The 144,179-nt window shown below is 41.6% G+C and overlaps 1 protein-coding gene across 1 annotated transcript; it reads right to left on the bottom strand.

The window, feature by feature from the left end:
• Nucleotides 1-15,088: 15,088 nt before the first annotated feature.
• On the bottom strand, nucleotides 15,089-78,627 carry LOC148481840 (uncharacterized). Its single transcript, XM_088452923.1, has 4 exons — nucleotides 78,312-78,627; nucleotides 46,835-46,958; nucleotides 42,064-42,137; nucleotides 15,089-15,639 (listed from the first exon to the last, which is right to left on the bottom strand). Exons 1-4 carry the CDS (start codon nucleotides 78,625-78,627, stop codon nucleotides 15,089-15,091), a joined length of 1,065 nt encoding a protein of 354 aa, XP_088309049.1.
• Nucleotides 78,628-144,179: the final 65,552 nt, after the last annotated feature.

The following is a 144,179-nucleotide window of genomic DNA, read 5'->3' on the forward strand; positions in this document are numbered from 1 at the left end:
TACCTCTCTGATCGATTCTTCTCTGTCTCCTCTCATGGCTTATCTTCCCTCCACATCCTCTCACAGTAGGTGTCCCCAAGGTTCTGTTCTTGGACCACTCCTTTTCTCCCTCTATACATCCTCTATAGGTGAACTCATCAGCTCATTTGACCTCCATTATCATCTCTATGATGATGACACTCAGATCTACCTTTCCTCCCCTGACATCTCTCCCTCTCTCCTCACTCGTATCTCCAACTGTATTTCTGCTGCCTCTTCCTGGATGTCCCAGCGATTTCTTAAACTTAAAATTTCTAAGACTGAGATGATCATCTTCCCACACTCCCACATAACCTCACCTCCCACTAGTTCTTTATCAATTTATGGCACAACTATCTCCTCTAGCCCCAAAGTGCGCTGTTTTGGAGTTATCCTGGACTCCTTCCTCTCCTTCAAACCACATATACAGAACCTCTCACAGTCCTGTCATTTCCATCTTAAAAATATTTCCAGGATCAGACCCTTTCTCACCCAGGATGCTACTAAGACCCTAATACACTCACTGGTCATCTCCATATTGGATCACTTTAACCTTCTCCTATCTTGCCTCCCCATCTCCCATCTTTCACCTCTCCAGTCTGTCCTCAATGCTGCAGCTCGACTCATCTTTCTCTCCAAACGCTCTTCATCTGCCTCCCCTCTCTTACAAGCCTCCACTGGTTCCCCTTCAGAACCCAATTCAAGGTTCTCACACTCACTTACAAATACCACTCCTCTCCCATTTACATCTCTGACCTCATCTCCCTTCACTCTCCTGTCCACCCTCTTCATTCACCAAATGCCACTCCTGCCTCCAAGACTTTGCCTGTGCTTCTCCCCACCTTTGGAACTCTCTCCCTCTTCCCATCAGACTCTCCACCTCTCTACAATCCTTCAAACAGGATCTCAAGACTCACTACTTCATCAATGCTTTCCAGCTCTCATCCTAACTTCCTGCTACATGCTCCCTCCTCCCTGTCTTCCCCATCTGTATCATGCCCGTCTGTCTGCCCCTCCCCTTGAGAAAGTAAGCTCTTGCGAGCAGGGCCCTCTACCCTCTTGTGCTTCTCCTTACTTTATGTTCATCTACTTCTTACACACCACTAGGACACCTAACACTTGGTGCCTATGCTTTGTTGCTTAATTGGGTTTTATGGCCACCTATGTATCAATGTATATTATCCATGTCTTTGTCCTTAATTGTATTGTATTTTACTGTAAGTCACTTTTTTGGTTATGTACATTGTAAGGCGTTGCAGAACACTTGTGGTGCCACATAAATAAATAATAATAATAATAATAATAATAATAATAATAATAATAATACTAATACTAATAATAATACTAATAATAATAATAATACTAATAATAATAATAATACTACTAATAATACTAATAATACTAATAATAATACTAATAATAATAATAATAATACTAATAATAATAATAATAATAATAATAATAATAATAATACTAATAATACTAATAATAATAATAATAATAATAATAATAATAATAATAATAATAATTCAGCTGCATCACGTAAATACAGCCATTTTGCATCCAGCTAAGAATCAGCCCCAAAGTGAGCACTACACTAGAAGGCGAGCTATATTATGCCCAGGAAGTAAATGCCCACAAATGCTAGATTACAGAGTGGGTGCATTATTCATGTATTGGGCCTTTCAGTCATTGGGAGGCAGAACAGGGGTGTGGAGGAAATTCTAATGAAGGCAAATCTCAGTATGGTCATGGTCACACAAATCCATCTTATTCAGACTGCCAATAATTCATGTAATTGCTGGTTAGGAGGCTGCTAACCATGTGCAAGCACATGCTAATTATGATGATTAACCACAACCAAAGTTCATATGAAGCCCCAATGCAGATCCTGGTGCATCCCAAGATAGGTACGGTCCTGCATATTGTGTTTATTCTTTCCATTAGTAACTTGTGCCCATTTTTCAATGTATGATCCATCACCCCCACGGTGTTTGCCTATCCGATAATTTAGTGCTAAACCATTGGTGGATTATACAGTAGTTCTTGTACCTATTATGAATTAATCAGCTAGAATGTGCAAAGATAACCATGGATTCATCTTATATTACCTAAAGACAAGCATATTGATAACATTAAGGCAATCAGGGATACATTCAGTCATGTTTCCTCTGTTTATTGCACAGGAATATGTTATGCTCCTGGCTGTATCTTACCAATGAATATGGTGACTATTGCTCCTTGGGAAGAGCCTCAAGTTTACATTAATAAAATGCAGCACTTCTACATTTATTATTTATTCAATAAAGCTTTATTTAATAATTCCAACAGTGTTGTGTTTCTTTTTAATGTTCCCCTTTTTTTCCTCTGTTCACACATATTGAGGCTCCAAGAACAAGTTACATAGTAAAATTATCAAAATGCAGTTTTGTACCCCAAGTACAGTTATTTATTTTAGCTGGATAAACCTTTCCAGACCCCTATAGTCAATGCAGGACCTAAGACCGCCATCCTTTTTTCCAACAAAGAAAAACTATGTACCCACCAAAGACTTGGAGAGTCAGATGAACCTCTTAATAAGGTTCTCCTGGATTTACTCATCCACAGCTTTAGTTCCTTGAATGGACAAAGCATACAGCCTACCTTTAGGTGGAATGGGATTGAAATGCTGGCAACTGTTTAGCCGCCGGTTCAAATCCCGACATCGTCTGGCCGAAGGGAGGAAATCCTGAAAGTGGCAGGTAAGTAATCTAAGCCTCCCTTAGTGGTGCCTAACCCTAACCTCCCCCCTAGTGCCTAAGCCTAACCTCCCCCCAGGGGTGCCTTAACCTAACCCCCCTCCCTGCTCTGGGGGGTGCCTAACCCTAACCCCACTTCCCCTAGCCTAACCCTCCCTGGGGGTGCCTAACCCTAAATCTCCCCGGGTTGCCCTAATCCTAACCCTCCCCCACCATGGCTAAGAGAACAGGTGCCCCGGATTTACCTTGTTTGTGCCAGTGTCATCCTGGATTCTGGCGTCAGGATTATGATAGGTGTCGGTATCTCGATGCCTATCATATATCCCTAGCCAGCGTTCTGCCATCGGGATTGTGACCTCACATAACTACATACCATTTAGGCAACTAAGTACCTGTCATCAACTCAATGGCACAGTCATAATCATGATGAGGGGCAAGGTATATGCCTTGTTTTTAGAGAAAACACTTAGGAATTTGTGATATTGGGGAGTTAGTCCTTTTGGAACTTGTTGTACACTGAGAGGTACTGTAGACACAAACGGAATCGGTATGATTTACCACCGGTCGCAACTAACCTAATCCCCCCCTAACCTTCCTTTAGGGGTGCCTAACCCTAACCTCCCCACCAGTGCCAAACCCTAATCCTCCCTCTAAGTGCCTTCCCTGCCGCCTAAACCTAAGTCCCCCAGGGGGGTACCTAACCTCCCACTGGAGGTGCCTAACCCCCTTTCCCTAGCCTGAATCTAACCTCCCAGGGGATGCCTAACCCTAAGTCCCCCCCCAGGAACCCTAAACCTAACCCCCCCCCCCCCAAGGCTGTCTGCACCTGGCTTACCTTCGATCGGGATGCCGGGCTCCCGGCATAGGTAAAATGACAGGCGTCGAGATCTCGATGCCTGTCATTTAACCCTTGCCACGATTAGATAGTCGGGCAAGGGTTTCCTTATGTCGGCTTCCCGACTGCTTCCCGACACCCATTAGCACAATCAGTACCCCAATGCATAATCTCTCCAGTCTTCCAATTGGTCACAGGGTTGTTCACTCTCAGCCAAGGATGGCCAAGAATAACAGGAACCATAGGACACAATACAAAATAGAAGCTCATAGTCTTAGGGGGAAATTTACTAAGATTCAAATTTGGTCAAAATTGCAATCTTGGGTGAGTTTATGCATTGTTTTCAACTCACAAATTTACTAAAGCCAAATTTCGGAGAGGTTTCTCATTTCTCACTGAAAAACTTGGGTGAGATTGCAAACTCTATTAAACTCACCATCAGCCAAACTCATAAGTACTTTTCATGAAAAAGATACAACACTCAAATTTACTAAGAATCGAGATGACAATCTTGGATGTAATTGTAGCAAACTTGCAGCTAAATAGAAGTTTCAAATAGACCACCTCCTGAGCTGCGAGTTTTGCAGGAACATACACAGATCAGTTTGATTTGTCTAGATAGCAAACAGGTGAATTAGTATACAGCAACAAATATCCACAACAGCAAGACTTGCAGGTGAAATAGCAACACAGAATCCAACACAGTATATAATTTGGATGGCAGAGGTACTATAGCTCAAAGGTGGGAATTAGCATAATAGCATTTACTGAGGCTTTGTACTTGTAGAGATAAACAGCATGTATGTATATATATATATATATATATATATATATATATAGGCAGATATTTGTATTTGCAGAAACACAACAGCAGAGATGATATTCACTGTGTAAGCATAGGTACTGTGATAAGGTTCGGGTAGCGGGTCCCTCTCCTGGGGTAGATGGACACCACCTTACACACAGCAGCCAGGAAACAGCACTCCAGTCGTGGATTTTCGTGCAAGCTGGACGGTGCCAGTTTTTATTGTGCAATTTCAACAATCAAATAAACAAAACATAAAATAAACCCTAGCCTGGCTGGGCACTAACTAGACAGTAAGTTCCCTATCTAACTGAACACTAAACAAAATCCCCATCCACAGTACCTTCTGGTTTACAGCCAACAGTGTCTCAGAGCAAACTAACCTGCGGCCTGCTCTCCCAGGTATAAGACACTCAGCCACAAACAAACCCAGATTATATTAGCCATTTCCAGGTGCAAGCCCTTCGGAGCCTGCTGTCAGGCTGAAAGACTCAACACCTGGAGTGGCCTGTGGATGGAGCCCTCCATCTCCTCACATCCACACCCCCAGTACCCATTCCGGCTTTTCTCTAAAGCTGACATGTCTAGTCTGTTTTTCCCACACAGACTTCTCCTGGGGGTTTCAGTACACTTATGACAGGAATCTGGGACATATATAGCAGCCATTCCACACTTCTCCAGTGCTTCTATCACACCTCTGATGAAACGGCCCTCCCTATTGGCCGAGAAACGCATCAGAGGTTTCCCTTGAATCTCAGACATCACCTGATTGGCTGCACGCTCCTTTCCAGCTGGTCCCACTTCCATCGCTCTGGTGAGCATACAGACGGACACACTGCCGCATCCAGCAGCCGGGAGACACACACACATGGAGTGGACATCTGCACCTCAGTCCTCCATCCTTGGTTCCCTTGTGCTGCTTGGTCTCACAGCGGGCAGCAGGCAGCACACATTTTATCAGCTGCCGCATCCAGTCGCCGGGACACACACACGTGGAGTGGACATCTGCACCTCAGTCCTCTGACCCTGGTCCCCTTGTGCCGGTTGGCATCACAGTGGGCAGCAGGCAGCAGGCAGCGCACCTTCCTCCTCCCCTGAACAGCAGACTGTCCATATCATTTACAACTTCCATAGGCAGGACGAACACCACTTGGACATTTGCCGGGACGCCGGCACACAGTTTGCATCTCAGGTGGTAAGATCCCACTGTTAATTGACATTTACATAGGTCTCCATTTCCTCATCACACTGAGCCATTACTTTCTATCAGCTGCCATGATATATTGCATGCAAGACCATGTCTACTAACCAGCTTGATCTACTAACGCTTTTTCAAGTTTATTGTGGAATGCATGCCATGCTCTGCCATTAACTATATGCTTACCACTGTTGATTGATGCATGCTTTGCTATATTATATGCTGATCCCTCATTGAGAGGTTTTTCAGGTGGTCTGTGTGATCTGGGACTCATGATTTTATTGCATTTATGACTATATTTATAGTTTTTTATTTTGTCATGTTCATTGTCAGTGACTATTAAAACATTTACCCCTGTCCAGCACTCTCCATTTTTTTCTCGAGTACATAAAACTTACAGTTGGAAAACAGCAGAGATTGCATTCACTGTGTAGATCAAGTAGATCATGTAGATTTGGTAGAACTTGCAGTTGGTAGAAACAATAATTATAGTTCCACAATAAAGTAGTAAACTGGAAACAGACACGGCTGGGCATATACAGAGCAGGAGACCAGAACAATGATCTACATGGAATGGACCAGGCAGCAGCACTGAGGTATAAGCTATCAATGCCGTGGAAGTGCAGCACTGCCTGGGTAATAACAAGAGTATGAACTAATCACTAGCTAAGGAGAGGACCAGCCCCTCTAATGATATATCAATAGCAGCTGCTTGAAGGCACATACAGCCAGGCCCTAGCTGTCCAGTTAATTCAGACCCAGAGTGCCCTGTGGCCACCCAGCATCTCAGTTGCCCAGCAACTAGTGGGACCAGCGACCCATTCAGCAGTGTGATGTGGCATCTTGTTCGCCCAGCAACATGCAAAACCTGGTGAAGTGATGAACCATGCTGGCGACTCATAACACATCATTCTCCTTCTCTCACATCATATCCACCATTTTCTTTCCTTCACATCCTGGCCCCATCCTCTTCTCCATCACCCTCCTTCCCTCATACCCCTGCCCCATTTTCTCCATCATCCTTTTTCCCTCACATCTCAGCCAACTCCTCTCCTCTCCTCCATCATGCTCCTTCTGTAACACCCCAGCTATAACCTCTCCTCCATTACCCTCCTCATTCCCACACATGCCAGCCACATCCTCTTCACTATTATTCTACTTCCCTCAAGATCCTGACCCCATCCTCTCCTCCATTACTTACACTACTGCCACATGCTCTCTTCCTTCACCCTCCTCCTTGCCACATACTTCAGCCACATCCTTTTTTCTATCATCCTCTTTTTCCCTCACACCCCAGCCACACCCTGTCCTCCATCATCCTCCTTTGCTCTCATCCTGGCCACATCCTCTGATGTGCTGCTCCAAATGGCTGGTAGCTGATACTGGACTGCTTGTTATTTATTAACAAATTATTATAATTTTGTTAAATTAATTTCAAATTACATAACAGGGAGGAGGTGCCTAGGTGGTTAACGACCCTTCCTCTACTAACTTTGGCTTCACAAATGGTACAGATGCCTTCACAACTGTTGTCAGGATTTGGGTTAAAATAAGCTCACACCTAAGATGTGGCTTTTCTGGTCTTATTCACAGGCATGAGAATGGCTTTTATTTTTATCATGAGCAAGAACATGCTGGCACTGGTGGCATATTTACACAAACAACATCCTCATCATCAACATCCTCATTAGTGTCAGATAAGACACAAATATCCCCCTCATCTTCCTTCTGCACTTCCTCCACACTATCATCCTCAATTTCTATTATTTCACCATCTAATACTAGCACAGCCGTCATGGCATCAGTGATCCGATGTGCAACTGGGTGACAGGCAGCTGTAATACTTGCTTCCACTATCAAAAGACTGTTTAACAGTCAATTGTTTTTTTAAACTAATACTAGTAGTCTTCTAATTCACTTTATGGGATGAAGATCCACCCCCAGCAGCAACAGCAGGCCTAACACTCAATGATTCTTCTAAGGAATCTAGGATAAGGGTGGGGTCACCTAGCCTTATCCTGGATGTAGATCTACCTCCGATCATTAGTTAGGATATAGATGAATGTGTTGGCATAGAGATTGCAGGAGCTGGGATTTAGCTGAAGGAAGGGAGCTAACTGATGCTTGACTGACTGATGTTATTTTTGTAGCAGCAGTTTCTGAATTTCCTAAAAATGTTCCATGAACTCGTTGCAAATGACATAACAGGGAGGAGGTTCCTAGATGTTTGAGTTCCCTAACTCTACTTACTGTGGCTTTACAAGTGCCACAGATGGCTTGACAGTTGTCCAGATTTGGGTAGAAATAATTCCACACATAAGATTTTCATTTTTTAATGTTATGCCCAGGCATGACAATGGGCAACAACTGCTTTCACTGGTGCCTGACTTACACAAACAACCTTATTAACAACATCCTCCTCAACATCCTTATTAGCACCAGAGTCAGCTACATAAATATCCCCCTCATTCTGGTTCACCTCCAGACTAGCATCCTCAATTTCTACGTCAGCATATTGACATATGCTGTTCATCAGCACCACATTTACAGAGGGTGCGCAAATGGTGAATGGAAGCTCCTATTTGAGTACAGTATTAAGAGGACCACTACAGGGGGCACTATATAGGGCACTGTTTAGGGGGATCACTACTGGGGGCCTGCAAAAAGGGGACTACTACTTGGGGCACTGTATAAGGGGTACTATTGGGGGCCTGCAAAAGGGGTACACTATTAGGGGCACAGTATAAGGGGAACTACTGGTAACCTGCATAAGGGGGACCACTACTGGGGGCATTGTATAAGGGACACTAATGGGGGCTTGCATAAGTAGGACCACTACTAGGGGCATGGTGTAAGGGGAACTACTGGGGGCAGGAATAAGTGGGACCATCACTGGGGGTACTGTATAAGAGGCACTACTGGGGGCCTGCATAAGAGAGACCACTACTGGGGGCATTACATACTGAGGGTACTGTATAAGGGACACTGCTAGGGACCTGCATAAGGGGGACCACTACTGGGGGCACTGCATAGGGGGGACTGTATAAGCGGCACTGCATTAAGGTGCATATGGAATGGAATGTTCCCAGAGTGATGAGAAATGGATGTGTGTCATGCTGACATGCCCCATTTTTCAGTGGCCATACCCCTTGTGGCATGTGACCAATTTTTCATTTTCTTGCCACTTCATCTGGTGAATGGCATATTGTCAATTAATTTTTTTTGCAATATACTTACCCTTTTTTAGAGGTGTTTTTTTCTTTACCACTGTAAATTATTGGTTCTTTAATGTAGGTGCCCTGACTTAAACCCTCTATGCTTTTTGGCATCGGCTTTAGTAGATGATGTTGAAGGACTAGTATCACCATGACTGGCGGAAGCAGCTGCAGCGAAAGTATTTGGTTGCTGCTCCTACTCTTCTCTTCAAAAGTGATCATTATCCATTTTTAAATTTGCAGTTCAGTTCACACTTGTGGGGGTTCAAAGAGCTTTGCACATTACCAAACTCACTGTGGTACAGCACACAGAACAGTAGAAGTAAAAATAGAATCAAATATTTAAAAAAAAACTTTTTTCTACTTTAGTTTTCAACTGACAGTGTTTATGTGAAGTTAGTGAATGCAGTGGGCTATGGATTCATTGCAGCACCAGTTTGTGACAGAACAGGGAGTGGATGGACACAGAGCCGTAACTAGACTTTTTGGTGCCCTGTGCCAGAGAATTCATTGGCGCCCCCCCTATTTTTTTAAATAGCGACTTAAGATAGGGCCATGGCCTCATGGGAAAGGGCCAGGGAAGAGATAGGAGAGGCCAGGAGAGGCTGGGGATAAAAGAAGAGGAAGCTACAAGTGAGTATGATAACAAACAGGAAAATTGACAGGCCCAAACAGCACCACTGCCCTGCTGTGCCCTGTGCCACTACCCTAGTTACGGCCCTGGATGGACAACACAGTACAGCCACTGGATGGAACAGTATAATAACAAATATATTTATTTTACTTTTTATTTTTTTTAAAACTTTTTTGCAAATGACACTGTGGAGTCACACACCTTTTGTGTATGCAGTGGGGTACAGCCTGCAGTGCCACAGTACTTATGGATACATTAGGATATGGCCTGCAGTATCAAGTACTTTTATGGATACACTGAGTTATGGCTTGTAGCATCACAGTACTTATATGGATACACTGGGGTATAGCCTGCTGCATCACAGTACCTACCGGTATATTGATACACTTGGGTACTGAAGTGGCATGCAGTACTTGAGTGTTAGGGATACACACTGGAGTACAGTCTGCATCTTCACAGTACTTATATGGATACACTGGAGTATGGCTTGTAGCATCACAGTCAGGCCCGCCAAGAGCCGCGGTGGGCCCAGGTAACAGGGGGCATGGCCTAATCGTGGGAGGCGTGGCCACACCCCCTTCCCGAGGAAAAAAAAGAACAAAAAATCTTTGCAGCGCTGCTGGGTAGGGGGGGCGCTCTGAGCCCCCTCAGCCCTGCTCAAAGCCAGTGGGGGCGTGATCATTGTGATCACTGTGTGCTGGGCTGCTGTGAGGGAGGGGGGGTTGGCACCATACCCGGGCCCCCACCGTGCCCCTCAGGAAGCCCCGGGCCCATGTAATCTGTACCCACTCCCCCCCCTCTCGGCGCCCTTGATCACAGCACTTGTGTGGATACAATGTGGCATAGCCTGCTGCATCACAGTGCCTATATGGATACACACTGGAGTACAGTCTGCATCTTCACAGTACCTATATGGATACACTGGAGTATGGTCTGAAGCATCCCAGTACTTATATGGATACACTGGGGTATGGCCTGCAGCGTCACAGTACTTATTTGGATATATTGGGGTTTAGCCTGCAGCGTCACAGTATTTGTGTGTTAGGGATACACACTGCGGTATGGTGTGCAGCATCACAGTACTTATATGGATACATTGTGGTATAGCCTGCAGCATCACAAGACTAACAGCTTATGGATACACTGGGGTCTGGCCTGCAACATCTCAGTACTTGTGTGTTAGGGATACATACTTGGGTATGGTCTTCAACATCACAGTACTTGTATGTGTACACTGGGGTATGGCCTGCAGTGTCACAGTACTTGTGTGTTAGGGATACACACGTGGGTATGGTCTGCAGCATCACGGTACTTATATGGATACACTGAGGTACAGCACAAAAAAACTACTACTTTTTAACTTCTTATTTCTTTATTTTATTTTTAACTTATTCTTGACATTTTTTTTACAGTCCCTGGATGGACAGCACATCCCCTGGATGGACTCAGTACACAGCCCATGGAAAGACAGCACAGCCCCTGGACAGATAGCACAGCCCCTGGATTGACAGCACATTTCTTGGATGGACTCAGCACACACAGCCCCTGGACAGACAGCAAAGCCCCTGGACAGACAGCACAGCCCCTGGACAGACAGCAAAGCCCCTGGACAGACAGCACAGCCCCTGGACAGACAGCACAGCCCCTGGACAGACAGCACAGCCCCTGGACAGATAGCACAGCCCCTGGATTGACAGCACATTTCTTGGATGGACTCAGCACACACAGCCCCTGGACAGACAGCAAAGCCCCTGGACAGACAGCACAGCCCCTGGACAGACAGCACAGCCCCTGGACAGACAGCACAGCACCAGGATAGCATCAGCACAGGCCACAACTCAGCACATCTGAAGTTAAACAAATGGTACTGATCACCACAGGGAGGGACTTATAAGCAATCGAAAAACCTGTGAGAATACAACATGGGATTAATTACGTTTTGCCTTGTTTTAGGATCCTAGTCAGATGGGAAGAGCCAAGGCTAATTTGGATCCAATTCAGAATCGCTATGTTCATGTGAGTCCAGTTCTCATAGAACCGAACCCACTCATCTCTGCTGAATATACAGCACTTGAAGCTGGGAGTGCAAACTGTTCTTGTCAGGGGCCAGATCTAGATTGCCTGCAGCCACATCAGTTTGAACCTGGCCTGCTAGAGGCACTATAAAAAAAACCTTGAAAATTTCTGTTTTTTGGATGAAATGCGTTGGGACATACCCCATACCTACTTGCATCATGGAAAATTTTTGTGCTGGACTTTATTAACAGTAAGATATAGCTCTGTATACTCTGAATAGAGACTTTTTATGAACCACTTTTTGAACCAGTATCTTGATACTCAGTGAGTTATTAGCTCATCCATTGTACCACTAAATGTGTTGTTCTAAACACTGGTGCACATTCGTTTTATATGGTAATACATCACTATATATTGTGGTATAGTGTTTAAACCCCATGCACCACCACCTAAAGCACCGGGACTGAGGAAACTAGCAGGAGGAATACCACACATACCTAAACTGAATCAGTAGTGTTCGTCTACTATAAGTTCCTAATACTATGCAAAATATTACATTTCAGGTGGAGAGGAAAGGTGAATAGGGCTGAGATTTAAAAAGAACACCCATCCAACGTGAACCAAAGACATTAGTTTGCTCTGGGATGTATATGAACACCTGACCTACAGATATTTGAGAACAGGAGGTGTGCCCTAATTACCATATGCCACACCCCCAAACTTGGCACTATTTGGTGGGTGTGTCCGTATGGCATGCCTCACATTTAACATGAGGCTGGGGGCTACATCAGTAGCTGGGCTGCCCCCAGCTCTCTCCCTGCACTGAATTCTTCTTCCCAGGGGCTGGCACTGCCGCAAGGCTTCAGCAGTAAAAGTGGCCAACATCCTGACTGCCCATGGGACACTTTGGTGGTGCAGCGGGACATTTCCTGGAAAAACGGGACTGCCCCGCTGAAATTGGGAATGGCTGGCAGGGGTGTGGCCTCTTTAGGGTGATGCCCCTGTTCGAACACACTGGTCAAACATGCCTCGAGCCAGCCCTGCTGCTAAGGACCCTGACAGATTAAGTTAGAGCACTGTACCCCCCCTTTTCTATAAGATTAGAAAAAAAATGCTCAAGCAGCTGCCAATAGCCGTATTACCCCATCAATGGCCATTCTGCCTTTGGTAGCCAGTATAGGTGAACTGATTTATAAACACTGTATAATATGTACAGGAAAAAAATTTCATTGCATCAATGTTCCTTATTTCTCTACATAATCAGTCCTGTTTTGTAATAAAATACATTTTTGAGACTTAAAAGAAAATGTGAAAACAATGATGTAGCATTATGTATTTTATTTGAACAATTAGTAATCAGGGTACATTGATTATTTAGGTTAATAACATATGACTTAAGCTGCATACACACACAACGATTTTTTGAACGATTATCGTTAAACGATATCATTTAACAATATTCGTTTGAAAAAATCGTTCACTTTCTGAGTCAAACGATGGACGATTATCGTTCATGCGCGTTCACGTTTGTAGTTTGTAGTTTGTAGTTCAGTCAGACTTGTCAACTCAATGATTTTCATTAAGGGAATATGAAAAATCATTTGTAGTTCAAAAAAATCGTTCATTACACTTTAAAAGATCTGACAGATAATCTGACAGAAAATCGTTCTTAAAATCGTTCATAAAATCGTTGGTAACAAAATTGTTGTGTGAGTATGCAGCTTAAGGTAGAGCTAAAACCAAACATGGTAGCTAGCTATTCTTACTCAGTACGCCGAGCTAATCCAAACCCCAGCACATCCAGCAGGATATAAAACAGCTTTAGGAAGTCGAATACAGACCCGCTCACGAGCGCTGAGCGCTAGCAAGTGGGTCGATGTTGCCCGAGTGCGCATGCACACGACGGAGGCTGTTCGTCGTGAGCATGCGCGAGACCCGGCTAGCGATGGGGAAGCCGTCGCTCCGGGTCTCGCACCAAAGGGGGCGTGCTGTCACTCACCATTGACAGCACGCGTGGGAGTGCTGGGGGCGTGGCTGCCCAGGCAGAGGCGTTCCCATGGGACGCCTACCGTCTGGGTCCGGCCCCCTAGTGATGTCAGTGGGAGTGTTTTTGGCTCTGATAGAGCCAAAAGCACTCCGGGCTTGCCGACAATGAGACCCTACCGCAAGACCATCTTTTTGGCCGCTCGCATAAGCTGTGGGTGGTCACCCACAGCTATGTGAGCGGCCAGGAGGCCGCTCCAATTTTTTCTAGGACGGCCCTGATTCAGCGCGAGCGCTCTTGTCAGAGCATCTGGCTCTGAATCAGGCCCACAGTACATATATAAAATGCAGTATTCATTTACATGTACAGTAGATATGATTATAGAAAAGACATCAGCAGATTATTTTTACTGAATGTAGACAACTTTGTCAGAAGTTTAATTATTCAAGATACTTCATAATCCCCAGAGATAAGAGATAAACTATCATTAACATGAAAGACTGTGAAGGAAAATACATTGCTGCTTTTAGATAATGTGAATAATTTCCATTGTCATCACTTTAGGGCAGATTTCAATAAGATTGGAAGCTGCCGGGACCTGTTCCAGTGGCTTCCGGGCATTAGCTGACAGATGCTGATTTGCCGCCTGTTCAGGTGGGAGCAGAATACGATTACCATAATAAGTGGTCAATGCTTTGGATAGAAGGAGTTTGATGCTGTCCATTGGGAGACTCTTACATACACTGGAGATAAAATGCTGACAGGAAAAGGGATTACACGATATATGTGGGACACTCGGTGGGGCAAATTCTGAGTTGGGAGTAAACCCTTAAAAGCAAGTTACTTTGCACCTAGAGAAACCATGCTGCATTACCAGGGGTGCACATAGATTTGTTATGTCTGCATGCAAGGTAAATACTGGTTGCTCCTGCATGTAACCCACAAATGCTGGCCAGCTTTATTCTTACACTGAAATTCAGACATATCCCTCCCAAATCTAAATTTCTAGGCATATATTATGTTTGCCCTCCTGCAGTGCTGCATGGATTTGCTGTGGTGCAAAGTTACTTGCACTTTTTTATTTGCTCCCAACTACCCAGTGGAGGGTAATGTTATTGCTCTGGTGCTTCTATAACATAAGGACACATTTCATGCGGTCAGTGAAGACGCTTTGTGAAAACTTTAATTAGAAACTTTCTTCCAGAAGTCCTAATGTGATAATATAATTACAGACTTTTTATCCCTAGGCCCATAATCAATTTGGAGCGAAAAGTCAGAGTCCAGACTTTTCAATGTCATCTGAGGTTTTGCCGGCGAAAAATTATATCGTGCACGACCCCGCGTATCCCCGTATTCAATTGCAAATGTGCGAAAACAAATTGGAAATTGGCGAAAAGTTCTGGCAGTTTTGGTGAAATCAGCCTGACACCCCCATAAAGATGCTCTGACATGGGGGTTCAATTTTGGTACCCCCAAATAGCCCTGCTAAAGGTATTTAGGGTTTTTAAATGGTCTCAATAGACGCTATTTTGTGTCATTGAGCAAGTGATGGAGAATAGATTTTAGCAACTTTTTTGGGGGAATATAAGTATTCACATCAAATTTAGGGTACATGAAAATCAAGTCTTAATGGTAATTATTTTCTCTAAAGTAGCACACAACATCCTCCACTTCCTTCCTTTGGTTCGCTATTATAATGTATTTCAGCACCAGCATCATTTTCTTCTTGATGAAATCTTGCTTGGTTAGTCTCTCTACTTCTATTAAATTCTTGCCTTTGCCTCTGTAACTCTGCTTCATGCAATTGTTGTTCCCTCTGTGCCTTCGCATCTAATGCCTGACGTTCTGCTATTAGTATCCTCTCCATCATAGCTTTCTCCATTGCGTTCTGCTTTTCTATATTTACTCTTTGGACATTTAATTCCCTTTCATGTACAAATTTCAGAACAAATTGTCTCCTGTCATTCATCTCCCTCACAGGATCCCGTGGTTGTCCAGCACGAAATTGAACATCTTTAATAACTTCACATAAGAACTTTAGGACCTCCTCGTGCCTTCCTCTCAATTTGTGAGTGTCGTTTTCAGTGTAATTTTCAAATGAAAAGATCCTTTCAACGCCCATGTTCCTGAATGTGTTTTCTGTATCAGTAAGGTTCCCGCTTGTCTTGTGGGTGAGAACAACAATAGGATATACACCTGAAATGACACATACATTGCTTTTATGGCCTTTATATATCATCATGAGACACATAACATATACAATATTTTACTATATAAGTACTGCATTGTGACATGATAGATAGTATTGCTGCCTCGCAGCAGTGGTAAGGGATGTGTTCAGCATCCAGGTGATCGGGATACCGACACTTACATTACCAGCGCCAGAATACCATCACCGGCCAGAATCCCTAAGCCAGCATCCCGACCGCCGGGATGCTGAAGGTAATTAACAGGGTTGGGTGGAGTGTTAGGTTTAGGTTTAGGGGTTAAGGTTAGGCACTATGGGGGGAGGGTTAGGTTTAGGGTGCGGGGAGGGGGAGGTTAGGTTCAGGCACTACAGTGGAGATTAGGGTTGGGAGAGGCGGAGGGTTAGCATACCAACCAACAAGTGTTGGTATGTTAACCCTGTCGGGATCCCGACTGTTGGTATTTCATACCGATTACCACTGGTACTATTAAATTCTAACTAGAGCCATATTGTATCTATGAGACTTCTGTAGGTTCCCCCAGTGTTGTCATGGGTTTCATCTGGGTGCTCTATATCCCTAAAACACAAGAAAGATTTTAATCTATTGGGCTCTATTTATTAACATGATTTTTACTAAAATAAAGTGAAAAAGGGTGTTTTGTGTTTTCATACCCTTTTCACATTATTTTAGTTTTACCTAAATCTACTAAAGGGCAATTGGGGTAGAATTTGTAAAATTATCACATATTTTTAGTAAACAGATGGGAAATGGCAGCACAGACGTTGTAATGGTTAGCATTACTGCCTCACAGCACTGAGGTCATGGGTTCGATTCCCACCACGGCCCTAACTGTGTGGAGTTTGTATATTCTCCCTGTGCTTGCGTGGGTTTCCTCCGGGTACTCCGGTTTCCTCCCACACTCCAAAAATATACTGGTAGGTTAATTGGCTCCCAAAACAAAATTAACCGTAGTGTGTATGTGTGTGAGCATGTGATAGGGAATATAGAGTGTAAGCTCCACTGGGGCAGAGACTGATGTGAATGGCCAAAAATATTCTCTGTAAAGCGCTGCGGAATATGTGTGCGCTATATAAATAACTGGTAATAAAAAAATGGGAAATGCGATCTGCCTGAAATTTACTAAAAATAAAATGTGCAAAAATACCGTGGGAAGCCCTCTGATAATAACGCCACCTGGAGATGGCGTTATCCAGGGTCTCCCCCATTTACTGGACTACTGCTCTGCTCTAACAGGCAGAGCAGAGCCTGTAGCCAGCCCCAGTGATCAGCTGTGTGGTTTAAACAGACCACATGCTGATCACTGCCAAAAAAAAAAAAAAACTTACCTGAGTCCAGCGCTGGTGATCGGGGCTCCGTTGATGTCCTCCCTCCGGTCAGTTGGTCTCCCATTCTGCACTGTGACCCGGTCAGCTGTTCTATGCAGCAACTGACCAGGTCACAGTGCAGGATGGGAGACCAGCTGACCGGAGCCATGGAGGACATCATTGAAGCACTGATCACCGTTGGATCATGTTTTTACATTTTTTTTATTGCCAAAACCCTGGATTGCCTACTTTGGAATGAAGAGGACAGATCCACGCATAGGAGGTGAGTATGGATTTTTTATTATAGGCACTCCATTGGATAATCTACTGGAGAAGAGGACAGATTGGCTTCAGGGATACTAGGTGAGTATATGAGATAGTGTGTATGCATGTGTGAGTACATGTGCGTGTGCATGTATGTATTAATAAAATTTTACTTTTTTGTGTGTTTTTTAATATTGCTTTTGCTGTGGAACTACAGGTACCAGCAGGCTTGTAATGCCATGCATGCTGATTCTTGTGACCAGCTCAGAGCCCAGTGCTGGTTGCACTGAATACGGGGGACCCCTACGTCATTTGCCCCCCATATTTTGGCAACCAGGACTGGTTCTGAAAAGCCTGGTGCTGGTTGTGCTTAATACAGGGCATACCTACATAGTTTGTCCCCTATATTTAGCACAACCAGTACTGGGTCTCCAAAGTCCGGTGCTGGTTGTTTATTGGGGGGCGGGGCCATGCCATTTTTTTAACAGTTTTTTTTTAAACACAGAAGCAGGTATCACGGATCTTCCAAATCTGAGCCTGCATCAGTGTGCTGCTACCTCCCCAAGTCCTAACACCTGCAGCACCACCACCCGCACAGCTGCCTGCACTGCCGACACTATGGCCCGCCACCATCCCCTTTCTCCCGGGTCCCGTTGCAGCTAATGGGTGCTTCTTTCCACGAGCCCACTGGCCGCTAAAGCCTGTAAACGACAGCCATCTTTGTGCACCCAAGTGAGTACACCTGCTGGAGGCTCCTACTGAGGCTGCGCAACAAGTTGAAATTTCCTATCTAGTCAATAGCGCATTCTTGAGGTAATAGTTTAAAAACTGTAACTTTCTAATTTACCTGAACCCCAAAAGCACCTACCCTGGCACAATAGCTACCTAATAAAACAAACTCCAAGTCTAAATTCGCCCCCTACCCTGAGTTATGTCTTCCCAAAAAAAAAACCCATAGAGAACAGCAGAAAAGTGGTCCTAATTGAGAATGTTAGTAATAACTGACAGTTGGAGCATTAGATTACTCCCAAATACTCATTTTGTTTATTTTGGCCTGAAATTTGGCATGAAGCACCAAGCGACAATTCTACCCATCCATCCCAAATTTCAGCTCGGTACCTCCAAATGCGTTTGAGGTATAGCCCCTTAAACACCATGCCCCCAAAACCCTGTATTTCTCTATGGAGATTTCCATTTTTTTTAGATGCAGCCTTAATATAAGGGCACAACTTTGCCCTTATTATATATATGACATGGCCTGTGTCGGTGTGCCATGTCAATGCCCACACTGGACTAGATGGTAAAGAAGTTGTGGATGCACTGGTTCAAGTTAGAACAGTGACACTTACCTCTGAAAAACAAACAGAACTGTACAATCTGGGAGAATGGGCTCACGTGTAGTGTGGCCGCAGAGGAGCAGAAGGCTGTATACCTGGGTCCAGAGAAAAGGAATTCCCATGACACATGATGGTAAGAGACATTGTGGAGAAATGTGAAACAGGTCAGCTGGTGAACTACAGGAAAAGATTAACCGAAGACATGGGTGCTGTACTAACAGCCCAATACTGAAACTATCTTGCAGTTTTGACAAAGATAAAGATGTTTGAGATTTGTAAGAAACGTGAAACAAAAACAGCACAGAGTACACTGGATGTTCATTTGTATTTTCTTACTATCCACAAAACTGCCAGTGTGAATGAGTGAATAAAAAAAGAAATACTCCCAGCGCTGCATGCACCCACAAAGGGGGCTAGATCAGTATGGTTGCAGCATAGACAAATTCTGTGTAAATTTGTGACAATCACAAATGTAAAAAAATAATTTACAGTCTGCGCATCCACTAATACTTAGCCCTCTCAAAGTGCCATGTTATATGTGGGAATCGATTGGCATAAAAAGTGTATCATGTACCGTCGTAACTGTCTAATGGTGTCACAGTATAAATCTATGAGATTACACATGGAGAATTATCTAGTGTATACACAACACAGACATAGGATTATCAAGGCATCAGAACATAAATGTAATATACCATAAAAACTAACATATGAATAAAAAACATGTAATGGTTAAAAATTGAAATGAGAAAAGACACATATATATCACATATTATAGAACATATGCCCATAAAGACCTCAAATGTCAATAGTGGAATTGTTCCAGACCTCACAAGTAACAAGCAATAAAGATCGCTCTCTGAATACAAAGTCATGTCATAGCGGATTCAGGGCCTGATTTAGACCCGCTCGCGAGCGCTGAGCGCTCGCAAGCGGGTCGACGGTGGCCCAGTGTGCATGCGTATGGAGCCGGCCACATCCTGCGCATGCGCGAGACCCGGATAGCGACAGCCAAGCCATCACTCCAGGTCTCATACCAAAGGGGGCGCATGCTGTCGATGTTGAGTGACAGCACGCCCCCTTTGGTGGGCAGGCCGAGGGCGTGGCTGCTCAGACAGAGGCGTTCCCATCTGGGGCCGGCCCCACTGACATCACAAGTGATGTCAGTGGGAGTGCTTTCGGCTCTGTTAGAGCCGAAAGCACTCTGGGGCTTGTGGTAACGACACCCTACCACAAGGGTCTCGTCGCAAGCCCGATGGTCACAATGGTATTGACCAAATATAGGATAGCACTCCACCATTACATCAAATTTAGTAATCACTAATATGTAAAGAATATTCTCATATAAATGGGGAGCCAAGTATATGCACATTAGTACTTTATTCGTTTATGGATAATGATGATAAAAATAATAAATAAATATAAATTAAATGCAAATACTATATCCTCTGAAAAAATTAAGCATCAAATCAAGATAAGTGTGTTCTATATAGATGTAAGACAAAGTAAGTAAGTAAATAATAATAAAAAGTAGATGAATAAATATAAAAATATATATGCATATTATTACTAGGGGTGTGCACCGGCCACTTTTCGTGTTTTGTGTTCTGGTTTTGGATCTGGATCTTTCTTCGTGTTTTGGGCCAAAACCACCCTTCCGTGTTTTGGGTTCTGGGTTTTGTGTTTTGGATCTGTATTTTTTTTTTAAAAAAGCATAAAAACAGCTAAAATCACAGAATTTGTAGGTTTTTCTGCTCCTATGCTATTATTAACCTCAATAACCTTAATTTCCACTCATTTCCAGTCTATTCTGAACACCTCACACCTCACAATAGTGTTTTTATGTCCAAAAGGTTGCACCGAGGTAGCTGGATGACTATGCTCAGCGACACAAGTGGGCGGCACAAACACGTGACCCATCTAGGCGTGATACTGCAGTGGCAGACAGGATGGCAGTTTGAAAAACTAGGCCCCAAACTGTACATAATTCAAAGAAAAAAAAGAGGTGCAAGATGGAATTGTCCTTGGGCCCTCCCACCCACCCTTATGTTGTATAAACACGACATGCACACTTTAACAAACCAATTATTTCAGCGCCAGGGTCTGCCACACAACTGTGGCTGAAATGATTGGTTCGTTTGGGCCCCCACAAAACAAGCTGGCAATTAATCTGTCCCTGCACAAACTGGCTCTACGGAGGCAAGATGTCATCCTCATCCTCCTCATCCACCGATTCCTCACCCTCTTCAGTGTTGTGTACATCCTCATACTCACAGAGTATTAACTCATCCCCACTGGAATCCACCACCACAGGTCCCTCTGTACGTTCTGGAGGCTGGTCTCCCTGGAAGAGCTGATAATTCATTTTGATGAACATCATCTTCTCCACATTCTGTGGAAGCAACCTCCTACGCCTTTCGCTGACAAGGTTCCCGGCTGTACTAAACACTCTTTCGGAGTACACACTGGAGGGGGGGCAACTCAGGTAAAATAGAGCCAGTTTGTAAAGGGGCCTCAAAATTGCCTCTTTTTCCTGCCGGTACAGGTACGGACTGTCTGACATGCCTACTTGGATGCTGTCACCGATGTAATCCTCCACCATTCTGTCAATGGTGACAGTATCATATGCAGTGACAGTAGACATGTCAGAAATTGTTGCCAGGTCCTTCAGTCCGGACCAGATGTCCAAACTTGGTCCTGCCTGCCCTGCATCACCGCCAGCGGGTTGCTTAGGATACCTAAGTTTTTTCCTGGCAGCCCCAGTTGCGGGAGAAAATGAAGAAGGAGCTGTTGAAGTGTCACGTTCTGCTTCAGCTGACAGTGTTTTCACCAGCAGGTCTTTGCACCTCTGCAGGCTTGTGTCGGCCGGAAAGAGAGACACCACATAGGCTTTAAACCTAGGATCGAGCACGGTGGCCAAAATGTAGTGGTCTGATTTCAACAGATTGACCACCCTGGAATCCTGGCAAAGTGAATGAAGGGCTTCATCCACAAGTCCCACATGCCGAGCGGAATCGCTCCGTCTTAGCTCCTCCTTCACTTTCTCCAGCTGCTTCTGCAAAAGCCTGATGAGGGGAATGACCTGACTCAAGCTGGCAGTGTCTGAACTGACTTCACGTGTGGCAAGTTCGAAGGGCTGGAGAACCTTGCACAACACGGAAATAATTCTCCACTGCGCTTGAGTCAGGTGCATACCCCCTCCTTTGCCTATGTCATAGGTGGATGTATAGGCTTGTATGGCCTTTTGCTGCTCCTCCATCCTCTGAAGCATATAGAGGGTTGAGTTCCACCGCGTCACAACCTCTTGCTTCAGGTGATGGCGGGGCAGGTTCAAGAGTGTTTGCTGGCGCTCCAGTCTTCGGCACGCAGTCGCTGAATGGCGAAAGTGGCCAGAAATTTTTCGGGCCACCCAAAGCGTCTCCTGCACGCCCCTGTCGCTTTTCAGAAAATTCTGCACCACCAAGTTTATTGTGTGAGCAAACCATGGGACATGCTGGAATTTGCCCAGATGTAATGCCCGCACAATATTGGTGGCGTTGTCAAATATCACAAATCCCCAGGAGAGTCTAAGTGGGGTAAGCCACTGGGCGATGATTTCCCTCAGTTTCTCTAAGAGGTTGTCGGCAGTGTGCCTCTTACTGAAACCGGTGATACACAGTGTAGCCTGCCTTGGAACGAGCTGGCGTGTCTGAGATGCTGCTACTGGTGACGCTGCTGCTGTTGCTGCGTTAGGTGATACATCTACCCAGTGGGCTGTCACAGTCATATAGTCCTTAGTCTGCCCTGTTCCACTTGTCCACATGTCCATGGTTAAGTGGACATTGGGTACAAAGGCATTTTTCAGGACACTGAGGACACTTTTTCTGACGTTTCTGTACAGTCTCGGTATCGCCTGCCTAGTGAAGTGGAATCTAGACGGGATTTGGAACCGGGGGCACACTACCTCCATCAATTGTCTAAATCCCACTGCACTAATGCAGGATACCGGACGCACGTCTAACACCAACATAGCAGTCAAGGCCTCAATTATACGTTTTGCTTCAGGATGACTGCTGTCGTACTTCATCCTCCTCGCTAAGGACTGTTGGAGGGTCAATTGTTTAGTAAAAGTAGTGGTGTTCCTACTTCCTCTCTGAGATGATGAACGACTCCCAGCAGCAGCAACAGCAGCAGCGGCATCAGGAGGCGTAGCAATGCAGGATCCTCCGGAGGAATCCCGGATAGGAGAGTCAGTCATGCCAGTGACATGGCCTGCAGGACTACTTCCGATTCTGACTAAGGAGGAAATTGACGAGGAGGGAGTTGACGGTGTGGTTTGCAGGCGCTTGGATACAACAGGACAACGGGATTTAGGTGTCCCTGGACTGCTTACGGTCTTAGCCAAAGTTTCTGAACTTGACAGTAACTTATTATGAACACGCTGCAGGTGCCGTATAAGGGAGGATGTTCCTAGGTGATTAATGTCCCTATCCCTACTTATTCCATCTTTACATATGGTACATATGGCAAGACAGTTGTTGTCTGGATTTGGATAGAAATATTGCCAGACCAAAGAGGTGGAATGTTTGGTCTTCTGCCCAGGCATGACCGTGATGGGCTTTTTCATCCCACGGACAACAACTGTCTCCCCCGGAGCCTGATTTAAACAAACCACATCCCCATCAGAATCCTCCTTGCCAACTTCCTCCTCAGCGCCAGCTACACCAGTATCCTCATCCTGTTGTACTTAAACAGTGACATCTTCAATTTGCATATCAGCAAGTGGACTGTGGGTGCTCCTTTCAGCACTTGCAGGGGGTGTGCAAATGGTGGAAAGAGCCACCTCTTCCCGTCCAGTGCTGGGAAGGTCAGGCATCGCAGCCACCACCACAATTGGACTCTACTTGGGGATTTGTGATTTCTTCTTAGAAAGCACAGTTCTTCGCTGTGCTTTTGCCAGCTTAACTCTTTTGATTTTTTTAGTGGGAGGAGGGCTTCCATCGTCATGTGAAGCTGAACCACTAGTCATGAACATACTAGGGATCGACCTTAGCCGTTCCTTGCCACTCCGTGTCATAAATGGCATATTGGCAAGTTTACGTTTCTCTTCAGATGATTTAAATGTTTTTTTCAAGGTCATTTTCCTGAACTTTGTCATTTGGGATTGTATGTGCCCTCTACTATAACTTTGGGCATCGGCCTTGGCAGACAACGTTGATGGCAAGTTATCATCTATGTCATGACTAGTGGCAGCAGCTTCAGCACTAGGAGGAAGTGGTTCTTGATCTTTCTCTATTTTATTTTTATCGGAGAAAGTTTGGTCCTCCATTTATGTTATATCGATTTGATATATACGTGCGGCTAAACACAGAAAATATTTTTTTTTTTTTTGCTGGAGAGTAGTGCACTTTGTGGGTTACACCACCCTTTAAGAAATGAGCCAGCCGGCTCTTTACTTATGGGACAGAGGCGCACGCTTCGCGCTGCTCCTTTGTTGATGCACGTGCGGCTACTGCGCACACAATTCACAAACACAGAAAAAATATTTTGTTATTTGGTTTGGAGTGTACTTTGGTGGTTACAGCACCCTTTAACGGTCAAGCCAGCCGGCCCTTTACTTATGACACAGGCGCACGCTTGGCACTACTTTGTTGATGCATGTGCGGCCACTGCGCACACAATTCACAAACACTGAAAAAATATTTTGTTATTTGGTTTGTAGTGTACTTTGGGGGTTACAGCACCCTTTAACGGTCAAGCCAGCCGGCACTTTACTTATGACACAGGCGCACTCTTGGCACTACTTTGTTGATGCACGTGCGGCTACTGCGCACACAATTCACAAACACAGAAAATATATATTTTTTTGGTTTGGACTGGAGTGTACTTTGGGGGTTACAGCACCCTTTAACGGTCAAGCCAGCCGGCCCTTTACTTATGACACAGGCGCACGCTTGGCACTACTTTGTTGATGCACGTGCGGCTACTGCGCACACAATTCACAAACACAGAAAATATATATTATTTGGTTTAGACTGGAGTGTACTTTGTGGGTTACAGCACCCTTTAACGGTCAAGCCAGCCGGCCCTTTACTTATGACACACTGCGCATGCTTGGCACTACTTTGTTGATGCACGTGCGGCTACTGCGCACACAATTCACAAACACAGAAATTTTTTTTTTTTTGGTTTGGACTGGAGTGTACTTTGGGGGTTACAGCACCCTTTAACGGTCAAGCCAGCCGGCCCTTTACTTATGACACAGGCGCACGCTTGGCACTACTTTGTTGATGCATGTGCGGCTACTGCGCACACAATTCACAAACACAGAAAAAATATTTTGTTATTTGGTTTGGAGTGTACTTTGGGGGTTACAGCACCCTTTAACGGTCAAGCCAGCCGGCCCTTTACTTATGACACAGGCGCACGCTTGGCACTACTTTGTTGATGCAAGTGCGGCTACTGCGCACACAATTCACAAACACAGAAAAAATATTTTGTTAATTGGTTTGAAGTGTACTTTGGGGGTTACAGCACCCTTTGACGGACAATCCAGCCGGCCCTTTACTTATGACACAGGCTCACGCTTGGCACTACTTTGTTGATGCACGTGCGGCTACTGCGCACACAATTCACAAACACAGAAAATATTTTTTTTTTTGGTTTGGCCTGGAGTGTACTTTGGGGTTTACAGCACCCTTTAACGGTCAAGCCAGCCGGCCTTTTACTTATGACACAGGCGCACGCTTGGCACTACTTTGTTGATGCACGTGCGGTTACTGCGCACACAATTCACAAACACAAAAAATATTATTTTTTAGCACTTGGGGGGAGCACCCCTGATGGACAGAGCTTTGAAGTAGTGGACACACCCCCTATTAACAACAGCAGCACAGCACAACACAGCCAGCCCCTATGGACTTTGAAGTAGTGGACAACAGCAGCACAGCGCAGCACAGCACAGCACAACACTACTCTGCACTACACTACACTACACAGCCCAGCCAGCCCTAACTCCCACCCTCCCTCTTCACTGTCCACAGCCGAGTGAGAAAATGGCGCCGACGCGGGTACCTTATATAGGATCCAAAACCCGCGAGACCCGGAAGGCGGGATGATGACGTTTTGCATCGATTTCAGATCCGTGTCAGGCGGGAAAAGTCGAGCCTGACTCGGATCTGACTCGGATCGGGGGGGCTCGGATTTCAGAAATCCGAACCCGCTCACCCCTAATTATTACATACACACATAATACAAGGAACCGTATTGGAGATATAACTACAAGTTCTCTAAGATATAAAGAGAGGTATCTATATTGAGGTTATTGTGTGAAATATTAACAGACACATAAAACTGCATCTGTCAGCTGACAGATGCAGTTTTACGTGTCTGTTAATATTTACATAATAACCTCAATAATTGCAATAATGAATATTTATATAAATGAAATGCCCATACTGAATCCAGTGATAAAATTAAACATCAAATAAAAAAATTAGATAAGTGTGTACAATATAGATAGATAGATAGATAGATAGATAGATAGATAGATAGATAGAAAGATAGATGAGTGCTAACCCTATGCTATCACCCAGGATGAGTTTTTCAATGCAATTAAAGGTTTAAAGTCACTTAAAGCTCCCGGCCCAGATGGATACTCAGGGCAATTCTTTAAAATCCTTTCCTCCCATGTATGCTCTCCCTTGGTATCATTTTACAATGCTATTCTTTCTGAAGCCTCTATACCTTTACATTTTAACTCTGCTATACTTAGAGGTTCTGCCCAAGCCCGGTAGAGATGTCACACTGCCGGCTTCCTATAGGCCTATATCCTTACTAGATGTGAACTATAAACTATTCATGAAAATTATCTCTAATAGGATGAAACTTTTATTACCTAATGTTATTGGTTCAGGTCAGACTGGATTTATCTGGGGTCACCAATCCACTGTGAATATTCGCAAAGTGGTTTCTGTGCTGAGTCGACTGTGGTCTTGTCCTGCCCACAGGTTATTATTTCCATGGATGAGGAGAAATAATTTGACCTAGTCACCTGGGATCACCTGTACTATACTTTAATGAAATGTGGTTTTCCTACTAAATGATTTATTTATTGAAAGCTTTATACTCTGGTATCCAGCAATGGCTTCCGATCTGCTCCCTTCTATGTACACAGAGGCACTCGTCAGGTTTGTCCTTTTTATTTGTGATTTCCCTGGAACTTTGTCATTTGGGATTGTATGTGCCCTCTACTATAACTTTGGGCATCGGCCTTGGCAGACAACGTTGATGGCAAGTTATCATCTATGTCATGACTAGTGGCAGCAGCTTCAGCACTAGGAGGAAGTGGTTCTTGATCTTTCTCTATTTTATTTTTATCGGAGAAAGTTTGGTCCTCCATTTATGTTATATCGATTTGATATATACGTGCGGCTAAACACAGAAAATATATATTTTTTTTTTGCTGGAGAGTAGTGCACTTTGTGGGTTACACCACCCTTTAAGAAATGAGCCAGCCGGCTCTTTACTTATGGGACAGAGGCGCACGCTTCGCGCTGCTCCTTTGTTGATGCACATGCGGCTACTGCGCACACAATTCACAAACACAGAAAAAATATTTTGTTATTTGGTTTGGAGTGTACTTTGGGGGTTACAGCACCCTTTAACGGTCAAGCCAGCCGGCCCTTTACTTATGACACAGGCGCACGCTTGGCACTACTTTGTTGATGCATGTGCGGCCACTGCGCACACAATTCACAAACACTGAAAAAATATTTTGTTATTTGGTTTGTAGTGTACTTTGGGGGTTACAGCACCCTTTAACGGTCAAGCCAGCCGGCCCTTTACTTATGACACAGGCGCACGCTTGGCACTACTTTGTTGATGCACGTGCGGCTACTGCGCACACAATTCACAAACACAGAAAATATATATTTTTTTGGTTTAGACTGGAGTGTACTTTGGGGGTCACAGCACCCTTTAACGGTCAAGCCAGCCGGCCCTTTACTTATGACACACTGCGCATGCTTGGCACTACTTTGTTGATGCACGTGCGGCTACTGCGCACACAATTCACAAACACAGAAAATTTTTTTTTTTTGGTTTGGACTGGAGTGTACTTTGGGGGTTACAGCACCCTTTAACGGTCAAGCCAGCCGGCCCTTTACTTATGACACAGGCGCACGCTTGGCACTACTTTGTTGATGCATGTGCGGCTACTGCGCACACAATTCACAAACACAGAAAAAATATTTTGTTATTTGGTTTGGAGTGTACTTTGGGGGTTACAGCACCCTTTAACGGTCAAGCCAGCCGGCCCTTTACTTATGACACAGGCGCACGCTTGGCACTACTTTGTTGATGCAAGTGCGGCTACTGCGCACACAATTCACAAACACAGAAAAAATATTTTGTTAATTGGTTTGAAGTGTACTTTGGGGGTTACAGCACCCTTTGACGGTCAATCCAGCCGGCCCTTTACTTATGACACAGGCTCACGCTTGGCACTACTTTGTTGATGCACGTGCGGCTACTGCGCACACAATTCACAAACACAGAAAATATTTTTTTTTTTGGTTTGGCCTGGAGTGTACTTTGGGGTTTACAGCACCCTTTAACGGTCAAGCCAGCCGGCCTTTTACTTATGACACAGGCGCACGCTTGGCACTACTTTGTTGATGCACGTGCGGTTACTGCGCACACAATTCACAAACACAAAAAATATTATTTTTTTAGCACTTGGGGGGAGCACCCCTGATGGACAGAGCTTTGAAGTAGTGGACACACCCCCTATTAACAACAGCAGCACAGCACAACACAGCCAGCCCCTATGGACTTTGAAGTAGTGGACAACAGCAGCACAGCGCAGCACAGCACAGCACAACACTACTCTGCACTACACTACACTACACTACACAGCCCAGCCAGCCCTAACTCCCACCCTCCCTCTTCACTGTCCACAGCCGAGTGAGAAAATGGCGCCGACGCGGGTACCTTATATAGGATCCAAAACCCGCGAGACCCGGAAGGCGGGATGATGACGTTTTGCATCGATTTCAGATCCGTGTCAGGCGGGAAAAGTCGAGCCTGACTCGGATCTGACTCGGATCGGGGGGGCTCGGATTTCAGAAATCCGAACCCGCTCACCCCTAATTATTACATACACACATAATACAAGGAACCGTATTGGAGATATAACTACAAGTTCTCTAAGATATAAAGAGAGGTATCTATATTGAGGTTATTGTGTGAAATATTAACAGACACATAAAACTGCATCTGTCAGCTGACAGATGCAGTTTTACGTGTCTGTTAATATTTACATAATAACCTCAATAATTGCAATAATGAATATTTATATAAATGAAATGCCCATACTGAATCCAGTGATAAAATTAAACATCAAATAAAAAAATTAGATAAGTGTGTACAATATAGATAGATAGATAGATAGATAGATAGATAGATAGATAGATAGATAGATAGAAAGATAGATGAGTGCTAACCCTATGCTATCACCCAGGATGAGTTTTCCAATGCAATTAAAGGTTTAAAGTCACTTAAAGCTCCCGGCCCAGATGGATACTCAGGGCAATTCTTTAAAATCCTTTCCTCCCATGTATGCTCTCCCTTGGTATCATTTTACAATGCTATTCTTTCTGAAGCCTCTATACCTTTACATTTTAACTCTGCTATACTTAGAGGTTCTGCCCAAGCCCGGTAGAGATGTCACACTGCCGGCTTCCTATAGGCCTATATCCTTACTAGATGTGAACTATAAACTATTCATGAAAATTATCTCTAATAGGATGAAACTTTTATTACCTAATGTTATTGGTTCAGGTCAGACTGGATTTATCTGGGGTCACCAATCCACTGTGAATATTCGCAAAGTGGTTTCTGTGCTGAGTCGACTGTGGTCTTGTCCTGCCCACAGGTTATTATTTCCATGGATGAGGAGAAATAATTTGACCTAGTCACCTGGGATCACCTGTACTATACTTTAATGAAATGTGGTTTTCCTACTAAATGATTTATTTATTGAAAGCTTTATACTCTGGTATCCAGCAATGGCTTCCGATCTGCTCCCTTCTATGTACACAGAGGCACTCGTCAGGTTTGTCCTTTTTATTTGTGATTTCCCTGGAACCCCTGGCTGTAGCACTATGGGCCTGATTCAGAGCCGGTCGCTATTTGCGGTCATTCGTTCAAAAACAAGGGGTGGCTATTCAAATGATCCGTTTGCTCATTGCGGTCTGTTCACGCCTCTAAGTCTGAATGAGCGAGCAAAACTTGCGGTTGTAATTTTGAAAAATACGCCCCCTGGCCGCTCGCACCATACGTCATGTCTGCTATTTATTAGATTAATCGAGTACATCGAACAGCGTATGAACTGCTCGCTATTCTTGTGGCTGGTTTTTTCAACCGCTATTTTGCGAGCAGTTCTGAGTAAAAAAAAACAAGTGACGTGGTCAATGACGCTGCTGGATTAATTATGCACTCCCTTAAAATGCCCGTTTTGACCTTTAAGCACGCCTGCCTTCTGATTTCCACTCCCCGTTTTGAAGCACCTTCCCCTGTTACCACCCACATATGCCTCCTCCTGTCACTCAAAATAGCAGGCATCCGCTATATAGCGAACAAACGATTTTCGGCCGCACTGACTGGTTCGCGCATGCGTATTAAAATCCGTACGCATGCGCAGATGTGTGAACATCGGTCAGAACAAACGAGCGGCCGCTTACGAGCGGCTCTGAATCAGGGCCCATGTCAGTTGCATAGTTTTACAGATACACACATTGGTTCGGCCGAGCTTAAATTGTCACTATTTGCAGATGACATGCTCCTGTTTGTTTCCAACCCCGCTTCATCTAAACCAATTATTATTTATCTGTTAGCCCAGTTTGGATTATTTTGCAGGGTATAAAATCAATTTACGAAAATCAGAATTGATGCCTCTTGCAAATCAACATTTTCGTGTTACATCCTCCCATTTTACATACTTAGGTATTAATATTCCTGTGGTTACCTCCTCCCTATATATTGTCTTAATTATACTCCTATTATTGCCTAACTGACTAAATTGCTGGATGCCTGGAGGATGCTTCCATTGTCCATACTTGGTAGAATCACATTTACCAGGGTGGTGCATTTTAGGTATATTGGATTCCATGAAAGAGATATCTTTGCATAAGGGTTACAATATACCTCATATGAGTTGATTATTATTAAAGATTGTTGCTTATTTGTGGATTTTTTTGCTCTTAATCAATGTTTTTATATGTGTTATGATAACATTTTTACAATAAATAATGTTATATAATTGTGTTTGCAGTTTGTGTGTGATATGGTCACCAAAGCGCAGTTTAAATTAATATCTTAGTTGTTTTCTTCTTTCTTTCCTTTTGTGGACTTGCAGTATTCCACTGTTGAACAGATGCTAAGTTAACCATATCTCATTTAATTAATATCTAGTGTATTAGCGCTAGCTAGGTCTTTTTCTGTTTCTTAAATTCATGATTGGATGTTGAACCTGGATGTCAGGATGTGGCCTGGGATTGGCAGCTACTCACCTCTGCACCAGCATCCTTGGGCTTAGGTGTTCAGTCGCTGGGAGTGGAGGTGAGTGGTGTCTGAGTATTCTCCCCGGGGTCTGCTAGGGCTTCCGTGCATGCATCCTGGTTTCCGGGGTGCCGGGCATAGGAACAGTAATTTTGGTCCATATCAAATGACTAGTCTCTCCCAATGGTAGCCCTGTAGTCACTCCTTTGATCCAATGACCAGCTACCCAGGGGTATTTAAAGTCTGACTCCAGGAACAGGAAACTGCTGTTCAACTTCGCTGTCCCAGTGACTGTGAGACTTAACAGTGTTGCTCTGTGTTATTGCCTTCAGAGTGTTTCTTCAGCCTACTAACAGTTTTCCAGTGTTGCCTGTATTAGCTTCCATGCTAACTTTCAGTTTTTTATGTTGTTATTCCTATGTGTCTTGTAGTGTGCTGCTGTGCTCCATTGCAGCTTCCCTGTGTTACTGTGGAGTCAGCTTTCCTGCTAATTATTAGTTTCTCTCAGCTGGACTTTTAGCAATTCCCAGTATATGCCTGTGTATACTTCTCTCTGTGTCTTTCTATGCAAATCAGCACCTGAATCTGTAGCAAATCCCAGTACATTTCCCTGTGTTCTCAAGCAAGCTTGCGACTAGGATCTCTAACATTCTCAAGTTCATCTCCAGGTTTCAAGTACTCCATTCATCACCTGTGTTCAAGTATTAAGTTCATGACCAGTGCTCAAGTATTCACTTCATTACCAGTGCTCAAGTATTTATTTCATTTCCAGTGTTCAAGTTTTCCTTTCATCACCAGTGTTCAAGTATTCTGTTCAACAATAGTGTTCAAGTATTCTGTTCATCACCGCTGTTCAAGTATTCCATTCATCACCAGTGTTTAAGTATTCAGTTTATCTCCAGTTTTCAAGTATTTAGTTCATCTCCAGTATTCAAGTATTTATTTCAACTCTAGTTACAGTGTCATACTTGTTTCCTCATCTCTCCAAGGTACCTAGCCAGAGGGCCGTGACCTGCTCACTCGGTATGTCAAAACGCATATCCCAATTGGAGGGGTTACAGGTGAAGACCACTGAGTGGGTTAGACTCCACGCCTCTGGTTAGGTCTCACCAACACCTGGGTTTGATCTTTATAGGGGAAATTAGGACTGTCACTTCCCTGATCATCTGAACCCCCCAGCTCACCATCCTCCACAGAGGAACTCTTGCACCAGACTGGGACAGTTTTAACAGCCAAAAAAATATGCAAGCAGCCAGGTTTCAGGGTGATGCGAGTTTTCAATATCTACTCCTTCATGTAACTGCACAAGAGACAGCCCAGCAACTCATGTCTACATTTACAGGAAATTTGTTCTCAAATTAGTTTCATTCATTCTGTTGTTGCCAATTTATCTCCAGCCTCATTTCAAGTTCTGTCTGCATATACTTCTTGGCCCTTTCCTCCTAAGCCAAGTTCCCAAGAAATTTCTACTCTGACTGCAGAATTCCTTTCTGATTGTACAACTCAACCTTCCAGTAATCCTCTAGCCTGTGAATCCTCTAGTACCATGGTGCAGTTTACTAGTTTCTACCAGCTTCTAGTGCAACTTCAAGATCTTCTCCAAAAATGTTTCCAAATATTTCCCCAGCTGTTTAGTGCCGTTTCAATTGAGCCACCTGTGCCTCCTTTCATGCGAGATAAAGTAAGACATCATAACTTCCCACCCCCAAAGCTTACTGAGGCAGAATGACAGTGATGCCGGGAACTTTTTCTTTGTTTATATTGTGGTAAGGCAGATCACAATAGTAAGGACTATCTCCTTCTTTAACCCAGTAAGGATAATTATGGCAAGACTTCTTATGACAACAATTTGGATGGAGAATTTCATTAAGGGATTACATACTTACCTGCTCTGTACCGCACAAGTGTTTTGGAAACTGGATTTCCCTATGCTAACTTCTAAGTGACAAAGCAAGTATGATTATAGCTATACAGCACAGCTAATTTGAACAAACAACTAAAGCTAACAGTCAAGCAGAGATACTCTGCAACAGGACCAGCTGCTGGCAAGGAGTCGTGGTGCAGAGCGACCAAACTGGTAAATATATCAGGACTGTCCATTAGCCAAATGTGGACACATGCTAATTAGCTATTGAACTGCTACATAGTGCCACACTTGCAGACTACGTCCAGAAAGTTAGTTCTTTACATCTTTGGAGGGGACTATGGCTGTTTGTGTTCTAAAGTAGGTCAGGAGTCAGTTTTTTAGTAGATTATGATGCTTTATTATTGTTATGGTAAATGATTTATACAGTGTGTAATAAATTGTTCATCTGCTTTTATATATATAGTACATGTGTTGTGTTCCTAAATTAAAGTGCCCCCTTATACTTATCAGTCTAAAAAACATTTTATTTAGCTCTTGTGGATAAACTCAGATTTATCCTTTGGGTGGTGGCTGCGATATTGATATCAAGCTAATTAATTAATTTAGGCTATAAGCATTGACCTCTAGTAGCGCCTGGTTTTTGCTTTTATTGGTCATATGACAACACTCTATTTTCCGCTCTTGGCAAGGAGGCAATGTTGTCTCCACAGGATAAGGATCATGTTTACGATTGGGGTCCTGTTACAAGACAATTCCACTCTTATCTTGGGAAGTTGGGCAAAATATTTCAACCACCTAAAGTTAGTATTTCTTCTCCAATCTGTTCTGGTCTCAGTGCGGGTAAAGCATCTTCTAGTTCTGACTTTGGTGATGATTGTGCTTCTCTCAGTCTTTGTAAGTCATCAGTTTCCTCAACCATGGGAAAATAATCTGATTTAAAGGTTTTGGAGGAAACATTTCAGCTGGCAACTTCTGTGGTCAAATCCGTTCAGCTAATTCTAGGAAGCATTCCTGTGTCCTCACCATCAGAGGGGATTTCAAGTGTTGTACCCCAGAAGGGGGTCTCAAGATTCACACCCCAGGATGGGGTTTAAAGTCTCATGCCCCAAGAGGGGGTTTCAAGTCTTGTACGACAAAAGGGTGTTTCAAGTTCCATTCTGCAGGAGGGGATTTCATGTCTCATGCCCCAGGTGGGGGTTCCTAGTCTCATACCCCAGGAGGGGGTCTCAAGTTTCTCACACCCACAGGGGATTTCAAGTCTAATACTTTAGGAGGGGTTCTCTGTTTCACATTTTGTACCCCAGGAGGGGATGTCAGGTCTCTTACCCGAAGGTTTTCAAGTTTCATACCCCAGGAGGGGATTACAAGTTTTGTGCCCCAGGAGGGGGCTTTCATTTCGAGTTTCTTACCCCAGGAGGGGGTTTTCAAGTGTTCTACCCCAGGAGGGGGTTCCAAGTGGCATTCTCCATGTGGGGATTTCGAGTGTTATTCCCCAGGAAGGGATATCAAGTGGGTTTTTGCGTGTCATGCCTCTGGAGGCAACTTCAAGTGACCTATCCACCCCAGTTGAGAATTCTTCTTTTTCTTCTGTCGAAGGTGATTAACATGCCACAACCTCTTTGAAATCCAGGCCTGAAGCTTTTGAAGTCAGGCAGACTCCCCAGGGAGTTGATAATTACATGGAAAATTTGACATTTGTGATCTTTGAGGTCTGTGGACTTCTGAGAAAAAAGGAACTTAAGTCTTTAGGAGAGGCCATTTGGGGCAAAGTTATGGAAAATATTAGCAAAAAAATCAACTACCTCATCATGAGCCATGACAGTGATGAATCCAAACGGAAAATGACAGAGAGTCTTGGTATCAAGGTCATAGATGTGAACAAGTTATTCAAATTAATGTACTCCTCGTCCTGCGATGAATCATTTCCTGAGTATATTATCATTGAGAATAACGAATTATGTGACACTGATGCAAGTAAAGAACATCAACTAGGTCAATCATGTCTTCTGTTAACCAATCTGTGGATTCTCAGTGTAGTTCTATGTCTAGTCCTGATGGTGATTCATCCTTCCAGAATTCATCTGATGCTCCAACGTTCATTTTATTTGATGGAGATATTAAACAATATGTTGTTTTGTTTGGATAGGTGGAAGTCCTTATGAGAACTGTTCCACATGTGGTATCACTGTTACAAATATTGTTACATTTCTGCTTTCAAGTTTCAAAGGTGAGGCGTGGAATTGGGCTAACGCCCTCTTAGAGTCCGAGGATCCAATCCTTCAAGTTATGGATGATTTCAATTCGGCTATATTTGAAAGATTTGCTCTTACAAATCTGCCCACTAATACTTTCATTGATACGAGTTCTAGCACTAGAACTGCGCATAAGCTTTCTACTTTTTTCTCCACAAAAACTACACATTTGGAAATAAAACTAAGATGCACCAAATTAATCTCTTTACAAGATGGTAGGGTACAAGATCATCTAGTTCGGAAGGAGAAAAAGATTTGAAGAACGGTTAGCAATCAACAACCTGATACCATCAGAATTGGTTATGCTTCCCTCCACTCATCTTCTAATTCTTCAGAGTTTTCTAGTCATGTTAATTCTTCCTTTCTTCCTTTAGACCTGGATTTTGATTCTGAATTTGATCCAGTACATGACAATACTCTTTTTCCTGATGACCATTTGTTATTCGACCCTATTCTCCTTACTTCTGTGTTTCCCCAAGAATTAACAGTAAGAACTACTTCACTGCAAAAGAAAAGTTCTTCGTTCTGTACTAGATAACAACTTAAGATTGGAAAATCTACAGTTCCTCAAACTAAGTCCTTGTGTGCATCATTTCTTGAAGATACTCCTTTTAAAGGCATTACCAAAGACTTTGTAGGGATGAAAGTCCCATCTGCAGTGAAGATGAATGGTCTACAGACCCTAACAATAAAAAATATTTTTTGGGATACGAGAGTTGGGAAGATATCTAAAAAATTTGTTTTCAAATTTATGGAGTCCAATTTTTCTTTAATTTTCCCCCAAAAAAATTCTAAGTCAAATTTTTGGTTTTCCTGTGTTTCAAGGAAAATCTTTTCAAGATTCATGAAATATAATCTTGGTAATGATTTTTAAAGTTTTTTGGGAAACCTTCTTGCATTCCTGGAATTTTTCTGGAAGGAATTTTTGTGTGCACATTTTTGGTGTTCGGAGTCCACCTGAAAGGGGGGTGTACTGTCAGGATGTGGCCTGGGAATGGCCGCTACTCACCTCTCCGGTGTCCGTGGGCTTAGGTATTTAGTCACTGGGAGTGGAGGTGAGTGGTGTCTGAGTATTATCCCCGGGTCTGCTAGGGGTTTTGTGAATGCATCCTGGTTTCTGAGGTGCCAGGCATGGGCGCAGCCATGTTGGTTCATATCACCTGACTAGCCTCTCCCAATGGTAGTCCTGTAGTCACTCAGCTTATCCTTTGATCCAATGACCAGCTACCCAGGGGTATTTAAAGTCTGCCTCCAGGAACAGAAAATTGCTAAGCAACTTCGCTGTCACAGTGACTGTTAGACTCACCAGTGTTGCTCTGTGTTATTGTCTTCAGAGTGTTGCTACAGCCTACTCACAGTTTTCCAGTGTTGCCTGTATTAGCTTCCATGCTAACTTTCAGTCTGAGTCTTTAGCTCTCTCTCAGAACTCCAGTGTTTTATGTTGTTATTCCTATGTGTCTTGTAGTGTGCTGCTGTGCTCCATTGCAGCTTCCCTGTGTTACTGTGGAGTCAGCTTTCCTGCTAATTATTAGTTACTCTCAGCTGGACTTTTAGCAATTCCCAGTACATGTCTGTGTACAATTCTCTTATTAAGTTCATCACCAGTGCTCAAGTATTCAGTTCATCACCAGTGTTCAAGTATTTATTTAATCTCCTGTGTTCAAGTATTCCGTTCATCACCAGTGTTATAGTATTCCATTCATCACCAGTGTTCAACTATTCTGTTCATCACCAGTGTTTAAGTATTTAGTTCATCACCAGTGTTCAAGTACTCCATTCATCACCAGTGTTCAAGTATTCCATTCATCTCCAGTGTTCAAGTATTTATTCCATCTCTTCTGTACAAGTTACAGTGTCATCCTTGTTTCCTCATCTCTCTCAGGTATTTAGTCAGAGGGCTGCAACCTGCTCACTCAGTTTGGCGAAACCCACATCCCAATTGGAGGGGTCACTGGTAAAGACCACTGAGTGGGTTAGACTCCATGCCTCTGGCTAGGTCTCACCATCACCTGGGTTTGACCTTTATTGGAGAAACTAGGACTGTCACTTCCCTATCCATCCGAACCCCCCCAGCTCACCGTCCTCCACAGAGGAACTCTTGCACCCAATCGTGACACTGGAAACATATACCCATGCACCTACTGAGGTAGCTATGTTTTCAGCTTACTCAGCTGCTGCTTTTTGCATACTCCTTGAACATCTTTTTAATCTCAAATATTTAAAAATGTCTTATTTCATGACACCTATTTGGCCTGGAGAGCTATTTGCACCAAACTATCTAGACCCTATACCGCCTCAAAGTATATCCATTTTACTGGTAATTCTATGTTACTGGTACTGGTATCCATTTTACTGGTAATTCTATATACATTTTACTGGTAATTTTATGTTCCAGGGCTAGGTAACTCTGGCTTTTGCCAATGGAAACAGAAGAATATTGCCTTAATTAAGGCCATTTTTGACCCAGGAGGAGTTATTCTCACTTTCTCTACCCTCCATACTGATACTCATATTCCACACACACAATTCTATATGTACCTTCAAGCTACTCATTATCACTATATTAAATTACTGGTCCATCCCTCCAATTCACCCAACCCTCTGCACAGTCTCCTAACCTTCCTCGTGCTACACCTCTATAAGAATAAGTATGTTACCACAGATCTGGTGGGGAGTTCGCATGACAAGGTATGGAAACATACATTTTTATCCTGGAGCAGAGACCTGACTTTTGTCACTTCCATGGACTCCTTGTTGCATACTTATGATGATACTCTTACATTTTTGTGCTGCTCCTGGCTAGAAGAGCTCACACATCAAAACTATTCATGGAGCATATATCTCGCAGGCTCGCATAAGCTTTATGGTGCAAAGGGAGATGGGTGATTGCTTAAAATGTAGACACCCGAATGCTATGTGTTTTCATAATTTCTGGGAATGCCATAAGATTGCAAAGTTCTGAGGTAAGATAATGATCTTTATTAACTCTATTTTTCCCCTAAAATTTTATAGTGATCCACTGGCCTTAGTATGTGCTAATTTCACAAACTGGGATTTGGGCCCTGATAAATCTAGCATAGTCCCATTACTGACTGTCATTGTTACCATACCTACAAAAGTTATTTTATGTGCTTGAACCTTCCCTTCTCCCTTTTTGGGAACGGTTAAGTCTATTACGCTCCAGTCCCTGTATTATGATAGACAAGCAGTTTTCCCTGTGCTGAAAGCAGGGGTTACATCCGATTATAAACATGCGGTGCATATATTGAATCACTTGACTCCCCTACACAAGCTCAGATTTTGAAGGTGTTTGAGAGTACCTCATGGTATTTACTCAGACCATTATCTTGAATGATATGAAAATTCTTATGTATTGTATTTTATTTTGACCAATTGTAAACCTGAATGTTCCTATATATAGTATGTATGCTAAGGGTACATGTTCTGTATATCACCCTGATATTGACCACACATTATCTCTTCATTGATTCTACTACGGCGCTGCCTTTCTCCCCCTCCGCTCCTTTGTTCTAATATTTGTATTTTTTGTTGGTATTTTTGTGTTTTGATCCAGATATCTATACATACTGTTTTACTTTTCTTTTGGATATTATAAAATTGTTCATGGGTATTTTTTGTAATGTTATACAATTATTATTCGAACTGGGGCTATAGTTGTACCTCAATACTCCATGTTGTGTGAGATTCCAGCTCCAAGGTGCTGGAGGGGGCACCTGGGAATAAACCATTTATGTCCTAAGTAGATGAAATGATGAGCAAGTTAAGTATTTATAATATATTTTCTTTTACTTTGTAATAATTATCTTTTTAACTGATATTTGTTTGTGTGACTTGATTAACATCTTTGTATCCAAGAATCTTATCTTGTTCCACCGAGAACAATTGCGTAATGTCTTTCCTTTTATTAGGAAATGTAAACAGGAAGGTGACCAGTATTTTTACACCTGTCAAAGCAAATACCAAGTCTCCTACTCTTAAAACCATAAGGGAAAGTGAGGAAACATCATCATCTACATCATCATGTGACTTTTAAAAATATTTCTTTATTTATTCAGTAGACAAATTTGTTTGTTTGAAAATGCACTAAGGGGCATATGTATCAAAGCTTGATGTGAGATAAAATTGTGAGATATATATCACCAACCAATCAGCTCCAAGCTATCATTTCTTAAATACAGCCTGCTAAATGTAAGAAAGAAGCTGATTGGTTGGTGATATATATCTCACAATTTTATCTCACATCAAGCTTTGATACATATGCCACATAGTCATGATAACTTGTGAACTTTAAATGTGCTTTAAATGTCCAAATATGAAAAAAATTCTATGTGAGGCCTGTATTTTGACCTCACGGCAATATAATTCCGATTTTATATGGTTTATTTTAAAGCATGTTGTGTGGGTTGACTGTGCCAGCGAGATCCCAGCGAATGTGTCCCTTTTTTATTTTTTAAATATAGCAACCTAAATGCCACCATTGGTCGGACTATCAAAACTTGAACCTGTCCTGCACAGGGGCAACTGCTTCATCCATGTGTGGCTCCTTTGTGAGTGGTTCAGTGTCTTTTTGGATGTAACCACTTTCCTTGATACACGTAAGACCCACCTCCTACACTCCCATAATACACAACATCTCCATGCATCTCCTAAGCCACACCCCTGTTTCCTCTCAGTCACCTTCCAGAATATCCCTCATATTTCTAATACCAATCTGTACTGCCACTCTGCATCTACATATTCATGACCCATGAGCAGTGAGAATCAGATGTTTGTGCAGCCACAAAATACATGGCTCCACTCCGTCCCCAGAGACCCTGGTTCTGATTCAGAATCAGGCCCTTATCTCTAAATGGAATCATCAGCATTTTTTCTAGTTCACTGAGGGCAATCAACTAAACATTTTTCTTTCTCTTCTGTCGATACAAATTGTTCAAAATGTCTGCAATTATTTTATTTTTCAATATGTAATTTGTTAAAAAGTTATTTTCTTTCCAATGTATGTGACTTATAGTAATATTCATCTTTTTAATCCATGTGATTTCACTAGCAAAGTTTTTATTATTTTTGAGATTTTCCCATTTCAATTGAAAAATCATTTTATTGGGGTTACCCACATGAGTTCTGCCTGTAGAAATCCCATTGAAATCAACACACCACTAAAATGAATGTGAAAATCTTTAGCTAAAATGGTCACTGTGTACCTTCCCAAATTCTCAGCCACCCACAAATGGAGACATGCTAGGATAGCTTCCACTATAAAAAGGACATTACAAGGGTGTTATAAGTGCATAGATGTTGCTGCTTCGAAGGATAGAACAAACAGTACATATAAAACGGTATGCTGTCAGCATCCCAGTGTGTGGGATGCCGATGGTCTGAATACCGGCACTGGAATCCCGACAGGTCAGGATCCCGACACCAGTAACCCAACCGATGACATCCTGAAGGTAAGTATTGGAGTGTTAGGGGGTGGTTAGCATTAGGTAATGGGGTTAGGGTTATATACCGGGGAGGGTTAGGATTATGGAGCAGGGAGGGGGCGGTTAGGCTTTGACACTAAGTGGGAGGTTACGGGTTAGGCACCGGAGAAGAGAGGGAGAGGTTAGGCTTAGGCACTAAGGGAGGGAGGGTAAGGGTAGTGGTTAGAAAAAGACTTACCTTTACTTCCTATGCATGTCGAGATTCTGGCTGTTGGGATGTCGCTGTCAGCATTCTGAACAGTGGCATCCCGACAGTCGGCATTTCATACTGATTCCTATAAAACATGTGGAACATGCGGAACTCACAGAATATATACAGCACTTAGAGGGCAGGATGCACTATATAAATATTTGCGGTCCGGCTGCTTACCACATATGCAGCAAGCACTGGAATGCAATACATTTTGGGGCTCTGATGTGTCGAGAAATGCCATCTTTAGATGGCGCTGGCAAAAATAAACCTATGGCTTCTATTTGCAATTCCCCCTAAGTGGGATCTCCCAGCACCCCTCGTGGCTTGTGCATCACTCCATGCATGCACAGAAGGAGTTTTTGATTATAAAGCCGGAGGTCCCTCTATTGCAAAGGACAGCTCGTACCGGGACACCTGTCCTTTGTGATTTTTTCAAGCCTATGGCATTGCTAAATGCCTTTCAAAACATTAAAATATACAAAACAAATAAAGCACCTGGAACATACAGGGTACATGGCACACACAGAACATAAATGGCTATTGGTATTCCTAAATACATAATATAGATGTATAGGTTTTATGCAAAAGTTCATCTGCCAACAAAGAGACTGGATAGGATTATATTCAGTAGTGTCAGTTATACCTCTTTTCCACCAAAAACCTGGGTTCAACCTGGGTTTTCAGACATGGTTCCAAACCAGGTCAGACACCATTTACACAGCACCATCAATCTGGGTTATTCTCAGGTCAGCCCCGTTCACACTAAACCCGGGTCTGCCCTGCTAAACTATCATAAAAAGTGGGAGGTGACTGATCCACAACCACCAATCAGCTAATTTTAGGCATGACCAAGGTCGGATAACCTGGGTTGTTCCATTTATACTGCACCATTACCCAGGTTCATCCTGTATCTAACCCTGGTAGTTACCTGGGATGGATTGCCAGGTCACTTGACCCGGGTAATTTTTCAGGGACCCTTTTACACTGAGCTGAGACCCGGGTAGACCTAGCAAAAACCCAGGTTTTTGCTCTGGTGTAAAAAGGGTATAAGTTGGGTATTCTGGAGGATAAAATGTTGAAGTTGGTGGACAAATTTCTTCCAACCTAAACAAAATTACCATTATGTTGTAAAATTAGACAATAGACATTTACCTGTCAGCTTCATGGCAGTTCTTATCAAATTCTTTAGCTCCTCTCTTTCCTGATATGCAATTGATTTCTTTACACTAAACAAGAGCAATGAGAAGAAATACATTTAGATTGTGACATAAACCATCCAACAATCTGATTACACAAATAAATTAAATTGGTAATTGGATTTCTATATGAATGACATTTTCAGAGCATATATACTTTAGTACTTTACAGAGAATAAATATTGTGAATAGTGACTTAGTATTGTAACTGTATTTGGTGGTCAGTAGCGTAACTAGGGTATTTGTAGTGTGCCTTATTCAGTGCACCAAGTAGTGCCCCCAGTATTGCACCTTTATACAGTGCCCCCAATAGTGTACCCTTATACAGAGCCCCCAGTAGTGCCCCATATGCAGTGCCCCAAGAAGTGCCACTTATACAGATCCCCATTAGTACCTTTGTACACTGCCCCCAGTAGTGCACTATTTTACAGTGCCCCCAGTAGTGTCCTTTATGCAGTACCTCTTTTACAGTGCCCCAAGTAGTGGTCCCCCTATGCAGTGCACCAGGTAGTGCCCATTATTCAGTGCCCCCAGCAGTGCCCCTTATAAAGTGCCTCCAGTAATGTCCCCTTATAGAGTTCCCCAAGTAATGCACCCTTATACAGTGCCCCCAGTAGTGGCCCTATAAAGTGATCCCAGTAGTGCCACTTTTATGGTGCCCACAGTAGTGCCCCTTATACAGTGTCCCCATTAGTGCACCCTTATACAGTGCCCCCTGTAGTGCACCCTTATACAGTGCCCCTGGTAGTGCCCTGTATGCAGTGCCCCCATTAATTAACCCTTATACAGTGCCCCCAGTAGTGCAACCTTATGCAGTGCCCCCAGTATTGCACCCATATGCAGTGCCCCCAGTAGTGCCCCTAAGACAGTTCCCCAGTAGTGCCCCCAGCAGTGCACTCAGATTACGTGCCCCTAGTAGTGGCCCATATGCAGTGTCCCTAGTAGTGCACAATTATACAGTGCCCCAGTAGTGCACACTTATGCAGTGCTCCCAGTATTGCACCGCTATGCAGTGCCCCCCAGTAGTTCCCCTTATGCAGTTATCCAGTAGTACCCCTTATACAGTGCTCCTTATACAGTACCCCCAGTAGTCCCCTTATATAGTGCCACCAGTAGTAGCCCCCATATGCAGTGCCCCAAGTAGTGCCCCTTATACAGTGCCCCTTATACAGTGCAACCAGTAGGGGTCCCATCTATGCAGTGCTCCTAGAAGGGCCCCTTATACAGTGCCCCCAGTAGTGGTCTCCCCTTAAGCAGTGCCCCTTATACAGTGCCCCCAGTAGTGTTCTTGCCTTTGCAGTTCCCCCCGTAGTTGTCCCCCGTATGCAGTGCCCCCAGTAGTGGTCCCCCCTATGCAGTGCCCCCCGTAGTAATCTCCCCTATGCAATGCCCCAGTAGTACTCCCCCTTATGCAGGGCCCCATTAGTTGTCTTCCTATGCAATGCACCCAGTAGTAGTCCAATCTATGTAGTGCCCCTTACATATATAGACAAAGATACACACAAAAAAACCACAACAGCTGAATCCCTGCTCCTGCGCCCAACGCCGTCTAGTCCTCCATCTTTCTGCTTGGCACTATGGGAGAGACATCATGACGTCTCTTCCATCACCTACCGCAGGAGCAGGAAAGGCTCATAAGGCTCATGAGGGGACGGCTGTGGGTACAACAGCTAAGGAGAGTCTGTTTGACTCTCATTGGCTGCTAAAACAAACACACCAACGCCAGGTAATACGAGTGTACTACCTGGCACCAGAGGCATTGTGTTTGTTACTGTGTAGTGCGCACTACACTGACTTGAAACCACTGTCCTGGATCACGACAACCACCCTGTTGGTGGTCATCTAAGTATGATTTTTAAAATATTTTAAATACAAATTTTGTACTTAAGATCCTGTGTCATTGTCACTGTCCTTTTAACTTGAGAATGCCCCTAGCTCTGTACTAGTAATGCAAGTTGTAAGATCAGAAAAAAAGCCAGTGGCGCTGCAAAAAGGACACACGTTCAATCACAATTAGATATATAAATAAATTCAAAATAAAATAATGAAAATAATAATAATCATATTAATATTGATAATAAGAATACTGGTGTTTCACGCTGCTGTTGAGGTTGCCAACCGTACATGAAATAGAACAAGAAGAAATAACAGCGCTGTGGAACACCAATTGCCAATAATAAAATAAAATATAACCAGCTATGTCAGAAAAAGTAATCAATTTAATTTAATAAGTTCAAAATCTTTTAAAATAAATACATCATTGGCCAATGAAACACATATACAGTATAATAAAATATATGTAACACTGTAATGACAAGTTAGTTTTTTAAACATGGATCCGTTATTGCATATGTCAATTTAGTATATTACTGAATAAATGTTTAACATCTAATATACATGCAGGTTTTTATAAAATTGGAGTACCATATGTAGAAATAAATAAATAAACCAACATGTATGATACAAAAGTGTTTATTGCTCTAGAGAGAGGTACTAGTAATAGCCTTGTTCAAGTTAGGGACAATAGCAAAATGGCATGGCTGTGCTAAATTTTTTGTCTATACCTACCCATAATTCCTAGAGGTTGAATCCCCAGCCAGTCACCAGAACACCCGGAGGTACCCACTAGGGCAAATAACACCCGCGCCAGCACCACCATCAGCGTGGGCAGCACAACAAGACACAGCCAGCGCCTAACAACAACCCTGCCGGCACCACCATCAGTGTCACGGTGTGCAGCACAACAAGATGCAGCCAGCCCATCCCGGCCATAATCCAGATTACCACAGACTGTAGTACACAGCTTCATGTGATCCCGCTACAGGAGCCCGGACCATGCAAGGACACAATACAGTGTCCTTGGTCTCACACCAGTGCACCACAGTGACAAGGACACGAGGCACCAGCAACTAACTCCCCCAAGCACCACACTTACCGGTAAGTGACCTAGTCTAAGCGGGACGCTGCCTTTAATACTAGACTGTACCGAACTGTATTAACCGCGAGCCCACCACCTAATCGCATGATTGACTTTATCACCAGCAGCATACCCAGGGGTTGAACGCATACCCTTGAACTCACCAGGAACAACACATGGTTCTGAGTTTAGTTTGGGCCCACAGTATCCTCGAGCACTGTGTCTCACATTGTGTACTGCCAATAAACAACTGTTCACCCTGTACATACTGTTTCAGTCTTCATTCATATAATTACTAAATAAAACCTCCATACCACCTTATCAGGACCAGTCATAACCATGCCACCCCTTGGCTACTGTCCTTTCCCAATCCCCCCCTTCCCCTACCCCTTACCTTCCACCATCCTCACCTGTGCAGCGCTGCCTATTCTCACCTTCATATGCATATTTAGAGACCGGACACCTCTAATGAAAGCTGTGCACAGACCACCACCTCTCCCCACCTCATTTCCACCCAAACCCCCCCCCATCCATCAGAGCTCAGTGTTCAAACAATTTTCTATTAGTTTTTGGGCTCTTGAATAAGTAGTTGTTGAAAAAGAATTCTACACATTATTCTCCTTTTTCTTTGTCTTCCCTTTAATCAACCTACCACCTTGAGGGGCCATCCAAAAGGAAAAGGAGAGGACCAATTGATCGAAACTTTCCTTGTTTCATTTACAGCACTCACCTCCAGGAACCACATTTGACTTTTCTGTATCGTTTGTATTTGGGGTTTAGGGTGACACCTAGGTTCATGTCGAAGTGAGCTGTCTGTTTTTGTGCAGTGGTATGTTTTCATTTCTATTAAAGTGTAGACTTAGTATAGTATAAGGTTCAGTAAACAGAGTTGTTTAAAGGAGTAAGCAGAATGGATGATCAAGAGCTAACGGTAGGTACACACCTGAAAAATATATCTGCAAATTGAGTCATCTGTAGATATATCTTTAGATGATGGTCATTCATACACACTGAACGCCCATCATCTATCCAGGAGCCGCGAGTCTCGATGACAGGGAGAAGGGGCAGGGGCATGGCCACCTCCTCCACTCGGCTGCTGCTGTGTGTGTACAGGTGGTCTGCAGACTGCCCGTACACACTTGCCGATGGACATGCATGTCTGCAGATATATCTGTGTATCAGCTGTGCAGCACAGCCAATGCGATATGTCTGTGAACGACGTTGCTCACAGACATATCGCTGGTACACACTGGCCGACGGGGGCCTGATATATTGGCTTATCAATTGTTCGGCCAATATATCGGCCAGTGTGTACCCAGCATAAGACAGATCGGCACACAATAGCAGCAGACAGGAGTGGGTAGTCAGAACCTGGACAGGTACTGTAGGTAAGTGACAGAATAGTGCCCATCATTTAGTGATTTTCTAGACCCTTTTTAGGGTCCATGGTAGTGGAGACCAGATAATATAAATGAGCCACTGTCAGTCAGTGCATGCCCAGACTCATTCCCAGGATGCCAAGGCTCTATGCTGGCAAGAAACCCTCTTCTTTATCTTATAAGCAGAACGTTACACTTTTCAGAAGCATACTATTTGGTGAGCCTCTTAGATTGGCAGATCCCTGTTGGGAGCGTGTAATGTCTGCCAGAAGATTGGAGCACACAAGAAATTAACTTTTCTTATAATTTTGTAACCTCCAAAACACTGAGATTTTTACTGTATCATTAATTGCTGTTTTAAACAAATATCTGATTTATAATAAATATATTAGAAACTGTAGGGAGATGTACAGAACATATTGTCCCCTTACCTGTGCACAAACACTGGAACAATAAAATCCGAAGTCTTTATTATATTTTCTGCCTGTACGATTCTATTAACAAGGTCAAATCCTCTGCTCCATGTAACAGTGTTACCCAGAGGAAGCAAATTACCTAAAATATAAATAAAAAGTATTTTATACCATTTATACCAACACTACAGCTGGTGCAATCATACAGATCTCTGTATAAGCTTTTCTCAGCTTAGCCCATAATTATGTCTATATGTCCGCAATGGAATCGGTATGATATATTGATGGATGGGAAGCCGGCGGGCAAAACACTGATGCCGGCATCCTGATCGCTAATACTCCTGAAAGGGGCTGGTGAGTACCCTAACCCTCTCCTCTCCCCCCTAACCCTCCCTTAGTGGTGCCTAACCCTAACCTTCCCCCGATAGTGCCTAAACCTAACCTTCCCCCGGTTGTGCCTAATCCTAACCACCCATTCCCGCACTCTGAACCTAACCCACCCTGGGGTTGCCTAACTCTAACCTCCCCTCAGTGGTGCCTAACCCTAACACCCCCTCGCCATAGCCTAACCATAACCCTCCCCAAGGGATGCCTGACCCTAATCTCCCCCCGGGGTGCCTAACCCCTCCTCCCCCTCGGCTTAGATCTAATAGTGGCTGCTTACATTAGTTCGGAATGGCGGCTGTTGGGATTTCAGTGTCGTAATAAAGAATGGCATCAGGATTTGGATGTCTATCTTTAGTCCCATGTCGGGCTTCCAACGTCAGAATTCCGGCAGCCAGCATTCTGGCTGCCATAAATCAGACTGCGTCCCATCCACAACATGCCCCCAGAACACTTAGCCTACACGTAATACCCAGAGTCCACCAGGTAACACCCAATATGCAGCAGATAACTACACTTCAGTGGACAGTGTGAATAGTCACAAGATCTGTCTGCAAAATAACTTACCTGCAATTTATGTTGTTTATACAGGGATCTATTTAGATATATAAATATGGCCATTGCAAAATACATAAAGAGCAGCATTTATATACGGTGTAGTGGTTAGCATTACTGCCTCACAGCACTGCGGTTGTGGGTTTGATTCCCACCATGGCCCTAACTGTGTGGAGTTTATATATTCTCCCTGTGCTTGCTCTGGGTGCTCCGGTTTCCTCCCACACTCCAAAAATATACTGCTAGGTTAATTGGCTCCCAACATAATTAACCCTAGAGTGCATGTGATACTGTAGGGAATATAGATTGTGAGCTCCACTGGGGCAGGTACTGATGTGAATGGACAAATATTCTCTCTGTTAAGCGGAATATGTGTGCGCTGTATAAAAAACTGGTAATAATAATACTGTCCGAATGTCAAAACTTTTCCAAAAAGTCCATATATTGAAATATTTCCCTTATTCCCTGTGTTTATAATATGCCTAATATTATGACAGATTAATTTTTACATCAATTGTAGATAGTGACTGGGTGAGGGTGTGACCTGTCCCCCTTATTACATAGATTAGCAGCGCTCCATGCAGTGATTGTACAAAGAGGTAGTTGGTGATCATGCTGGGTTGTGATATGCTCTATTTATTACTTTGCTCTCTGTACTACTCATTGTGACAGTAAAAATAAATAGTTGGTGATCATGTTGCAATGTGATAAGTTTTACATATTACCTTGTTCCCCATGCTCCTCACAGTTACTGTAAACAGAGATAGTTGGTGATCATTTTGGAAAATGATGAAATCCCTTTTCATCGCATTGTTTAGCAGAGCACCGCATAGTAATTACAGAGGGAGGTAAATGGTAATCATGTAAGAATATGTCACACAAGTAAAGAGAAGTTACTATAGGGCTACAGTTCCTTTAGGGCTAATGCCAGTTAATATAGGGCTAATGCAAGTCACTGTAGGGCTAATGTGAGATACTATAGGGTAATTCCAGTTACTATAGGGCTAATGCCAGATACTATAGGGCTAATGTGAGATACAGTACTATAGGATAATTCCAGTTACTATAGGGCTAATGTGAGATACATTACTATAGGATAATTCCAATTACTATAGGGCTAATGTGAGATACAGTACTATATGATAATTCCAGTTACTATAGGGCTAACGGCAGTTACAATAGGGCTAATGTGAGATACAACACTATAGGATAATTCCAGTTATTATAGTGCTAATGTGAGATACAGTACTATAGGATAATTCCAGTTACTATAGGGCTAATGTGAGATACAGTACTATAGGATAATTCCAGTTACTATAGGGCTAATGCCAGTTACTATAGGACTAATGTGAGATACAGTACTATAGGATAATTCTAGTTACTATAGTGCTAATGTGAGATACAGTACTATAGGATAATTCCAGTTACTATAGGGCAAATGCCAGTTACTATAGGGCTAATGTGAGATACAGTACTATAGGATAATTCCAGTTACTATAGGGCTAATGTGATATACAGTACTATAGGATAATTCCAGTTACTATAGGGCTAATGCCAGTTACTATAGGGCTAATGTGAGATAAAGTACTATAGGATAATTCCAGTTACTATAGGGCTAATGCCAGTTACTATAGGGATAATGTGAGATACAGTACTATAGGATAATTCCAGTTACTATAGGGCTAAAGGCAGTTACTATAGGGCTAATGTGAGATACAGTACTATAGGATAATTCCAGTTACTATAGGGCTAATGTGAGATACAGTACTATAGGTTAATTCCAGTTACTATAGGGCTATTGCCAGTTACTATAGGGCTAATGTGAGATACAGTACTATAGGATAATTCCAGTTACTATAGGGCTAATGCCAGTTACTATAGTACTAATGTAATATACACTACTATAGGATAATTCCAGTTACTATAGGGCTAATGCCAGTTACTATAGGGCTAATGTGAGATACAGTACTATAGGATAATTCCAGTTACTATAATTCTAATGCCAGTTACTATAGGGCTAATGTGAGATACAGTACTATAGGATAATTCCAGTTTCTATAGGGCTAATCCCAGTTACTATAGGACTAATGTGAGATACAGTACTATCGTATAATTCCAGTTACTATAGGGCTAATGCCAGTTACTATAGGGCTAATGTGAGATACAGTACTATAGGATAATTCCAGGTACTATAGGGCTAATGTGAGATACAGTACTATAGGATAATTCCAGTTACTATATGGCTAATGCCAGTTACTATAGGGTTAATGTGAGATACAGTACTATAGGATAATTCCAGTTACTATAGTGCTATTGTGAGATACAGTACTATAGAGTAATTCCAGTTACTATAGGGCTAATATGAGTTACTATATGGCTAATGCCAGTTACTAAAAGACTAATGCAAGTTACTATAGGGCTAATGCCAGTTACTATAGGGCTAATGTGAGATACAGTACTATAGGATAATTCCAGTTACTATAAGGCTAATGCCAGTTACTATAGGGCTAATGTGAGATACAATACTACAGGATAATTCCAGTTACTATAGGGCTTATGCCAGTTACTATAGTGCTAATGTGAGATACAGTACTATAGAGTAATTACAGTTACTATAGGGCTAATATGAGTTACTATATGGCTAATGCCAGTTACTAAAGGACTAATGCAAGTTACTATAGGTCAATGCCAGTTACTCTAGTGCTAATGCAAATTACTATAGGGTAATGCCAGTTACTATAGTACTTAAGTGTGTTACTATAAAGCTAATGCGAGCTACTATAGATGAGATTTGGGGAGGCCAAATAGGAGGAGGTTACAGTAGTCCAATCTGGAGATGACCAGTGAATATATCAGGGTTTTAGTGGCATCCTGGGTGAGAAAGGTTCTGTTCTTGGAAATATTCCTGAGATGGATACGAAAGGACTGCGAGAGGTTCTGAATATGTGGTTTGAAGGAGATGGAAGAGTCCAGGATTTCTCCAAGAAAATGCACTTTGGGACTAGATGAGATAGTTATGCCATGTATTGATAAAAAAATAGTGGGATATGATGTTATGTGGGAGGGTGGGAAGATGATCAGCTCAGTCTTAGACATATTAAGCTTGAGAAATCACTGTGACATCCAGGAAGAGATAGCAGAGAGACAATTGGAGATATGAGTCAGTAGAGATGGGGAAAGATCAGGTGAGGAAAGGTAGATCTGAGTATCATCAGCATAGAGGTGCTAATGGAGGTCAAAAGAGCAGATGAGTTTACCTAGAGAGGACGTATAGAGAGAGAATAGGAGCGGTCTAAGAACAGAACCTTGGGGAACACCTACTGTAAGCGGCTGTGGTGGGGAGGAGTTGTCATGAGAGGAAACAGAGAAGGAGTGGTCAGAGAGCTAAGAGCAGAGCCAGGAGAGAGCAGTGTCATGTAGACCAAGGGAGTGAAGGATATGCAGCAGCAGAGGGTGGTCCACAGTGTAAAAAGCAGCAGAGAGGTGAAGGAGAATGAGCAGGGAGTAGTGGCCCTTGGATTTGGCAGCAAGGAGGTCATTGCTGACTTTTGTGAGGGCAGATTCAGTGGAGTGGAGCGAAGAGAAGCCAGACTGAAAAGGGTAAAGGAGGGAGTGGGAGGAAAGAAATGTGGTGAGGCAGTTGTAAAGAATAGGTTCAAGGAGTTTGGAGGCAAAAGGGAGGAGAGAGATTGGTCAGTAGTTAGAGAGAATGTTAGGATCAAGGTTAGGTTTTTTAAGAATGGGGGAGACAAGGGCATGCTTGAATGCAGAAGGAACAGTGCCAGAAGAGAGGGAGAGATTAAGGAGGTGGGCAACATGGGAGCAGGCAGAAGAAGAGAGGTAGCGGAGGAGGCTGGAGGGTATAGGGTAGAGGGGAGAGGTGGAATGGGGGGAGGACTGGATAAGGGCCTTAACTTCCTCTCCAGTCACAGGGGAGAAGGAAGTCAGAGTCAGTAAAATGGATGGGGAGGGGAGATCCAGGAAAGGAGGAGGTGGAGAGCTGGGGGAATGGTTGGATATGATGTTCTGACGTATGGAATCAATTTTAGATGTTAAATAGGTAGCAAAGTCAGTGGCAGAGATCAAGGAGGGGAGACAAAGAGGGGGTGGACAGAATAGGGAGTTGAAGGTGGAAAAAGGGACGCTGGGGATTTAAGGGCTGGGAGGAGATGAGATTCTTGAAATATGACTGTTTAGAGAGGGAAAGGGCAGCACCTTAGGATGACAGTATGAATTTGAAATGGAGAAAATCTGCCTGAGAGCGTGATCTTCTCCACTGTCACTCAGCAGTTCGTTACTATTTTTGCAGGTATCTGGTGCAATTGGGATGCCAGGGTTGAGGTGTGGATTTGTGAGGGTGAGTAGTGATTGCTGGAGCAACAGAGTCAAAAACAGAAGTATGGGAGGTATTGTATAGGGAAGCAGCTTGTTCAGTGCAGGAGAAAGAGAGGATAGGGGAGAGAAGTGAGTCAAGTAGGGAAGAAAAGAAAGCAGTGTCGATAGCTTCAATGTTACGTTTAGTGATGTTGGCTCTGGGAGGTAGAGGATGGGAAGGAGAGAGGGATAGGTTAAAAGAGAGAAGGTGATGTTCAGAGAGGGGGAATGGGGAATTGGAGTAGGCAAAAATATCACAACGGTGAGTGAGTACCAGACCGAGCAAATGCCCACTTGCATGGGAGGGTGAGGAGGTCCATTGGAAGAGGCCAAATGAGGAAGTGAGGGTGAGTAGTTTGGAGGCAGCGGATTCTGTGGGGTTATCAATAGGAATATTGAAGTCACCTAGGATAATAGTGGGAAGGTCTAAGGAGAGAAAGTGAGTCAGCCAGGAAGCAAAGTTGTCAAGGAACTTGGAGGGAGGGCCAGGGAGGACAGTAGATGACAGCTACTATGAGGTATACTGGTTGGAAGAAGCGTATAGCATGAACTTCAAATCTGGAGAATGTAAGGGATTGTTCTGAGGGTATAAGTTGGTATGAGTAACCAGGGGATATAAGGACCCCAACACCTGCTAATGCGATCTACTGTACTTTAGGGCTAATGAGAGTTACTATAAGGTATCATTAGTTACTATAGGGTTAATGTTAGATAAAGTACTATAGGGATAATGTGAGATACTATAGGGTAATGTGAGTTACTATATGGCTAATGCCAGTTACTATAGGACTTATGCAAGTTACTATAGGGTAATACCAGTCACTATAGAGCTAATGTGAGTTATTATTGGGCTAATGTCAATTACTATAGGGCTTGTCGAAGCCGGTTGGTTGGCTGAGACCTAAATTGTAAAAATAATATTTGCACGATGCCAGTTTGCGTTGTCTGCACAATGCCATCTGGCGTAGTCAGTATAATATCATTGTGCACGGCACTATTTTAGCATTGTGTACATCTACCATGTTACTGCACACTGTTAAAGTCTTTACATAATCACAAATACACATATATTTAAAGGCTTTATGTATTCAGTGCTGACAGACAAGTCTTGTGGACGTGTCTGGGACTAGTAATTGGAATACACAAAGATACTGTGAGATGCAGACGAGTGTTTTAACTGAACCATTGTCTTTAAGTCTGACTATCATTGTATGCCTAAACGAACTTGCATTTACATTTCCAAGTAGGCTGAAGAGGCCTTTAATTACTTTGTGATTCCACCAAGAGTCTGCTGGCCATCTCTGATAACTTAGTTCAGACAGAAGTAATAATAAAACCAGTTATTGTTTAAGGCTATATAAATATATATTAATGTATTAATATATATATATATATATATATTGTGATAGGATCATTGGTAAAGTGGTCTGTGGCAGGTACATTTGTCCCAGATTCCTGTCTTATGTGTTTTAAACCACCAGGAGAAAGTCTGCAGTGTAGCAGGCTTGAGTTTCGGCTTTTTGAAAATCCGGTTTGGGACCTGGGGGTTGTGGGTGAGAAGAGAGGAGAGAAAGGGCTCCACCCACGGCCACTCCAGGTTTTGGTTCTCTTAGCCTGGTAACAGGCTTATTAGGGCTTCCACCTGAGAGTGGCCAATATAAGCCTAATGTGTTGAGGGCTGATTGTCTCAACTGGGAGAGCAGACAGGGAGTTTGCTCAGAGACACTGGAAAACCTAACAGTGAGTGTTGTGCTGTGCTTTGTTTGCTGGTGAGGGCATTAGGCCCTGCCAGGTTCTGGTAGTGAGGGAACTACCTGTGAAGTTAGTGCCCCGACAGGGCTAGGATTTATGTTTATGTTTTCTTTATGTTATTTCTGACATTGTACAATAAAGACTGGCGCCGACCAGCTTGTACTTGCATCCAGACTGGTGTGCTGCTTCCCTGCTTCTGTGGGTGTGTGTAAGAATGGAGTCCTTCTACCCAGGAGAGGGACCCCCTAACCTGACTGTGTCACAATATGGTGGAGAATGCGGGCATCCACACACACTGAAGTTGCAGCGAGAGGAAAACTTTCCATTTAAAAATTAAAGGGACAGACACCCAATTTGTGAGTGTGGAAATAACACTGTGTCCTTGGAGTCCCATAGAGGAGGCATCAGCCAATGCTCAGAGAGGCAAGGTTCAGCTTCAAATCTACACCCCAGGACAAAATGGAGGAAATTATTAAGGCCTTGCTCCAAGCTACAGCAGCTCAGCAGGAAGCTACCAGGGCTCAGCAGGAGACTAACAAACTTCAGCAGGAATCCGCCAGGCAACAACAGGCCGCCATCAAGGAAACCCGCCAGGCCTTAGCGGAAAACCGCCAGGCCTTAGCGGAAAACAGCCAGGCCATAAAAGAGGTGGTACAGCACCAGGTCGCCCGGCCCAGAGAGGTTACTGCTGGTCCTCCCACCACCACTCACTCCATACGAGCCAGTCACTTCCTCCAAAAGATGACTTCGGGCGATGATGTGAAGGCCTATCTCACCGTGTTTGAAAGAACGGCCGAAAGGGAGAGTTGGCCCAAGCAGCAGTGGGCAAGTCTGGTGGCACCTTTTTTGTCTGGGGAGCCACAAAAGGCCTATTTTGACTTATGCCTGGCTGATGCCAAGGACTATAAAAAACTAAAACAGGAGATCCTAACTCGCTTGGGAGTCACCACCTTTGTTCGTGCCCAACAGGTCCACCGCTGGGAGTTCCATAGAGACAAGCCTCCACGTTCACAGATGCTTGACCTCGTCCATCTGTCCTCAAAATGGCCACAGCCCGAGACGCTGACGGGACCACAGATCGTGGAAAGGGTCGTGATGGACCGGTACCTGCGATCGTTACCTGTGACTCTGCGCAAGTGGGTGAGCCATGCAGACCCTAAATCTGCGGACCAGTTGGTCGAGCTGGTGGAGAGGTACATGGCGGCTGAGGAGCTGATGAGTATGCCCCACCGAGCCCCGATGGCGCACCGGCGAACTCCCACAGACACTGGTAAGACTGTTCCAGGGGAGAAGGGTGCTTTGGCGATGGAATGTACCTAAGACTGAGGGTGTAGAACCTGGAGACAGGCCTGCCAGTCCAGGAAGGTTCTTGCCCCATAAACAACTAGACATTAATATGACTCAGTGTTTCCGATGTGGTGGCTTCGGCCATATTGCCGCTAATTGTTCACTTACAACTGAACCTATGCAATGTGATACTGCTCATGTCTACCGCAGGGGGTCTTTCTTTGCACAGGTAGCCTGTACGGCTGACCGGCAGGCTGAGACTGATAAGCACATGTGTGTACTCACTGTAGATGGCAACCGATTAGAGGCACTGTTAGACTCTGGTAGCTTGGTGACACTTATAAAAGCTGAGCTGGTGAACCCCTTGAGGCGTACAGGGAAAACTGTTGGTGTGACCTGCATACATGGGGATACTCGATATTATGTTACTGCCGAGGTGAACATCGAGACACCATGTGGCTCTGCAATAGTTTCTGTGGGTTTGGTGCATGGTCTGGTGTACGATGCAATATTGGGGAGAGACTTTGCTCACTTCTGGAAGTTGTGGGAAAGCCATTTTGTTCCAGAAGTGAACAACCCCGATCCATTTGAGAAGGTTGTCGATGTAGTGGAGGAGGGAGTTTCTTCTGAGTCAGAGATATTCCCTTTTTCTACTATGATTGGCGAACTAGAGAATGCGGAGCGTGACGGTGGCCCGGCAACTGATGTGCCTCCCATTGAGGTGGGAAGTGTTGTTGGGCCAGGTGATCGTCTGCCTGATTTAGAGGTCAGAAGAGAGGTCTTTGCCGTGGAGCAGTTGAATGACCCTACTTTGGTAAAAGCCAGGGAGAATGTAAAAGTAGTTGATGGTAAACCCGTAGACCCTGATAGTCCTTTGTCCTATCCCCACATGGCAATGTGTCAGGATTTGTTATATCAGGTGACTAAGAAGGGGGAAGATATTGTGGAACAACTAATAGTTCCCAAAGCCTACAGAAGAACAGTGTTGGATCTGGCCCATGGTCATATAACGGCAGGCCATCTAGGGGTAGAGAAAACCACTGAGCGAATAATGCAGAGTTTTTTCTGGCCCAGGCTTCATAAAGAGGTGTCTGACTTTTGCGCATCCTGCCCTGAGTGTCAGTATCATGCTCCCAGGCCACATTTTAAGGGTCCATTAGTTCCATCACCTATTATAGAGGTGCCGTTTGAAAGAATAGCAATGGATTTGGTTGGACCCTTAATGAAGTCTGCCAGGGGACACCAGTATATTCTGGTCATAATGGATTACGCTACCAGGTACCCGGAAGCGATCCCGTTGCGCAATACGTCAACCAAGACCATTGCCAGAGAGCTATTTCATGTCTTTAGCAGGCTGGGTATACCCAAGGAGATACTAACTGACCAGGGTACACCATTTATGTCAAAAGTCATGAAAGAGTTATGCCGCCTGTTCAAAATTGAACAGTTAAGAACTTCGGTTTATCACCCCCAAACCAATGGGCTGGTCGAGAGGTTTAACAAGACGTTAAAACACATGCTTAGGAAAGTGGTCGACAAGGATGGTAGGGATTGGGATTACTTATTGCCGTATTTATTGTTGGCCATAAGAGAGGTTCCCCAGTCCTCCACCGAGTTTTCACCCTTCGACTTGTTGTATGGGAGACACCCAAGGGGGTTACTAGACATTGCCAAAGAGACATGGGAGGGGCAGTCTAGTCCTTACTAATCGGTGATTAAGTATGTTTCTCAAATGCAGGAGAGAATTGCTGCGGTAGTGCCGATAGTGAGAGAGCACCTGGAACAGGCTCAACAGGCACAGCAGAGGGTATACAACCGCAATGCCCAGTTACGCAGCTTTGCTCCTGGGGACAGAGTGTTAGTGTTGGTTCCCACTGTGGAAAATAAACTTTTGGCTAAATGGCAAGGGCCCTTTGAAATCTTAGAAAGAGTGGGACAGGTCAATTACAAAGTTTACCAGCCGGGGAAAAGAAAGCCGGAACAGATATACCATATAAATCTGTTAAAGCCCTGGAAAGATAGAACGGTACTGTCGGCCGTCCGAGCCCCTCCAGTAAATCCAGGGCCCTTAGTTCCCGAAGTGACAGTGGCAAAAACCCTGTCTGCAATTCAACAACAAGAGGTCAAGGTGTTTCTGATCAGAAATAGGGTGCTGTTCTCTGACATACCTGGGAAAACCTCGGTCATTAAACATGACATAATCACTGACCCAGGGGTTAAAGTTAATCTAAAGCCCTATAGGTTACCAGAAGCACAGAGAGAATCGGTGTCGAAAGAAATTTATAATATGCTAGAGTTAGAGGTTATTGAAGAATCACATAGTGAATGGTCAAGTCCCATTGTGTTGATTCCAAAGCCCGACGGGAGTGTGCGTTTCTGCAATGACTTCCGAAAGTTGAACAGTGTTTCAAAATTCGATGCCTACCCGATGCCAAGAGTGGATGAACTGATTGAGAGACTAGGGATGGCAAGGTATTTAACCACTCTTGACCTAACCAAAGGGTATTGGCAAGCACCGTTAACTGAGAGCGCCAAACAAAAGACAGCTTTTTCAGCGCCAGAGGGCTTGTTTCAGTACAAGATGTTGCCCTTCAGGCTACATGGGGCACCTGCTACCTTCCAAAGAATGATGGACCGGATTCTAAGGCCCCATAGACGGTATGCGGCTGCTTATCTGGATGACGTGGTCATTCATAGTCCGGATTGGCAGTCTCACTTACCCAGGGTACAAGCAGTGTTGAACTCCATCTATAAGGCAGGTTTGACAGCCAACCCAAAAAAGTGTTGTCTAGGCATGGAGGAAGTGAAATATCTGGGATACACCATTGGCCGAGGCCTGATAAAGCCTCAGCTCAATAAGGTTGATGCCATACAAAACTGGCCACGGCCTTTGAATAAGAAGCAGGTGAGAGCCTTCTTGGGAATTACGGGGTACTACAGGAGGTTTATACCCAACTTTGCCACCATGGCAGTCCCACTGACTGACCTGACCAAGGGCACACAAAAAGTCATGGTAGAATGGAGTCCTGAGGCAGAGAAAGCTTTTCAAGAGTTGAAAGTAGCGTTGTGTTCCCAACCAGTCCTGATGACTCCTAATTTTGAAAGGGAATTCATAGTACAAACCGATGCATCAGAAGTAGGTATAGGAGCGGTCCTGTCCCAGAACAAGGAGGGTGAGGAACACCCTATTTTCTATCTATGCAGAAAGTTGAATGTGCATGAGAGAAACTATGCCACAGTGGAGAAGGAGGCATTGGCCATAAAGTGGGCATTAGATGCTCTCAGGTACTACTTGGTTGGAAGAAAGTTCTGGCGTAGTCAGTATAATATCATTGTGCATGGCACTATTTTAGCGTTGTGTACATCTACCATTTTACTGCACACTGTTAAAGTCTTTATATAATCACAAATACACATATATTTAAAGGCTTTATGTATTCAGTGCTGACAGACAAGTCTTGTGGACATGTCTGGGACTAGTAATTGGAATACACAAAGATACTGTGAGGTGCAGACGAGTGTTTTAACTGAACCATTGTCTTTAAGTCTGACTATCATTGTATGCCTAAACGAACTTGCATTTACATTTCCAAGTAGGCTGAAGAGGCCTTTAATTACTTTGTGATTCCACCAAGAGTCTGCTGGCCATCTCTGATAACTTAGTTCAGACAGAAGTAATAATAAAACCAGTTATTGTTTAAGGCTACATAAATATATATTAATGTATAAATATATATATATATATATATATATATATTGTGATAGGATCACTGGTAAAGTGGTCTGTGGCAGGTACATTTGTCCCAGATTCCTGTCTTATGTGTTTTAAACCCCCAGGAGAAAGTCTGCAGTGTAGCAGGCTTGAGTTTCGGCTTTTTGAAAATCCGGTTTGGGACCTGGGGGTTGTGGGTGAGAGGAGAGGGAGGGCTCCACCCACGGCCACTCCAGGTTTTGGTTCTCTTAGCCTGGTAACAGGCTTATTAGGGCTTCCACCTGAGAGTGGCCAATATAAGCCTAATGTGTTGAGGGCTGATTGTCTCACCTGGGAGAGCAGACAGGGAGTTTGCTCAGAGACACTGGAAAACCTAACAGTGAGTGTTGTGCTGTGCTTTGTTTGCTGGTGAGGGCATTAGGCCCTGCCAGGTTCTGGTAGTGAGGGAACTACCTGTGAAGTTAGTGCCCCGACAGGGCTAGGATTTATGTTTATGTTTTCTTTATGTTATTTCTGACATTGTACAATAAAGACTGGCGCCGACCAGCTTGTACTTGCATCCAGACTGGTGTGCTGCTTCCCTGCTGCTGTTGGTGTGTGTAAGAAAGGAGTCCTTCTACCCAGGAGAGGGACCCCCTAACCTGACTGTGTCACAATATATATATATACATATATGTATATATACACTTAAACGATCGCATATGTATCCACAACGCATGCACACATATATACAGTTGCAATTGTAAATAGAAACACACACAGTGCCTGTTTTGCGCTCTACACAACCCTGTACACAACCCCTGCATACAGCGCACATTTTACGCTGCATGTAGATGCACAACGTATACTTACATATAATCATAAATATACACGCACTCATAAAAGGTTCCTGCACAGTATGGTTTATATTAAAATTATTAATTATGATGTAAAATGTATGTATTTGATATTAATGGTATAGAACATTGTAGACATGGCATGTTTGGTACTATACTGATACCCTGTTTATTTCCAGATAGCCGAATCTATCAGCGAGGGAGTCACATCTTGCGTTCGATGGTTATGGAATATAGGAAATTATTGGTTAGAATGTCCTTTGTATGTAGTGTCTTTTGATTAGTTAAAACACACACAAAGAGCCATTGGAGGGCTGATTTACCACTGTACAAACTGACCTATGAACTTCATTGTACCAGAATGACAAGAATCAAGAACCAATAAAATCACGTATGCTTGTCTCTATTGTTGTTGTAAAACTATGGAAGGTATATAGACTTGTGCTTTTGGGTCTAGATCTCAGTCATACCCATTTGATGACCACAGACATCAGGATTGATGACTGGGACCTGGATCCGGTGCGCATGCATATATATTGGCTGTACCTTATGCATTTAATTGTCTTTGCACTATTTGTTGTAGATCAAAGCGTGTTATACTTTTTCACTGAAATAATATAACTGTTTTTGTGCTTCAAAACCACAATGAAAGTCTGGAAAGCATTTATTTCTCTTCAACGAGTTAGGGGTATTTACAGATGGGGGATCATAGTTAGGAGGCCAAGCTACCACGTGGAAAAAGGCACCATATGTGGGGAAAAACGCACTGCGTTCGTAACCTGCACCATTCAGTGTTGTGAAACCAATATCTGCTATTGTGTGTTTTCAAGGAGCGCTGGCGAGAACCTGGGGAAGGGGTGAAAAGTTTATTTCTTTTATTGTCTGTCCCGACGCTAAAGTGCGATTCGCATAATAGCGTATACATATATCCTGTATTGCTGCCACGTGTTTTCAAACAATCATTCTGATAGTATTTGTCATATTGATAGCGATTACATTGTTTAAAACCTCTGCATTATAATGCCAATACTAGTGATAAGGTTTCATTTTCTTCTGCGCAGAAAAGGTGTATGTAATTGAAAAGTAAGATTGTAAAGTGGAGGCTACTGTCTGTTAAGCCTAGTTCGAAACTCAGTAGGTGCCTGATGGGGCAGTACAAACTACTGGGCCAGTGTACAATGCAGGTACATTGTGGTTATCGAGAAACTAAGGGGTTTATCGGCCCGACACCCATTAATCGCAAAGTCCATTGATCAGTTAGGTTCTTTGGGCAATGCAATTGAACTGCATGGTTATATAAACTGTGATTGTGAAGTGGGTTGTTGTGGGAGTAAAACTGCTGGCAAGGTTAGGAGTTATTGGAACTCCTAGATGCTACCAGCTGGGAGTAAACTCAAAGTAGGAAGCGAGTGGTGAAGCTTGAGATAAATTCACAAGTAAAATAATCAGCTAGGCGGTTATTTTGCTACTCGGTTTTGCACACTGACCATTTCGCTTATCAGGAATGTTGTGCATAAAGGGATGAAGCGAGCGGCTGAAGCTTGGGTTGAAGTCGCTGCAGGTAGAATAATTTACATAGGTGGATATTCTGCTCCTCATTGTGCAAGCTGACTGAAATGCTTAACGGGCTGGCTGCACATAACGGGAGGAAGTGCGTGAACGTAGCTCACTGAAAATCGTTCACCAATCAAAATTTCTCTAGAAATTGCTAAGTCTTTTCTCATATGGGTGTGAAAGCATCTCTGGAAATGGTCGATGATGTGCTGCTGGTGGAAGGGCCAACTGGGTCAGCAAGGTATATCATGTTTAAAAAGTATGGTGCATACACTACGATGTACTGTGACATATGGGTCAAGATGACCAAGGAGTGTGTGAAACCTTTTCCTAAGATTGGCTGCTTTGATATGGAGGTGTTTAATAATGTTAGGGATGGTATCTGTACGGTAAAATCCCTAAAGAAACATGTAAGGTATAATGACTGTTTGAAACTATGGCAGCATGAGGGGAACACGTGGATAAGTGGTGTGCTCACCCTGCTAAATAGCGTCATGACCATGATGCAAAAAAAAGCATGCATGCAATGCGAAACAGCTTTGCGCATGCACCCCAGGGGAGCGTACCCGAGACGCTAGTTAGCATCGGGTGCGCGCCACAAGGGAGCACGTATGCACAGTAAAGTAGCGTTGCTGAAGGCATCAGGTATAGAAAATACCAAAAGTAATTTAAAAAAATTGTAATAAGTAACTTATACCCTGATTAAAGTCACCTACAGGAAAATTTAATTATAGATGATGATGAATCCACCATAAATTCAGCAATTGCTCAAGCTGTTAATTTGCAACCAGCAGGGGCAGCAGTTGAAACCGGTGAGAGTAGTGGAGAGCGTGGCAGGAGGAGGAACATTATTAGCACTGAAATAGTAAGTCCACTAATAAAAAAATAAATAAATAATGTGTTTTAAATCACCTCTAGGACATTGCACCTCTAAGGAAATGTAATAAGTGTGTGTAAGCCTTAAGTCATTGTGCATTTTGGTAAAATCAAGTGTCCTTGTTTACAGTAAACATTGAGATTAAGAACTGAAGCACACTAACCCCTGCAGTATATCTGCAGTGAAACTATACAGGGCATGTTTTTAAAACACTGGAGAATTCTTAATTAATCACCGCAAACACAAATATGAAGGTTCTCTATGTATAGGTTTGTACATGCTGCATTTGAGAATTTTCTGTCTGGAGTTTTGTATGTATGATTTGAAGGTTTGCTGAATATGTGTTGTACTTCATGTTTGAATGATACTAAACTATTGTTGCTTCATCTATCACACTGGACAGGAGGTCACAAAGGACAATCACAGCCTTCTCAGACTAAGGTTAAATACTTGGGACACTGTCTAACCCAAGGGCCAAGACACTTAACAACTGACAGAATTCAGGCCATACAGACCATGACATTGCAGCAGAACCAGCAGCACATCCGTAACTTCTATTGTACAGAAGCTGATGGCTGCTCAGCAGGTGTCCCCACACAAAAACATGGTGACGCTAGCCGACCTGTAGCATACTATAGTGCCCAATTGGACACTGTGGCAAGATCACTACCAATGTGTTTAAGAAGTGTAGCAGCAACCGCTCAACTGGTTGATAAGAGTGAGGACGTATTATTAGGTCATGATATGATTGTTTATACACAACATGCTGTGTCTGCATTGCTGAATTCTTCCCAAACTCGACATGTTTCCTCAGCTAGGTTCATGAAATGGGAACTAGCTCTAATGGCACCCGCAAGTATTTACCATATGTACCTAGAGATGCACAAAAGGTGGAGAGAGGTGAGTTGCTGGTTGAAGGTGAGTTTTGAAGGTATTCTGACACACATGATTATATGGAGTATTTAAATCAGACCTTTACTGCTAGGCCAGATATACGTTATACACCACTAGAAAATACAGATTTGATATTTTACATGGATGGGAGTTGTCATAGACAAACTGACACAGAAGAATTATGCATAGGTTATGCTGTTGTAAATGATCGTGATGTTGTAGAAGCTGAACCACTTGGTTCGCCTAACTCAGCACAAGTGGCGTGTGAACTGGTGGAAGGTAAGTCAGCTAACATCTACACTGACTCCAGGTATGCCTTTGGGGTAGTACATTATTTTGGGGCTCTTAGAAATTTTATGACGGCAGCAGGTACACCAGTCGCACACTCACACCACATAAAATGACTGTTGACAGCAATTCAGCTACCGAAAGAAGTAGCCGTCATTAAGTGTAAAGACAACACGTGCGAGGAAGACCCATTGTCACTGGGCAATAATAGGGCAGATGAAGCTGTCAAATGGGCGGCAGGTTTAAGAGTGTACATGCCAATTAATCAAATGATGGTTTTCAGGCAATTGACATGCAGATGTCAATTGAGATGCAAAATTTGTGTTCTATTCAAGAAAAGGCAGTCTGGATGTGGACAGGAGTCCTCTGGACTCTGGACAGATGGACAAGGTAAGCCGGTGGCACCCAAGGCATACTACTCAAGCTTGGCTGCGGCAGTGCACGGTCTGACTCACCTGGGAAAGCAAGGTATGTGCAAGATGGTCAGGGCATATTGGTGTGCACCAGGTTTCTCTTCCCAAGCCGAAAGAGGGCAATGTCCTGCTTGACATGCTTGAGGAAGAATGTTGGAAAAACAATACCAACCAAACCATCCCACATCCCTCCGACAGACGGACCTTTTCAGGTAATACAAATTGATTTCATCCAATTACCACCCTGCAGGAATCTCAAGTATGTATTAGTTTATACTGCTGTGTTTACTGCTAAAAAGATTGTTCAGGAATTTGTATGCATGTACGGTATCCCTAGAATCATAGAAAGTGATAGGGGTACTCATTTCACAGGTGATGCCTTCCAGAACATGTGTAAGTTAATGGGTATTAATAGTAGACTTCACACCCCCTGTCGACCGCAAGCCAGTGCAAAGGTGAAGAGGGTAAACAATACTTTTAAGAATAAACTTAGTAAGATCATGGCAGAAACTTGACTGGGGTGGCCAGAAGCCTTACCGCTAGTCCTTAATGGCATCAGGACAACTCCTAGACCCCCTCTCAATCTGTCCCCCTTTGAGATAACAACAAGGTTACTGTAAAGTATCTTATAACAATGAGTAAACAGTTGAAACTTAAATTGTTGTCACCTGATATGCCAGAAACAAAATGTCATGATGTTGAACCTGGAGAATTTGTTATGATCAGAAATTTCTTACGTGCAGGTTGTCTGACAGATTGGTGGGAAGGTCCATATCAAGTGTTGCTGATGAGTACAACTTCCTTGAAAGTGGCAGAGAGAGATACCTGGGTCCATTCCACTCACTGCAGAAAAGTCAAACAACCAGTGGAGATACAAGGTGGAGTCGAGGCAGATAACGTAGACCCGTCAATTGCAAGCCTATTCGGGGATAGTTAAAAGTTGCAGTGAGACACCTGAGCAAAAGAAATTTGTAGATCACTGTTCCAGCAATGAAGTGGTGTGCTGGGGGTTATGTTTGTGTCTTCTTCTGGAGTTTTCATCATCCTAGTTTGTTTTGGGATTTCTGGTTTCTGGGATGGAGGACAGTTGACGGAGAGGGGAGCTGATGGTGATATCGATGGAGTGGAGTCGGGAGAAGAAGTGCTAAACTAATCGGGGGAGTATCTGACCAAACCCAGTACAGTAATTGCTAAGAGATCTGTTATTTTGGAAACTTGGAGACAGTGTGAAGGGTTATCGTCTGAGGAATATTGTATTTGTGAGTTTTGTGGGTCCCTAGTTGATGAGATATACACCCTACGATGCCAACCTAAGTATAACCAGTATTGGGGTGGGTATCCTTTAGAGGATTATCATACCATGGTGGGCAAAGTTTTAAACCAGACTGACTGTTGGGTGTGCTCTCTCATGCCTCAGGGACAACATAATGTAGGGTTAGTGCCATTTCCAGTAAATGTCTCTGAGGTTTTAGAATTGCAACAAGGGAAGATGCTGGATGGAAAATTTCTTATGTCCAAACCACCTCATTATAAACTCCACCAGTACCATGTAGATAGATCACTTTCATGTTTGAACATTACCAACCCCAACAAACCAGGAAGTTGGTAGGTGACTGGGAATAACCAGATATTGACCTACTCACGAAGTGCTGATAATGAACATATCAATTTTGAACTTTTACGCTCCATTAGACTCAGTGGGAGACACTTCCAGTATAAAAATACACTTAGTTCCACCAAGGTAATGGTTGGTAGGGTACCAGAAGGGTACTGTGTAGCTATTGTACAACCTAAAACATGTATTAGTCAGATGAGAAAATCTGGAGTAGTATTATTTTTTAGAGAATTGTGTCCGATGATAATGATGCATTCTGGGCCTGATTCAGACCTGCTCGCAAGCGCATTGCGCTCGCAAGCGGGTCGATGGTGGCCCAGTGCACATGGCGGCATGTGCACTGCGCGTGTGTGAGCCAAGGAGGGAGCGCAAAAAGCACTTGCTCCGGGACTCACTACAAAAGGGGCGGCTGACAATGTTGATCGACAACTCGCCCCGTTTTGTAGGCGTGGCAGGGGGGTGGCTTCACAAACGGAGGTAGTTCCCATGCGAATGCCTGCCATTTGTGGGCGGCCCCACTGACATCACCAGTGATGTCAGTGGGAGAGCTTCCGGCTCGATTTGAGCCAGAAGCTCTCTGGGGCTTGCGGCCATGAGACCCTACCACAAGGGTCTTGTCGCAAGCCCGATGGTCACGATGGTCTTGACCATCGCGACCATCATCATGGCCACTCGCTATAGCTGTGGGTGGTAACCCACAGCTATGCGAGCGGCCAGGAAGCCACTCCTAAAAAAACCAGCGCCCGCCCTGATTCAGGCCCTCTATTCCTTATGTACTCCCAGATGATGTGTATTTTATATGTGGAAGGAAAGCATATAAGTGGCTCTCTCCGAGTTCTGAAGGTTTATGTTATCTGGGAAGGATACATCCAGAGGTTATGACCCTTACACATGGTGAAATGCTTGGTATCCATAAAAACACCCCACCTCCATATCTTCATACGCATTATGAACACCGTGACAAAAGAAACATGATACCTTGTGACATACATGCAGCTACACAGTTGATTAGTGAGACAACTGGTTTCCAAGTTTTGGTAGCACTAGATCGCACAAGGCTCGCTCGGAGTACTTTAAATTTTAGATACATCCAAGATCTTGCTAAATTAATAGATAATGTCACTGAGATGTATGATGACACGTTCAGGTATACAGGTAGAGAGTTACAGGCTTATAAGAAGGAATTTGTGCAACATAGGCTAGTGTTAAATTATTTAGCAGCTGTCACTGGAGGGTACTGTGTGACTCTGGCCACCCAATTTGGTGACAAGTGCTGCACATATATCACTAATAACACTAGTGACCCCAAGGAGGTGATAACCTGGAAGATGGATGAAATTCTGCAGCTGAAATGGGAATTTCAAAAGAACCATAATGCTTCACTGACTGAAGTAGAGGAAAAGGTAGAAGAGTGGTTTTCTTGGTTGAACCCTGTGAAATGGTTCTCCGGTCTAGGGGAGTGGGTCCAGGAACTGATTGCTATTGTGGGTAAGCTCCTGATCCTTATACTGATTGTCATCTTAGTAATTGGCTTATGTATCAGGTATTTTCCTAATGTATTGAAGTGTGGAAAATTCACAAGGGCGAACCGAGAAAATTAGATGATGGTGGTGAGCAATGATATTATGGATACCAAGGTCAAGGAAGAACTGTATTACAACCCTGAATTAGAGTGTACCACCAGATGATGAAATATGAAATTGTGTGGTCATGCATAGGTTTATTATTAAGGTTATTTTTAAACATCCTAGATAATGTATTCTCAAGTCCCCAAACTTCCTTTATAGGTTCGATGAGATCCCACATCCCACCAATGATCCCTATAGATCTGCAGATGGTGTATAAGGGTTGTTCTACCTTCTTGAAAAGCATTATTTAATGGTTCAGTGACCTGCTTGTGTCACACCATGTCTAACCATAAATAATCCATTATCATGCATGACTACAACTGGTTAAGATCAGAGTGTGATAGCGTATTGTTTGCTATCAAAGGGTGGACTGTTAAAGCTGGATGGTTGGCTGAGACCTAAATTGTAACAATGATATTTGCACAACGCCAGTTTGCATTGTCTGCACAATGCCATCTGGCGTAGGCAGTATAACATCATTGTGTACGGCACTATTTTAGCATTGTGTATATCTGCCATGTTATTGCACACTGTTAAAGTCTTTACATAATAACGAAAACACATATATTTAAAGACTTTATATATTCAGTGCTGATAGACAAGTCTTGTTAACATGTCTGGGTCTAGTAATTTGAATTCACAAAGATACTGTGAGGTGAAGACGAGTGTTTAAAATGAACCATTGTCTTTAAGTCTGACTATCATTGTATGCCTAAACAAACTTGCATTTACATTTCCAAGTAGGCTGGAGAGGCCTTTGATTACATTGTGATTCCATCAAGTGTCTGCTGGCCATCTCTGATAATTTAGTTCAGACAGAAGTAATAATAATACCAGTTACAGTTTAAAGCTATGTAAAAATATATTAATATATATATATATATATATAAATATATATATATACACTTAAACGATCGCATGTGTATCCCCAATGCATGCACACATATATAGAGTTGCAATTGTAAATAGAAACACACACAGCACATGTTTTGTGCTGTACACAACCCCTGCATACAGCCCACATTTTATGCTGCATGTAGATACACAACGAATACCTACATATAATCATAAATATACACGCACTCATAAAAGGTTCCTGCACATTATGGTTTATATTATATTATTAATTATGATGTCAAATTTATTTATTTGATATTAATGGTATAAAACATCATAGACATGGCATGTTTGGTACTATACTGATACCCTGTTTATTTCCAGATATCCGAATCTATCAGCCAGGGAGTCGCATCTTGTGTTCGATGGTTATGGAATATAGGAAATTATTGGTTAGAATGTACTTTGTATGTAGTGTCTATTGATTAGTTAAAACACACACAAAGAGCCATTGGAGGGCTGAACTACCACTGCACAAACTAATCTATGAACTGCATCGTACCAGAATGACAAGAATCAAGAACCAATAAAATCACGTATGCTTGTCTCTATTGTTGTTGTAACACTCTGGAAGGTATATAGACGTGTGCTTTTGGGTCTAGATCTCAGTCATACCCATTTGATGACCACAGACATCAGGATTGATGACTGGGACCTGGATTCGGGGCGCATGCATATATATTGGCTGTACCTTATGTATTTAATTGTCTTTGCGCTATTTGTTGTAGATCAAAGTGCGTTATACTTTTTCCCTGAAATAATATCATTGTTTTTGTGCTTCGGAACCACAATGAAAGTCTGGAAAGCATTTATTTCTCTTTAACGAGTTAGGGGTATTTACAGGCTAATGCCAGTTACTATAGGAGTAATCTCAGTTAATATAGGGCTACAGTTAGTTACTATAGGGCTAATGCCAGTTACTATAGGGCTACTGTTATTTACTATAGGGCTAATGTCAGTTACTATAGGGCTAATGTGAGTTACTATAGGGCTAATGTGAGTTACTATAGGACTAATGCCAGTTACTGTAGGGTAATTCCAGTTACTATAGGGCTAATATGAGTTACTTTATGGTTAATGCAAGTTACTATAGGGTAATGCCAGTTACTATAGGGCTAATGTGAGTTACTATATGGCTAATGCCAGTTACTTTAGGACTAATGCAAGTTACTATAGGGTAATGCCAGTTACTATAGGGCTGCTGTGAATTACTTATGGGCTAATGCCAGTCACTATAGGGCTAATGCAAGTTACTATAAAGTAATGCCAGTTACTATAGGGTAATGCCAGTTACTATAGGGTAAAGCCAGATACTATAGTACTTAAGTGTGTTACTATAAAGATAATGGGGTATATTTACTAAGGTGCGTGTTTTTAGAAGTGGTTTTTTTGCCCATAGCAACCAATCAGATTCTACTTAACATTTATCTAGCACCTTCTATAAGGTAATAGCTAGAATCTGATTGGTTGCTATGGGCAACAAAACCACTACTTAAAACCCGCACTTTAGTAAATATACCCCAATGTGTGCTACTTTAAGGCTAATGAGAGTTACTATAAGGTATTGTGAGTTACTATAGGGCTAATGTGAGATACTATAGGGCTAATGCAAGTTACTATAGGAGTAATGCAAGTTACTATAGGGTAATGCCAGTTACTAGAGGGCTAATGTGAATTACTATTGACTAATGCCAGTTACTATAGGGCTAATGCAAGTTACTATAGGGTAATGCCAGTTACTATAGGGCTAATGTGAGATACTTTAGGGCTAAAGCAAGTTACTACAGGGTAATGCCAGTTACTATGATACTTAAGTGTGTTACTATAAAGTAAGGATGAGCGGGCTTTGGATTTCCGAGATCCAAACTCCCCCCCCCCAATCCAAGCTGGGAACCAAGTCAGGCTCGGATTTTAAAAGGTCCCATGATAGCCGACATTTTTCAATCTGGCTGTGGAGCTTGCGTGCAGAGGGAGGGAGCTGGGAGCTGTTGGCTAGTGTTGTGTGATACATTACATACTGGGCTGTCTGGCTACTAGGAAGAGGGAGGGAGCTGGGAGCTGTCGCTGACACTGGCTGGCTACTGTTGTCCATATAAGGGCTGTCTGTTGTCCTGTCCATAGGGGCTGGAAGAGGGAGGGAGCTGGGAGCTGTTGGCTAATGTACTGTTGTGATCATAAATAAAAATAATAAACTTAGTAGTACACTACTAATTATATAGTTATATACATTACAATACTGGGCTGGCTGGCTACTGTGAAGAGGGAGGGTGTTTGGGAGCTGTTGCTGATGCTGGCTGGCTACTGTTGTCCAGTACTGTGCTGCTGTCTGTCAAGAGCTGCTGTCCCCCCCCCAAAAAAAAAACACACCTGTCACTGTCATCGGCATAGCTGCACAGAAAAAAATAAAACACCTGTCATTGTCATTGTCCTCCACGTAGCTGTCACTGTCGCTGTCATCGTTCTAGCTGTTGCTGTCACTGTCAAGGTCATTGGCGTAGCTGTCACTGTCATCGGCGTAGCTCTCACTGTCACTGTCATTGGTGTAACTGCGCAGAAAAAAATTGAACACCTGTCACTGTCATTGGCGTAGCTGCGCAGGGTGCTGTGCTGCTGTTTGTCAAGGGGCTGCTGCCTCTTTCAGGGGTTCACCCCCAGTGTGAAAAAAAATAAAATAATTCTGTGTGCGTGTTAGCCACACCATCAGTGAAAAAATAAAAACAGGTTTTTTTATTTATTTATTTAATTTTGATAAATATTTTTGTTGCATTTTGTAAACAAAACCAGTAATAAAAAATGAATTTAAAAAAAACTAAACAAACATGAATATTGCAATGAAAACTTTTATTTAAGTTATTGGGTTACAAAAGTTTTTTTTTTAATCTTAAACATAACAGAAATGTTATCCTAACAGCTTCTAAAGTTATATGCTCTAAAAAACTAAAGCCTATATTTATTTACAAACCTACATAGAGTGGACATACTAAATTCTAAAACTGTTCTATTCAAAAATTAAAGATTAGAAGTCTAGTGTGTTATAGTTTGTTATTATGATGTTAGAATGCAGAAGGCCAAAAATTGGGTGGACCACAAATGGCTGATTGATCAACCATTGCAACTGGATTAGTGTCATAAGGAAGAGGCTGCAAACTGGGTGTCATGTTAAGAGTTGGCCATATGGGGTATGTTGCTGTTAAGGGATCAGGCTGGTTATCAGTAGACACATTATTTTAGTTGTTGTTATATTGGGTTGCAATCTCCTGAAGGGTGTTTACCAACAGACATAGGCTACCTATCAGCTCAGGCATAGACACTTCCTGAGGAACAGAGCTCTGATCTCTGGAGGGAAGCAAAATAGGTGGGAGCCCTTGTTACAATGGAATGGGTATGAAATACTGCCGGCCTCATGGCCGGCGGTTCAATTCCCGTCAGCGGCAGCCCGACATGAGCAGAGTTCAGAGCGGCGGAAGCCCGACAGCGCTGGAAATCCCAATTGTGGATAGGTGAGTATCTACTAATCTAACCTAACCCCTCCTAACCCTAACCCTCCTTAGGGGTGCCTAACCCTAACTTCCCCCCCAAGTGCCTAACCCTAACCCCCCCTCTAAGTGCCTAACCCTAACCACGCCCTTCCCTGCTGCCTAAACCTAAGTCCCCTGAGGGGGGCCTAACCATAACCCTCCCTCCTCCTAGCCTAACCCTAACCCTCCCTCCCCCTAGCCTCACCCTAACCCTCCCGGGGGGCTGCCTAACCCTAAGTCCCCCCCGGGAGCCCTAAACCTAACCCTCCCCCCCGTGGCTGTCCGCTCGTGGCGCCCGGTATCACTACGATCGGGATGCCGGGCGCCGGTCTCCCGGCATTGGAGAAATGTGGACGTCTACATCTAGACGCCTGGTATTTCACCCTTGCCGGTATATGACAGTCGGGAAGCCGGCTGCCGGTATTTAGGCACTCGGCTTCCCGACTGCATACCGTTACAACATCTGAAGCTCTTCTCTCTCCACATCATCTATTATAGATGCAAAAAAATGTCATCTGGGACATCTAGCTCCTCTTTCTATATCCTGCTCACCCTTTTTGGACAGGAAGTCCAGGATGGATAGTATGGAAGAAGAAGGCCTAGCAGCAGATGGGGATGTTCATTATCAAGACCTGGTCCCCCCAGTGGGTGTAGTTTGGTAGGTATTGGTTGGCATGCAGGCAGCGGAATAACAAAGGCCTCCATGTTGTCTGTGCTCAATATTCCGTATTTCAGTTTGCATTTCAGGTAGTAATAAAGTTGGCTATAGATCAAAGACTCACTGGATGTCTTAGTACATTCAGGCCAGATACGATCCATGAATTCCAAGACAGATTCCAGACAGATGAATCCTTTGCTTGTGATAATCTTTGGTATTTCCTGGCAAAGGTGGGTGTTATAGCCAGACACTTTGAAGGCTGTAACTTTGAACTGCTTTATAGAAAACATGTGAATGAAACCTTCCACACTGCAGAACATGATGGAGAAATCCATTGAAGATCAGCACCTAGAGTATCTTTTTTCATGTTCTCTAAGGCCTCTCCTGACTGTGAAGAAGACTTCTCCACACTGTAGTCTTCCATTGTGACTTTTAATGGTGATTTCTATGTTGTCCACTGGCTAAGATCCATCTCATCTGAGGGTTGGCTAATCCTCATGTAAATTAGACAATTCACATCCAGAAGGTGACTCTTATGTTTAGCCATGGTGTCAATCTCTCTTTTGGCAGAATTTGCACAATATTGGGGGCACCACTATGAACCAGACAGATCCTCCAGGGTAAACATCTGATCTGGTGTTGTATCTATTTCTATTAAATCTATGTGTGTGAGTTTAGTCATCTGTCACTTGTGGTGGAGCTCTTTTTCTGCTTTCTCAATGAATGCCAGTTGCTGTAGGACTAATGCCAGTTACTATAGGGCAAGTGCGAGTAGCTATAGGGCTAATGCCAGTTACTATAGGGCTAATGCCAGTTACTATAGGGCTAATGTGAGTTACTATATGGTAATGCCAGTTACTATATGGCTAATGTGAGTTGCTATAGGTCTATGGCCAGTGACTATATGGCAGGGCCGGCCAAAAGGTTGCTCCCCCAATAGATCATGGCCAACCTGCTGCAGTTTCTGGGAATGCTGGTCTCTGAAGTTATCAGAGACTAAAGAAGCCTCTGATCACTTTAGAGGCCAGCCTTCTCAGTAATGCAGTGCACGGGGGCATGGGTGATGTCAATACATCACCCACATCTCCCGCAATGTGAAGAGCCTGTGTGCCTGCTGGATCTAGTTAGATCCAGCCAGCATCAGACAGCAGTCATCTACGTGGGAGCACTGGCCAGGTAAGTAATGCACAGGGCACCAGTACTGAAGGGGCATGTACATTAGTGGGGGAACAGCATAAGGGGCACTACTGGGGGTACTGTATAAGGGGCAGTACTGGGGCAATGGCATAAGAGGCTCTAATACAGGGGGCACTGCATAATGGGAAAAACTACAGGGGGAACTGCATAATGGCCACAACTACAGGGGCACTGCATAAGGTGCTCTAATAAAGAGGGCATTGAATAATGGGCACTAATTTAGGGGGCATTGCATAAGAGTCTCTAATACAGGAGGCATTGAATAATGGGCTCTAATACAGGGGGTATTGCATAATGGGCTCTAATACAGGGGGCAATGCATAATGGGCTCTAATACAGGGGGCATAGCATAATGGGCTCTAATACAGGAGGGCATTGCATAATGGTCACAACTACAGGGTGAACTACATAATGGGCACTACTTTGGGTATTGCATAAGGGGCACCACTACTGAGGGCATTGCATAAGGGACACTGCTACTGGGGGCATTGTATAAGGGGCACTACTACTGGAGGCATTGAATAAGAGGCACTAATACAGTGGCCATTTTATAAGTGGCACTACTGTGTCATAACGTGAATGAAGGGACAATGTGCTGTAGTTTGAATTGGGGATACTATGTGATTTCAGCAGGACAGATTCCACGTCCCTTGCTGTGAGGTCACGTCCCCTTTTTCGGGCTTGGTACAGTAGATCACAAAGGGTTTTTTGCCTTAAAAGTAGATCACTGGGTCCAAATGTCTCACTACCCCTGCTATATGGTAATGCCAGTTACTAAAGGTCTAATGCCAGTGACTATAGGGCTAATATGAGTTACTATAGGGTTAATGCCAGTTACTATATACATCACCCACATCTCCCACAATGTGAAGAACCTGTGTGCCTGCTGGATCTAGTTAGATCCAGCCAGCATCAGACAGCGGACATCTACGTGAAGAGCCTGTGTGCCTGCTGGATCTAGTTAGATCCAGCCAGCATCAGACAGCAGTCATCTACGTGGGAGCACTGGCCAGGTAAGTAATGCACAGGGCACCAGTACTGAAGGGGCATGGACATTAGTGGGGGAACAGCATAAGGGGCACTACTGTGGGTACTGTATAAGGGGCAGTGCTGGGGCAATGGCATAAGAGGCTCTAATACAGGGGGCACTGCATAATGGGAAAAACTACAGGGGGAACTGCATAATGGCCACAACTACAGGGGCACTGCATAAGGTGCTCTAATAAAGAGGGCACTGCATAATGGGCACTAATTTAGGGGGCATTGCATAAGGGGCTCTAATACAGGAGGCATTGAATAATGGGCTGTAATACATGGGGCATTGCATAATGGGCTCTAATACAGGGGGGCAATGCATAATGGTCACAACTACAGGGTGAACTACATAATGGGCACTACTTTGGGTATTGCATAAGGGGCACTACTACTGGGGGCATTGTTTAAGGGGCACTAATACAGTGGCCTTTTTATAAGGGGCACTACTGTGTCATAACGTGAATGAAGGGACAATGTGCTGCTGAGTGTTGTAGTTTGAATTGGGGATACTATGTGATTTCAGCAGGACAGACTCCACGTCCCCTTTTTCGGGCTTGGTACAGTAGATCACAAAGGGTTTTTTGTCTTAAAAGTAAATCACTGGGTCCAAACATCTGGCTACCCCTGCTATATGGTAATGCCAGTTACTAAAGGTCTAATGTCAGTGACTATAGGGCTAATGCGAGTAGCTTTATGGTAATGCCAGTTACTAAAGGTCTAATGTCAGTGACTATAGGGCTAATGTGATTAGCTATATGGCTAATGCCAGTTACTATAGGGCTAATATGAGTTACTTTAGGGTTAATGCCAGTTACTATATGGTAATGCCAGTTACAGTACTATGTGGTAATGTCAGTTACTATAGGGCTAATGTGAGTAGCTAATTGTAATGCCAGTTACTATATGGTAATGTGAGTTACTATATGGCTAATTCCAGTTACTGTAGGGATAATATGAGTTACTAAAGGGCTAATGCCAGTTACTATATGGTAATGCCAGTTACTATATGGTAATGCCAGTTACTATAGGTCAATTATCAGTGACTATAGGGCTAATGCCAGTTACTATAGGGCTAATGCCAGTTACTGTATAGTAATGCCAGTTACTATTATGGAGGCGCGGGTTTGGTTTTCAGAGTACCGAACCCACCCGAATTTCGGGGATCCGGGGCAATCTGAGCAAAGCTTGGATCTCCCTGCCTGCCCCGGATCCCTCTCCCGAGGCAAAACATTGTGATCTCTGTCAGATCATGAGGTTTTGCCTTGAGCGGCCATTTTTGAAAATCCCTTTGCCTTCAATGGGCAAAGCACTGATTGGCTGACAGAGCCGTTTGTCACGGCTCTCAGCCAATTAGTGTTAAGCCCATTGAATGCATGGAAAAAACAACTCAAAGTAGATGGCGCTGGTTCCCGTGGCCGGCACCCCCCACTGCCGACACACCTGCTTCTGGCACCCCCCACTGCCGGCACCCCCACTGATGACACACCAGCTGTCAGCACCCCCACTGCTGACACTGCTGGCAACCCCACTGCTGACACCACTTGCTCCCCCATGCTGCTGACACCGCCATCACCCTGCATTGAGAACACCCCTGCACTGCCGACACAGCAAACCTGCACTGAGGACACCGCTGGCACCCCCTCTCTGCCGACACCACCGGTACCCTGCACTGAGGACACTGCCAGCACTCCCACACTGCCATTCCATGGACTGAGGACACCATCAGCAACCCCTGCACTGCCAACACAGTCAGCAAACCTGCACTGAAGTCGCCGCTGGCACCTCCACACTGACAACACCGCTGGTACCCTTCACTGAGGACACTGCCAGCACTGCAGCACTGCCATTCCATGTACTGAGCACACCGTCAGCAACCACTGCACTGCCGACACAGCCAGAAAACCTGCACTGAAGACACTACTGGCACCCCCACACTGCCGACACCGCTGGTACCCTTCACTGAGCACACTGCCAGCACTGCAGCACTGCCATTCCATGTACTGACGACATAGTCAGCAACCACCGCACTGCTGACACAGCCAGCAAACATGCACTGATGACACCATTGGCACCCATGCACTGCCAACACCGCCGGTACCCTTCACTGAGGATACTACCAGCACCGCAGCACTGCCATCCCATGTACTGAGGACACCATCAGCAACCCCACACTGCTGACACTGCTGGTCACAGTAGGTGCACTTTTGGTGTATCCAACCCACACTATATCCCACGCTATATCAGATCCACACTGTATCCCACCCACACTGTATCCAACCCACACTGTATCCCACACTATATAAAACCCGCACTGTAACCCAAACTGTATCTGACCTGCACTGTTTCTGACTCACAGGTACGGAAGGTACAGAGCAGTTTTTAATGGTCAGGGAGATTTTGGGGAACTGTTCAAGAAAAATTCTGATTGATAGGGGCTTTACAAGGATCAGTCACTGGTGTCCTGACACCTCCCATGAGGAAAATACAGATTGGGCAGTGAGAATAGGCATGTGCTGGGGGCGACTAATTGTTTTGAGCAAGGATATTCCATGCATGATGTCGATTTGTAGTACATTTCTGTGTTGCATTGTTACTTTCTATTGAACGCACTTGTGAGTTGGTTTGACCTATCCCTATGTTGGTAAAAAATATTGTGTGAGGTGGTCAAAATTGACTGGAAATTACTGGAAATAAATGTTATTGAGGTCAATAATACTGTAGGGACAAAAACAGGCCCAAATTATGTGGTTTTACCTGTTTTTACAATTTTTTAAAAAAAAAATCCAGATCCAAAACCAATACCGGAAAACAAATCAGCAAGGAAAAAAATCCAAAACAAGATTTAGATTCATCACCAAAACCAAAACAGGGGGGTCAGTGCACATCTCTAGTTACTATATGGTAATACCAGTTACTATAGGGCTAATATTAGTTACTATAAAGCTAATGCCAGTTACTATATGGTAATGCCAGTTACTATAGGGCTAATGACAGTTACTACATGGTAATAGCAGTTACTATAGAGCTAATGCCAGTTACTATATGGTAATGCCAGTTACTATAGGGCTAATGCCAGATACTATATGGTAATACCAGTTACTATAGGGCTAATGCCAGATACTATATGGTAATACCAGTTACTATAGGGGCTAATGCCAGTTACTATATGGTAATACCAGTTACTATAGGGGCTAATGCCAGTTACTATATGGTAATACCAGTTACTATAGGGCTAATATTAGTTACCATAGAGCTATTGCCAGTTACTATGTGGCAATGCCAGTTACTATGGGGCTAATTAGAGAAAGGAGGGGGATTTAACCCCCTATTGTACCTCAGCACACTGAATAATACCTGCAACAATATATGAAGACTATATGGTCATAGAAATTCAGAGATATTAGTTGCATGCATTTGCAAACACATGGGAGGCTGCCATCAGTAGTATCAGCACTTGAACGGTCCCCATCCTGGGTGCAAGAGATCTGTTAGAATCTTGCTTCCCTTCCCTTCGCATGACTCAGAATCACATGGGACTAGCATCTCACCCACAACATGCCAACAACACGCCCACCATGCAGAGCAGATCCATGCAATCGCATTGTTGCCACCTAGTTCAAACCTTGAAAAACCTATTTCACACAAAGACAGATCCATCCGAGATCCGGCTTAACTCAGAATTAGCTGACTATATGGAAAAATGTCTCCTGTAGATGTGCTTCTGCGCATGCGCTGTACAGTGTGCTAAATCTCGCTATTTGCGTCCGTGCAAATATACATCAGACTCAGAATCAGTCCATTTGTCCTTTCATCTGCAGCTTTGGCAAAATGAATGATTGTATATATCCTTAAGTTTATTATCCATCGGAAAATACAATGTTCTTCCACAAAAATATCCTTATTAAATATAATATCATTTCATTTTAGATAACTCTAGTAAGGAATTTAAGGCCAGTGATGGAAATAAAGTTTAGTTTATGTCCTGAAAATCAGTAAAAAAACAATTAAATTAATTTCTTACCGAGCTGAGCAAAGACTTCTCCAGTCTCATAGGAATCTAGTTTGCTATATCCACGATTATCGACTAGACTGATGTTCTGTGTGAGGTTATATGGTATTCTCTCAGTTGTAGCTCCTCCATCAGAACCCCTCGCCTTTGCCCAGTTTCTGTATTCTCCATCCTGCCAGGTATATATACAGGTGTTGATGAAAGAGGATTTGCCATTTCCTAAAAGACCAAACAGCTGGATGAGAATTCTGTTAAAACCCTGATTACCTCTCCTACATTGGTCAAAACTGAAATTATTAATTATATGTCTATATTGGTCTATGTCCATGTTTGCTTGGCTGAATCCTCTCATCTCTATGACTGCAAGTAAAGTGACAATGTAATTTCCTTTTTGAAGTTACTTTGCATGTCAATGATGAAGACAGAACTTCCTCATTGGTAATAAATGATAACATAAATGCAAAAATTGTTTAAACATGTGTCTTTATTCTATGAGGATGTGGGAGCAAAGGTTACATAGAGACATAAAACCACCTTATACGTAATGCAGAGTGCCAATAACTGAAGTGATTGTAGGCTAAGTATATACAGTAGCAATTTCTTGGTGAATGAATAATTCTGGTATATAAAAACATGCCTGTACAGTATGTCTACAACTTGATGTGGGAAAGTCCGATCTACACTTAGGGATACATTTACTAAAGAGCGATTTCAATCAATTTCAAATAAATCTAAATCAAAGTTGTGTTTCTGGGGCTAAATCACTCATTTACTAACACTTAGAAAACCAAATCTAAAATTGTATGTTAGTAAATGTGTGATTCAGCCCCAGCAACACGACAACAATTTAGATCCATTTGAAATTGATTAAAATTGATTGAAATAGACCTACAGTAAATTTACCCCTTAGAGTTCCTGTAAAATGATAATAGAAGTTCCAAAACCTTAGGAGTGGGAGCTGATGGTTAGCAGATACATTTTCTGGTTCTATGCCTACAAATACAATTGAAAGGTGTGTATATACGAATCCATGGCAAACTCAGGTTATATGGATACACATATGCCAGCCTGGGAATGAATCCTAATACACTGAAAGCTGCATTTGCCTTTATATATGCTCCCAACTATTGAGAGAAACTTCCAACTCTATCAAGTCTGGGACTTAGATCTTCATATGTGAGAACGAGTCCAGGACTTTTGCTTGTAACCTACTGGGGATACTCAGCAAATAGGCCACTTCTTTTATTTTTTTATCTTAAATAGCCATTGGTTAAAAGTGTTTTTATATCTCTAACAAGGAGGGGACTATAGGATATACCAGTGGTTTCCAAATTTGGTCCTCAAGGCACCCTAACAGTCCAGGTTTTAAGGAAATCCATGCTTGTGCAGAGATGGTATAATCAAACTGACTGAGGAACTGATTACTTCACCTGTGCTTAAGCAAGGATATTCTTACAACCTGGACTGTTAGGCTGCCTCGATGACTGACTTTGGGAAATGCTGGGATATACTGTGTTAACACTTAAGTGTTGGGTAATTATAATTTACTGTATGTGTATTTATGTAGAAGTTTAGAGATACAACCACACCAGTTTCATATATGATATACTCTCCGATATTAATTCGCATATGTATCATCCTTATAGGATATATGCTACCCACTATAAATAAACATCCAAAAATTTGTAAAAAAGTATAATGTTAAGGTGCACAAATGATATAAATATTGTATATAATTAAAACATAACTTTTATTAATTGCATATAAAATGAATTATTCTTAAAAGATATTGAAATATTTATTTTTATAGTTTAACAAAATCTGCGTCAAAGTTTGTGTGTTCTTTAATAAGGGATTTAGTTGTTTATTGTGCCAATATATATGTAACTTCACAATTTTCCTATTTAATTCTGTCTGGATCTTTCATATTATATTTGGCAACTATTTCAGACCACTGTTCAACAGTTAAACAATGTTGCAATATCCAGTGCTAACATTGTATTTTATTTTGTTGAACTATCCAACCTCTTAACCTGCTGATATTATATGCACTTTATTCCCTATACTAAAAGAACAAATATATATATATATATATATATATATACTTCAAAATATATCTTATTTGTGTCTAATTGTCATATTGTTATATCTTAGTCAGGAGACAAAATAAATAGATATTCCTGGATGATTCTGATTATATATCCAATTATTTTACTACAGTACATGACACACACCCAATAATGTCAGTAATCATCTGTCTCTCACTGAATCTTGAATGAGCAGTTCCTGACTTAGAGCAGCACTTAAGACTAAAGTATTATAATATAGGGGGTCATTCAGACCCACTCGCGAGCGGCAGTATGCTCGCAAGTGAGTCGATGGTCCCCACTGCGCATGCACATAACGGAGGGAGCTCCGTTGTGTGCATGCGTGAGACCCGGCGAGCGAAGGAATTTCCATCGCTCTGGGTCTCGCACCAAAGGGGGCGTGCTGTCGATGTTGATTGACAGCACGCCCCCTTTGGTGGGTGTGCCTGCCAGACGGAGGCGTTCCCATGGGAACGCCTACCGTCTGAAGCCGGCCCCACTGACATCACTAGTGACAAAATCACTCCAGGGCTTGTGGTTGAGAAACCCGACCACAGGGTTTCACTCGCAAGTCCGATGGTCGGAATGGTCAAGACCATTGCGACCATCTTGTTGGACGCTCGTATATGCTGTGGGTGGTGACTCACAGCTATACGAGCATCCAGGAAGACGCTCCATTTTAATGGAGGAGGGCCCTGATTCAGAGCGAGCACTCTGGTCAGAGCGTCCGGCTCTGAATCAGGGCCATAGTTCTTATTATAAAAGAAGTTTGCAACCATAGTTTGTAGTCATACAATAGTGATTCTGACATGTGGTTCTAAATCATTAATCATAGATAAACCTGAATGTGTGTATCCAATCCAGGTCAATTTTATTGGCTCTTATAGCTTAATATACACCGACTTTATCAAGTTTATAAGTGTTACCAACATAATAACAGCCTAAGTGGAAAGTATCATAAAGTTCCCTCCATATAGTATTTGATGAAATAGTATGATTGATATAGTTGTTAATTAGATGAATAACATCTATAGCTGAGACAAGTTCACTTCATGCTATTTATCTTATCATGCAGTTCTCTATCATCTCTGCTAGGAGCATATGTGTAAATCATATAGATAAAGTACACTGTTATTCTATTTAATCAGACTGTGTTGCGGCTTCTGATTATGAATGTGTTCTGCTCCAGCATATATTTATTAAGGCAGGTCACATGCAGACATTTTCTGCTCCAGCATATATTTATTAAGGCAGTGTCACATACAGACATTCTCTGCTCCAGCATATATTTATTAAGGCAGGTCACATGCAGACATTCTCTACTCCAGCATATATTTATTAAGGCAGGTCACATGCAGACATTCTCTGCTCCAGCATATATTTATTAAGGCAGGTCACATGCAGACATTCTCTGCTCCAGCATATATTTATTAAGGCAGGTCACATGCAGACATTCTCTGCTCCAGCATATATTTATTAAGGCAGGTCACATGCAGACAATTTCTGCTCCAGCATATATTTATTAAGGCAGGTCACATGCAGACATTCTCTGCTCCAGCATATATTTATTAAGGCAGGTCACATGCAGACATTCTCTGCTCCAGCATATATTTATTAAGGCAGTGTCACATGCAGACATTCTCTGCTCCAGCATATATTTATTAAGGCAGTTCACATGCAGACATTCTCTGCTCCAGCATATATTTATTAACGCAGGTCACATGCAGACATTTTCTGCTCCAGCATATATTTATTAAGGCAGGTCACATGCAGACATTCTCTGCTCCAGCATATATTTATTAAGGCAGGTCACATGCAGACATTCTCTGCTCCAGCATATATTTAATAAGGCAGGTCACATGCAGACATTTTCTGCTCCAGCATATATTTATTAAGGCAGGTCACATGCAGACATTCTCTGCTCCAGCATATAATTATTAAGGCAGGTCACATGCAGACATTTTCTGCTCCAGCATATATTTATTAAGGCAGGTCACATGCAGACATTCTCTGCTCCAGCATATATTTATTAAGGCAGGTCACATGCAGACATTTTCTGCTCCAGCATATATTTATTAAGGCAGGTCACATGCAGACATTCTCTGCTCCAGCATATATTTATTAAGGCAGGTCACATGCAGACATTCTCTGCTCCAGCATATATTTATTAAGGCAGTGTCACATGCAAACATTCTCTGCTCCAGCATATATTTATTAAGGAAGTTCAAACATTCATATATTTATTAAGGCAGGTCACATGCAGACATTCTCTGCTCCAGCATATATTTATTAAGGCAGGTCACATGCAGACATTCTCTGCTCCAGCATATATTTAATAAGGCAGGTCTCATGCAGACATTTTCTGCTCCAGCATATATTTATTAAGGCAGGTCACATGCAGACATTCTCTGCTCCAGCATATATTTATTAAGGCAGGTCACATGCAGACATTCTCTGCTCCAGCATATATTTATTAAGGCAGTGTCACATGCAGACATTCTCTGCTCCAGCATAAATTTATTAAGGCAGTGTCACATGCAGACATTCTCTACTCCAGCATATATTTATTTATTAAGGCAGGTCACATGCAGACATTCTCTGCTCCAGCATATATTTATTAAGACAGTTCACATACAGACATTCTCTGCTCCAGCATATATTTATTAAGGCAGGTCACATGCAGACATTCTCTGCTCCAGCATATATTTATTAAGGCAGGTCACATACAGACATTTTCTGCTCCAGCATATATTTATTAAGACAGTTCACATACAGACATTCTCTGCTCCAGCATATATTTATTAAGGCAGGTCACATACAGACTTTTTCTGCTCCAGCATATATTTATTAAGACAGTTCACATACAGACATTCTCTGCTCCAGCATATATTTATTAAGACAGTTCACATACAGACATTCTCTGCTACAGCATATATTTATTAAGGCAGGTCACATGCAGACATTTTCTGCTCCAGCATATTAGTAAGGCAGGTCATATGCAGACATTCTCTGCTCCAGCATATATTTATTAAGGCAGTTCACATGCAGACATTTTCTACTCCAGCATATATTTATTAAGGCAGTTCACATGCAGACATTCTCTGCTCAAGCATATATTTATTAAGGCAGGTCACATGCAGACATTTTCTGCTCCAGCATATATTTAGTAAGGCAGGTCATATGCAGACATTCTCTGCTCCAGCATATATTTATTAAGGCAGTTCACATGCAGACATTTTCTACTCCAGCATATATTTATTAAGGCAGTGTCACATACAGACATTCTCTGCTCCAGCATATATTTATTAAGACAGGTCACATACATACTTTTTATGCTCCAGCATATATTTATTAAGACAGTTAACATACAGACATTCTCTGCTCCAGCATATATTTATTAAGACAGTTCACATACAGACAATCTCTGCTACAGCATATATTTATTAAGGCAGTGTCACATGCAGACATTTTCTGCTCCAGCATATATTTAGTAAGGCAGGTCATATGCAGACATTCTCTGCTCCAGCATATATTTATTAAGGCAGTTCACATGCAGACATTTTCTACTCCAGCATATATTTATTATGGCAGTGTCACATACAGACATTCTCTGCTTCAGCATATATTTATTAAGGCAGGTCACATACAGACATTCTCTACTCCAGCATATATTTATTAAGGCAGTTCACATGCAGACTTTCTCTGCTCCAGCATATATTTATTAAGGCAGTGTCACATGCAGACATTCTCTGCACCAGCATATATTTATTAAGGCAGGTCACATGCAGACAATCTCTGCTCCAGCATATATTTATTAAGGCAGGTCACATGCAGACATTCTCTGCTCCAGCATATATTTATTAAGACAGTTCACATACAGACATTCTCTGCTCCAGCATATATTTATTAAGACAGTTCACATACAGACATTCTCTGCTCCAGCATATATTTATTAAGGCAGTTCACATGCAGACATTCTCTGCTCCAGCATATATTTATTATGGCAGTGTCACATACAGACATTCTCTGCTTCAGCATATATTTATTAAGGCAGGTCACATACAGACATTCTCTACTCCAGCATGTATTTATTAAGGCAGTTCACATGCAGACATTCTCTGCTCCAGCATATATTTATTAAGGCAGTGTCACATGCAGACATTCTCTGCACCAGCATATATTTATTAAGGCAGGTCACATGCAGACATTCTCTGCTCCAGCATATATTTATTAAGGCAGGTCACATGCAGACATTCTCTGCTCCAGCATATACATATTAAGGCTGATCAAATGCAGACATTTTTTGCTCCAGCATATATTTATTAAGGCAGGTCACATGCAGACATTTTCGGCTCCAGCATATATTTATTAAGCAGGTCACATGCAGACATTCTCTGCTCCAGCATATATTTATTAAGGCAGGTCACATGCAGACTCTCTCTGCTCCAGCTTATATTTATTAAGGCAGTGTCACATACAGACATTCTCTGCTCCAGCATATATTTATTAAGGCAGGTCACATGCAGACATTCTCTGCTCCAGCTTATATTTATTAAGGCAGGTCACATAAAGACATTCTCTGCTCCAGCATATATTAATTAAGGCAGGTCACATGCAGACATTCTCTGCTCCAGCATATATTAATTAAGGCAGTGTCACATGCAGACATTTTCTGTTCCAGCATATATTTATTAAGACAGTTCACATACAGACATTCTCTGCTACAGCAAATATTTATTAAGGAAGGTCACATGCAGACATTCTCTGCTCCAGCATATATTTATTAAGGCAGGTCACATGCAGACATTCTCTGCTCCAGCATATATTTATTAAGGCAGGTCACATGCAGACATTCTCTGCACCAGCATATATTTATTAAGGCAGGTCACAAGCAGACATTTTCTGCTCCAGCATATATTTATTAAAGAAGTTCACATGCAGACATTCTCTGCTCCAGCATATATTTATTAAGGCAGGTCACATGCAGACATTCTCTGCTCCAGCATATATTTATTATGGCAGTGTCACATACAGACATTCTCTGCTTCAGCATATATTTATTAAGGCAGGTCACATACAGACATTCTCTACTCCAGCATATATTTATTAAGGCAGTTCACATGCAGACATTCTCTGCTCCAGCATATATTTATTAAGGCAGTGTCACATGCAGACATTCTCTGCACCAGCATATATTTATTAAGGCAGGTCACATGCAGACATTCTCTGCTCCAGCATATATTTATTAAGGCAGGTCACATGCAGACATTTTCGGCTCCAGCATATATTTATTAAGCAGGTCACATGCAGACATTCTCTGCTCCAGCATATATTTATTAAGGCAGGTCACATGCAGACTCTCTCTGCTCCAGCTTATATTTATTAAGGCAGTGTCACATACAGACATTCTCTGCTCCAGCATATATTTATTAAGGCAGGTCACATGCAGACATTCTCTGCTCCAGCTTATATTTATTAAGGCAGGTCACATAAAGACATTCTCTGCTCCAGCATATATTAATTAAGGCAGGTCACATGCAGACATTCTCTGCTCCAGCATATATTAATTAAGGCAGTGTCACATGCAGACATTTTCTGTTCCAGCATATATTTATTAAGACAGTTCACATACAGACATTCTCTGCTACAGCATATATTTATTAAGGAAGGTCACATGCAGACATTCTCTGCTCCAGCATATATTTATTAAGGCAGGTCACATGCAGACATTCTCTGCTCCAGCATATATTTATTAAGGCAGGTCACATGCAGACATTCTCTGCTCCAGCATATATTTATTAAGGCAGGTCACAAGCAGACATTTTCTGCTCCAGCATATATTTATTAAAGAAGTTCACATGCAGACATTCTCTGCTCCAGCATATATTTATTAAGGCAGGTCACATGCAAACAATCTCAGCTCCAGCATATATTTATTAAGGCAGGTCACATGCAGACATTCTCTGCTCCAGCATATATTTATTATGGCAGTGTCACATACAGACATTCTCTGTTTCAGCATATATTTATTAAGGCAGTGTCACATACAGATATTCTATGCTCCAGCATATATTTATTAAGGCAGGTCACATGCAAACAATCTCAGCTCCAGCATATATTTATTAAGGCAGGTCACATGCAGACATTCTCTGCTCCAGCATATATTTATTAAGGCAGGTCACATGCAAACAATCTCAGCTCCAGCATATATTTATTAAGGCAGTTCACATGCAGACATCCTCTGCTTCAGCATATATTTATTAAGGCAGGTCACATACAGACATTCTCTGCTCCAGCATATATTTATTAAGGTAGGTCACATGCAGACATTCTCTGCTCCTGCTTATATTTATTAAGGCAGTGTCACATACAGACATTCTCTGCTCCAGCATATATTTATTATGGCAGTGTCACATACAGACATTCTATGCTTCAGCATATATTTATTAAGGCAGTGTCACATACAGACATTCTCTGCTCCAGCATATATTTATTAAGGCAGTGTCACATGCAGACATTCTCTGCACCAGCATATATTTATTAAGGCAGGTCACATGCAGACAATCTCTGCTCCAGCATATATTTATTAAGGCAGGTCACATGCAGACATTCTCTGCTCCAGCATATATTTATTAAGACAGTTCACATACAGACATTCTCTGCTCCAGCATATATTTATTAAGACAGTTCACATACAGACATTCTCTGCTCCAGCATATATTTATTAAGGCAGTTCACATGCAGACATTCTCTGCTCCAGCATATATTTATTATGGCAGTGTCACATACAGACATTCTCTGCTTCAGCATATATTTATTAAGGCAGGTCACATACAGACATTCTCTACTCCAGCATATATTTATTAAGGCAGTTCACATGCAGACATTCTCTGCTCCAGCATATATTTATTAAGGCAGTGTCACATGCAGACATTCTCTGCACCAGCATATATTTATTAAGGCAGGTCACATGCAGACATTCTCTGCTCCAGCATATATTTATTAAGGCAGGTCACATGCAGACATTCTCTGCTCCAGCATATACATATTAAGGCTGATCAAATGCAGACATTCTTTGCTCCAGCATATATTTATTAAGGCAGGTCACATGCAGACATTTTCGGCTCCAGCATATATTTATTAAGCAGGCCACATGCAGACATTCTCTGCTCCATCATATATTTATTAAGGCAGGTCACATGCAGACTCTCTCTGCTCCAGCTTATATTTATTAAGGCAGTGTCACATACAGACATTCTCTGCTCCAGCATATATTTATTAAGGCAGGTCACATGCAGACATTCTCTGCTCCAGCTTATATTTATTAAGGCAGGTCACATAAAGACATTCTCTGCTCCAGCATATATTAATTAAGGCAGGTCACATGCAGACATTCTCTGCTCCAGCATATATTAATTAAGGCAGTGTCACATGCAGACATTTTCTGTTCCAGCATATATTTATTAAGACAGTTCACATACAGACATTCTCTGCTACAGCAAATATTTATTAAGGAAGGTCACATGCAGACATTCTCTGCTCCAGCATATATTTATTAAGGCAGGTCACATGCAGACATTCTCTGCTCCAGCATATATTTATTAAGGCAGGTCACATGCAGACATTCTCTGCTCCAGCATATATTTATTAAGGCAGGTCACAAGCAGACATTTTCTGCTCCAGCATATATTTATTAAAGAAGTTCACATGCAGACATTCTCTGCTCCAGCATATATTTATTAAGGCAGGTCACATGCAGACATTCTCTGCTCCAGCATATATTTATTATGGCAGTGTCACATACAGACATTCTCTGCTTCAGCATATATTTATTAAGGCAGGTCACATACAGACATTCTCTACTCCAGCATATATTTATTAAGGCAGTTCACATGCAGACATTCTCTGCTCCAGCATATATTTATTAAGGCAGTGTCACATGCAGACATTCTCTGCACCAGCATATATTTATTAAGGCAGGTCACATGCAGACATTCTCTGCTCCAGCATATATTTATTAAGGCAGGTCACATGCAGACATTCTCTGCTCCAGCATATACATATTAAGGCTGATCAAATGCAGACATTCTCTGCTCCAGCATATATTTATTAAGGCAGGTCACATGCAGACATTTTCGGCTCCAGCATATATTTATTAAGCAGGTCACATGCAGACATTCTCTGCTCCAGCATATATTTATTAAGGCAGGTCACATGCAGACTCTCTCTGCTCCAGCTTATATTTATTAAGGCAGTGTCACATACAGACATTCTCTGCTCCAGCATATATTTATTAAGGCAGGTCACATGCAGACATTCTCTGCTCCAGCTTATATTTATTAAGGCAGGTCACATAAAGACATTCTCTGCTCCAGCATATATTAATTAAGGCAGGTCACATGCAGACATTCTCTGCTCCAGCATATATTAATTAAGGCAGTGTCACATGCAGACATTTTCTGTTCCAGCATATATTTATTAAGACAGTTCACATACAGACATTCTCTGCTACAGCATATATTTATTAAGGAAGGTCACATGCAGACATTCTCTGCTCCAGCATATATTTATTAAGGCAGGTCACATGCAGACATTCTCTGCTCCAGCATATATTTAATAAGGCAGGTCACATGCAGACATTCTCTGCTCCAGCATATATTTATTAAGGCAGGTCACAAGCAGACATTTTCTGCTCCAGCATATATTTATTAAGGCAGGTCACATGCAGACTCTCTCTGCTCCAGCTTATATTTATTAAGGCAGTGTCACATACAGACATTCTCTGCTCCAGCATATATTTATTAAGGCAGGTCACATGCAGACATTCTCTGCTCCAGCTTATATTTATTAAGGCAGGTCACATAAAGACATTCTCTGCTCCAGCATATATTAATTAAGGCAGGTCACATGCAGACATTCTCTGCTCCAGCATATATTAATTAAGGCAGTGTCACATGCAGACATTTTCTGTTCCAGCATATATTTATTAAGACAGTTCACATACAGACATTCTCTGCTACAGCAAATATTTATTAAGGAAGGTCACATGCAGACATTCTCTGCTCCAGCATATATTTATTAAGGCAGGTCACATGCAGACATTCTCTGCTCCAGCATATATTTATTAAGGCAGGTCACATGCAGACATTCTCTGCTCCAGCATATATTTATTAAGGCAGGTCACAAGCAGACATTTTCTGCTCCAGCATATATTTATTAAAGAAGTTCACATGCAGACATTCTCTGCTCCAGCATATATTTATTAAGGCAGGTCACATGCAGACATTCTCTGCTCCAGCATATATTTATTATGGCAGTGTCACATACAGACATTCTCTGCTTCAGCATATATTTATTAAGGCAGGTCACATACAGACATTCTCTACTCCAGCATATATTTATTAAGGCAGTTCACATGCAGACATTCTCTGCTCCAGCATATATTTATTAAGGCAGTGTCACATGCAGACATTCTCTGCACCAGCATATATTTATTAAGGCAGGTCACATGCAGACATTCTCTGCTCCAGCATATATTTATTAAGGCAGGTCACATGCAGACATTCTCTGCTCCAGCATATACATATTAAGGCTGATCAAATGCAGACATTCTCTGCTCCAGCATATATTTATTAAGGCAGGTCACATGCAGACATTTTCGGCTCCAGCATATATTTATTAAGCAGGTCACATGCAGACATTCTCTGCTCCAGCATATATTTATTAAGGCAGGTCACATGCAGACTCTCTCTGCTCCAGCTTATATTTATTAAGGCAGTGTCACATACAGACATTCTCTGCTCCAGCATATATTTATTAAGGCAGGTCACATGCAGACATTCTCTGCTCCAGCTTATATTTATTAAGGCAGGTCACATAAAGACATTCTCTGCTCCAGCATATATTAATTAAGGCAGGTCACATGCAGACATTCTCTGCTCCAGCATATATTAATTAAGGCAGTGTCACATGCAGACATTTTCTGTTCCAGCATATATTTATTAAGACAGTTCACATACAGACATTCTCTGCTACAGCATATATTTATTAAGGAAGGTCACATGCAGACATTCTCTGCTCCAGCATATATTTATTAAGGCAGGTCACATGCAGACATTCTCTGCTCCAGCATATATTTAATAAGGCAGGTCACATGCAGACATTCTCTGCTCCAGCATATATTTATTAAGGCAGGTCACAAGCAGACATTTTCTGCTCCAGCATATATTTATTAAAGAAGTTCACATGCAGACATTCTCTGCTCCAGCATATATTTATTAAGGCAGGTCACATGCAAACAATCTCAGCTCCAGCATATATTTATTAAGGCAGGTCACATGCAGACATTCTCTGCTCCAGCATATATTTATTATGGCAGTGTCACATACAGACATTCTCTGTTTCAGCATATATTTATTAAGGCAGTGTCACATACAGATATTCTATGCTCCAGCATATATTTATTAAGGCAGGTCACATGCAAACAATCTCAGTTCCAGCATATATTTATTAAGGCAGGTCACATGCAGACATTCTCTGCTCCAGCATATATTTATTAAGGCAGGTCACATGCAAACAATCTCAGCTCCAGCATATATTTATTAAGGCAGTTCACATGCAGACATCCTCTGCTTCAGCATATATTTATTAAGGCAGGTCACATACAGACATTCTCTGCTCCAGCATATATTTATTAAGGTAGGTCACATGCAGACATTCTCTGCTCCTGCTTATATTTATTAAGGCAGTGTCACATACAGACATTCTCTGCTCCAGCATATATTTATTATGGCAGTGTCACATACAGACATTCTATGCTTCAGCATATATTTATTAAGGCAGGTCACATGCAGACATTCTCTGCTCCAGCATATACATATTAAGGCTGATCAAATGCAGACATTCTCTGCTCCAGCATATATTTATTAAGGCAGGTCACATGCAGACATCCTCTGCTCCAGCATATACAGTACTTACAAAGGCAGCTCAAATGCAGACACTCTCTGCTCCAGCATATATTTATTAAGGCAGGTCACATGCAGACATTTTCTGCTCCAGCATATATTTATTAAGGCAGGTCACATGCAGACATTCTCTGCTCCAGCATATATTTATTAAGGCAGGTAACATGCAGACAATCTCTGCTCCAGGATATATTTATTAAGGCAGGTCACATGCAGACACTCTCTGCTCCAGCATACATTTAATAAGGCAGGTCACATGCAGACATTCTCTGCTCCAGCATACATTTAATAAGGCTGGTCACATGCAGACATTCTCTGCTCCAGCATTCATTTAATAAGGCCGGTCACATGCAGACATTCTCTGCTCCAGCATACATTTAATAAGGCAGGTCACATGCAGACACTCTCTGCTCCAGCATACATTTATTAAGGCAGGTCACATGCAGACATTCTCTGTTCAAGCCTATATTTATTAAGGCAGGTCACAAGCAGACATTCTCTGCTCCAGCATATATTTATTAAGGCAGTTCACATGCAGATATTCTCTGCTCCAGCTTATATTTATTAAGGCAGGTCACATGCAGACATTCTCTGCTCCAGTATATATTTATTAAGGCAGGTCACATGCAGACATTCTCTGCTGCAGCTTATATTTATTAAGGCAGTTCACATGCAGACATTCTCTGCTCCAGCATATATTTATTATGGCAGTGTCACATACAGACATTCTCTGCTTCAGCATATATTTATTAAGGCAGGTCACATACAGACATTCTCTACTCCAGCATATATTTATTAAGACAGTTCACATACAGACATTCTCTGCTCCAGCATATATTTATTAAGGAAGGTCACATGCAGACATTCTCTGCTCCAGCATATATTTATTAAGGCAGGTCACATGCAGACATGCTCTGCTCCAGCATATATTTATTAAGGCAGGTCACATGCAGACATTCTCTGCTCCAGCATATATTTATTAAGGCAGGTCACATGCAGACATTCTCTGCTCCAGCATATATTTATTAAGGCAGGTCACATGCAGACATTTTCTGCTACAGCATATATTTATTAAGGCAGGTCACATGCAGACATTCTCTGCTCCAGCATATATTTATTAAGGCAGTGTCACATACAGACATTCTCTGTTTCAGCATATATTTATTAAGGCAGTGTCACATACAGATATTCTCTGCTCCAGCATATATTTATTAAGGCAGTTCACATGCAGACATCCTCTGCTTCAGCATATATTTATTAAGGCAGGTCACATGCAGACATTCTCTGCTCCAGCATATATTTATTAAGGCAGGTCACATGCAGACATTTTCTGCTCCAGCATATATTTATTAAAGCAGGTCACATGCAGACATTCTCTGCTCCAGCATATATTTATTAAGGCAGTTCACATGCAGACATCCTCTGCTTCAGCATATATTTATTAAGGCAGGTCACATGCAGACATCCTCTGCTTCAGCATATATTTATTAAGGCAGGTCACATGCAGACATTTTCTGCTCCAGCATATATTTATTAAAGCAGGTCACATGCAGACATTCTCTGCTCCAGCTCATATGTATTAAGGCAGGTCACATACAGACATTCTCTGCTCCAGCATATATTTATTATGGCAGTGTCACATACAGACATTCTCTGCTTCAGCATATATTTATTAAGGCAGGTCACATGCAGACATTCTCTGCTCCAGCATATACATATTAAGGCTGATCAAATGCAGACATTCTCTGCTCCAGCATATATTTATTAAGGCAGGTCACATGCAGACATTTTCTGCTCCAGCTTATATTTATTAAGGCAGGTCACATGCAGACATTTTCTGCTCCAGCATATATTTATTAAGGCAGGTCAAATGCAGACATTCTCTGCTCCAGCATATTTTTATTAAGGCAGGTAACATGCAGACAAGTTCTGCTCCAGCATATATTTATTAATGCAGGTCACATGCAGACACTCTCTGCTCCAGCATATATTTATTAAGGCAGGTCACATGCAGACATTTTCTGCTCCAGCATATATTTATTAAGGCAGGTGAAATGCAGACATTCTCTGCTCCAGCATATATTTATTAAGGCAGGTAACATGCAGACAATCTCTGCTCCAGCATATATTTATTAAGGCAGGTCACATGCAAACAATCTCAGCTCCAGCATATATTTATTAAGGCAGGTCACATGCAGACATTCTCTGCTCCAGCATATATTTATTAAGGCAGTGTCACATGCAGAAATTCTCTGCTCAAGCATATATTTATTAAGGCAGGTCACATGCAAACAATCTCAGCTCCAGCATATATTTATTAAGGCAGTGTCACATACAGATATTCTCTGCTTCAGCATATATTTATTAAGGCAGTGTCACATACAGATAGTCTCTGCTCCAGCATATATTTATTAAGGCAGTTCACATGCAGACATCCTCTGCTTCAGCATATATTTATTAAGGCAGGTCACATGCAGACATTCTCTGCTCCAGCTTATATTTATTAAGGCAGGTCACATACAGACATTCTCTGCTCCAGCATATATTTATTAAGGCAGGTCACATGCAGACATTTTCTGCTCCAGCATATATTTATTAAGGCAGGTCACATGCAGACATTCTCTGCTCCAGCATATATTTATTAAGGCAGGTCACATACAGACATTCTCTGCTACAGCATATATTTATTATGGCAGTGTCACATACAGACATTCTCTGCTTCAGCATATATTTATTAAGGTAGGTCACATGCAGACATTCTCTGCTCCAGCATAAGCATATTAAGGCTGATCAAATGCAGACATTATCTGCACCAGCATATATTTATTAAGGCAGGTCACATGCAGACATTTTCTGCTCCAGCATATATTTATTAAGGTAGGTCACATGCAGACATTCTCTGCTCCAGCATATATTTATTAAGGCAGGTAACATGCTGACAATCTCTGCTCCAGCATATATTTATTAAGGCATGTCACATGCAGACACTCTCTGCTCCAGCAAACATTTAATAAGGCAGGTCACATGCAGACATTCTCTGCTCCAGCATACATTTAATAAGGCAGGTCACATGCAGACATTCTCTGCTCCAGCATACATTTAATAAGGCAGGTCACATGCAGACATTCTCTGCTCCAGCATACATTTAATAAGGCAGGTCACATGCAGACACTCTCTGCTCCAGCATACATTTATTAAGGCAGGTCACATGCAGCCATTCTCTGCTCAAGCATATATTTATTAAGGCAGGTCACATGCAGACATTCTCTGCTCCAGCATATATTTATTAAGGCAGGTCACAAGCAGACATTTTCTGCTCCAGCATATATTTATTAAAGAAGTTCACATGCAGACATTCTCTGCTCCAGCATATATTTATTAAGGCAGGTCACATGCAAACAATCTCAGCTCCAGCATATATTTATTAAGGCAGGTCACATGCAGACATTCTCTGCTCCAGCATATATTTATTATGGCAGTGTCACATACAGACATTCTCTGTTTCAGCATATATTTATTAAGGCAGTGTCACATACAGATATTCTATGCTCCAGCATATATTTATTAAGGCAGGTCACATGCAAACAATCTCAGTTCCAGCATATATTTATTAAGGCAGGTCACATGCAGACATTCTCTGCTCCAGCATATATTTATTAAGGCAGGTCACATGCAAACAATCTCAGCTCCAGCATATATTTATTAAGGCAGTTCACATGCAGACATCCTCTGCTTCAGCATATATTTATTAAGGCAGGTCACATACAGACATTCTCTGCTCCAGCATATATTTATTAAGGTAGGTCACATGCAGACATTCTCTGCTCCTGCTTATATTTATTAAGGCAGTGTCACATACAGACATTCTCTGCTCCAGCATATATTTATTATGGCAGTGTCACATACAGACATTCTATGCTTCAGCATATATTTATTAAGGCAGGTCACATGCAGACATTCTCTGCTCCAGCATATACATATTAAGGCTGATCAAATGCAGACATTCTCTGCTCCAGCATATATTTATTAAGGCAGGTCACATGCAGACATCCTCTGCTCCAGCATATACAGTACTTACAAAGGCAGCTCAAATGCAGACTCTCTCTGCTCCAGCATATATTTATTAAGGCAGGTCACATGCAGACATTTTCTGCTCCAGCATATATTTATTAAGGCAGGTCACATGCAGACATTCTCTGCTCCAGCATATATTTATTAAGGCAGGTAACATGCAGACAATCTCTGCTCCAGGATATATTTATTAAGGCAGGTCACATGCAGACACTCTCTGCTCCAGCATACATTTAATAAGGCAGGTCACATGCAGACATTCTCTGCTCCAGCATACATTTAATAAGGCTGGTCACATGCAGACATTCTCTGCTCCAGCATACATTTAATAAGGCCGGTCACATGCAGACATTCTCTGCTCCAGCATACATTTAATAAGGCAGGTCACATGCAGACACTCTCTGCTCCAGCATACATTTATTAAGGCAGGTCACATGCAGACATTCTCTGTTCAAGCCTATATTTATTAAGGCAGGTCACAAGCAGACATTCTCTGCTCCAGCATATATTTATTAAGGCAGTTCACATGCAGATATTCTCTGCTCCAGCTTATATTTATTAAGGCAGGTCACATGCAGACATTCTCTGCTCCAGTATATATTTATTAAGGCAGGTCACATGCAGACATTCTCTGCTGCAGCTTATATTTATTAAGGCAGTTCACATGCAGACATTCTCTGCTCCAGCATATATTTATTATGGCAGTGTCACATACAGACATTCTCTGCTTCAGCATATATTTATTAAGGCAGGTCACATACAGACATTCTCTACTCCAGCATATATTTATTAAGACAGTTCACATACAGACATTCTCTGCTCCAGCATATATTTATTAAGGAAGGTCACATGCAGACATTCTCTGCTCCAGCATATATTTATTAAGGCAGGTCACATGCAGACATGCTCTGCTCCAGCATATATTTATTAAGGCAGGTCACATGCAGACATTCTCTGCTCCAGCATATATTTATTAAGGCAGGTCACATGCAGACATTCTCTGCTCCAGCATATATTTATTAAGGCAGGTCACATGCAGACATTTTCTGCTACAGCATATATTTATTAAGGCAGGTCACATGCAGACATTCTCTGCTCCAGCATATATTTATTAAGGCAGTGTCACATACAGACATTCTCTGTTTCAGCATATATTTATTAAGGCAGTGTCACATACAGATATTCTCTGCTCCAGCATATATTTATTAAGGCAGTTCACATGCAGACATCCTCTGCTTCAGCATATATTTATTAAGGCAGGTCACATGCAGACATTCTCTGCTCCAGCATATATTTATTAAGGTAGGTCACATGCAGACATTTTCTGCTCCAGCATATATTTATTAAAGCAGGTCACATGCAGACATTCTCTGCTCCAGCTCATATGTATTAAGGCAGGTCACATACAGACATTCTCTGCTCCAGCATATATTTATTATGGCAGTGTCACATACAGACATTCTCTGCTTCAGCATATATTTATTAAGGCAGGTCACATGCAGACATTCTCTGCTCCAGCATATACATATTAAGGCTGATCAAATGCAGACATTCTCTGCTCAAGCATATATTTATTAAGGCAGGTCACATGCAGACATTTTCTGCTCCAGCATATATTTATTAAGGCAGGTCACATGCAGACATTTTCTGCTCCAGCATATATTTATTAAGGCAGGTCAAATGCAGACATTCTCTGCTCCAGCATATATTTATTAAGGCAGGTAACATGCAGACAATCTCTGCTCCAGCATATATTTATTAATGCAGGTCACATGCAGACATTTTCTGCTCCAGCATATATTTATTAAGGCAGGTGAAATGCAGACATTCTCTGCTCCAGCATATATTTATTAAGGCAGGTAACATGCAGACAATCTCTGCTCCAGCATATATTTATTAAGGCAGGTCACATGCAAACAATCTCAGCTCCAGCATATATTTATTAAGGCAGGTCACATGCAGACATTCTCTGCTCCAGCATATATTTATTAAGGCAGTGTCACATGCAGAAATTCTCTGCTCAAGCATATATTTATTAAGGCAGGTCACATGCAAACAATCTCAGCTCCAGCATATATTTATTAAGGCAGTGTCACATACAGATATTCTCTGCTTCAGCATATATTTATTAAGGCAGTGTCACATACAGATAGTCTCTGCTCCAGCATATATTTATTAAGGCAGTTCACATGCAGACATCCTCTGCTTCAGCATATATTTATTAAGGCAGGTCACATGCAGACATTCTCTGCTCCAGCTTATATTTATTAAGGCAGGTCACATACAGACATTCTCTGCTCCAGCATATATTTATTAAGGCAGGTCACATGCAGACATTTTCTGCTCCAGCATATATTTATTAAGGCAGGTCACATGCAGACATTTTCTGCTACAGCATATATTTATTAAGGCAGGTCACATGCAGACATTCTCTGCTCCAGCATATATTTATTAAGGCAGTGTCACATACAGACATTCTCTGTTTCAGCATATATTTATTAAGGCAGTGTCACATACAGATATTCTCTGCTCCAGCATATATTTATTAAGGCAGTTCACATGCAGACATCCTCTGCTTCAGCATATATTTATTAAGGCAGGTCACATGCAGACATTCTCTGCTCCAGCATATATTTATTAAGGTAGGTCACATGCAGACATTTTCTGCTCCAGCATATATTTATTAAAGCAGGTCACATGCAGACATTCTCTGCTCCAGCTCATATGTATTAAGGCAGGTCACATACAGACATTCTCTGCTCCAGCATATATTTATTATGGCAGTGTCACATACAGACATTCTCTGCTTCAGCATATATTTATTAAGGCAGGTCACATGCAGACATTCTCTGCTCCAGCATATACATATTAAGGCTGATCAAATGCAGACATTCTCTGCTCCAGCATATATTTATTAAGGCAGGTCACATGCAGACATTTTCTGCTCCAGCATATATTTATTAAGGCAGGTCACATGCAGACATTTTCTGCTCCAGCATATATTTATTAAGGCAGGTCAAATGCAGACATTCTCTGCTCCAGCATATATTTATTAAGGCAGGTAACATGCAGACAATCTCTGCTCCAGCATATATTTATTAATGCAGGTCACATGCAGACATTTTCTGCTCCAGCATATATTTATTAAGGCAGGTGAAATGCAGACATTCTCTGCTCCAGCATATATTTATTAAGGCAGGTAACATGCAGACAATCTCTGCTCCAGCATATATTTATTAAGGCAGGTCACATGCAAACAATCTCAGCTCCAGCATATATTTATTAAGGCAGGTCACATGCAGACATTCTCTGCTCCAGCATATATTTATTAAGGCAGTGTCACATGCAGAAATTCTCTGCTCAAGCATATATTTATTAAGGCAGGTCACATGCAAACAATCTCAGCTCCAGCATATATTTATTAAGGCAGTGTCACATACAGATATTCTCTGCTTCAGCATATATTTATTAAGGCAGTGTCACATACAGATAGTCTCTGCTCCAGCATATATTTATTAAGGCAGTTCACATGCAGACATCCTCTGCTTCAGCATATATTTATTAAGGCAGGTCACATGCAGACATTCTCTGCTCCAGCTTATATTTATTAAGGCAGGTCACATACAGACATTCTCTGCTCCAGCATATATTTATTAAGGCAGGTCACATGCAGACATTTTCTGCTCCAGCATATATTTATTAAGGCAGGTCACATGCAGACATTCTCTGCTCCAGCATATATTTATTAAGGCAGGTCACATACAGACATTCTCTGCTACAGCATATATTTATTATGGCAGTGTCACATACAGACATTCTCTGCTTCAGCATATATTTATTAAGGTAGGTCACATGCAGACATTCTCTGCTCCAGCATAAGCATATTAAGGCTGATCAAATGCAGACATTATCTGCACCAGCATATATTTATTAAGGCAGGTCACATGCAGACATTTTCTGCTCCAGCATATATTTATTAAGGTAGGTCACATGCAGACATTCTCTGCTCCAGCATATATTTATTAAGGCAGGTAACATGCTGACAATCTCTGCTCCAGCATATATTTATTAAGGCATGTCACATGCAGACACTCTCTGCTCCAGCAAACATTTAATAAGGCAGGTCACATGCAGACATTCTCTGCTCCAGCATACATTTAATAAGGCAGGTCACATGCAGACATTCTCTGCTCCAGCATACATTTAATAAGGCAGGTCACATGCAGACATTCTCTGCTCCAGCATACATTTAATAAGGCAGGTCACATGCAGACACTCTCTGCTCCAGCATACATTTATTAAGGCAGGTCACATGCAGCCATTCTCTGCTCAAGCATATATTTATTAAGGCAGGTCACATGCAGACATTCTCTGCTCCAGCATAAATTTATTAAGGCAGTTCACATGCAGATATTCTCTGCTCCAGCTTATATTTATTAAGGCAGGTCACATGCAGACATTCTCTGCTCCAGCATATATTTATTAAGGCAGGTCACATGCAGACATTCTCTGCTCCAGCTTATAATTATTAAGGCAGTTCACATGCAGACATTCTCTGCTCCAGCATATATTTATTATGGCAGTGTCACATACAGACATTCTCTGCTTCAGCATATATTTATTAAGGCAGGTCACATGCAGACATTTTCTGCTCCAGCATATATGTATTAAGGTAGGTCACATGCAGACATTCTCTGCTCCAGCATATATTTATTAAGGCAGTGTCACATACAGACATTCTCCGCTTCAGCATATATTTATTAAGGCAGGTCACATACAGACATTCTCTGCTCCAGCATATATTTATTAAGGCAGTTCACATGCAGACATTTTCTGCTCCAGCATATATTTATTAAGGCAGGTCACATACAGACATTCTCTGCTCCAGCTTATATTTATTAAGGCAGGTCACATACAGACATTCTCTGCTCCAGCATATACATATTAAGGCTGATCAAATGCAGACATTCTCTGCTTCAGCATATATTTATTAAGGCAGGTCACATGCAGATATTCTCTGCTCCAGCTTATATTTATTAAGCAGGTCACATACAGACATTCTCTACTCCAGCATATATTTATTATGGCAGTGTCACATACAGACATTCTCTGCTCCAGCATATATTTATTAAGGCAGGTCACATACAGACATTCTCTGCTCCAGCACATATTTATTAAGGCAGGTCACATGCAGACATTTTCGGCTCCAGCATATATTTATTAAGCAGGTCACATACAGACATTCTCTACTCCAGCATATATTTATTAAGACAGTGTCACATGCAGACATTCTCTGCTCCAGCATATATTTATTAAGGCTGATCAAATGCAGACATTCTCAGCTCCAACATATATTTAATAAGGCAGGTCACATGCAGACATTTTCGGCTCCAGCATATATTTATTAAGCAGGTCACATACAGACATTCTCTACTCCAGCTTATATTTATTATGGCAGTGTCACATGCAGACATTCTCTCCTCCAGCATATATTTATTAAGGCAGGTCACATGCAGACATTCTCTGCTCCAGCTTATATTTATTAAGGCAGTGTCACATGCAGACAATATCTGCTCCAGCATATATTTATTAAGGCAGGTCACATTCAGACATTCTCTGCTCCAGCATATATTTATTAAGGCAGGTCACATTCAGACATTCTCTTCTCCAGCATATAATTATTAAGGCAGGTCACATGCAGACATTCTCTGCTCCAGCATATATTTATCAAGGCAGGTAACATGCAGACAATCTCTGCTCCAGCATATATTTATTAAGGCAGGTCACATGCAGACACTCTCTGCTCCAGCATACATTTATTAAGGCAGGTCACATGCAGACATTCTCTGCTCCAGCATACATTTAATAAGGCAGGTCACATGCAGACATTCTCTGCTCCAGCATATATTTATTAAGGCAGGTCACATGCAGACATTCTCTGCTCCAGCATATATTTATTAAGGCAGGTCACATGCAGACATTCTCTGCTCCAGCATATATTTATTAAGGCAGGTCACATGCAGATATTCTCTGCTCCAGCTTATATTTATTAAGGCAGGTCACATGCAGACATTCTCTGCTCCAGCATAAATTTATTAAGGCAGGTCACATGCAGACATTCTCTGCTCCAGCATATATTTATTAAGGCAGTTCACATACATATATTCTCTGCTTCAGCATATATTTATGAAGGCAGGTCACATGCAGACATTCTCTGCTCCAGCATATATTTATTAAGGCAGGTCACATGCAGACATTCTCTGCTCCAGCATATATTTATTAAGGCAGTTCACATGCAGATGTTCTCTGCTCCAGCTTATATTTATTAAGGCAGGTCACATGCAGACATTCTCTGCTCCAGCATATATTTATTAAGGCAGGTCACATGCAGACATTCTCTGCTCCAGCATATATTTATTAAGGCAGGTCACATACAGATATTCTCTGCTTCAGCAAATATTTATTAAGGCAAGTCACATGCAGACATTCTCTGCTCCAGCATACATTTATTATGGCAGTGTCACATACAGACATTCTCTGCTCCAGCATATATTTATTAAGGCTGATCAAATGCAGACATTCTCTGCTCCAGCATATATTTATTAAGGCAGGTCACATGAAGACATTTTCGGCTCCAGCATATATTTATTAAGCAGGTCACATACAGACATTCTCTACTCCAGCATATATTTATTATGGCAGTGTCACATACAGACATTCTCTGCTCCAGCATATATTTATTAAGGCAGGTCACATACAGACATTCTCTGCTCCAGCACATATTTATTAAGGCAGGTCACATGCAGACATTTTCGGCTCCTGCATATATTTATTAAGCAGGTCACATACAGACATTCTCTACTCCAGCATATATTTATTAAGACAGTGTCACATGCAGACATTCTCTGCTCCAGCATATATTTATTAAGGCTGATCAAATGCAGACATTCTCAGCTCCAGCATATATTTAATAAGGCAGGTCACATGCAGACATTTTCGGCTCCAGCATATATTTATTATGGCAGTGTCACATACAGACATTCTCTCCTCCAGCATATATTTATTATGGCAGTGTCACATGCAGACATTCTCTACTCCAGCATATATTTATTATGGCAGTGTCACATGCAGACATTCTCTCCTCCAGCATATATTTATTAAGGCAGGTCACATGCAGACATTCTCTCCTCCAGCATATATTTATTAAGCAGGTCACATGCAGACATTCTCTCCTCCAGCATATATTTATTAAGGCAGTGTCACATACAGACATTCTCTGCTCCAGCATATTTTTAATAAGGCAGTTCACATGCAGACACTCTCTGCTCCAGCATATTTTTATTAAGGCTGATCAAATGCAGACATTCTCTGCTCCAGCATATATTTATTAAGGCAGGTCACATGCAGACATTCTCTGCTCCAGCTTATATTTATTATGGCACTGTCACATACAGACATTCTCTGCTTCAGCATATATTTATTAAGGCAGGTCACATGCAGACAATCTCTGCTCCAGCATATACATATTAAGGATGATCAAATGCAGACATTCTCTGCTCCAGCATATATTTATTAAGGCAGGTCACATGCAGACATTTTCGGCTCCAGCATATATTTATTAAGCAGGTCACATGCAGACATTCTCTGCTCCAGCATATATTTATTAAGGCAGTGTCACATGCAGACATTTTCTGCTCCAGCTTATATTTATTAAGGCAGTGTCACATGCAGACATTCTCTGCTCCAGCATATATTTATTAAGGCAGTGTCACATGCAGACATCCTCTGCTCCAGCATATACAGTTCTTACAAAGGCAGTTCACATGCAGACACTCTCTGCTCCAGCATATATTTATTAAGGCAGGTCACATGCAGACATTCTCTGCTCCAGCATATATTTATTAAGGCAGGTCACATGCAGACATTTTCTGCTCCAGCATATATTTATTAAGGCAGGTCACATGCAGACATTCTCTGCTCCAGCATATATTTATTAAGGCAGGTCACATGCAGACATTTTCTGCTCCAGCATATATTTATTAAGGCAGGTCACATACAGACATTCTCTGCTCCAGCTTATATTTATTAAGGCAGGTCACATACAGACATTCTCTGCTCCAGCATATATTTATTATGGCAGTGTCACATACAGACATTCTCTGCTTCAGCATATATTTATTAAGGCAGGTCACATGCAGACATTCTCTGCTCCAGCATATACATATTAAGGCTGATCAAATGCAGACATTCTCTGCTTCAGCATATATATATTAAGGCAGGTCACATGCAGACATTCTCTGCTCCAGCTTATATTTATTAAGGCAGGTCACATACAGACATTCTCTGCTCCAGCATATATTTATTAAGGCAGGTCACATGCAGACATTCTCTGCTCCAGCATATATTTATTAAGGCAGGTCACATACAGACATTCTCTGCTCCAGCATATATTTATTAAGGCAGGTCACATGCAGACATTCTCTGCTCCAGCATATATTTATAAAGGCAGGTCACATGCAGACATTCTCTGCTCCAGCATATATTTATTAGGGCAGGTCACATTCAGACATTCTCTTCTCCAGCATATAATTATTAAGGCAGGTCACATGCAGACATTCTCTGCTCCAGCATATATTTATTAAGGCAGGTAACATGCAGACAATCTCTGCTCCAGCATATATTTATTAAGGCAGGTCACATGCAGACACTCTCTGCTCCAGCATACATTTATTAAGGCAGGTCACATGCAGACATTCTCTGCTCCAGCATACATTTAATAAGGCAGGTCACATGCAGACATTCTCTGCTCAAGCATGTATTTATTAAGGCAGGTCACATGCAGACATTCTCTGCTCCAGCATATATTTATTAAGGCTGGTCACATGCAGACATTCTCTGCTCCAGCATATATTTCTTAAGGCAGGTCACATGCAGATATTCTCTGCTCCAGCTTATATTTATTAAGGCAGGTCACATGCAGACATTCTCTGCTCCAGCATATATTTATTAAGGCAGGTCACATGCAGACATTCTCTGCTCCAGCATATATTTATTAAGGCAGGTCACATACATATATTCTCTGCTTCAGCATATATTTATGAAGGCAGGTCTTATGCAGACATTCTCTGCTCCAGCATATATTTATTAAGGCAGGTCACATGCATACATTCTCTGCTCCATCATATATTTATTAAGGCAGTTCACATGCAGATGTTCTCTGCTCCAGCTTATATTTATTAAGGCAGGTCACATGCAGACATTCTCTGCTCCAGCATATATTTATTAAGGCAGGTCACATGCAGACATTCTCTGCTCCAGCATATATTTATTAAGGCAGGTCACATACAGATATTCTCTGCTTCAGCATATATTTATTAAGGCAAGTCACATGCAGACATTCTCTGCTCTAGCATATATTTATTAAGGCTGATCAAATGCAGACATTCTCTGCTCCAGCATATATTTATTAAGGCAGGTCACATGAAGACATTTTCGGCTCCAGCATATATTTATTAAGCAGGTCACATAAAGACATTCTCTACTCCAGCATATATTTATTAAGACAGTGTCACATGCAGACATTCTCTGCTCCAGCATATATTTATTAAGGCTGATCAAATGCAGACATTCTCAGCTCCAGCATATATTTAATAAGGCAGGTCACATGCAGACATTTTCGGCTACAGCATATATTTATTAAGCAGGTCACATACAGACATTCTCTACTCCAGCATATATTTATTATGGCAGTGTCACATGCAGACATTCTCTCCTCCAGCATATATTTATTAAGGCAGGTCACATGCAGACATTCTCTCCTCCAGCATATATTTATTAAGCAGGTCACATGCAGACATTCTCTCCTCCAGCATATATTTATTAAGGCAGTGTCACATACAGACATTCTCTGCTCCAGCATATATTTATTAAGGCAGTTCACATGCAGACACTCTCTGCTCCAGCATATTTTTATTAAGGCTGATCAAATGCAGACATACTCTGCTCCAGCATATATTTATTAAGGCAGTGTCACATGCAGACATTCTCTGCTCCAGCTTATATTTATTATGGCACTGTCACATACAGACATTCTCTGCTTCAGCATATATTAATTAAGGCAGGTCACATGCAGACAATCTCTGCTCCAGCATATACATATTAAGGATGATCAAATGCAGACATTCTCTGCTCCAGCATATATTTAGTAAGGCAGGTCACATGCAGACATTTTCGGCTCCAGCATATATTTATTAAGCAGGTCACATGCAGACATTCTCTGCTCCAGCATATATTTATTAAGGCAGTGTCACATGCAGACATTTTCTGCTCCAGCATATATTTATTAAGGCAGTGTCACATGCAGACATTCTCTGCTCCAGCATATATTTATTAAGGCAGGTCACATGCAAACATTTTCTGCTCCAGCATATATTTATTAAGGCAGGTCACATGCAGACATTCTCTGCTCCAGCATATATTTATTAAGGCAGGTCACATGCAGACAATACCTGCTCCAGCATATATTAAGGCTGGTCACATGCAGAAATTTTCTGCTCCAGCATATATTTATTAAGGCAGTGTCACATGCAGACATTCTCTGCTCCAGCATATATTTATTAAGGCAGGTCACATGCAGACATTCTCTGCTCCAGCATATATTTATTAAGGCAGTTCACATGCAGACAATCTCTGCTCCAGCATATATTTATTAAGGCAGGTCACATGCAGACACTCTCTGCTCCAGCATACATTTAATAAGGCAGGTCACATGCAGACATTGTCTGCTCCAGCATACATTTAATAAGGCTGGTCACATGCAGACATTCTCTGCTCCAGCTTAATAAGGCCGGTCACATGCAGACATTCTCTGCTCCAGCATACATTTAATAAGGCAGGTCACATGCAGACACTCTCTGCTCCAGCATACATTTATTAAGGCAGGTCACATGCAGACATTCTCTGTTCAAGCCTATATTTATTAAGGCAGGTCACATGCAGACATTCTCTGCTCCAGCATATATTTATTAAGGCAGTTCACATGCAGATACTCTCTGCTCCAGCTTATATTTATTAAGGCAGGTCACATGCAGACATTCTCTGCTCCAGCATATATTTATTAAGGCAGGTCACATGCAGACATTCTCTGCTCCAGCTTATATTTATTAAGGCAGTTCACATGCAGACATTCTCTTCTCCAGCATATATTTATTATGGCAGTGTCACATACAGACATTCTCTGCTTCAGCATATATTTATTAAGGCAGGTCACATACAGACATTCTCTGCTCCAGCATATATTTATTAAGGCAGGTCACATGCAGACATTCTCTGCTCCAGCATATATTTATAAAGGCAGGTCACATGCAGACATTCTCTGCTCCAGCATATATTTATTAGGGCAGGTCACATTCAGACATTCTCTTCTCCAGCATATAATTATTAAGGCAGGTCACATGCAGACATTCTCTGCTCCAGCATATATTTATTAAGGCAGGTAACATGCAGACAATCTCTGCTCCAGCATATATTTATTAAGGCAGGTCACATGCAGACACTCTCTGCTCCAGCATACATTTATTAAGGCAGGTCACATGCAGACATTCTCTGCTCCAGCATACATTTAATAAGGCAGGTCACATGCAGACATTCTCTGCTCAAGCATGTATTTATTAAGGCAGGTCACATGCAGACATTCTCTGCTCCAGCATATATTTATTAAGGCTGGTCACATGCAGACATTCTCTGCTCCAGCATATATTTCTTAAGGCAGGTCACATGCAGATATTCTCTGCTCCAGCTTATATTTATTAAGGCAGGTCACATGCAGACATTCTCTGCTCCAGCATATATTTATTAAGGCAGGTCACATGCAGACATTCTCTGCTCCAGCATATATTTATTAAGGCAGGTCACATACATATATTCTCTGCTTCAGCATATATTTATGAAGGCAGGTCTTATGCAGACATTCTCTGCTCCAGCATATATTTATTAAGGCAGGTCACATGCATACATTCTCTGCTCCATCATATATTTATTAAGGCAGTTCACATGCAGATGTTCTCTGCTCCAGCTTATATTTATTAAGGCAGGTCACATGCAGACATTCTCTGCTCCAGCATATATTTATTAAGGCAGGTCACATGCAGACATTCTCTGCTCCAGCATATATTTATTAAGGCAGGTCACATACAGATATTCTCTGCTTCAGCATATATTTATTAAGGCAAGTCACATGCAGACATTCTCTGCTCCAGCATATATTTATTAAGGCTGATCAAATGCAGACATTCTCTGCTCCAGCATATATTTATTAAGGCAGGTCACATGAAGACATTTTCGGCTCCAGCATATATTTATTAAGCAGGTCACATAAAGACATTCTCTACTCCAGCATATATTTATTAAGACAGTGTCACATGCAGACATTCTCTGCTCCAGCATATATTTATTAAGGCTGATCAAATGCAGACATTCTCAGCTCCAGCATATATTTAATAAGGCAGGTCACATGCAGACATTTTCGGCTACAGCATATATTTATTAAGCAGGTCACATACAGACATTCTCTACTCCAGCATATATTTATTATGGCAGTGTCACATGCAGACATTCTCTCCTCCAGCATATATTTATTAAGGCAGGTCACATGCAGACATTCTCTCCTCCAGCATATATTTATTAAGCAGGTCACATGCAGACATTCTCTCCTCCAGCATATATTTATTAAGGCAGTGTCACATACAGACATTCTCTGCTCCAGCATATATTTATTAAGGCAGTTCACATGCAGACACTCTCTGCTCCAGCATATTTTTATTAAGGCTGATCAAATGCAGACATACTCTGCTCCAGCATATATTTATTAAGGCAGTGTCACATGCAGACATTCTCTGCTCCAGCTTATATTTATTATGGCACTGTCACATACAGACATTCTCTGCTTCAGCATATATTAATTAAGGCAGGTCACATGCAGACAATCTCTGCTCCAGCATATACATATTAAGGATGATCAAATGCAGACATTCTCTGCTCCAGCATATATTTAGTAAGGCAGGTCACATGCAGACATTTTCGGCTCCAGCATATATTTATTAAGCAGGTCACATGCAGACATTCTCTGCTCCAGCATATATTTATTAAGGCAGTGTCACATGCAGACATTTTCTGCTCCAGCATATATTTATTAAGGCAGTGTCACATGCAGACATTCTCTGCTCCAGCATATATTTATTAAGGCAGGTCACATGCAAACATTTTCTGCTCCAGCATATATTTATTAAGGCAGGTCACATGCAGACATTCTCTGCTCCAGCATATATTTATTAAGGCAGGTCACATGCAGACAATACCTGCTCCAGCATATATTAAGGCTAGTCACATGCAGACATTTTCTGCTCCAGCATATATTTATTAAGGCAGTGTCACATGCAGACATTCTCTGCTCCAGCATATATTTATTAAGGCAGGTCACATGCAGACATTCTCTGCTCCAGCATATATTTATTAAGGCAGTTCACATGCAGATACTCTCTGCTCCAGCTTATATTTATTAAGGCAGGTCACATGCAGACATTCTCTGCTCCAGCATATATTTATTAAGGCAGGTCACATGCAGACATTCTCTGCTCCAGCTTATATTTATTAAGGCAGTTCACATGCAGACATTCTCTTCTCCAGCATATATTTATTATGGCAGTGTCACATACAGACATTCTCTGCTTCAGCATATATTTATTAAGGCAGGTCACATACAGACATTCTCTACTCCAGCATATATTTATTAAGGCAGCTCACATGCAAACAATCTCTGCTCCAGCATATAATTATTAAGGCAGTTCACATGCAGACATTCTCTGCTCCAGCATATATTTATTATGGCAGTGTCACATACAGACATTCTCTGCTTCAGCATATATTTATTAAGGCAGGTCACATACAGACATTCTCTACTCCAGCATATATTTATTAAGGCAGTTCACATGCAGACATTCTCTGCTCCAGCATATATTTATTAAGGCAGGTGACATGCAGACATTCTCTGCTCCACCATATATTTATTAAGGCAGGTCACATACAGACATTCTCTGCTCCAGCATATACATATTAAGGCTGATCAAATGCAGACATTCTCTGCTCCAGCATATATTTATTAAGGCAGGTCACATGCAGACATTTTCGGCTCCAGCATATATTTATTAAGCAGGTCACATGCAGACATTCTCTGCTCCAGCATATATTTATTAAGGCAGGTCACATGCAGACATTCTCTGCTCCAGCTTATATTTATTAAGGCAGTGTCACATACAGACATTCTCTGCTCCAGCATATATTTATTAAGGCAGGTCACATGCAGACATTCTCTGCTCCAGCTTATATTTATTAAGGCAGGTCACATAAAGACATTCTCTGCTCCAGCATATATTAATTAAGGCAGTGTCACATGCAGACATTTTCTGTTCCAGCATATATTTATTAAGACAGTTCACATACAGACATTCTCTGCTCCAGCATATATTTATTAAGGATGGTCACATGCAGACATTCTCTGCTCCAGCATATATTTATTAAGGCAGGTCACATGCAGACATGCTCTGCTCCAGCATATATTTATTAAGGCAGGTCACATGCAGACATTCTCTGATCCAGCATATATTTATTAAGGCAGTTCACATGCAGACATCCTCTGCTTCAGCATATATTTAATAAGGCAGGTCAAATGCAGACATTCTCTGCTCCAGCTTATATTTATTAAGGCAGGTCACATACAGACATTCTCTGCTCCAGCACATATTTATTAAGGCAGGTCACATGCAGACATTCTCTGCTCCAGCTTATATTTATTAAGGCAGGTCACATGCAGACATTCTCTGCTCCAGCATATATTTATTAAGGCAGTTCACATGCAGACATTTTCTGCTCCAGCATATATTTATTAAGGCAGGTCACATACAGACATTCTCTGCTCCAGCTTATATTTATTAAGGCAGGTCACATACAGACATTCTCTGCTCCAGCATATATTTATTAAGGCAGTTCACATGCAGACATTTTCTGCTCCAGCATATATTTTTTAAGGCAGGTCACATACATACATTCTCTGCTCCAGCTTATATTTATTAAGGCAGGTCACATACAGACATTCTCTGCTCCAGCATATATTTATTATGGCAGTGTCACATACAGACATTCTCTGCTCCAGCATATATTTATTAAGGCAGGTCACATGCAGACATTCTCTGCTCCAGCATATACATATTAAGGCTGATCAAATGCAGACATTTTCTGCTTCAGCATATATTTATTAAGGCAGGTCACATGCAGACATTCTCTGCTCCAGCTTATATTTATTAAGGCAGGTCACATACAGACATTCTCTGCTCCCGCATATATTTATTAAGGCAGGTCACATGCAGACATTCTCTGCTCCAGCATATATTTATTAAGGCAGGTCACATACAGACATTCTCTGCTCCAGCAAATATTTATTAAGGCAGGTCACATGCAGACATTCTCTGCTCCAGCTTATATTTATTAAGGCAGTGTCACATGCAGACATTATCTGCTCCAGCATATATTTATTAAGGCAGGTCACATGCAGACATTCTCTGCTCCAGCATATATTTATTAAGGCAGGTCACATTCAGACATTCTCTTCTCCAGCATTTAATTATTAAGGCAGGTCACATGCAGACATTCTCTGCTCCAGCATATATTTATTAAGGCAGGTAACATGCAGACAATCTCTGCTCCAGCATATATTTATTAAGGCAGGTCACATGCAGACACTCTCTGCTCCAGCATACATTTATTAAGGCAGGTCACATGCAGACATTCTCTGCTCAAGCATGTATTTATTAAGGCAGGTCACATGCAGACATTCTCTGCTCCAGCATATATTTATTAAGGCAGGTCACATGCAGACATTCCCTGCTCCAGCATATATTTATTAAGGCAGGTCACATGCAGATATTCTCTGCTCCAGCTTATATTTATTAAGGCAGGTCACATGCAGACATTCTCTGCTCCAGCATATATTTATTAAGGCAGGTCACATGCAGACATTCTCTGCTCCAGCATATATTTATTAAGGCAGGTCACATACATATATTCTCTGCTCCAGCATATATTTATTAATGCAGGTCACATGCAGACATTCTCTGCTCCAGCATATATTTATTAAGGCAGGTCACATACAGATATTCTCTGCTTCAGCATATATTTATTAAGGCAAGTCACATGCAGACATTCTCTGCTCCAGCATACATTTATTATGGCAGTGTCACATACAGACATTCTCTGCTCCAGCATATATTTATTAAGGCTGATCAAATGCAGACATTCTCTGCTCCAGCATATATTTATTAAGGCAGGTCACATGAAGACATTTTCGGCTCCAGCATATATTTATTAAGCAGGTCACATACAGACATTCTCTACTCCAGCATATATTTATTATGGCAGTGTCACAAACAGACATTCTCTGCTCCAGCATATATTTATTAAGGCAGGTCACATACAGACATTCTCTGCTCCAGCATATATTTATTAAGGCAGGTCACATGCAGACATTTTCGGCTCCAGCATATATTTATTAAGCAGGTCACATACAGACATTCTCTACTCCAGCATATATTTATTATGACAGTGTCACATGCAGACATTCTCTGCTCCAGCATATATTTATTAAGGCTGATCAAATGCAGACATTCTCAGCTCCAGCATATATTTAATAAGGCAGGTCACATGCAGACATTTTCAGCTCCAGCATATATTTATTAAGCAGGTCACATACAGACATTCTCTACTCCAGCATATATTTATTATGGCAGTGTCACATGCAGACATTCTCTCCTCCAGCATATATTTATTAAGGCAGGTCACATGCAGACATTCTCTCCTCCAGCATATATTTATTAAGCAGGTCACATGCAGACATTCTCTCCTCCAGCATATATTTATTAAGGCAGTGTCACATACAGACATTCTCTGCTCCAGCATATATTTATTAAGGCAGTTCACATGCAGACACTCTCTGCTCCAGCATATTTTTATTAAGGCTGATCAAATGCAGACATTCTCTGCTCCAGCATATATTTATTAAGGCAGTGTCACATGCAGACATTCTCTGCTCCAGCTTATATTTATTATGGCACTGTCACATACAGACATTCTCTGCTTCAGCATATATTTATTAAGGCAGGTCACATGCAGACAATCTCTGCTCCAGCATATACATATTAAGGATGATCAAATGCAGACATTCTCTGCTCCAGCATATATTTATTAAGGCAGGTCACATGCAGACATTTTCGGCTCCAGCATATATTTATTAAGCAGGTCACATGCAGACATTCTCTGCTCCAGCATATATTTATTAAGGCAGGTCACATACATATATTCTCTGCTCCAGCATATATTTATTAATGCAGGTCACATGCAGACATTCTCTGCTCCAGCATATATTTATTAAGGCAGGTCACATACAGATATTCTCTGCTTCAGCATATATTTATTAAGGCAAGTCACATGCAGACATTCTCTGCTCCAGCATACATTTATTATGGCAGTGTCACATACAGACATTCTCTGCTCCAGCATATATTTATTAAGGCTGATCAAATGCAGACATTCTCTGCTCCAGCATATATTTATTAAGGCAGGTCACATGAAGACATTTTCGGCTCCAGCATATATTTATTAAGCAGGTCACATACAGACATTCTCTACTCCAGCATATATTTATTATGGCAGTGTCACAAACAGACATTCTCTGCTCCAGCATATATTTATTAAGGCAGGTCACATACAGACATTCTCTGCTCCAGCATATATTTATTAAGGCAGGTCACATGCAGACATTTTCGGCTCCAGCATATATTTATTAAGCAGGTCACATACAGACATTCTCTACTCCAGCATATATTTATTATGACAGTGTCACATGCAGACATTCTCTGCTCCAGCATATATTTATTAAGGCTGATCAAATGCAGACATTCTCAGCTCCAGCATATATTTAATAAGGCAGGTCACATGCAGACATTTTCAGCTCCAGCATATATTTATTAAGCAGGTCACATACAGACATTCTCTACTCCAGCATATATTTATTATGGCAGTGTCACATGCAGACATTCTCTCCTCCAGCATATATTTATTAAGGCAGGTCACATGCAGACATTCTCTCCTCCAGCATATATTTATTAAGCAGGTCACATGCAGACATTCTCTCCTCCAGCATATATTTATTAAGGCAGTGTCACATACAGACATTCTCTGCTCCAGCATATATTTATTAAGGCAGATCACATGCAGACACTCTCTGCTCCAGCATATTTTTATTAAGGCTGATCAAATGCAGACATTCTCTGCTCCAGCATATATTTATTAAGGCAGTGTCACATGCAGACATTCTCTGCTCCAGCTTATATTTATTATGGCACTGTCACATACAGACATTCTCTGCTTCAGCATATATTTATTAAGTCAGGTCACATGCAGACAATCTCTGCTCCAGCATATACATATTAAGGATGATCAAATGCAGACATTCTCTGCTCCAGCTTATATTTATTAAGGCAGTGTCACATGCAGACATTCTCTGCTCCAGCATATATTTATTAAGGCAGGTCACATTCAGACATTCTCTTCTCCAGCATATAATTATTAAGGCAGGTCACATGCAGACATTCTCTGCTCCAGCATATATTTATTAAGGCAGGTATCATGCAGACAATCTCTGCTCCAGCATATATTTATTAAGGCAGGTCACATGCAGACACTCTCTGCTCCAGCATACATTTATTAAGGCAGGTCACATGCAGACATTCTCTGCTCCAGCATATACATATTAAGGCTGATCAAATGCAGACATTTTCTGCTTCAGCATATATTTATTAAGGCAGGTCACATGCAGACATTCTCTGCTCCAGCTTATATTTATTAAGGCAGGTCACATACAGACATTCTCTGCTCCCGCATATATTTATTAAGGCAGGTCACATGCAGACATTCTCTGCTCCAGCATATATTTATTAAGGCAGGTCACATACAGACATTCTCTGCTCCAGCAAATATTTATTAAGGCAGGTCACATGCAGACATTCTCTGCTCCAGCTTATATTTATTAAGGCAGTGTCACATGCAGACATTATCTGCTCCAGCATATATTTATTAAGGCAGGTCACATGCAGACATTCTCTGCTCCAGCATATATTTATTAAGGCAGGTCACATTCAGACATTCTCTTCTCCAGCATTTAATTATTAAGGCAGGTCACATGCAGACATTCTCTGCTCCAGCATATATTTATTAAGGCAGGTAACATGCAGACAATCTCTGCTCCAGCATATATTTATTAAGGCAGGTCACATGCAGACACTCTCTGCTCCAGCATACATTTATTAAGGCAGGTCACATGCAGACATTCTCTGCTCAAGCATGTATTTATTAAGGCAGGTCACATGCAGACATTCTCTGCTCCAGCATATATTTATTAAGGCAGGTCACATGCAGACATTCTCTGCTCCAGCATATATTTATTAAGGCAGGTCACATGCAGATATTCTCTGCTCCAGCTTATATTTATTAAGGCAGGTCACATGCAGACATTCTCTGCTCCAGCATATATTTATTAAGGCAGGTCACATGCAGACATTCTCTGCTCCAGCATATATTTATTAAGGCAGGTCACATACATATATTCTCTGCTCCAGCATATATTTATTAATGCAGGTCACATGCAGACATTCTCTGCTCCAGCATATATTTATTAAGGCAGGTCACATACAGATATTCTCTGCTTCAGCATATATTTATTAAGGCAAGTCACATGCAGACATTCTCTGCTCCAGCATACATTTATTATGGCAGTGTCACATACAGACATTCTCTGCTCCAGCATATATTTATTAAGGCTGATCAAATGCAGACATTCTCTGCTCCAGCATATATTTATTAAGGCAGGTCACATGAAGACATTTTCGGCTCCAGCATATATTTATTAAGCAGGTCACATACAGACATTCTCTACTCCAGCATATATTTATTATGGCAGTGTCACAAACAGACATTCTCTGCTCCAGCATATATTTATTAAGGCAGGTCACATACAGACATTCTCTGCTCCAGCATATATTTATTAAGGCAGGTCACATGCAGACATTTTCGGCTCCAGCATATATTTATTAAGCAGGTCACATACAGACATTCTCTACTCCAGCATATATTTATTATGACAGTGTCACATGCAGACATTCTCTGCTCCAGCATATATTTATTAAGGCTGATCAAATGCAGACATTCTCAGCTCCAGCATATATTTAATAAGGCAGGTTACATGCAGACATTTTCAGCTCCAGCATATATTTATTAAGCAGGTCACATACAGACATTCTCTACTCCAGCATATATTTATTATGGCAGTGTCACATGCAGACATTCTCTCCTCCAGCATATATTTATTAAGGCAGGTCACATGCAGACATTCTCTCCTCCAGCATATATTTATTAAGCAGGTCACATGCAGACATTCTCTCCTCCAGCATATATTTATTAAGGCAGTGTCACATACAGACATTCTCTGCTCCAGCATATATTTATTAAGGCAGTTCACATGCAGACACTCTCTGCTCCAGCATATTTTTATTAAGGCTGATCAAATGCAGACATTCTCTGCTCCAGCATATATTTATTAAGGCAGTGTCACATGCAGACATTCTCTGCTCCAGCTTATATTTATTATGGCACTGTCACATACAGACATTCTCTGCTTCAGCATATATTTATTAAGGCAGGTCACATGCAGACAATCTCTGCTCCAGCATATACATATTAAGGATGATCAAATGCAGACATTCTCTGCTCCAGCATATATTTATTAAGGCAGGTCACATGCAGACATTTTCGGCTCCAGCATATATTTATTAAGCAGGTCACATGCAGACATTCTCTGCTCCAGCATATATTTATTAAGGCAGGTCACATACATATATTCTCTGCTCCAGCATATATTTATTAATGCAGGTCACATGCAGACATTCTCTGCTCCAGCATATATTTATTAAGGCAGGTCACATACAGATATTCTCTGCTTCAGCATATATTTATTAAGGCAAGTCACATGCAGACATTCTCTGCTCCAGCATACATTTATTATGGCAGTGTCACATACAGACATTCTCTGCTCCAGCATATATTTATTAAGGCTGATCAAATGCAGACATTCTCTGCTCCAGCATATATTTATTAAGGCAGGTCACATGAAGACATTTTCGGCTCCAGCATATATTTATTAAGCAGGTCACATACAGACATTCTCTACTCCAGCATATATTTATTATGGCAGTGTCGCAAACAGACATTCTCTGCTCCAGCATATATTTATTAAGGCAGGTCACATACAGACATTCTCTGCTCCAGCATATATTTATTAAGGCAGGTCACATGCAGACATTTTCGGCTCCAGCATATATTTATTAAGCAGGTCACATACAGACATTCTCTACTCCAGCATATATTTATTATGACAGTGTCACATGCAGACATTCTCTGCTCCAGCATATATTTATTAAGGCTGATCAAATGCAGACATTCTCAGCTCCAGCATATATTTAATAAGGCAGGTCACATGCAGACATTTTCAGCTCCAGCATATATTTATTAAGCAGGTCACATACAGACATTCTCTACTCCAGCATATATTTATTATGGCAGTGTCACATGCAGACATTCTCTCCTCCAGCATATATTTATTAAGGCAGGTCACATGCAGACATTCTCTCCTCCAGCATATATTTATTAAGCAGGTCACATGCAGACATTCTCTCCTCCAGCATATATTTATTAAGGCAGTGTCACATACAGACATTCTCTGCTCCAGCATATATTTATTAAGGCAGTTCACATGCAGACACTCTCTGCTCCAGCATATTTTTATTAAGGCTGATCAAATGCAGACATTCTCTGCTCCAGCATATATTTATTAAGGCAGTGTCACATGCAGACATTCTCTGCTCCAGCTTATATTTATTATGGCACTGTCACATACAGACATTCTCTGCTTCAGCATATATTTATTAAGGCAGGTCACATGCAGACAATCTCTGCTCCAGCATATACATATTAAGGATGATCAAATGCAGACATTCTCTGCTCCAGCATATATTTATTAAGGCAGGTCACATGCAGACATTTTCGGCTCCAGCATATATTTATTAAGCAGGTCACATGCAGACATTCTCTGCTCCAGCATATATTTATTAAGGCAGTGTCACATGCAGACATTTTCTGCTCCAGCATATATTTATTAAGGCAGTGTCACATGCAGACATTCTCTGCTCCAGCATATATTTATTAAGGCAGTGTCACATGCAGACATCCTCTGCTCCAGCATATACAGTTCTTACAAAGGCAGTTCACATGCAGACATTCTCTGCTCCAGCATATATTTATTAAGGCAGGTCACATGTAGACATTCTCTGCTCCAGCATATATTTATTAAGGCAGGTCACATGCAGACATTTTCTACTCCAGCATACATTTATTAAGGCAGGTCACATGCAGACATTCTCTGCTCCAGCATATATTTATCTAGGCAGGTCACATGCAGACATTTTCTGCTCCAGCATATATTTATTAAGGCAGGTCACATACAGACATTCTCTGCTCCAGCATATATTTATTATGGCAGTGTCACATACAGACATTCTCTGCTTCAGCATATATTTATTAAGGCAGGTCACATGCAGACATTCTCTGCTCCAGCATATACATATTAAGGCTGATCAAATGCAGAAATTCTCTGCTTCAGCATATATTTATTAAGGCAGGTCACATGCAGACATTCTCTGCTCCAGCTTATATTTATTAAGGCAGGTCACATACAGACATTCTCTGCTCCAGCATATATTTATTAAGGCAGGTCACATGCAGACATTCTCTGCTCCAGCATACATTTATTATGGCAGTGTCACATACAGACATTCTCTGCTCCAGCATATATTTATTAAGGCAGGTCACATGCAGACATTCTCTGCTCCAGCTTATATTTATTAAGGCAGTGTCACATGCAGACATTCTCTGCTCCAGCATATATTTATTAAGGCAGGTCACATTCAGACATTCTCTTCTCCAGCATATAATTATTAAGGCAGGTCACATGCAGACATTCTCTGCTCCAGCATATATTTATTAAGGCAGGTATCATGCAGACAATCTCTGCTCCAGCATATATTTATTAAGGCAGGTCACATGCAGACACTCTCTGCTCCAGCATACATTTATTAAGGCAGGTCACATGCAGACATTCTCTGCTCCAGCATATATTTATTAAGGCAGGTCACATGCAGACATTCTCTGCTCCAGCATATATTTATTAAGGCAGGTCACATGCAGATATTCTCTGCTCCAGCATATATTTATTAAGGCAGGTCACATGCAGACATTCTCTGCTCCAGCATATATTTATTAAGGCAGGTCACATACATATATTCTCTGCTTCAGCATATATTTATGAAGGCAGGTCTTATGCAGACATTCTCTGCTCCAGCATATATTTATTAAGGCAGGTCACATGCAGACATTCTCTGCTCCATCATATATTTATTAAGGCAGTTCACATGCAGATGTTCTCTGCTCCAGCTTATATTTATTAAGGCAGGTCACATGCAGACATTCTCTGCTCCAGAATATATGTATTAAGGCAGGTCACATGCAGACATTCTCTGCTCCAGCATATATTTATTAAGGCAGGTCACATACAGATATTCTCTGCTTCAGCATATATTTATTAAGGCAAGTCACATGCAGACATTCTCTGCTCCTTCATACATTTATTATGGCAGTGTCACATACAGACATACTCTGCTCCAGCATATATTTATTAAGGCTGATCAAATGCAGACATTCTCTACTCCAGCATATATTTATTAAGGCAGGTCACATGAAGACATTTTCGGCTCCAGCATATATTTATTAAGCAGGTCACATACAGACATTCTCTACTCCAGCATATATTTATTATGGCAGTGTCACATACAGACATTCTCTGCTCCAGCATATATTTATTAAGGCAGGTCACATACAGACATTCTCTACTCCAGCATATATTTATTAAGGCAGGTCACATGCAGACATTTTCGGCTCCAGCATATATTTATTAAGCAGGTCACATAAAGACATTCTCTACTCCAGCATATATTTATTAAGACAGTGTCACATGCAGACATTCTCTGCTCCAGCATATATTTATTAAGGCTGATCAAATGCAGACATTCTGAGCTCCAGCATATATTTAATAAGGCAGGTCACATGCAGACATTTTCGGCTCCAGCATATATTTATTAAGCAGGTCACATACAGACATTCTCTACTCCAGCATATATTTATTATGGCAGTGTCACATGCAGACATTCTCTCCTCCAGCATATATTTATTAAGGCAGTGTCACATACAGACAATCTCTGCTCCAGCATATATTTATTATGGCACTGTCACATACAGACATTCTCTGCTTCAGCATATATTTATTAAGGCAGGTCACATGCAGACAATCTCTGCTCCAGCATATACATATTAAGGATGATCAAATGCAGACATTCTCTGCTCCAGCATATATTTAGTAAGGCAGGTCACATGCAGACATTTTCGGCTCCATCATATATTTATTAAGCAGGTCACATGCAGACATTCTCTGCTCCAGCATATATTTATTAAGGCAGTGTCACATGCAGACATTTTCTGCTCCAGCATATATTTATTAAGGCAGTGTCACATGCAGACATTCTCTGCTCCAGCATATATTTATTAAGGCAGGTCATATGCAGACATTTTCTGCTCCAGCTTATATTTATTAAGGCAGGTCACATGCAGACATTCTCTGCTCCAGCATATATTTATTAAGGCAGGTCACATGCAGACAATCTCTGCTCCAGCATATATTTATTAAGGCTGGTCACATGTAGACATTTTCTGCTCCAGCATATATTTATTAAGGCAGTGTCACATGCAGACATTCTCTGCTCCAGCATATATTTATTAAGGCAGGTCACATGCAGACATTCTCTGCTCCAGCATATATTTATTAAGGCAGTTCACATGCAGACAATCTCTGCTCCAGCATATATTTATTAAGGCAGGTCACATGCAGACACTCTCTGCTCCAGCATACATTTAATAAGGCAGGTCACATGCAGACATTCTCTGCTCCAGCATACATTTAATAAGGCTGGTCACATGCAGACATTCTCTGCTCCAGCTTAATAAGGCCGGTCACATGCAGACATTCTCTGCTCCAGCATACATTTAATAAGGCAGGTCACATGCAGACACTCTCTGCTCCAGCATACATTTATTAAGGCAGGTCACATGCAGACATTCTCTGTTCAAGCCTATATTTATTAAGGCAGGTCACATGCAGACATTCTCTGCTCCAGCATATATTTATTAAGGCAGTTCACATGCAGATACTCTCTGCTCCAGCTTATATTTATTAAGGCAGGTCACATGCAGACATTCTCTGCTCCAGCATATATTTATTAAGGCAGGTCACATGCAGACATTCTCTGCTCCAGCTTATATTTATTAAGGCAGTTCACATGCAGACATTCTCTGCTCCAGCATATATTTATTATGGCAGTGTCACATACAGACATTCTCTGCTTCTGCATATATTTATTAAGGCAGGTCACATACAGACATTCTCTACTCCAGCATATATTTATTAAGGCAGGTCACATGCAAACAATCTCTGCTCCAGCATATAATTATTAAGGCAGATCACATGCAGACATTCTCTGCTCCAGCATATATTTATTATGGCAGTGTCACATACAGACATTCTCTGCTTCAGCATATATTTATTAAGGCAGGTCACATACAGACATTCTCTACTCCAGCATATATTTATTAAGGCAGTTCACATGCAGACATTCTCTGCTCCAGCATATATTTATTAAGGCAGGTCACATGCAGACATTCTCTGCTCCACCATATATTTATTAAGGCAGGTCACATGCAGACATTCTCTGCTCCAGCATATACATATTAAGGCTGATCAAATGCAGACATTCTCTGCTCCAGCATATATTTATTAAGGCAGGTCACATGCAGACATTTTCGGCTCCAGCATATATTTATTAAGCAGGTCACATGCAGACATTCTCTGCTCCAGCATATATTTATTAAGGCAGGTCACATGCAGACATTCTCTGCTCCAGCTTATATTTATTAAGGCAGTGTCACATACAGACATTCTCTGCTCCAGCATATATTTATTAAGGCAGGTCACATGCAGACATTCTCTGCTCCAGCTTATATTTATTAAGGCAGGTCACATAAAGACATTCTCTGCTCCAGCATATATTAATTAAGGCAGGTCACATGCAGACATTCTCTGCTCCAGCATATATTAATTAAGGCAGTGTCACATGCAGACATTTTCTGTTCCAGCATATACTTATTAAGACAGTTCACATACAGACATTCTCTGCTCCAGCATATATTTATTAAGGATGGTCACATGCAGACATTCTCTGCTCCAGCATATATTTATTAAGGCAGGTCACATGCAGACATGCTCTGCTCCAGCATATATTTATTAAGGCAGGTCACATGCAGACATTCTCTGCTCCAGCATATATTTATTAAGGCAGGTCACATGCAGACATTCTCTGCTCCAGCATATATTTATGAAGGCAGGTCACATGCAGACATTTTCTGCTACAGCATATATTTATTAAGGCAGGTCACATGCAGACATTCTCTGCTCCAGCATATATTAATTAAGGGAGTGTCACATGCAGACATTTTCTGTTCCAGCATATACTTATTAAGACAGTTCACATACAGACATTCTCTGCTACAGCATATATTTATTAAGGCAGGTCACATGCAGACATTCTCTGCTCCAGCATATATTTATTAAGGCAGTGTCACATACAGATATCCTCTGCTCCAGCATATATTTATTAAGGCAGTTCACATGCAGACATCCTCTGCTTCAGCATATATTTATTAAGGCAGGTCACATGCAGACATTCTCTGCTCCAGCATATATTTATTAAGGCAGGTCACATACAGACATTCTCTGCTCCTGCATATATTTATTAAGGCAGGTCACATGCAGACATTTTCTGCTCCAGCATATATTTATTAAAGCAGGTCACATGCAGACATTCTCTGCTCCAGCTCATATTTATTAAGGCAGGTCACATACAGACATTCTCTGCTCCAGCATATATTTATTAAGGCAGGTCACATGCAGACATTTTCTGCTCCAGCATATATTTATTAAGGCAGGTCAAATGCAGACATTCTCTGCTCCAGCATATATTTATTAAGGCAGGTAACATGCAGACAATCTCTGCTCCAGCATATATTTATTAAGGCAGGTCACATGCAGACACTCTCTGCTCCAGCATATATTTATTAAGGCAGGTCACATGCAGACATTTTCTGCCCCAGCATATATTTATTAAGGCAGGTCAAATGCAGACATTCTCTATTCCATCATATATTTATTAAGGCAGTTCACATGCAGATGTTCTCTGCTCCAGCTTATATTTATTAAGGCAGGTCACATGCAGACATTCTCTGCTCCAGCATATATGTATTAAGGCAGGTCACATGCAGACATTCTCTGCTCCAGCATATATTTATTAAGGCAGGTCACATACAGATATTCTCTGCTTCAGCATATATTTATTAAGGCAAGTCACATGCAGACATTCTCTGCTCCAGCATACATTTATTATGGCAGTGTCACATACAGACATACTCTGCTCCAGCATATATTTATTAAGGCTGATCAAATGCAGACATTCTCTGCTCCAGCATATATTTATTAAGGCAGGTCACATGAAGACATTTTCGGCTCCAGCATATATTTATTAAGCAGGTCACATACAGACATTCTCTACTCCAGCATATATTTATTATGGCAGTGTCACATGCAGACATTCTCTGCTCCAGCATATATTTATTAAGGCAGGTCACATACAGACATTCTCTGCTCCAGCATATATTTATTAAGGCAGGTCACATGCAGACATTTTCGGCTCCAGCATATATTTATTAAGCAGGTCACATAAAGACATTCTCTACTCCAGCATATATTTATTAAGACAGTGTCACATGCAGACATTCTCTGCTCCAGCATATATTTATTAAGGCTGATCAAATGCAGACATTCTCAGCTCCAGCATATATTTAATAAGGCAGGTCACATGCAGACATTTTCGGCTCCAGCATATATTTATTAAGCAGGTCACATACAGACATTCTCTACTCCAGCATATATTTATTATGGCAGTGTCACATGCAGACATTCTCTCCTCCAGCATATATTTATTAAGGCAGGTCACATGCAGACATTCTCTCCTCCAGCATATATTTATTAAGCAGGTCACATGCAGACATTCTCTCCTCCAGCATATATTTATTAAGGCAGTGTCACATACAGACAATCTCTGCTCCAGCATATATTTATTAAGGCAGTGTCACATGCAGACATTCTCTGCTCCAGCTTATATTTATTATGGCACTGTCACATACAGACATTCTCTGCTTCAGCATATATTTATTAAGTCAGGTCACATGCAGACAATCTCTGCTCCAGCATATACATATTAAGGATGATCAAATGCAGACATTCTCTGCTCCAGCATATATTTAGTAAGGCAGGTCACATGCAGACATTTTCGGCTCCAGCATATATTTATTAAGCAGGTCACATGCAGACATTCTCTGCTCCAGCATATATTTATTAAGGCAGTGTCACATGCAGACATTTTCTGCTCCAGCATATATTTATTAAGGCAGTGTCACATGCAGACATTCTCTGCTCCAGCATATATTTATTAAGGCAGGTCATATGCAGACATTTTCTGCTCCAGCATATATTTATTAAGGCAGGTCACATGCAGACATTCTCTGCTCCAGCATATATTTATTAAGGCAGGTCACATGCAGACAATCTCTGCTCCAGCATATATTTATTAAGGCTGGTCACATGCAGACATTTTCTGCTCCAGCATATATTTATTAAGGCAGTGTCACATGCAGACATTCTCTGCTCCAGCATATATTTATTAAGGCAGGTCACATGCAGACATTCTCTGCTCCAGCATATATTTATTAAGGCAGTTCACATGCAGACAATCTCTGCTCCAGCATATATTTATTAAGGCAGGTCACATGCAGACACTCTCTGCTCCAGCATACATTTAATAAGGCAGGTCACATGCAGACATTCTCTGCTCCAGCATACATTTAATAAGGCTGGTCACATGCAGACATTCTCTGCTCCAGCTTAATAAGGCCGGTCACATGCAGACATTCTCTGCTCCAGCATACATTTATTAAGGCAGGTCACATGCAGACACTCTCTGCTCCAGCATACATTTATTAAGGCAGGTCACATGCAGACATTCTCTGTTCAAGCCTATATTTATTAAGGCAGGTCACATGCAGACATTCTCTGCTCCAGCATATATTTATTAAGGCAGTTCACATGCAGATACTCTCTGCTCCAGCTTATATTTATTAAGGCAGGTCACATGCAGACATTCTCTGCTCCAGCATATATTTATTAAGGCAGGTCACATGCAGACATTCTCTGCTCCAGCTTATATTTATTAAGGCAGGTCACATACAGACATTCTCTACTCCAGCATATATTTATTAAGGCAGTTCACATGCAGACATTCTCTGCTCCAGCATATATTTATTAAGGCAGGTCACATGCAGACATTATCTGCTCCACCATATATTTATTAAGGCAGGTCACATGCAGACATTCTCTGCTCCAGCATATACATATTAAGGCTGATCAAATGCAGACATTCTCTGCTCCAGCATATATTTATTAAGGCAGGTCACATGCAGACATTTTCGGCTCCAGCATATATTTATTAAGCAGGTCACATGCAGACATTCTCTGCTCCAGCTTATATTTATTAAGGCAGTGTCACATACAGACATTCTCTGCTCCAGCATATATTTATTAAGGCAGGTCACATGCAGACATTCTCTGCTCCAGCTTATATTTATTAAGGCAGGTCACATAAAGACATTCTCTGCTCCAGCATATATTAATTAAGGCAGGTCACATGCAGACATTCTCTGCTCCAGCATATATTAATTAAGGCAGTGTCACATGCAGACATTTTCTGTTCCAGCATATACTTATTAAGACAGTTCACATACAGACATTCTCTGCTCCAGTATATATTTATTAAGGATGGTCACATGCAGACATTCTCTGCTCCAGCATATATTTATTAAGGCAGGTCACATGCAGACATGCTCTGCTCCAGCATATATTTATTAAGGCAGGTCACATGCAGACATTCTCTGCTCCAGCATATATTTATTAAGGCAGGTCACATGCAGACATTCTCTGCTCCAGCATATATTTATTAAGGCAGGTCATATGCAGACATTTTCTGCTACAGCATATATTTATTAAGGCAGGTCACATGCAGACATCTCTGCTCCAGCATATATTAATTAAGGCAGTGTCACATGCAGACATTTTCTGTTCCAGCATATACTTATTAAGACAGTTCACATACAGACATTCTCTGCTACAGCATATATTTATTAAGGCAGGTCACATGCAGACATTCTCTGCTCCAGCATATATTTATTAAGGCAGTGTCACATACAGATATTCACTGCTCCAGCATATATTTATTAAGGCAGTTCACATGCAGACATCCTCTGCTTCAGCATATATTTATTAAGGCAGGTCACATGCAGACATTCTTTGCTCCAGCATATATTTATTAAGGCAGGTCACATACAGACATTCTCTGCTCCTGCATATATTTATTAAGGCAGGTCACATGCAGACATTTTCTGCTCCAGCATATATTTATTAAAGCAGGTCACATGCAGACATTCTCTGCTCCAGCTCATATTTATTAAGGCAGGTCACATACAGACATTCTCTGCTCCAGCATATATTTATTAAGGCAGGTCACATGCAGACATTTTCTGCTCCAGCATATATTTATTAAGGCAGGTCAAATGCAGACATTCTCTGCTCCAGCATATATTTATTAAGGCAGGTAACATGCAGACATTCTCTGCTCCAGCATATACATATTAAGGCTGATCAAATGCAGACATTCTCTGCTCCAGCATATATTTATTAAGGCAGGTCACATGCAGACATCGTCTGCTCCAGCATATATTTATTAAGGCAGGTCACATGCAGACATTTTCTGCTCCAGCATTTATTTATTAAGGCAGGTCACATGCAGACATTTTCTGCTCCAGCATATATTTATTAAGGCAGGTCAAATGCAGACATTCTCTGCTCCAGCATATATTTATTAAGGCAGGTAACATGCAGACAATCTCTGCTCCAGCATATATTTATTAAGGCAGGTCACATGCAGACACTCTCTGCTCCAGCATATATTTATTAAGGCAGGTCACATGCAGACATTTTCTGCTCCAGCATATATTTATTAAGGCAGGTCAAATGCAGACATTCTCTGCTCCAGCATATATTTATTAAGGCAGGTAACATGCAGACAATCTCTGCTCCAGCATATATTTATTAAGGCAGGTCACATGCACACATTCTCTGCTCCAGCATATATTTAATAAGGCAGTTCACATGCAGACATTCTCTGCTCCAGCATATATTTATTAAGGCAGGTCACATGCAAACAATCTCAGCTCCAGCATATATTTATTAAGGCAGGTCACATGCAGACATTCTCTGCTCCAGCATATATTTATTAAGGCAGTGTCACATACAGACATTCTCTGCTTCAGCATATATTTATTAAGGCAGTGTCACATACAGATATTCTCTGCTCCAGCATATATTTATTAAGGCAGTTCACATGCAGACATTCTCTGCTTCAGCATTTATTTATTAAGGCAGGTCACATGCAGACATTCTCTGCTCCAGCTTATATTTATTAAGGCAGGTCACATACAGACATTCTCTGCTTCAGCATATATTTATTAAGGCAGGTCACATGCAGACATTCTCTGCTCCAGCATAAGCATATTAAGGCTGATCAAATGCAGACATTCTCTGCTCCAGCATATATGTATTAAGGCAGGTCACATGCAGACATTTTCGGCTCCAGCATATATTGATTAAGAAGGTCACATGCAGACATTCTCTGCTCCAGCATATATTTATTAAGGCAGGTCACATGCAGACATTCTCTGCTCCAGCTTATATTTATTAAGGCAGTGTCACATACAGACATTCTCTGCTCCAGCATATATTTATTAAGGCAGGTCACATGCAGACATTCTCTGCTCCAGCTTATATTTATTAATGCAGGTCACATAAAGACATTCTCTGCTCCAGCATATATTAATTAAGGTAGGTCACATGCAGACATTCTCTGCTCCAGCATATATTAATTAAGGCAGTGTCACATGCAGACATTTTCTGTTCCAGCATATACTTATTAAGACAGTTCACATACAGACATTCTCTGCTCCAGCATATATTTATTAAGGATGGTCACATGCAGACATTCTCTTCTCCAGCATATATTTATTAAGGCAGGTCACATGCAGACATGCTCTGCTCCAGCATATATTTATTAAGGCAGGTCACATGCAGACATTCTCTGCTCCAGCATATATTTATTAAGGCAGGTCACATGCAGACATTCTCTGCTCCAGCATATATTTATTAAGGCAGGTCACATGCAGACATTTTCTGCTACAGCATATATTTATTAAGGCAGGTCACATGCAGACATTCTCTGCTCCAGCATATATTTATTAAGGCAGTGTCACATACAGACATTCTCTGTTTCAGCATATATTTATTAAGGCAGTGTCACATACAGATATTCTCTGCTCCAGCATATATTTATTAAGGCAGGTCAAATGCAGACATTCTCTGCTCCAGCATATATTTATTAAGGCAGGTACCATGCAGACAATCTCTGCTCCAGCATATATTTATTAAGGCAGGTCACATGCAGACATTCTCTGCTCCAGCATATATTTAATAAGGCAGGTCACATGCAGACATTCTCTGCTCCAGCATATATTTAATAAGGCATGTCACATGCAGACATAATCTGCTCCAGCATATATTTATTAAGCAAGGTCACATGCAAACAATCTCAGCTCCAGCATATATTTATTATGGCAGTGTCACATACAGACATTCTCTGCTTCAGCATATATTTATTAAGGCAGGTCACATGCAGACATTCTCTGCTCCAGCATATACATATTAAGGCTGATCAAATGCAGACATTCTCTGCTCCAGCATATATTTATTAAGGCAGGTCACATGCAGACATCCTCTGCTCCAGCATATATTTATTAAGGCAGGTCACATGCAGACATTTTCTGCTCCAGCATTTATTTATTAAGGAAGGTCACATGCAGACATTTTCTGCTCCAGCATATATTTATTAAGGCAGGTCAAATGCAGACATTCTCTGCTCCAGCATATATTTATTAAGGCAGGTAACATGCAGACAATCTCTGCTCCAGCATATATTTATTAAGGCAGGTCACATGCAGACACTCTCTGCTCCAGCATATATTTATTAAGGCAGGTCACATGCAGACATTTTCTGCTCCAGCATATATTTATTAAGTCAGGTCAAATGCAGACATTCTCTGCTCCAGCATATATTTATTAAGGCAGGTAACATGCAGACAATCTCTGCTCCAGCATATATTTATTAAGGCAGGTCACATGCAGACATTCTCTGCTCCAGCATATATTTAATAAGGCAGGTCACATGCAGACATTCTCTGCTCCAGCATATATTTATTAAGGCAGGTCACATGCAAACAATCTCAGCTCCAGCATATATTTATTAAGGCAGGTCACATGCAGACATTCTCTGCTCCAGCATATATTTATTAAGGCAGTGTCACATACAGACATTCTCTGCTTCAGCATATATTTATTAAGGCAGTGTCACATACAGATATTCTCTGCTCCAGCATATATTTATTAAGGCAGTTCACATGCAGACATCCTCTGCTTCAGCATATATTTATTAAGGCAGGTCACATGCAGACATTCTCTGCTCCAGCTTATATTTATTAAGGCAGGTCACATGCAGACATTTTCTGCTCCAGCATATATTTATTAAGGCAGGTCACATGCAGACATTCTCTGCTCCAGCATATATTTTTTAAGGTAGGTAACATGCTGACAATCTCTGCTCCAGCATATATTTATTAAGGCAGGTCACATGCAGACACTCTCTGCTCCAGCATACATTTAATAAGGCAGGTCACATGCAGACATTCTCTGCTCCAGCATACATTTAATAAGGCAGGTCACATGCAGACATTCTCTGCTCCAGCATACATTTAATAAGGCAGGTCACATGCAGACATTCTCTGCTCCAGCATACATTTAATAAGGCAGGTCACATGCAGACACTCTCTGCTCCAGCATACATTTATTAAGGCAGGTCAATGCAGACATTCTCTGCTCCAGCATAAATTTATTAAGGCAATTCACATGCAGATATTCTCTGCTCCAGCTTATATTTATTAAGGCAGGTCACATGCAGACATTCTCTGCTCCAGCATATATTTATTAAGGCATGTCACATGCAGACATTCTCTGCTCCAGCTTATATTTATTAAGGCAGTTCACATGCAGACATTCTCTGCTCCAGCATATATTTATTATGGCAGTGTCACATACAGACATTCTCTGCTTCAGCATATATTTATTAAGGCAGGTCACATACAGACATTCTCTACTCCAGCATATATTTATTAAGGCAGTTCACATGCAGACATTCTTTGCTCCAGCATATATTTATTAAGGCAGTGTCACATGCAGACATTCTCTGCACCAGCATATATTTATTAAGGCAGGTGACATGCAGACATTCTCTGCTCCAGCATATATTTATTAAGGCAGGTCACATGCAGACATTCTCTGCTCCAGCATATACATATTAAGGCTGATCAAATGCAGACATTCTCTGCTCCAGCATATATTTATGAAGGCAGGTCACATGCAGACATTTTCGGCTCCAGCATATACAGTCAGGTCCATAAATATTGGGACATTGACAGAATTTTCAGATTTTGGCCTCTGTTCACCACCACAATGGTTTTGAAATGAAACAAACAAGATGTGCTTTAACTGCAGACTTTCAGATTTAATTTGAGGGTAATTACATCCAAATCGGGTGAACGGTGTAGGAATTACAAGTTTCAATATGTGCCTCCCACTTTTTAAGGGGCCAAAAGTAATGGGACTATCAACTCAAAAGCTATTTCATGGACAGGTGTGGGCTATTCCCTCGTTATTTCATTATCATTTAAGCAGGTAAAAGGTCTGGAGTTGATTCTAGGTGTGACATTTGCATTTGGAATCAGTTGCTGTCAACTCTCAATGAGATACAAAGAGCTGTCACTATCAGTGAAGCAAGTCATAATTAGGCTGAAAAAGCAAAACAAACCCATCAGAGAGATAGCAAAAACATTAGGTGTGGCCAAATCAACTGTTTGGAACATTCTTAAAAAGAAAGAACGCACTAGAGAGCTCAGCAACACCAAAAGACCCGGAAGACCACGGAAAATAACTGTGGTGGATGACAGAAGAATTATTTCCCTGGTGAAGAAAAACCCCTTCACAACAGTTGGCCAAATCAAGAACACTCTCCAGGAGGTAGATGTATATGTGTCAAAGTCAACAATCAAGAGAAGACTTCACAAGAGTGAATATAGAGGGTTCACCACAAGATGCAAACCATTGGTGAGCCACAAAAACAGGAAGACCAGATTAAAGTTTGCCAAACAACATCTAAAAAAGCCATTACAGTTCAGGAACAACATCCTATGGACAGATGAGACAAACATCAACTTGTACCAGAGTGATGGGAAGAGAAGAGAAGGAAAGGAACCTCTCATGATCCAAAACATACTACCTCATCAGTGAAGCATGGTGGTGGTAGTGTCGTGGCATGGGCATGTATGGCTGCCAATGGAACTGGTTCCCTTGTATTTATTGATGATGTGACTGCTGACAAAAGCAGCAGAATGAATTCTGAAGTGTTTTGGGCAATATTATATGCTCATATTCAGTCAAATGCTTCAGAACTCATTGGACGGCGCTTCACAGTGCAGATGGACAATGAGCCGAAGCATACTGCAAAAGCAACCAAAGAGTTTTTTAAGGCTAAAAAGTGGAATGTTATGCAATGACCAAGTCAATCCCCTGACCTGAATCCGATTGAGCATGCATTTCACTTGATGAAGACAAAACTGAAGGGAAAATGCCCCAAGAACAAGCAGGAACTGAAGACATTTGCAGTAGAGGCCTGGCAGAGCATCACCAGGCATAAAACCCAGCGTCTGGTGATGTCTATGCGTTCCAGACTTCAGGCTGTAATTGCCTGCAAAGAATTTGCAACAAAGTATTAAAAAGTGAAAGTTAGATTTAGGATTGTTTAGTTTGTCCCATTACTTTTGGCTCCTTAAAAAGTGGGAGGCACATATAGAAACCGTTGTAATTCCTACACCGTTCACCTGATTTGGATGTAATTACCCTCAAATTAAATCTGAAAGTCTGCAGTTAAATCACATCTTGTTTGTTTCATTTCAAAGCCATTGTGGTGGTGAATAGAGGACAAAATATGAAAATTCTGTCAATGTCCCAATATTTATTGACCTGACTGTATTTATTAAGCAGGTCACATGCAGACATTCTCTTCTCCAGCATATATTTATTAAGGCAGGTCACATGCAGACATTCTCTGCTCCAGCTTATATTTATTAAGGCAGTGTCACATACAGACATTCTCTGCTCCAGCATATATTTATTAAGGCAGGTCACATGCAGACATTCTCTGCTCCAGCTTATATTTATTAAGGCAGGTCACATAAAGACATTCTCTGCTCCAGCATATATTAATTAAGGCAGGTCACATGCAGACATTCTCTGCTCCAGCATATATTAATTAAGGCAGTGTCACATGCAGACATTTTCTGTTCCAGCATATATTTATTAAGACAGTTCACATACAGACATTCTCTGCTCCAGCATATATTTATTAAGGAAGGTCACATGCAGACATTCTCTGCTCCAGCATATATTTATTAAGGCAGGTCACATACAGACATTCTCTACTCCAGCATATATTTATTAAGGCAGTTCACATGCAGACAGTCTCTGCTCCAGCATATATTTATTAAGGCCGGTCACATGCAGACATTCTCTGCTCCAGCATATATTTATTAAGGCAGGTCACATGCAGACATTCTCTGCTCCAGCATATACATATTAAGGCTGATCAAATGCAGACATTCTCTACTCCAGCATATATTTATTAAGGCAGGTCACATGCAGACATTTTCGGCTCCAGGATATATTTATTAAGCAAGTCACATGCAGACATTCTCTGCTCCAGCATATATTTATTAAGGCAGGTCACATGCAGACATTCTCTGCTCCAGCTTATATTTATTAAGGCAGTGTCACATACAGACATTCTCTGCTCCTGCATATATTTATTAAGGCAGGTCACATGCAGACATTCTCTGCTCCAGCTTATATTTATTAAGGCAGGTCACATGCAGACATTCTCTGCTCCAGCATATATTAATTAAGGCTGGTCACATGCAGACATTCTCTGCTCCAGCATATATTAATTAAGGCAGTGTCACATGCAGACATTTTCTGTTCCAGCATATATTTAGTAAGACAGTTCACATACAGACATTCTCTGCTCCAGCATATATTTATTAAGGAAGGTCACATGCAGACATTCTCTGCTCCAGCATATATTTATTAAGGCAGGTCACATGCAGACATGCTCTGCTCCAGCATATATTTATTAAGGCAGGTCACATGCAGACATTCTCTGCTCCAGCATATATTTATTAAGGCAGGTCACATGCAGACATACTCTGCTCCAGCATATATTTATTAAGGCAGGTCACATGCAGACATTTTCTGCTACAGCATATATTTATTAAGGCAGGTCACATGCAGACATTCTCTGCTCCAGCATATATTTATTAAGGCAGTGTCACGTACAGACATTCTCTGCTTCAGCATATATTTATTAAGGCAGTGTCACATACAGATATTCTCTGCTCCAGCATATATTTATTAAGGCAGTTCACATGCAGACATCCTCTGCTTCAGCATATATTTATTAAGGCAGGTCACATGCAGACTTTCTCTGTTACAGCATTTATTTATTAAGGCAGGTCACATACAGACATTCTCTGCTCCAGCATATACATATTAAGGCTGATCAAATGCAGACATTCTCTGCTCCAGCATATATTTATTAAGGCAGGTCACATGCAGACATCCTCTGCTCCAGCATATATTTATTAAGGCAGGTCACATGCAGACATTTTCTGCTCCAGCATATACTTATTAAGACAGTTCACATACAGACATTCTCTGCTCCAGCATATATTTATTAAGGATGGTCACATGCAGACATTCTCTGCTCCAGCATATATTTATTAAGGCAGGTCACATGCAGACATGCTCTGCTCCAGCATATATTTATTAAGGCAGGTCACATGCAGACATTCTCTGCTCCAGCATATATTTATTAAGGCAGGTCACATGCAGACATTCTCTGCTCCAGCATATATTTATTAAGGCAGGTCACATGCAGACATTTTCTGCTACAGCATATATTTATTAAGGCAGGTCACATGCAGACATTCTCTGCTCCAGCATATATTTATTAAGGCAGTGTCACATACAGACATTCTCTGTTTCAGCATATATTTATTAAGGCAGTGTCACATACAGATATTCTCTGCTCCAGCATATATTTATTAAGGCAGGTCAAATGCAGACATTCTCTGCTCCAGCATATATTTATTAAGGCAGGTACCATGCAGACAATCTCTGCTCCAGCATATATTTATTAAGGCAGGTCACATGCAGACATTCTCTGCTCCAGCATATATTTAATAAGGCAGGTCACATGCAGACATTCTCTGCTCCAGCATATATTTAATAAGCCATGTCACATGCAGACATAATCTGCTCCAGCATATATTTATTAAGCAAGGTCACATGCAAACAATCTCAGCTCCAGCATATATTTATTATGGCAGTGTCACATACAGACATTCTCTGCTTCAGCATATATTTATTAAGGCAGGTCACATGCAGACATTCTCTGCTCCAGCATATACATATTAAGGCTGATCAAATGCAGACATTCTCTGCTCCAGCATATATTTATTAAGGCAGGTCACATGCAGACATCCTCTGCTCCAGCATATATTTATTAAGGCAGGTCACATGCAGACATTTTCTGCTCCAGCATTTATTTATTAAGGAAGGTCACATGCAGACATTTTCTGCTCCAGCATATATTTATTAAGGCAGGTCAAATGCAGACATTCTCTGCTCCAGCATATATTTATTAAGGCAGGTAACATGCAGACAATCTCTGCTCCAGCATATATTTATTAAGGCAGGTCACATGCAGACACTCTCTGCTCCAGCATATATTTATTAAGGCAGGTCACATGCAGACATTTTCTGCTCCAGCATATATTTATTAAGTCAGGTCAAATGCAGACATTCTCTGCTCCAGCATATATTTATTAAGGCAGGTAACATGCAGACAATCTCTGCTCCAGCATATATTTATTAAGGCAGGTCACATGCAGACATTCTCTGCTCCAGCATATATTTAATAAGGCAGGTCACATGCAGACATTCTCTGCTCCAGCATATATTTATTAAGGCAGGTCACATGCAAACAATCTCAGCTCCAGCATATATTTATTAAGGCAGGTCACATGCAGACATTCTCTGCTCCAGCATATATTTATTAAGGCAGTGTCACATACAGACATTCTCTGCTTCAGCATATATTTATTAAGGCAGTGTCACATACAGATATTCTCTGCTCCAGCATATATTTATTAAGGCAGTTCACATGCAGACATCCTCTGCTTCAGCATATATTTATTAAGGCAGGTCACATGCAGACATTCTCTGCTCCAGCTTATATTTATTAAGGCAGGTCACATGCAGACATTTTCTGATCCAGCATATATTTATTAAGGCAGGTCACATGCAGACATTCTCTGCTCCAGCATATATTTTTTAAGGTAGGTAACATGCTGACAATCTCTGCTCCAGCATATATTTATTAAGGCAGGTCACATGCAGACACTCTCTGCTCCAGCATACATTTAATAAGGCAGGTCACATGCAGACATTCTCTGCTCCAGCATACATTTAATAAGGCAGGTCACATGCAGACATTCTCTGCTCCAGCATACATTTAATAAGGCAGGTCACATGCAGACATTCTCTGCTCCAGCATACATTTAATAAGGCAGGTCACATGCAGACACTCTCTGCTCCAGCATACATTTATTAAGGCAGGTCAATGCAGACATTCTCTGCTCCAGCATAAATTTATTAAGGCAATTCACATGCAGATATTCTCTGCTCCAGCTTATATTTATTAAGGCAGGTCACATGCAGACATTCTCTGCTCCAGCATAAATTTATTAAGGCATGTCACATGCAGACATTCTCTGCTCCAGCTTATATTTATTAAGGCAGTTCACATGCAGACATTCTCTGCTCCAGCATATATTTATTATGGCAGTGTCACATACAGACATTCTCTGCTTCAGCATATATTTATTAAGGCAGGTCACATACAGACATTCTCTACTCCAGCATATATTTATTAAGGCAGTTCACATGCAGACATTCTTTGCTCCAGCATATATTTATTAAGGCAGTGTCACATGCAGACATTCTCTGCACCAACATATATTTATTAAGGCAGGTGACATGCAGACATTCTCTGCTCCAGCATATATTTATTAAGGCAGGTCACATGCAGACATTCTCTGCTCCAGCATATACATATTAAGGCTGATCAAATGCAGACATTCTCTGCTCCAGCATATATTTATGAAGGCAGGTCACATGCAGACATTTTCGGCTCCAGCATATACAGTCAGGTCCATAAATATTGGGACATTGACAGAATTTTCAGATTTTGGCCTCTGTTCACCACCACAATGGTTTTGAAATGAAACAAACAAGATGTGCTTTAACTGCAGACTTTCAGATTTAATTTGAGGGTAATTACATCCAAATCGGGTGAACGGTGTAGGAATTACAAGTTTCAATATGTGCCTCCCACTTTTTAAGGGGCCAAAAGTAATGGGACTATCAACTCAAAAGCTATTTCATGGACAGGTGTGGGCTATTCCCTCGTTATTTCATTATCATTTAAGCAGGTAAAAGGTCTGGAGTTGATTCTAGGTGTGACATTTGCATTTGGAATCAGTTGCTGTCAACTCTCAATGAGATACAATGAGCTGTCACTATCAGTGAAGCAAGTCATAATTAGGCTGAAAAAGCAAAACAAACCCATCAGAGAGATAGCAAAAACATTAGGTGTGGCCAAATCAACTGTTTGGAACATTCTTAAAAAGAAAGAACGCACTAGAGAGCTCAGCAACACCAAAAGACCCGGAAGACCACGGAAAATAACTGTGGTGGATGACAGAAGAATTATTTCCCTGGTGAAGAAAAACCCCTTCACAACAGTTGGCCAAATCAAGAACACTCTCCAGGAGGTAGATGTATATGTGTCAAAGTCAACAATCAAGAGAAGACTTCACAAGAGTGAATATAGAGGGTTCACCACAAGATGCAAACCATTGGTGAGCCACAAAAACAGGAAGACCAGATTAAAGTTTGCCAAACAACACCTAAAAAAGCCATTACAGTTCAGGAACAACATCCTATGGACAGATGAGACAAACATCAACTTGTACCAGAGTGATGGGAAGAGAAGAGAAGGAAAGGAACCTCTCATGATCCAAAACATACTACCTCATCAGTGAAGCATGGTGGTGGTAGTGTCGTGGCATGGGCATGTATGGCTGCCAATGGAACTGGTTCCCTTGTATTCTTGATGATGTGACTGCTGACAAAAGCAGCAGAATGAATTCTGAAGTGTTTTGGGCAATATTATATGCTCATATTCAGTCAAATGCTTCAGAACTCATTGGACGGCGCTTCACAGTGCAGATGGACAATGAGCCGAAGCATACTGCAAAAGCAACCAAAGAGTTTTTTAAGGCTAAAAAGTGGAATGTTATGCAATGACCAAGTCAATCCCCTGACCTGAATCCGATTGAGCATGCATTTCACTTGATGAAGACAAAACTGAAGGGAAAATGCCCCAAGAACAAGCAGGAACTGAAGACATTTGCAGTAGAGGCCTGGCAGAGCATCACCAGGCATAAAACCCAGCGTCTGGTGATGTCTATGCGTTCCAGACTTCAGGCTGTAATTGCCTGCAAAGAATTTGCAACAAAGTATTAAAAAGTGAAAGTTAGATTTAGGATTGTTTAGTTTGTCCCATTACTTTTGGCTCCTTAAAAAGTGGGAGGCACATATAGAAACCGTTGTAATTCCTACACCGTTCACCTGATTTGGATGTAATTACCCTCAAATTAAATCTGAAAGTCTGCAGTTAAATCACATCTTGTTTGTTTCATTTCAAAGCCATTGTGGTGGTGAATAGAGGACAAAATATGAAAATTCTGTCAATGTCCCAATATTTATTGACCTGACTGTATTTATTAAGCAGGTCACATGCAGACATTCTCTTCTCCAGCATATATTTATTAAGGCAGGTCACATGCAGACATTCTCTGCTCCAGCTTATATTTATTAAGGCAGTCTCACATACAGACATTCTCTGCTCCAGCATATATTTATTAAGGCAGGTCACATGCAGACATTCTCTGCTCCAGCTTATATTTATTAAGGCAGGTCACATAAAGACATTCTCTGCTCCAGCATATATTAATTAAGGCAGGTCACATGCAGACATTTTCTGTTCCAGCATATATTTATTAAGACAGTTCACATACAGACATTCTCTGCTCCAGCATATATTTATTAAGGAAGGTCACATGCAGACATTCTCTGCTCCAGCATATATTTATTAAGGCAGGTCACATACAGACATTCTCTACTCCAGCATATATTTATTAAGGCAGTTCACATGCAGACAGTCTCTGCTCCAGCATATATTTATTAAGGCCGGTCACATGCAGACATTCTCTGCTCCAGCATATATTTATTAAGGCAGGTCACATGCAGACATTCTCTGCTCCAGCATATACATATTAAGGCTGATCAAATGCAGACATTCTCTACTCCAGCATATATTTATTAAGGCAGGTCACATGCAGACATTTTCGGCTCCAGGATATATTTATTAAGCAGGTCACATGCAGACATTCTCTGCTCCAGCATATATTTATTAAGGCAGGTCACATGCAGACATTCTCTGCTCCAGCTTATATTTATTAAGGCAGTGTCACATACAGACATTCTCTGCTCCTGCATATATTTATTAAGGCAGGTCACATGCAGACATTCTCTGCTCCAGCTTATATTTATTAAGGCAGGTCACATGCAGACATTCTCTGCTCCAGCATATATTAATTAAGGCTGGTCACATGCAGACATTCTCTGCTCCAGCATATATTAATTAAGGCAGTGTCACATGCAGACATTTTCTGTTCCAGCATATATTTAGTAAGACAGTTCACATACAGACATTCTCTGCTCCAGCATATATTTATTAAGGAAGGTCACATGCAGACATTCTCTGCTCCAGCATATATTTATTAAGGCAGGTCACATGCAGACATGCTCTGCTCCAGCATATATTTATTAAGGCAGGTCACATGCAGACATTCTCTGCTCCAGCATATATTTATTAAGGCAGGTCACATGCAGACATACTCTGCTCCAGCATATATTTATTAAGGCAGGTCACATGCAGACATTTTCTGCTACAGCATATATTTATTAAGGCAGGTCACATGCAGACATTCTCTGCTCCAGCATATATTTATTAAGGCAGTGTCACGTACAGACATTCTCTGTTTCAGCATATATTTATTAAGGCAGTGTCACATACAGATATTCTCTGCTCCAGCATATATTTATTAAGGCAGTTCACATGCAGACATCCTCTGCTTCAGCATATATTTATTAAGGCAGGTCACATGCAGACTTTCTCTGTTCCAGCATTTATTTATTAAGGCAGGTCACATACAGACATTCTCTGCTCCAGCATATATTTATTAAGGCAGGTCACATGCAGACATTTTCTGCTCCAGCATATATTTATTAAAGCAGGTCACATGCAGACATTCTCTGCTCCAGCTCATATTTATTAAGGCAGGTCACATACAGACATTCTCTGCTCCAGCATATATTTATTAAGGCAGGTCACATGCAGACATTTTCTGCTCCAGCATATATTTATTAAGGCAGGTCAAATGCAGACATTCTCTGCTCCAGCATATATTTATTAAGGCAGGTAACATGCAGACAATCTCTGCTCCAGCATATATTTATTAAGGCAGGTCACATGCAGACACTCTCTGCTCCGGCATATATTTATAAAGGCAGGTCACTTGCAGACATTTTCTGCTCCGGCATATATTTATTAAGGCAGGTCAAATGCATACATTCTCTGCTCCAGCATATATTTATTAAGGCAGGTAACATGCAGACAATCTCTGCTCCAGCATATATTTATTAAGGCAGGTCACATGCAGACATTCTCTGCTCCAGCATATATTTAATAAGGCAGGTCACATGCAGACATTCTCTGCTCCAGCATATATTTAATAAGGCATGTCACATGCAGACATTCTCTGCTCCAGCATATATTTATTAAGGCAGGTCACATGCAAACAATCTCAGCTCCAGCATATATTTATTATGGCAGTGTCACATACAGACATTCTCTGCTTCAGCATATATTTATTAAGGCAGGTCACATGCAGACATTCTCTGCTCCAGCATATACATATTAAGGCTGATCAAATGCAGACATTCTCTGCTCCAGCATATATTTATTAAGGCAGGTCACATGCAGACATCCTCTGCTCCAGCATATATTTATTAAGGCAGGTCACATGCAGACATTTTCTGCTCCAGCATATATTTATTAAGGCAGGTCACATGCAGACATTTTCTGCTCCAGCATATATTTATTAAGTCAGGTCACATGCAGACATTCTCTGCTCCAGCATATATTTATTAAGGCAGGTCACATGCAGACATACTCTGCTCCAGCATATATTTATTAAGGCAGGTCACATGCAGACATTTTCTGCTACAGCATATATTTATTAAGGCAGGTCACATGCAGACATTCTCTGCTCCAGCATATATTTATTAAGGCAGTGTCACGTACAGACATTCTCTGTTTCAGCATATATTTATTAAGGCGGTGTCACATACAGATATTCTCTGCTCCAGCATATATTTATTAAGGCAGTTCACATGCAGACATCCTCTGCTTCAGCATATATTTATTAAGGCAGGTCACATGCAGACATTCTCTGCTCCAGCATATATTTATTAAGGCAGGTCACATGCAGACATTTTCTGCTCCAGCATATATTTATTAAAGCAGGTCACATGCAGACATTCTCTGCTCCAGCTCATATTTATTAAGGCAGGTCACATACAGACATTCTCTGCTCCAGCATATATTTATTAAGGCAGGTCACATGCAGACATTTTCTGCTCCAGCATATATTTATTAAGGCAGGTCAAATGCAGACATTCTCTGCTCCAGCATATATTTATTAAGGCAGGTAACATGCAGACAATCTCTGCTCCAGCATATATTTATTAAGGCAGGTCACATGCAGACACTCTCTGCTCCGGCATATATTTATAAAGGCAGGTCACTTGCAGACATTTTCTGCTCAGGCATATATTTATTAAGGCAGGTCAAATGCATACATTCTCTGCTCCAGCATATATTTATTAAGGCAGGTAACATGCAGACAATCTCTGCTCCAGCATATATTTATTAAGGCAGGTCACATGCAGACATTCTCTGCTCCAGCATATATTTAATAAGGCAGGTCACATGCAGACATTCTCTGTTCCAGCATATATTTAATAAGGCATGTCACATGCAGACATTCTCTGCTCCAGCATATATTTATTAAGGCAGGTCACATGCAAACAATCTCAGCTCCAGCATATATTTATTATGGCAGTGTCACATACAGACATTCTCTGCTTCAGCATATATTTATTAAGGCAGGTCACATGCAGACATTCTCTGCTCCAGCATATACATATTAAGGCTGATCAAATGCAGACATTCTCTGCTCCAGCATATATTTATTAAGGCAGGTCACATGCAGACATCCTCTGCTCCAGCATATATTTATTAAGGCAGGTCACATGCAGACATTTTCTGCTCCAGCATATATTTATTAAGGCAGGTCACATGCAGACATTTTCTGCTCCAGCATATATTTATTAAGGCAGGTCAAATGCAGACATTCTCTGCTCCAGCATATATTTATTAAGGCAGGTAACATGCAGACAATCTCTGCTCCAGCATATATTTATTAAGGCAGGTCACATGCAGACACTCTCTGCTCCAGCATATATTTATTAAGGCACGTCACATGCAGACATTTTCTGCTCCAGCATATATTTATTAAGGCAGGTCAAATGCAGACATTCTCTGCTCCAGCATATATTTATTAAGGCAGGTAACATGCAGACAATCTCTGCTCCAGCATATATTTATTAAGGCAGGTCACATGCAGACATTCTCTGCTCCAGCATATATTTAATAAGGCAGGTCACATGCAGACATTCTCTGCTCCAGCATATATTTATTAAGGCAGGTCACATGCAAACAATCTCAGCTCCAGCATATATTTATTAAGGCAGGTCACATGCAGACATTCTCTGCTCCAGCATATATTTATTATGGCAGTGTCACATACAGACATTCTCTGCTTCAGCATATATTTATTAAGGCAGTGTCACATACAGATATTCTCTGCTCCAGCATATATTTATTAAGGCAGTTCACATGCAGACATCCTCTGCTTCAGCATATATTTATTAAGGCAGGTCACATGCAGACATTCTCTGCTCCAGCTTATATTTATTAAGGCAGGTCACATACAGACATTCTCTGCTTCAGCATATATTTATTAAGGCAGGTCACATGCAGACATTCTCTGCTCCAGCATAAGCATATTAAGGCTGATCAAATGCAGACATTCTCTGCTCCAACATATATTTATTAAGGCATGTCACATGCAGACATCCTCTGCTCCAGCATATACAGTACTTACAAAGGCAGTTCACATGCAGACACTCTCTGCTCCAGCATATTTTTATTAAGGCAGGTCACATGCAGACATTTTCTGCTCCAGCATATATTTATTAAGGCAGGTCACATGCAGACATTCTCTGCTTCAGCATATATTTTTTAAGGTAGGTAACATGCTGACAATCTCTGCTCCAGCATATATTTATTAAGACAGGTCACATGCAGACACTCTCTGCTCCAGTATACATTTAATAAGGCAGGTCACATGCAGACATTCTCTGCTCCAGCATACATTTAATAAGGCAGGTCACATGCAGACATTCTCTGCTCCAGCATACATTTAATAAGGCAGGTCACATGCAGACATTCTCTGCTCCAGCATACATTTAATAAGGCAGGTCACATGCAGACACTCTCTGCTCCAGCATACATTTATTAAGGCAGGTCAATGCAGACATTCTCTGCTCCAGCATAAATTTATTAAGGCAATTCACATGCAGATATTCTCTGCTCCAGCTTATATTTATTAAGGCAGGTCACATGCAGACATTCTCTGCTCCAGCATATATTTATTAAGGCAGGTCACATGCAGACATTCTCTGCTCCAGCTTATATTTATTAAGGCAGTTCACATGCAGACATTCTCTGCTCCAGCATATATTTATTATGGCAGTGTCACATACAGACATTCTCTGCTTCAGCATATATTTATTAAGGCAGGTCACATACAGACATTCTCTACTCCAGCATATATTTATTAAGGCAGTTCACATGCAGACATTCTTTGCTCCAGCATATTTTTATTAAGGCAGTGTCACATGCAGACATTCTCTGCACCAGCATATATTTATTAAGGCAGGTGACATGCAGACATTCTCTGCTCCAGCATATATTTATTAAGGCAGGTCACATGCAGACATTCTCTGCTCCAGCATATACATATTAAGGCCGATCAAATGCAGACATTCTCTGCTCCAGCATATATTTATGAAGGCAGGTCACATGCAGACATTTTCGGCTCCAGCATATATTTATTAAGCAGGTCACATGCAGACATTCTCTTCTCCAGCATATATTTATTAAGGCAGGTCACATGCAGACATTCTCTGCTCCAGCTTATATTTATTAAGGCAGTGTCACATACAGACATTCTCTGCTCCAGCATATATTTATTAAGGCAGGTCACATGCAGACATTCTCTGCTCCAGCTTATATTTATTAAGGCAGGTCACATAAAGACATTCTCTGCTCCAGCATATATTAATTAAGGCAGGACACATGCAGACATTCTCTGCTCCAGCATATATTAATTAAGGCAGTGTCACATGCAGACATTTTCTGTTCCAGCATATATTTATTAAGACAGTTCACATACAGACATTCTCTGCTCCAGCATATATTTATTAAGGAAGGTCACATGCAGACATTCTCTGCTCCAGCATATATTTATTAAGGCAGGTCACATACAGACATTCTCTACTCCAGCATATATTTATTAAGGCAGTTCACATGCAGACAGTCTCTGCTCCAGCATATATTTATTAAGGCAGGTCACATGCAGACATTCTCTGCTCCAGCATATATTTATTAAGGCAGGTCACATGCAGA

This window comes from Taudactylus pleione, unplaced genomic scaffold (assembly GCF_031769625.1).
Source record: "Taudactylus pleione unplaced genomic scaffold, aTauple2 ptg000559l, whole genome shotgun sequence".
NCBI lineage: Eukaryota > Metazoa > Chordata > Amphibia > Anura > Myobatrachidae > Taudactylus > Taudactylus pleione.

Bases quoted from the DNA above. Each gene is read 5' to 3' on its own strand.
- LOC148481840 (XM_088452923.1), bottom strand. From the start codon at position 78,627: ATGGACATAGACCAATATAGACATATAATTAATAATTTCAGTTTTGAC. The intron at 46,959-78,311 runs GTAAGAAATTAA...TTTATATTTTAG, and splicing joins AGAAGTCTTTGCTCAGCTCG to GTAATTTGCTTCCTCTGGGT. The intron at 42,138-46,834 runs GTAAGGGGACAA...GCTCTTGTTTAG, and splicing joins GTTCCAGTGTTTGTGCACAG to TGTAAAGAAATCAATTGCAT.